The 144,179-nt window shown below is 44.8% G+C and overlaps 2 protein-coding genes and 1 long non-coding RNA gene across 3 annotated transcripts; 1 reads left to right on the forward strand and 2 right to left on the reverse strand.

The window, feature by feature from the left end:
• Positions 1-651: 651 nt before the first annotated feature.
• HSPA8 (heat shock protein family A (Hsp70) member 8) lies at positions 652-5,991 on the reverse strand. The gene is made up of 9 exons (XM_082339827.1): positions 5,599-5,991; positions 4,693-4,902; positions 4,198-4,403; positions 3,505-3,657; positions 2,858-3,413; positions 2,432-2,634; positions 1,972-2,170; positions 1,384-1,616; positions 652-1,074 (listed from the first exon to the last, which is right to left on the reverse strand). Exons 2-9 carry the CDS (start codon positions 4,895-4,897, stop codon positions 877-879), a joined length of 1,953 nt encoding a protein of 650 aa, XP_082195953.1. The 5' UTR covers positions 4,898-4,902; positions 5,599-5,991; the 3' UTR covers positions 652-876.
• Positions 5,992-8,503: 2,512 nt separating this feature from the next.
• Positions 8,504-102,627, reverse strand: CLMP (CXADR like cell adhesion molecule). Its single transcript, XM_082339834.1, has 8 exons — positions 102,504-102,627; positions 101,813-102,151; positions 29,711-29,868; positions 14,743-14,944; positions 13,888-14,055; positions 13,293-13,415; positions 12,579-12,720; positions 8,504-11,999 (listed from the first exon to the last, which is right to left on the reverse strand). Exons 2-8 carry the CDS (start codon positions 101,838-101,840, stop codon positions 11,699-11,701), a joined length of 1,122 nt encoding a protein of 373 aa, XP_082195960.1. The 5' UTR covers positions 101,841-102,151; positions 102,504-102,627; the 3' UTR covers positions 8,504-11,698.
• Positions 102,628-112,752: 10,125 nt separating this feature from the next.
• LOC309604876 lies at positions 112,753-117,934 on the forward strand. Its single transcript, XR_014231112.1, has 2 exons — positions 112,753-114,712; positions 115,088-117,934. It is a non-coding gene; the product is annotated as an uncharacterized lncRNA (long non-coding RNA).
• The last annotated feature ends 26,245 nt before the right edge of the window (positions 117,935-144,179 follow it).

The following is a 144,179-nucleotide window of genomic DNA, read 5'->3' on the forward strand; positions in this document are numbered from 1 at the left end:
AAGCACAACTGTTCTGCCTGAAGTTGCTGAGTTAAGGTTAGCTATGATTTAAGATGAGATCAGAATTAGACACTCAATTTCTTTAAATTCGGTTACAAAGGGTGAAAGGGCCCTCACTATGCCAACCTTACAGCCAGCTCTATTAACTCCCAGCCCTTAATACTCAGGTGAGAAAACAGAAACCTCTGCCCACGGATTAAAGGATTTCAGCCGGACACTCTACCTGAAGTCGCCTGTGTACACCACATGTTGTTACTTCTGACTTGGTATATTTCCTTGTCCTAATTTTGGCCTCAAATTTGTCCTCTTTTGAACCCTCAGATATTTTCAGTAAACCACATGGAACACTAAAAAATATTTGGGATGCCCCTTTCCAGTCTAACACAAACACTGGAAATCACAATGATCTGTAGTTCAAACTACACTAACACTTAACGTAGACTTAGTACTAAATGAGCCTAGCTAGCAAAAAAAGTTTACACATTTTCCCACTCTTTACACCTTAAAAATTCAGGCAGTTGCTTAGACTGAACAATCTGTCATTGACAACCCAGATACTGCTGTAATACTTAGGCCAGAAAGAAGTTCAACCCCCAAAACCGAACACTACCTTACTGCCCTTTTAAACAGAGTCAAAACAATTTTATGGTGCCAATTTTAAATACAGTTTTATTTAAGACATTGCATTTTCCACTTACAATACAGTGCTTGTAAAGTGCAATGTTATTTCCTTTCCCTGTGCACACACTCCATGTTCAAGTATCAAGAATGCCCAGTTTACTGCAGCAGCTCAACTTTAAAACTGCCATGGAATTTGCTACAAATTTGGGTCCTTCAGTGTTGTGTGGAACAATGCTACACCCATGCTAGGCTGGCTTAATCAACCTCTTCAATGGTGGGCCCAGAGGAGGCACCACCAGACGGAGGAGCTCCACCACCAGGGAAGCCCCCGGGCATCCCTCCGGGCATGCCTCCGGGCATGCCTCCTGCGCTCTGGTACAGCTTGGTAATGATGGGGTTGCAGACTTTTTCCAGCTCCTTCTGCTGATGTTCAAATTCTTCCTTCTCTGCAGTCTGAGGAGAAAAAAATACTTTATTACAAGTTCTTCAAACAGAAGACTCTTTAAGCCTGATGTAATCAATCTGACACACTAGACACACAACAGCACATGAAGTTACGTTTAAGATCTTGGGTCACTCAGACATCCAAGGAAGGAAGTTGCCAACATCTGTAGTTCTGGTGGAAACCGCGAATGTTTTGAACCATTCATCATCGTGACCCTACAAATTTGTAAAACCCACCTACCCACCTAAGCTTTTGCTAATAAAGCCCTACACACCCAACCCCACACCCTCAAATTTTTGGCAACAGAAATTACAAACCTGGTTCTTATCAAGCCAGTTGATTATTTCATTACACTTATCAAGAATCTTCTGTTTGTCCTCATCATTAATCTTGCCTTGAAGTTTCTCATCCTCAACAGTAGCTTTCATGTTGAAAGCATAGGATTCAAGAGAATTCTTCGAAGACACCTTATCCCGCTGCTTCTCATCTTCAGCTTTGTACTTCTCTGCTTCCTGAACCATGCGTTCAATGTCCTCCTTGCTCAAACGGCCTGTAAAATTAACCAACCTTTTAGGCAAGACAATCACCTGCAGTTCTGCACCATCACCCTGCAACTCCATTTAGCAACTAAGTATGATCTCTTGGCTAAATGCCCTTGGGGTAGGAGTAGAAACACGTGGAAAATAAAACCATTATGAACCAAATTCTGCCTCTAAAATAAGCAGGTATGAGTGCCACAGGGTGCAGGGTGCCACAGAACAAGTCAGCATTCGAGTCTTCAAATCAGGTATGGGTAACAGAGATACAGAAATTGACTCCTTCGTAAAGGGAATCAATCTCAATACAGGCCTGGGTGCTGGAATAGTGCACGCTTAGCACGCTCACAAAATACTGCCCGAACTTACCCTTGTCATTAGTGATGGTAATCTTGTTCTCTTTTCCTGTGCTCTTATCCACAGCAGAGACATTGAGGATACCATTGGCATCAATATCAAAAGTGACTTCAATCTGAGGAACACCACGGGGGGCAGGAGGTATGCCTGTGAGTTCAAACTTGCCAAGCAGGTTGTTATCCTTGGTCATGGCACGCTCACCTTCATAAACCTTGTTTTGAAATAAGAAATAAATTCAAAATTACAATAAAAACACAAAAACAAGAAAGAAAAATCACAAATATCTGTGCTACTTCAGATTTGTATAAGCTTGATTAGGAAAGACTGATCGCTCAGACATCCAAGGAAGGAACTGGCCAACACAGGATTTCTGGTGGAAACTACGAATGGTTTTGGAATCCATCATCACAGCGGAACAAGTCTTCCCCAGTTTTATAGGCCCTCAGGTAATCTAGACCACAGAGAAACATACCTGAATGAGTACACCAGGCTGGTTGTCTGAGTAGGTTGTGAAAGTCTGCGTCTGCTTGGTGGGAATGGTGGTGTTGCGCTTGATGAGGACAGTCATGACTCCACCAGCAGTTTCAATTCCAAGGGAAAGAGGAGTGACATCCAACAGCAGCAAGTCTTGAACATTTTCAGATTTGTCTCCAGATAAAATGGCTGCCTGGACAGCTACATGATTAAAAAGAAAAATTTAATAAAACACAGTACAACTCATTATGTAACTAACTGTTCTCAATCGCTCAGACATCCAAGGAAGTTTTGCCATCATTAGCTACGGCTTTCGGTGGAAACCACGAATGTTTAAAGATCATTCATCACAGCAAAATCAGTTAGCTAAGGCTTCCCAACAGGCTGCCTGTTAAAAACTGCTTAACTAGGATAGAAAGATTACCTGCACCATAAGCAACAGCCTCATCAGGGTTGATGCTCTTATTCAGTTCCTTCCCGTTGAAGAAGTCCTGTAGAAGTTTCTGAATCTTGGGGATGCGGGTTGAACCACCCACCAGGACAATATCATGGATCTGAGACTTGTCTAGCTTGGCATCCCGAAGGGCTTTCTCCACAGGGTCCAGTGTGCCACGGAACAGGTCAGCATTCAGTTCTTCAAATCGGGCACGGGTAATCGAGGTATAGAAGTCGATTCCTTCATAGAGGGAATCAATCTCAATACTGGCCTGGGTGCTGGAAGAGAGAGTGCGCTTAGCACGCTCACAAGCAGTACGAAGGCGGCGGACAGCCCTCTTGTTCTCACTGATGTCCTTCTTGTGCTTGCGCTTGAATTCTGCAATAAAATGGTTGACCATCCGGTTGTCAAAGTCTTCTCCACCTAAGTGGGTATCTCCAGCTGTAGATTTGACCTCAAAGATTCCATCCTCAATAGTGAGGATTGACACATCAAAAGTGCCACCACCTAAGTCAAAGATCAGCACATTTCTTTCTGCACCAACCTGCAATTAAAACACAAATCATTCTCATACCTATTATTTGTGGTGACTCAAACCAACCTTGAGTGACGCATACATAAAACATGGTACTTACCTTTTTGTCTAAGCCATAGGCAATAGCAGCAGCAGTTGGCTCATTGATAATCCTAAGTACGTTGAGCCCAGCAATAGTTCCAGCATCTTTGGTAGCCTGACGCTGAGAATCATTAAAGTAAGCGGGTACTGTGACAACAGCATTGGTAACAGTCTAGGAAGAAAAGAGATGAAAACTTAACCACTTAAGACAAGAATAAAGACACAGACCTACTAGAGAATGGACTTGAGAATATGGGGAGGGGAAAGGATAACCTGTGACAAAGTGAGAGAGTGGCATGAACATATATACACTACCAAACGTAAAATAGATAGCTAGTGGGAAGCAGCCGCATAGCACAGGGAGATCAGCTCTCTGCTTTGTGATCTCCTAGAGGGGTGGGATAGGGAGGGTGGGAAGGAGGGAGATGCAAGAGGGAAGAGATATGGGAACATATGTATAACTGAGTCACTTTGTTATATAGCAGAAACTAACCCCATTGTAAAACAATTATACTCCAATAAAGATGTTAAAAAAAAAAAACTTAACCACTATATCATCTATTTGGACATGCAAAGATACATCCTCAAATAAAGTTCTGGTTTTACCACCCGTTTTGATAGCTTTATCTACTGCTCACTCTTACTCCGCATTATCAGGAAACCTGGTAATCCCCATCTATATCCTCTCCCTGCAGTACTCTGCACTACTCACCTTCCCAAGGTAGGCTTCTGCTATTTCCTTCATCTTTGTCAAAACCATGGATGACACCTCCTCTGGATAAAAACTTTTTGTCTCTCCCTTGTATTCTACTTGAACCTTAGGCCTGCCTGCATCATTCACCACCATGAAGGGCCAATGCTTCATATCAGACTGGACAACAGCATCATCAAATCTTCGTCCAATGAGGCGTTTGGCATCTGCAAAAAGTATCAATACAAACGTTACCTTGAATTTCATTACATCTTTCCACTAAGAACTTGGCCCACCATTCCAAGACCAAATGCCTATAGATTCAAATTTTGAATGACCAAGATGCTGCAAACCTTAAGCCTTAAAGGGATAATCACTGAAGTTTCCTACGGATAACTTTTCCTATTCTCAGGGCTTTCGTGGCCGCGTCACATTTAACAACCTTCGGAGACAGCTTCTCAGATTACATACCGCCGAAATCACTTAAGTTCACACCATGAAGATGTACTGGCTTACCAAAAACCGTGTTGGTGGGATTCATTGCAACTTGGTTCTTCGCAGCATCACCGATCAATCGTTCGGTATCAGTAAAGGCGACATAGCTTGGGGTAGTTCGGTTCCCCTGATCATTGGCAATTATTTCCACTTTTCCGTGCTGGAAGACACCCACACAAGAATAGGTGGTGCCAAGATCAATGCCAACTGCAGGTCCCTTAGACATGGTTGCTGGGAGGGGGAAAAAAAAAAGCCCATGGTTTGAAAGGCGGATCAAGCACTTAGAAAACGTTTACCAAGTCAACGCTACCAGATACGACCACTCTGCAAATTATGCTTAGAACCTCGCCCCAGAAACTGCTCTTGTCGGAAATAACCACGCGGGAGGGTCAGAGCAGGCATGGCGTGCCGCAGTAAGGTTGCCGTCCGAACCGCAGAGCCCGCCGCAGACGGAAGCACGCACCTGCCAGGAGGGTCTGCGCCACACCTGAGCACGTGGTCCCATGCCCCGGGCTGAACCTTAGCCCTCCCCCCACCCCCGCCGTGCTCAACACAGCAAGGCCTGCAAGGGTCCGAAGCCCCCTCCCCCACCTTGGGCGCGTGCCAATTATGACTTCCTCCTTTAAGAAGAATGGGTCCTGAAACAAGGAAACAGGGAACGGCAAGCTCTAAGGCGCCGGTTCCACGCCCCGCAAACGGGCGCCGCCTCCTCCCCCTCCGGGCGGCCCGCCCTCCGCCTCGATTGTACCCCAAGGAGGCTGCCTTCCCTCGGAAACAATGCTCCCCAGCCGGGCAAAGGAATCGCCGCACACACCCTGCCTGACACGCTCAGAAGGCCCCGGGCCGCTGCAAACCTATGTAGCCTGGGCCGGGCGGCAGGCTCCCAAGAAGCCGCAAAAGCCTTGGAAGACAAAGACCTTAACTTACCTGGAGCGCAGGTCCGGGTCCACTGGAGGAGAAAACAGCAACCTATTCCGCTGCCGCCGCGTTCAACGAGACCGGTTTCCGTCCTCCGCCCCGTCTCTTATACCCTGCCTCAGAACCTTCCAGAAGGGGCCCGCCCCTGCCAGTGCCCATCTCGGCTCCTCGGCCAATGGGCGCGCGGCCACCTACGCAAGCCCCAATGACGAACCCGGCTCTACCTTTCGGTCCTCCCCTCTCCCGCCCCAGCCCGCCCCGCCTAGCGATGACGCACTCACCGCAGCGTTCTGGAACTTTCATTCTCGCCCCCGCTGTCCGAAAGGCCCCGGGGAAAGGGAGGGTGGGGCCGACGGAGCCCGCGCGCGCGGGACTCCTCAGTCACCCCGGGCGCGGGGGAAGGGCTCGTCTGCCTCTGCGCATGCGCCCCAGGAAGCGCAGGCGGGAGGGACGAAGGAGGGGGAGGAAGAGGGGCGGGCCAACTTGGAACCAACCAATGAGAGCAGCGCGATCGGCGATCTGGCTCCTGCGGAACCCCCGGGAGCGAGAGCGCAGGGCCTGCAGGGAGGGGTCCGGCGCCGGCAGCCCTGGAGAGAAGGCGGAAGTGGAGCGAGGACAAGATGGCCGCGAAGGTGGTTGCGCCCCTCCCCCAGCATTCTCTTTCCCTTACTCCCACCCCGGCCTTGTAGATGGTCTTCTAGGCCCTCCGGGGTTCCACACACCCACATAGCCAGCGTGGCTCTGTCCTAGGACTGACCCCGAGCGACGGGGCCGAAGTTTCCGCCCCCAGGGTGCTGCGAGGGTAACTTGCCCAGTGGCACCCAGATCTGGGGATGGAAGGAGCCGGCCGGCCGCCGCGGTGTCTCGCCTCTGCGCGGGATGCGACAGGTTAGCCGGGCAGGCCCCCGGGACCCTCTGTTCATTGTGGTAGATGGAAGCCGGCTGACCCCGACGCAGAGTGCGGAGGGGCCCGACTTCTCAACCTCCAGGGTCCGATGCTGTGTCTGGAGCCTCAGCGAAATAGGTGGCTAAACCCGCTTCTTGGAGCCCGGATGCCTCCGTCACCCCCCAGCGCCCACCGAGAATAGACTCGGCTTCTTGGCTCGGCCCCTTCTCCACCCGCCCGGGCCCCCGCACTTCTCAGTTATTTGTTTTTAAAAAAAGAAAAGCTAGGGGGCTCTTTCATTGTAAGTGAACCAGGCGTTAGGAATCTGGGTTCCGGTAGCCCTGTGTCCTTGATTGAGACTTCCTGAGCCTCTTACTTTCAGAAATTCGAGGTAATATCTTTCCTGCCTTGACTTTCGGCAAAAACTAAGCGAGAAACCAGGCAGAAACGCCTTGAGAATATTACTGAACGAGTGGAGTGCACAAAACAGTGTACCTAGAATTTCAAATTGCGGCGCATGATGCGGTGTTTGGGGCCTTGTCATTCTAAGCCTTTCTCAGCACGTTGAATGCTTTCTAGTGAGCGCTTTCAAACAGGTTGGGCAGGTAGTATTCCTATTTAGTAGATGAGTGGGCACAAATAGGTGAAAAGATTTTTTTTAACACTATCTAGCAGAACTTTTAGTGGCGTGGCTGGAATTAGAAAGGTCTCCAGACTTCGAGAAAGGCTGTCAGACGAGAGATACCTTGTCCTTGTCAAAGCCAGTAAAGCCTAGAGACAGATTCGAATATTGGATCAAAGGATGTCCTTTCTGTATTTGCCTTCTGGGGGAAAATGTGGGCTTGAGTCCTTGGAGGTATGTACCTAAATTCTCCCCATTTCCCAAGGAGTTCGTTTTATATGGTGCTTTCACAGGGTACAATGTGCTTTCATTTGTTATTTCATTTAATCATCAAAACGATTCTGAGAGAGAGATCATTCATTCCTGTGTTAGGAGAGAAATGAGGTTTAGAGATGTTATTTGTGGGAAGTTAAACATCTGGCTGAGCTACAGTAGAACCTAGCTCTTGATTCCAGAATCTTTGGTCTTTTTTTATTAGTAATTTCCTTCCTGAAAACACGTGTAACTGGAACTGCAGAGAAAGATGTATACTTCTTGCAATTTTCTTTAGCATCTGCAGACTTCCTCTCCCCACCCAATTTATCGAGTACAATCTCTGAACCACACCCTACATTTTGCAGCTTTTTAAACTAACCTCTGAACTACCTACAAGATTTGAACCGGTGGAAAATAGAACGGGTGCCCAAATCCACGGGTTTGGGGTATCCCACCTAGTAGCAGTGATTACAGAAAGCTGAACGGATAACCTTCCCTTCTGGTCACTTTCAAAATGCGTTCTAGGATTTGAACTATCTTCTTATCGACTAGAATGAGTCAGAGTTTATATATTTAAAGTTCAGATTATGATAAATGTCCTGTCTCCACCTCTTTAAATGCACAGGGTTTCAAACCCACTCAGGATCTAAAGTTAAAGTTTGGGTGCCTGGGGCTCCAGTCTGAGGCCTAGGGTTTCTGACTAGGGAAGAGGGTCATGATTAACATTTTTTGAGTGCTTGTCACAGGCCAAGCACTGTTGTAAGTGCTTTGCATATATTACCTCATTTAATTCTGTGAAATTTTTTTCAGATTTATTTAAATCTCATAGTGTTTACTTTTCAGATTTCTTTAAACCCTGTAGTGTGTACTTTTTTACTGGCACTTCACCTTGATATAAAATACTTGCTTAGTAAATATTATTTGTTATTTTGATAAAGTCCTTAAGGTCAGAAACTGTCATGAACTTTGTCGTCACTTGGTTTGTCCAGGACTACTTAGTATCTCGCCTTGTGAGAAAAAAGTGCTTGGTATATTTGTGACTGGAATCAATAAATAATAGATCATATTCAGTCTGAGTTCTTCTGTTCTTCAGTTGGCAGCAAGCTAATAAATAAATTTCCAATGCAGGTTATATGAGCTTCAGCCTCTCCTACAGTATCACCTTTACTTATTTATTTTTAAATTGCCGACACGGATGCACCTGTAATAAATACTTGGTTTTTGTGATCAAACACAGTCCCATTTACAAGGCAACTTAGAAGTTAAAATTGAAATACAAACAGCTTAACACCAGAAATGAAGCAGAATTATATATGTCTTTTTTGCAACGGCAGTTTTGAAATTGTTCTTATACAGTGTAACAACAAAGGCATCACTTCATTATTTTACAGTTCTAAGTGTAGTGTATGCATTTTATTGAAATGATTATTTTCTAAACATCCACATCATTCCATCTGTATCTTCTTCCTACAAACACTTTTTCTTCTACCATCTATTTTATCCTTTTTTGTTTTATATTAAAGAATCAAATTTGTTTGTCTTGCAAGGTTAATGGAATATGGTTTGAAACCAATAGTGGCTCAAACTTTGTCTTAAACCCAGAGCCTGTCATATCTGAACCCAAAAGCCTGACTGAAAGAGAAGCACACTATCACTACTAAGACTTCAGCACCTTATCTCTCAGAATCTTCAATTCCTAGAATTTCTCAGATTTCAGGTAATAATTTGTTTTGTGACATTTTTTGTAGATACCCCGTATGAATGGATTTCCAAAATAATACGGATATTCAACTGGTATTTTAGTCTTCTAATAACTAACCTGTTTAAATAATCTAAACCTTGTCACGCAAAGGGGACTGATGCCTGCTTGCAGAGGCATAGGCAGGAAACCTTAGGTTCAAAGGTAATAAATAATGATAAGAGCAAATTTCTAGTGATGGTACAGCTGCAGCTGCCATAGCGTACTCATTTGGCTCAGGTACTCTAGGAATGTGAATTCTCAGAATTACACAGCAGATGTGTTATGTTGCCTGGACACCACACTACCAGAAGAATAAGGAAGTGGAGTAAGGAGTTTATATCTTACAATGAGGCAGTGTTAGTATAAGAAGCATTCCAAATGTGCTAGCCCTCTTAAACTAATGGCAGCCATTCTTTACATTACTTCCTCAATGTCTCTTATGTCCCAACTTTTGGGGGGGGGGGGCGCGGGCCGGGCCTGTGCTGCGTGGCTTGCGGGATCTTAGTTTCTTGACCAGAGATTGAACCCATGCCCTCAGCAGTGAAAGCATGATGTCCTAACCACTGGACTGCCAGGGAATTACCCCCAATTACCCCCAAGCCACCCCCATGTTTCCCAATTTTTTTTTTTTTTAGGAAAACAAAACTCAAGATGAAACTTTCACTCAAGGATAAAACCCTATTTCTTAAAGGACTTTGGAAGGAAATGCATTTGTACTATGTGAGAATTAGATGTAAAAATGAAAATCAGAAATAGGACAAAATCCCAGATCAACTTTTTCCCTTTAAGCACCTGATTCCCATTTTAGGAACAGGGCTTTCATCACCACATTCAGCACTACTTTTTCTTTCCTATAGCCTGCTCCTTTTATTTTTTTAAGACTTTATTTTATTTTTATTTATCTATTTATTTGTTTATTTTTACTTTTGCAGGGCCTTAGTTCCCTGACCAGGGCTTGAACCCTCGCCCTCGGCAGTGCAAGCGCAGAGTCCTAACCACTGGCCTGCCAGGGAACTCCGTGTCCTTTTAATAATAAATATTTTGCTCTACCACTGGTGATCTGTTGACACTTGCTTTAGAGTCTTTGAAGGGCTATCTCAGGTTTAGCATTCTTGCCATAGGATGAATTTGACTAGCAGAGTCGTCAAAACTATTAAAAAGGCAAGTTGTTGTATTGGAGGCTGCTTTCTTTTTATTTCTCAGATACCTTTCTTCTCCCATGAGTCAGCTCTTCTGAGAGCTATCCCGGTAAATCATTTCTGCTCATTCTTTGCAAGATGCCAGCAGTATTTAACAGCACTAACCCAGATCCGTCCTGCCACGCACTAGTTACCCTCACCATCTCTGCCCTAAATGTTAGTTTCCTATCCTTCCAGCCCAGAGCTAGGCTTCCTGAGAGGCTAAACTTGGAAAATACTGAATTTCTCTCTGTCTCAACCTCTCAGGAGGGAATGGTATGATGTCCATGCAGTGCCATCAGGAAAGGTCAATCCCTGAACTTTTTGATAATTTAAGGCCTAGAATCAGCAAAAGTCCCAGGTGAATCTTTCTCTGAAAATGAAAGAAATGGAGGAAGCTCCAAGTTTGGTGCAATGCTGAACTTCTGATGCCACTCCTTGACATATTAAGAGAAAGCTGATCTAATCTCCCTTTTTAGTCTAGGCAGTCTTGAAATCCTGATTTCATATGTTCACTGAAAGAAGAGACTGTTGTTGGATGATCTTCCAGCATTCTGAAAAGCTCTCTTTCTCTAGAATACTTCTAAGGAGATTGTTAAATGACACCTAATGATTGTTTTCTTGCTCCAGAGATATCCAGCAGGGAAGTCCTTAGAGACATCCAATTTGAGGGAAAATCCACAATTATTCCAGCATATATTTCTGATATTTGTCAGTGGCCCTCTGAACATCAAGATGGAAGGTTTTTCACAGTCCCTTGTTACACATTTTGGACTCCCTTTTTTTAGTTCAATATAAGTAGGAAGATTAGTAGTGAACAGAGTGGGAAAATCTCAATCATTCTCCATCTCCCACTATTTCTCAACTCCTCTTGAAATTAATATCCAAACTTTCTGGTAAATGAAGTCAGGTCAGAATGGAAAAGACATGTTTCCTTTTTTGGAGTTTTTCATGGTGCAGATAGGTGTGATATAAGGCTGTGGGTTCTGCTTGACTCTGAATAATCATAGCAATCCAGTAGGTTTGCAGAAATGCATAGAAAATTTATGAACAACACCTCGTTTCTTAACAATGGTGAGTCAAAGTGTTGACACAAAACAGCCCAAGTGAGGAATTCTAAGTGTGTTCACTTCCCCTCTCCCTAGCCTTTCTCACCACCGGTCCTGGTCCCCAAATGCACAGATTTGGCCCCCGCTCTGGTCTAAAGGCACAGTGAGATGCCTTTTTGGAGACGATCAGCTTACATCCTTTTCCTTGTTTGGTGTCATATAAGGAAAGTGTTCATTTGAATCTCTCCCATGCAATGGTCACTGCTACTTCAATGACCTCTCGTTTGGTCCGAGGGGGTTGTGTGGCTGGTGGCCGGGCGTCAATGACGAGAAGAGTCCTGACTCCTGGGAAAGGATGGGAGTCAAGTCCGCTGGAACTCAGACAGTTTGGAAGGCCCTGCTCTGGCTGGGGATCGTGCCAGGGGTGCTTTCTGCTTTGGTCAGGGTAGCGTGGCGGACTTTCTTTGGTTCAGACCCTCTTGCCTCCGGCCCCACTGGACCGTAGGTGTGGGTAGCCAGCCCTGGCCGGGGCGCCGCTTCCGTGGACGGTGTCCGCTGGCTGCGGGAGCCGCTGTTTGCCGTGGAGCGCGTGGAGGAGGAACCCGAGCGTGAGCTCCGCGAGCCGGAGGAGGAGGAGCTGGGTTTCACAAGGCGGGCTTTCGGGGCTTCGGCATCTTCTCTGAAGAGGAAAAACAGCAAAGATAGATTTTAGGACCACAGGACTGTGAAAGCTTCCGCTGCGGCTGCTGCTTTCTGAGGTTGCCCGATCAACTCCTCAAGCTGGAAACCTCGAGCTACCACGTAGGGAAACAGGGACCCCCCCCACTGCGTCCTGAGCCCTTGCGGCGGGCTTGGGCGGGTGTGCGGCCCCTTGGCCGGGAGGTCCACCCTGTTACTCTGGGGGAATGGGCACTCCCCACTGGATGTCTAGACAGCAATCCCCTTGACTGGGAATTTGTCTGCAGAAACCCTTTCATGGCCCATAGGCTAGGCCCATTCTTTATTGCATGCCCTTTATAAGTGGAAGGCAATGAGATGGAACGCAAAGTTTATTAAGTCCCTGTTGCGGATAGTTTCACAAGAAAGTCAAGGTGAACCAGTCCTCCTGCCCCTAGGCTGGAACTCCTTACCCACCAGAATAATCCTTTTAACAGATTTAAGGTTAAGAGGAAATGGGACATTTTTGTTGGCTGGTCACTATGGAGCTGGCGGTAGAAAGGCAGCCTGGGTGAGGAAGGGGATTTGGCGGGAGGTTTACCGAATTTCATTCGGTCTCTCTTCCTCCTCGTATCTCTCTTTGTCTTTCCGTCGGATTAGCAGCCACACCAAGAGGAAAATCAGCAGGGCTCCAGCCACCATACCTGTCACCGCTCCTGCAATCATGCCGATGCTTTGTACATCTGTTTTCTCAGAAACAAAAGCAAAAGTAAAACCAAACATAAGCTAAGCAACACATGGACTTAAAAAACATAAGCTCTGGACAAGATGAGTACTTCCAGATCTTTGTATCTATCTTCCTGAGTTCCCCATATACCCTTTCTTGGTGTATGACTGTCCCTCTTGATATTGAAGGGGAGCAGAATACGACACCCCAAAATATGCCTCGTTGACATTAGGATTATTTTTAGCCGATTATTTTTGAGAAACAGCAGACACGAGAGAAGCTCTGCAAACAGAGCAGAAGTTACCTTTTGTAAGGGAAATTTATATCTATGAAGGAAACCTCCATTTGGTTTTGGTCCCCTCCTGGATATAATAAATTTCTTTAGGGGGCTGGAAAATTCACACATACTATAAATACAGAGTTAGCTACAACTGTTGAACAGTCCTTGGTAACTACTGAATTTATTTCAGTGATAGCCATGTTCTTCTGGAGATAAAGATGTTGACCTTACTCTTACTTGTGATTAAAAACATTTTACACTGAACCACAGTGCAGAGACAAAACCAAACCAACCCTTTGGGTACTTACACTGAACAGCCACTCGCACCACACAGCTCTCCTTCCCGGCCTCATTGCCCGCTGTGCACTGGTAGAGCCCAGAGGAGGACATGGTGAGATTCTGCAGCAGGACGCGTCCAGGGTGGTTGTAGTCTACACAAGCAGAAAGATGACTGTAATCCCCTAGTGACAAGGTCTATATTTATCGTTTATTGTGTCACTGACCTAAGATTCTATCAATATAATACGGTTTGGTAAGGATGAGGTGAGAGAGTCGATCCCTTTTTGGAATGTGGGAAGAAAGGTGAACATTCCTTTAAACTGCAGTGCATCCTCAAAAGTTACAAAAGATTCTGAACATTTAAGGGATACTAAACACAATAATTAGAGATAATGGATTTATAGAGTACATTTACTCCTAATCTCCTTACCACTTTTATTTTTGCCATTTGACGAAAGAAAAGACAGATTTTTCTGTCCCCGTTTAGGGATGAAAAATGGAAGTTCAAAGAGGTCCAGCAGTGTCTTCAAAGTCACCTTGTGAGTTGCTGACAAAACCAGATTTAGAATTCATGGAGAGAGTACTGTCCTGCTATCTCAATAGACCGGTAGAAAGATGACTTACCAATCCTAGATTTGGGAGGCAAACGTTCATCCTCTCCCTCCTTCTCCCGGATTCGCTGCCAGTAATACACAATGGGCTGTGTGCCAGAGGATGACTCACACTGTAAAGTCAGGTCACTTCCTTCTGTCAGCTCTCCTTCCAATTCACACTTGGGCTTTGATGGTCTCACTGGCAGAAAAAAAAAAAAAGATCCCCAAACACCCAATTCAGTGGAAGAACTACATCCTGTTGACTTGTTTTTCCACCCATATGGTCAACTTTTGAGTGTGGATTCAATAGCACTTTGTTACCTTGCCATGCTTTACATCACCCTCCAAAATATACCCACTTCCATCCCCTGCACACATATACACCCAATTCCAGCTGTTTCCAGTGGTGCTGTTGTAATTTTTAGAGGCTGCCTCAGAAACTCTCTCATCACTTCTCAAAGAAGAGAAACTTTTATAATTGGAAATTTTAGGAAAGTTGAGTGTGATTTTACTAATACTGAAACAGGGACAGAAGTTCGTTAACTTGTAAGCAATTAAGAACTTAGTAGCTCTTGCTATCACAAAACAGAGAAATGGACTTGAAGCAGATCTGAGAGATTTGTTAAATATGAGGATACTATTTAAACATTAGAGGATATTTGAATTTTGTAATGGGTTACCGTGGAAACCTGTGATTATTTGTTCTTCTTTCATTACGGCTAAAATACAAAACATACACACTTCTTCCCAGGGAACTGGACTAGGTGACATCTGTATAATACGAAGGATTGAATAGGAAGTTTTGTACCAGTGTGACACATGTGCCTATCCCTCGCCAAGACCTCATTAACACGATGTAGGCGTTTACGAGGGCACTCTGTCTTACCTAAGACTTTTAAGATGACGTGGCTCCACACGTAGCGCCCTGAGTTCTTCACCTTGCAGGTGTACCGGCCCTCGTCGCTGGGCTTCAGAGGCTGAATCTGCAGGGAAGCATCGCCCGCCAGGAAATTGGAAGCAAAGGCCACTCGGCCCTTCTGTTCCTCAGTCAAGTTATTGTAAACATGACGACTGGAGTAAGTGATCACCTGTGGGACAGACGGAAGCAGAGTCAAGTTGTGTGGCTCTTAGCCGTGCCCTCCAGCTGAGGTCAAGATGAAGAAAGGATGGGAATTCCTGGTGGTCCAGTGGTGGGGCTCTGTGCTTCCACTGCAGGGGGCGCGGGTTCATTGGGGAACTAAGATCCTGCATGCAGCCACGCGGTGAGGCCAAAAAAAAAAAAGACCAGGAAAGGAAAGGAAATGGAACAAAGCAGTCAAGCCTGGGGGTGATTCTAAGAGTCCAAGAGATCTCTGTTCTAAACAAACTTAAATACACTATGTTTGTCTAGGCCTTCCTTTTTCTAAGAATACGAACACCTCATATTTGTGTAGCATTTTAACTATAAAGTAGTAATTGTTGCATTAAATGCTCAGAACTTTTCCATTTTATAGGTAAGGAATTTTATTTTATTTTATTTTTATTTTATATATATGTATGTGTATATATACACACATATATATACACATACATACACATATATACACATATATACATATACACATATACACATATACACATATATACACATATACACATATATACACATATACACATGTATATACATATACGCATATATACATATACACATTTATACATGTATACACATATATACACATATACACATATACGCATATATACACATACATGCATATATACACATATATGCATATATACACGTATACACACATATATACATACACACACATATATACACATATATACACATGTACACATATATACATATATACACGTATATACACATATACATAATACACCTATATACATATATACACATACACATATATATATACATACACATACGCATATATACACATATACACATATATACACATATATGCATATATACACGCATATATACACATATATGCATGTATACACACATACACATATATACACATATACACACATACACATACATACACATATACACATATATACACATATACACATGTATACATATATAGATATATACACACATATATACATAATACATATATACATACACACATATATACATATATACACAATATACATATACACATATAAACATATATACATATATACACATATATACACACATATACATATATACATATATACACACATATATACATATACACACATATATACATATATATATATAAAATCTTTTTCATATTCTCTTTCCTTATAGGTTATTACAAAATATTGAGTATAGTTCCCTGTGTTATAAGGAGTTTTAATTTTGAGTTACAGACTCAAGTTCTCACAGCTGAGTCCAGGAAAGAAGTAAATGCACAGAACGGTCCCCAGAGTTGACTCTGAGGGGAATTGAGAGAATGGAGGCTAAGGAGGGGAGGAGACTTACCTTTCCCCTGCATACCTTCCTCACTTTTGCATTTCCTACCACTTGCACATGATCTGGTCAAAGTACATACACTCCTTGTGCTAAGTGCTTTTACATCTAGTTTATTTCTCACAGTTTTTCCAAGTAGGCGTTATCTATCCCCATTTCACAGGCACATAGCAGAACCAGGATTTGAACACGGCCGTCTAAAGCCATCCAGTTCATTGTTTTGGTTACCACAGTTACCTCTCCTTGTCCCACCTGCACTCATTTCACTGCTCAGAAACTGCTCTTCCAGAAAGTTTGGAAATGAAGGAGAAAATGTGAAATGAAAAAATGTGTTTTGTTTTTTACAAAAGTTTCGAGTCCAGCTGAAGTTAAGGAGTAGAAGTTTATGGTTAAAATCTAGGTTTGATACTGAGGGATTCATTGTTGGCTTTCCTTCTTTGTCTGGCTTCACTGTGAAGTAGTAAGTTAGGTGGGAAAACATTGTGTCCTTTCCTTCCATAAAATACACGTGAGCTTCATGTCTTTGTTTTCCCTGGTAGGGAGACCAAACTTTAGATTTCCCCAACAGGAAAAAACAATCATGATTTTTACTGGATTTTCATCTGCCTGCAACACTACCTCTAGTTCTTGAACCTTTTCCTGGTTCTCTTAGTCCATCACCTCCTGGTAATCACAAAAACCATGGTGATCTTGTCCACCAAGACCTCAAGCCGTATAACTTCAGTTTTGTCCTCCCCGCCACTTAGCAATCATATTCCTAAACTTACTTGATTTAAACATCAGCAAACATTTATGGAATGACTGCTCCCCATCAGGTCAGGAGGAGGCTATACAGATGAAGTAAAACCCTCTTCTCATCGTCAAGTAATTGATAATCTAGCAGGATTAACAAGGAGAGAAGTATAAACACAGAAAAAGGAATGATTAACTTGAAAGAGTATCAAGAGAGAATGTCCCAGAAAAGTTGGTGGCATTTGAGTTAGGCTTTGAAAGATGAGTAGACTAAATAAGAGATGAGAGAGGCAGGGAGAAGCTTGCTGGAGGGAGCATGCCAGATACACAGAACAGCACTAAAAAAAAGGCAGCAAGCATGTGGGAGTCCCCCAAGCACATTTCTGGCTGCAGCTGTTCCAAATTGTTTCACTCGACTTTAAGCCCTTAACCCTATTGTCAATCCCGTGATGCTCTGCGGCACAGGAAATGCTTTCCTGAAAAGGTATGGAGCCATCCAATAAAACGGCCATAAATGCTCTCACCATTATATCAAAACTGTTCAGTATCATCCATTTTGCCCTTACCACCTCTCTGAAAAAAAGTGTTTCCTCTTTTCTCTGCATATTCTTTTTCTTCAGCAAATATTTATTGAACGCATCTGCCGGGTGCTTTGCTGGGCACTGGAAAACAAGCAGGAATAAGACACAGTTCCTACGCTGAGGGCCTCACAGTTTTGTGGGGGGAAAAAAATGGGGGAGCAGCAAGTAAGAAAACTAAGGTAAACACTGTAATCGATAATACACTTAAAACGTTTTCAGTATTCGATTTTGTCCCCTCACTTCAACCAACACCACAGTTGTGATAATTCTGACATCTTTGTCTCTATTGCCAACATATTTTTGAGCTCCAGTTTTATATTTCCAGCTACCTGGCCCCTATAGATGTCTGTCTTCTCCAGTCTACCTTACATAATAATGTAAGTTAATGCCAAGCTAATATTAATGTAAAACTCACGCTAGCTCTTTCCCAGATCAAAAACCTTTCATGGCTCCACGCCACCTCTGAATGATGACCAGATTCAGACCAGGGACATCAAAATGATCTCTGCATTACCTTCCCAACCTCGTTTCCTATTTAGTCCCCCTCACATTCCTGGGTGTAGACACGGTACATTTCCCTTGCTTTCATATGAGGTGCGCTTTCTTTTTTTTTTTTTTTTTTAATTATTAGCACCTTTAATTATTTATTTATTTATTTATTTATTTATTTTTTGGCTGTATTGGGTCTTCGTTTCTGTGCGAGGGCTTCCTCTAGTTGCGGCAAGCGGGGGCCACTCTTCATCGCGGTGCGCGGGCCTCTCACTATCGCGGCCTCTCTTGTTGCGGAGCACAGGCTCCAGACGCGCAGGCTCAGTAGTTGTGGCTCACGGGCCCAGTTGCTCCGCAGCATGTGGGATCTTCCCAGACCAGGGCTCGAACCCGTGTCCCCTGCATTAGCAGGCAGACTCTCAACCACTGCGCCACCAGGGAAGCCCGAGGTGCGCTTTCTTTGTGCTCACATGCCTTTGCCCACTGCATTTTTCCACTTAGAAACTCCCCTTTCTCCATCTCTCCACATAAAGAATCCCTATTCATTCTTTTAAACGCCAAATCAATGTTAATTCCTTATGAAACCTTCCCTGATAGGACACTCAGACTAAGAATGCTGTCATCCATAGCATGTCTTGGCACCATTTTTATGTGAGGAGAAAGTGTGAAAGACAAGACGTTGGGCAAACAGGTTGCTGGATCCTCTTTCTGTAATTCTGGGCATTGTCTGGGAGACCCTTCAGGCCGCTCTGATTTTATGTATGTCTGTTGCCATTGACTGTCTTTGGCTAGGCAATTTTGCAACCCGGCAATCGTTTATTTAATAAACACTAATTGAAAACATACTCTACACTTGGCACTGTTCTAGAGATGACAACAATACAGGGAAATGAATTTTATAAGTGTTGTCAGGGACCAGGACATGCCACCGCCAAACATGCCACTTTGTATATGCATAAGGATAAATTTCAGCTGAAGTCACTTGAGCTCCTGAAATCCCTTCTCTGCCTAAAAGCAGAGCCTCCCCAAAGAATTTGTGTCCATAAATCCCCTTTCCCAGTGCAACTCTAACCTTCCCTTCTGGGAGATCAGAGGTGGGCATCACACCCAGACATTGTCACAAACTACCACATCTCCCATCTATTCTTCTAAGGGCCCATTTATCTTTCCAAAAGGTCATTTGCTTTTCCATAAGTGCCCTTTCTACCCCTCCCTTCCCACACTAAATTAGGTATACTTTAACCGCCTCTTTGAGTTACTCATTGCTGGGTACTCCCAGGTGTTACTTACACAATGCATGGGTTAATAAAATGTCTGCTTTTTTTCTTATTAACCTGTCTTTTGTCAATCTAACTGACAGTGCCCCAGCCTGAACACCTAGGAGGGTAGAGGGAAAAAGATATTTTTTTCCTCCCTTACAGTTTGAAAGAACAACTATTTTTTAAAAAGGTGAAATCGTGACTCTCGTATATGTAGAAAATAAACATGTATCAAAGATTTTACTTAACTCGTTAATTAATGATGGAACCAGAAAGCTGTTACAACAGGTTCACAGGAGAATTGGACTAAAGAGTTTACATTCTCCTTTGGACAAAAATTCATCTGCATCTCTATGAACAGGAACCATTTCCATCCTATGGATAGGAAGCTTGGCATCACCATCAGCATTCCACAAGTTAATTTCCATTTCTGCAGAAGTTAATACATGAGGAAAATTAGACCCTAATTCATCTCCAGAAAACTTGGACCCTAAGCATAAAGCTGATGTTCAGGAGGCACCTCCCTGTGGTGTATGGCAGGGAAGGGCCAAGTTTTCAGGCTCCGTACAGAGAAGGCCACTTTGGTATGACAATGAGGGGAATTAGATCCCTTGAAGGCTGTTTCCCTGCGCTCCCCGCTCCCCTACAGCTGCCTCCCTTAGGGTGTGGTCTCCAGGTTCAACTCGCTGAGTCTTTACATTAGAGAACCTGAAAGGTTACTGGGAACAGCACTATGGGGGTGCCTCCTTCTTACTGGGATGAGGGTGGAGGGGGAATTGGGGCAGCTTCGCTAGGACAGCACCATCAGGCTGCTCCCTAAGGCTGAGGTGAACTCTTCAAAGACGTCTTAAAGCAAACTGGGGGCGTCCCCTAACCACGTGGTCCAGTGGTTAGGACTCTGTGCTTCACTGCAGGGGGCACGGGTTTGATCCCTGGACAGGGAACTAAGATCCCACAAGCCACGTGGCACGGCCAAAAAAAATAAAGCAAATTGGCAAGCATGGCCAGTTAGAGAATATTTAGGAGAGCGAAGAGAGGATAGGAGGGAGAATCATCCATAGGTAAGGCTGGACATGTGACCAAAGGCTGGACTTGAATCTTAAGCTGAAGACATCCAAGATGACAGTCATTTATTCAACACATTTTGAGCCTCCACTATGTGCCAGCACCTGTTTTAGACACTGGGGGGATTATCAGGGAACACAACATGTAAAAATCCAGCCCTTGAGAAGCATATGTTCTAGTGATGGAAAACAGACATAGAAGAACATTATATGGGAGATCTGACAGCGTGAAATACTATGAAAATAACAGAGCGGGGGAGGGGGGTTGTGGGCCAGGGAGACAGACTGCAATTTAAATAAGGTCATCAAGGTAGACCTCACTGCAAGGTGAAATTAGAGCACACACTTGAAGGAGACACAGACCTAGCCTTGGAGTTATCTCGGGGCAGAGAGTTCTAGGCAGAGGAAAGAGCCAGTGCAAAGGCCCTCAGGTGGGAGGGCGCCTGGCATGTTTGAGGAACAGCAGGGAGGCCAGATAGCTGGAGGATAGTAGATGAAGTCAGGCGCTGGGGCCTCATCACGTAGGGCCTCGTGGGCCACTGTAAAGATGGCTTTTACTCTGAGGGAAATGGGGGGCCACTAGAGGGCTCTGAGCAGAGGAGTATCAAGACCGATTAATGTTTTGAGAATAGGCTGTAGGAGGCCAAGGGTGGATACAGGAAAACCAGTCAGGAGCCTACTGTAGTGAAGATCCAGGCAAGAGATACGCTGCCTGGAAGGGAAGCAATGGAAGTGATAAGAAGTCATCAGATTCTGAATGGATTTTGAGATAGAACCTACTAGATTTCCCAATAGACTGACTGACCACCTTATTGAAATGTTTGTGGCATGAGAGTGTGAACTAAAATTCATATTTATGGCAAGACAAGAACGATTTAAACATAAAGATTCTTCTTTGCCCTTTGCCCCCAGCCCCCCACCCCGCTCTGCATCATGTGTCTGCATTTTGCACTGACCACACCCCCCATCAGCAGGAATGCCTGCTCAGCCGGAAAGAGCAACATTCTCCTAGCCTCAGCAAGACAACTCCTTAGAGATCTTGATCTTGTAAAGGGTCACATGACCCACCACAATGGTGCTTAAATCTGAATTATGTAACCTGTCGATCATATGTCATTTAACGTACAGCCCTCTGGCTCAAAAAACGTATATAGGGCTTCCCTGGTGGCGCAGTGGTTAAGAATCCGCCTGCCAATGCAGGGGACACGGGTTCAAGCCCTGGTCCGGGAGGATCCCACATGCCGCGGAGCAACTAAGCCCGTGCGCCGCAACTACTGAGCCTGCGCTCTAGAGCCCACGAGCCACAACTACTGAGACCATGTGCCACAACTCCTGAAGCCCATGTGCCTAGAGCCCGTGCTCCGCAACAAGAGAAGCCACCACAATGAGAAGCCCGTGCACCGCAAGGAAGAGTAGCCTCCGCTCGCCGCGACTAGAGAAAGCCCGCGTGCAGCAACGAAGACCCAACGCAGCCAAAAAATAAATAAAAATAAAATAAATAAATAAATAAAAAACGTGTATAAACTGTGTCTTGACTTCTAAGGGGCAGAACAGTTCTCAGAGCTTTCTGAGATGCTCTTCCCGGGTTACAATCCTCAAACTGGGCTCAAATAAAATTTTCCAATTCTTTCTTAGATCGACTGATTCATCTTTCTCGACAAGAGAAAAGGAGTCCAGGACTACTCCCAGGTTTTCGGCATGAGTCCACGCAGGGAGAGAACTGCCCTCAACCAAGAGGGGGAAGACTGCACAGAGCAGGTGTGGGGTCAGAGCGTGGGGACTGGGGAGGGGTCAGGAGTTTAGTTTTGGACTTACTCCATTTGAGGTACCTGCTAGACACCCAAAGGTGGTGTGGAGTAAGCAGCTGCATACTTGTGAGTCTTCTGTGCCGGGGTGAGGCCTGGACTGGAAATAGGGATTTAGGAATTATAAGCATGTGGTTGGTGTTTAAAGCCAGGAGACTGGGTAAGATCGCTGAAAGCATGAATAAGAGACCAGGAACACAGAAGGGAGAATGAGGCTATTCATATAGTGGATATGGAAACACAAGAACGAGAACTCCAGTAAAATACCAACAAGCTCAGAGTAAAACGAATGACTGTCATCTTGGATCGCTTAATATTCAAGTCCCGCCTCACCTCTGGCTGACAGCTGCTCTTCCTCCCACCCTCTCTTCCTAGAGGCTCTCTGAGTCACTGGTGAAGTCTCCATGAGACCACAGACCAGGAGGAGGCCTTGGAGGCATGGGGGCGGGGAAACAGCCAACTGGAGAGCTAATTCTCCTCGTTATCATACCAGTAGAGGCTCTCTCCCCACTCCAGCCTGAAAACTGCCACCTCCACAACTTACCCTCTAGGGAGGTGCCTCCTGAACACCGTCTTCAAGCTGAGGAATATTCCGGAAAATACAGGAAAAGCATGGGGGGTGGGGCAGAGGGCTTTAACTGTAGGAATCTTGGGTTCAGATCCGAGCCCTGAAATCTATCAGACAAGTCCTTCATGTTTGCAAGTCTGAAAGGTTTAGAGTCCAAGTTTTCTTGAGATGAACTAAGGTCTCATGTTCCTCACATATTAAAAGAAAACTACTATAACAATCCTTACCCTACCGACTTTACAGGCTTATAGGAAGAATTAAATTTAAGATGGGAGTTCCCTGGTGGCCGAGTGGTTAGGATTCCGGGCTTTCACTGCCGTGGCCCAGGTTCAATCCCTAGTGGGGGAACTGAGATCCCACAAACCGTGTGGTGTGGACAAAAAAAAAAACAAAGAAAAATTTAAGAGACGACATTTGAGAATGGGCACAGTTCCTTCCCTCGATGACCATTTAGCAACTCCTCTGCCAGCACAGTGCTTGGCTCTGGGATCAAGCATGTGAATTACATGTAGACATGAAAATCCACCAACACAGTACAATACATCCACTCAGGGTTTTTTGTTTTTATTTAACAAACATGTATGTGGTATTTATTTTGTGCTGGGCACTGTTCTAAACACTTAACACATATTAACTCCTTGCATTCAAGAAAAAAAAAAAAAGGCAGCATCACACAGTGAAAAGTTTAAGACAAGATGAAGGAGATTAAGGAAGTAGGCTCTCCAATACACTGCTTAGATTTAAGGCCATTCTTTTGTTTAATAAATATTTGTAGAGTGCCTTCCATGGGGTGGGTACATATATCTTTAACCTGAAACTGGGGCCCTGCAGTTGAAAAAAAAAAAAAAAAAAAAAAGGTTCTATCCTGCTAGAATGGGGTAGTTCTTTTGGGCCCTCCTGTAGTTGCTAACTAATAACTGCATTTCCCACTGAGGCTGGGCATCCCAGGGAGTTCTCAGGGCCAGGGAGAGGTTTCTATCCTATTCTTATCCCTTGAAAGGCAACCAGCCTCATGTTCCAGGAGGTGGCCAGCAACATTTCTGAATAATTTCTTCATCCCACCTCACTGCTTTTTGTTTTTCTCCCAATCAGATAAAACCTATGAACTCTGACCCAGAAAAATGTACATGACATCTTATTTTTCAGATAATTCCTTAGGGTTCCTGGTGTTCGACTTAAAGCCCTGTGCTTTAGACTCGGACCAGGAGGACCTAGGACCACACCCTCACGATATGGTACTTGTTCGTTTTAAACGTTTGCAGGGCGTTCTTGCCCCACCTCCTGTTGCACTCCGTGGGAAGAATAGGTTTCTTACAGGGTAGAGGAGCTGCCATAGAAATGCCAAACCAGTGGGACAATGGGGAGAGGATGAAACACATTAGCAACAGGAAAAAACTGGAAGCTTTAGAGCTCACCTCCTCTCTAAGAGGGAATAGGGGGGGCTGATGTTTGGAGATAGAACAAGTAAGCGTGGAACACTTAATAGGCACTCAATTAATGTTATTTTCTTTCTTTCTGACTTTTTCATATTTGTGTACATTTATGTAGGTGCACATCACCTATGTGCTTCCTAAGAACAAAGAGACTCTAAACCTAGAAATCAGTACAGAGCTGGGTGATTTTTAGGGACTTTTGGGTTTTTTGGGCTGTGGGAGGTGGGTGACCCTTTGTGGTCCAGGGGATTTCTTCCTTGTTCATTTTAGTATTTGGACTAATATCAGGAGATACCTTTGTCTTAAAAGGTACTTTTAACTTCGGAGAGCCTTAGGAGGTGTGGTCCAGAGTTGAATCTGACTGCTTTGGACTGTTAGAAGTTCACTACCGTGGGAGCTTTCTAACGTTTTGAACAGGCACACACTAAGAAATACATTTTTCTTCCTGACCCAGCACACACAGAGCATACACATATATAACTGAAACCTAAGTTTCATGAAACAGTTTATGTGCCACATGCCCTGATACTTTCCAGTCTATATTAAAACAAAATGGCTGGCTGCTTAGGATCCACTACTGAGTCCTAATTTTGAGAAACGCTACTGGCTGGGAAGGCGGTAGTCCTCTGTATTCAAATGAGAGCTCCTCCACCTACGGCTGTGTGCCTGGGCTCAACTAATGAACTTTTCTAAACCTTAAGGTCCTCAGCTGTCACACAGAGACAAGCTACTTCATAGGACTTTTGTGGGATGAGATAGTAAGTGTTCATGATCACTTTTATTAGGCAGATTCTGGGTTCAAGGAAGCCTCTAAGGTTTCCAAACTGCTCAGCCCATTCATTCCATTCATTTCTATAGTGGAGCTCTCCTGGCTAAAAGCCTCCATTGTTTCCCATCACCTGTGCACACGTGGTCTACAGTTTGACCCTCTGAATGTGGCCCCTAAGGCCAGTGCAGGCTGGACCACACCTCAGCTTTGACCCCTGCCCTCACATCTCTGAATAGCCTAGTCCCCAAACTTGAGTCCCTTGATTCCGAACAATGTCCTCTGATGTGTCTTTGTCTTGAATCATACAGTCTTCTCCTTCTGAAATGCCTCTCCTTTTATTTTTACCTAAACAACACCTACACAGGTCTCAAGATCAAGCTTGAGGGTCACCTTCTGTGTATACATGCTTTCCTGGTATATTGCTTTTCCCTGCCTTTCCCCCAAATCCTGTCCTAATATTAAATGAAGAAAAAAGAGATAACTACAGGTAAGTATTTAACATCTTTGGGAAGCAGAGATTATACAGCTTCAAAATAATTTTTTTTTTTTTTTTTTTGGCTTGCAGGATCTTAGTTCCCAGATCAGGGATCAAACCGTGCCCTCGGCAGTGAAAGCGCGGAGTCCTAACCACTGGACCGCCAGGGAATTCCCCCAAAATAATATTAATAGGGACTTCCCCGGTGGCGCAGTGGTTAAGAATCTGCCTGCCAATGCCTGCCTGGTCCGGGAAGATCCCACATGCCTCAGAGCAACTAAACCCGTGAGCCACAACTACTGAGTCTGCGCTCTAGAGCCCGCAAGCCACAACTACTGAGCCCGTGTGCCACAACTAAGGAAGCCCGCATGCCTAGAGCCCGTGCTCCGCAACAAGACAAGCCACAGCAATGAGAAGCCCGCGCACCGCAACGAAGCGTAGCCCCCGCTCGCCTCAGCGAGAGAAAGCCCACGTGCAGCAAGGAAGACCCAACGCAGCCAAAAATAAATAAATTTATTAAAAAAAATAATCTTAATATAATTAAATAACCCTTATTTAATATGAGAATTTCACAACACTTCTGACATGAGTTGGGGCTCACTTACAGCCTTGCAATTTGACTCTTTCTTTTTTTTGTTCAGACACACATTGAATCTCGGATGCTTGTGTGCCTGTCTGTTTTATTTTGTTTTTTTAATTCTAGGGGATGTAGTGCTGAGACTAAGCCATGGATCAATAGGGGTGTGATGGGGGAACAGTGAATAAATTTAATCCTTCTGCAAACAAACAAATTAAATATATGAATCGCAGCTGTTGTAGGGCTGTTTGTCTTATGACATTCCTGGTGGACCTGCTCCGGATGCATTTTTAGGGAAAGAAGGCAGGACAATTTGTTAGGACTCCAGTGGAACAGCGCAACTTTCTGGCAGTTTCTCTGCTGTGCCAGGCCCTACGTAGCAGTTGTGAAACTGCCTTGAAGGAGATGGATGTAGGCCCCTCTCTCTGTGTTTTAGATCAGGATTTTTCTTGCTTAAAGCCAAAGAGAAAGGGGAAAGGGTGAAAGAGTGGCCAAGAGGGTTGGCATGGGAATTGGAACATCTCTGTCCTGATTTCTCCAACTGAAAAATAGAGGGGAAATGTTGTGAGTTCCTGACTGACCTTGGGGGAGGTAAGCGCTCTTACGTTGGAAATTCTACCGTGTTTCCATCCTAGAACCAGGAGGAAAGCTCCAGATTTCTAGCGGCCATGCTCTCTAGGTTGAAATTCAAATATCCCTGAGGCTGGCTGCCCACCCCTAAATGTCCCCTGCATATCTGAGCATCCTAGACAAGAGGGATGAAAGTGTTTCTGCTCAGATTGAAACGCAAAGCTAACCTTGGGATATAGGTCATTGGTTAGCCTCACATCCGGGAATTCCCTGGTGGTCCAGTGGTTAGGTCTCTGAACTTCCACTGCAGGGGGCACAGGTTCAATCCCTGCTTGGGGAACTAAGATCCTGCAAGCCGCGCAGCGCAGCCAAAAAAAGAAAAAAAGAAAAATAAGCACCGCGTCTGTTCCAACCCTTCCTGTATTTTCTTCCTCGGCCCCCCTTACTCTCACTCCCAACCCCCTGGCAATTAACCAGCTCTGGCAACTTCACCCACTGCTTGGTATCCCAACTCCCCACGACTGCAGTTTAAGCCCTTATCGTATAGCCAGAAACTGTTCAACTGACCTTGTTTCTACTGGAGTCCCGCTTAGATCAGCCTCACAGAGCCAGAGTGCATGCTCTAAAATGCAAAGATGCCCTTTTCACTCTTAAAAGGCTTCAAGAACGCCATGACCTTGTAGGAAAAATTCTCAGCTTCCTGGTATGGCAGGCAAGACCTTTCAGTTTCTGGTCCTGCAACCCACAGGCTCACTCTTGCACTCCTTGAGAAGCACACCTTGACCTCTCCCCTCCTCCAAGGGCTCTCAGCCAGCGGCTCCTCCTTTGTTTTCCTCTAGAACACTCTGCTTATCTCTATCATGATATGTATCTGTTCAAGTAGCTCCTTTATGAGAGACAGTAAGTGTGTTTAGTGGGAATCCAATATTTATTATATTTAACTAAACTGATTTTTGGTATTTCAGAACTTCCAATAGTGCTCAGCTTTTTCCAGCAACAGAGTCTCTGCATAATTAATTCTGTCTGGAATAATTTTCTCCCCATATTCTCCTTATTTCCTATATAGCAGCACATTTTCTAATTTCAAATTATTTATGAAGGTGACATAGCGAGTGGTTAATAGCCCAGGTACCGATGTCAGCGTGCCCAATGTCAAAAATGGGTCACTTTAAGCAATCTTCTCACTTTGTATGTGTATATGCACGTGCCTTAGTTCCTTATTTGTGAAATGGCACCAATAATCCTGGTTATGAGGCTTAAGTTAAGTGAGATAGTATGTGCTAAACAGATTTGTGCCTGGCATGTAGCTAATATTTATTGTTCTGTCCTTAAAAAAAATTTCTTGGGGGAGATTGGGATTGACATATATACACTAATATGTATAAAATAGATAACTAATAAGAACCTGCTATTCTTATTAGTAAAAAATAAAATAAAAAAATAAAATAAAATTCAAAAAAAATTTTTTAAATTATTGAATGACATTTCGCTTTAAGCTCCAAGAAGGCAGGGATGCTGATATCTTCTTCACTATTGTACCCCAGTGCCTACCCTACCGTAGCATACAGTAAGTGCAAAATAAATTCATGCCATGTGAATGACTGAATAAATGGCAATCCTTACTTCAGAGCATTCACTGAAGATAAGTAGGGAACTGTGCCTGCTTATCAGAGTGATAACAGAAGCCATATCAGTGGCCTTCTTTAATCAACCCTTAAGTTCACTTGGCTACATAACCAAGCAACTCTTTTTTTCTTTAGTTTAAATGAAACCGCTTGGGTGAAAGTTAGATGAGTGGCGTCATTCTTGGATTTTTATTAGAGGAACATGGCCTCTTACTTCCTTCCTTCAGAACTGAGAGTATCATGTCTAGGATTGATTATGAAATTGTTGGAATAAACATGCACAGGTTAAGGTGACCTTGCTCTCGAGAGAACAGAGTGAGTCTTGGGATGATGTACTATGAGAACAAAATGACAAGCGGTATCAAAATAACAAGGTGATGTAGGCAGCTCTGTAAGCAAGTTAAACTCCAACCGTGATCCTGAATTATATTTTCAGCGAAAACCTTTGCTTCTCCCTGCATAAACCACCTTATGAAATTAGTAGTATAGACAGAGGAGAGGAAAGGACAACTTTGCACTTTTTGTAGGGTAAGAAGTAAAGTTCTGAAAACGAAGGAAAGTCTAAAGTCAGCTTCCCTAGGTTATAGTTTTTTGTTTGTTTTTTGTTTTTTGTTTTTTTAAAATCACAAGACTTTCAACAAAAAGATTTTTAAAAATAAGTCAGTGGGTAAAGGGAGTGAGAATAGTTATGCTAGAAAACCTAGGTTGAGGCAAGGTACAGTGGCTGAGTGCAGCCAAGGCAGAAAGGATGGTAACAATAGGTTACCTACTTCTCATTCTCTAATGAAGACCAGACCAGGGGGTCACCAGGAGCAGAGTGTGACAAGTTCTGTTCACACCGCCAGAAGCTTATAGAAACCAATGGACCACCCTGGTGGTCCTACAGAACCTGAGCACTGCAGACCCAGGGCCAGCTCCTTTGTTTTCCAACTCTAGAACCAGTATCAGTTCTTTTGCTAACCAGTTATACATGTGTTAAACATTTCTATTTATGTCCTGTACTTGTTCCTCTGTATCTTATATTGTTTATCATATTATACAATCTTAGAGTTCAGAAGCCATGACTGTGCAAAGCTTAAGCATCGGCAGGTGGTGATGGTTTCAGGGGAGGAAGAGGAGCAAGATTCCCAGTACAGGTGTGGTTCTGGCCCACTAGACTAGGCAATCTAGCTGCTTCATCCTAGCCCCCTTCATAGGAAAGACCCTACTAGTGCAGATTCCCTCCTTAGGCAAATGATAGATGGCTTTCTCGTAGTTCTTGCTTGCCCAGGAAACATAGAATCTCTTACCCTCGCAACCCAGTACCCTTTCTTGTTTATAGTTTTGCATCTGGAAGACTCTAGCCTTTTTCTAGCTAGAAAAGCAGTTTCTAGCCCTTACTGACACAAGGAGAAAGGCGAGGGAGGATGGGAGGAGAAGAGGCGGGGCTCTAGCCGGGCGCACACTCACCACTTTTTGGTTCCCTTCATGATCGGTGAGCAGCCATTCGATGTCCAGGGTGTCTTTTTCTGGGAGCCCCAGTTGATGGTGACAGGGCAAAGTGACCTTTTCCTCTGCCACTCTCTTGATCTCAGTGTGAGTCCCCAAGGTTCCAACATAGCAGGAAACTGGAAGAGGAAAACCTCTGATGAATCACGCAGAAACTGGATGGCAACGTGCAGGAAGCAAATATTACAACTAATAGCTATTGGATGTTTCTGTGGGCAAGGGGCGAGTCAGAGTGTTGGAAGAATCCTGCACCAGAAGTGATAGAAGTCCCGGGTCTCACACTGGCTCTTCCATATTAATTGAATTCATCATATCTTCCTTAACTCCCCAAATTACACTCCAGCTAATGCCCACCTTTCCTACCTTACTGGGTTTTCAGGAACAATGAAATAACTCAGGTCAACAACAGCTTTGTCTTTTGACCTTTCTATCCTCCACTAGCAAAGGCTTCCAGAAGGACGGAACCTAAAAGGGAAGGCAGGGTTGGCCTCCTCCCAGAACAGGCTCCAGATACTGGTTCACTCCTGAGACTCTTCTTAAAGTCAGGCTGCCCTCACAGAACTCTGAGTAAGTGCAGCATCACCTCTGGGAGCAAGTGGGCTCTTACAGGCAGTCCCTGCTTCCTTTAGGGACACACATCCTCCTACCTTGCCACCCCTGCCAACTTCTATCTTTCGTTCTCTGTAGTTTCTTTCTTTTTTTTTAAATTGAGTTATAATTGATATAATATTCTATATAAGTTACAGGTGTTCAATATAGTGATTCACAATTTTTAAATGTTATACTTCATTTATAGTTATTATAAAATATTGGCTATATTCCCCACGTTGTACAGTATATCCTTGTAGCTTATTTGATACATCATGGTTTGTACCTCTTAGTCCCCTACCCTTTTCTCTGTAGTTTCGTATCATATGGCTTCAAAATATCAAGCAGCACTTTCTAGCCAAAGCAGAATTCCAAGTTACCACATTTGGATCCTGTCCCTTCATCCATCCAATATTCCTTTGGCCAATAGGAATTCAGTTCCACTTTTGCTTTTTTTAACTGTCATCTTTTTCCAGGAATGGTATGGTGTCAGCAACTTTGCATCCCAAGTTCACCTTCTCTCCCTCCTATTCATCTCTTAGTACCTGACTTTTTCTTTTTTTTTTTACTTTTTGGCTGCACCTCATGGCATGTGGGATCTTAGTTTCCCAACCAGGGATCAAACATGCGCCCCCTGCAGTGGAAGCTCGGAGTCTTAACCGCTGGACCTCCAGGGAAGTCTCTCTTAGTACATGACTATTAAATCTGCAGTATTGATGACCGATAAATTGATATGATGAAACCTCACCTGATTCTAGGTATGATGTGTCTGACATTCAAAGTGTGCTTTAGCTCTGATCCTCCTTTATCTCCTTACACAGAGATAAAGAAGTTCAGCGTCAAAAATGATCTCTTTCAAGCCATTCACAATGGAACAGAATCACACAACCTCTAAGATGGAACAGCCCCAAGTGCCAGGGCTTGTGTGAAGCCCTCTCTCTGGCAGAGAACTCACTCTGCCACTTTAGAAGGGTTTTAAGCACTAAAGACCAAGGGTCGTGACCAACAGACGCATATAAACTACCTCTCTTATTCCCCGTTCATTTCCCCAAATTGATTAGCAGCACATCTGTAGGAAGGAGAAGGGCCTGTCTTCTTGCCTGCAGGGAAATGAAACAAGGAAGAAGGGCGCAGAGGAGACTGTGGTTCTCGCTCAGGGGGGCTGATGGGCTGAAATGCAAGGGGCCTCGGAGGTAGACCCCAAGAGAAGCAGCGGGTGGATCCCCAAGCTCCATGGCCAAGAAAGGAGACTACAGAAATCTGCTGAGCATAAGAAGGGGCCTCAGAACCAAAAGACAAGCCCCTCGTGGGGTCTAACTGACATTCTCAAGAAGGTTTCTGTTGTTTCAGTTTAGAACGTGACACTGCAGTGGGCGTGGCCGCCATGTAGTGAGCACTTCCAATGGTGTGGCTCTACACTGAGCAGCCACTTTATAAAGAAAGGGTTATTATCCAAAATTACTGAGGCAATGTACAGAGGGGGTTAGCAACTTGCCCAGTATCATACAGCTAGTGCAATGTGGCAGTGCTGGGCTCCACCCAGATGTGTCTCACTGCGAAGCTCACACTGACAACCATGCTATGCTGCACGTGCCCTTTGTTTTTTGTTTTTGTTTTTGTTTTTGTTTTTTACAGCTTGTTGGTATTTTAATCATCAACATCTGAGTGCTTTATTTGGTCTCTACACAGGTGACCATTTGTGTCTGATCTCTACACAAATGACCATTTCTCCAGTGCTTTTTCTGGAGAGACAACAGAGACAGCAAGGTCTCAGTTACCTGGTAGACACAGGGCAGTACTTGATGAACTGCTGGAAGAACCCTCCAGGACTTCTTCATCCTCCTCTGGCTGATTTTCATTCTTTTTTTTATTCTGCTGGTGGTAGAAGACTAGTATCATGGACTTCTTCCCTTTCTTACATTTTTCCACACTCTGCCAAAGGGTTGATTTTACCTTCATGACCGTCTTCCGTACCTTCTCACTTTCATAGTCCTGAAGTTGATAAGGGGCCTTCCTCTTCTTCTTCCCTTTGACGCTTGGTGTTTGTTGTTTCGAACTCATGGTGTGTATCTCTGAATCCGAATTAGGCTCCTGTGGTTTCTCAGTTACCTCTGCCATGTTGTAGCAACAGTGTGATCTCGTGCCCTTTGTTTTATGTGGCTTCCTGGATGTCTGGTTCTCCCGTTAGCCTCTAAGCTCCTTGAGATCAAGTTCTGTTCACCACTGCATGCCCGGAGCACTCAGCCTGGGTCTCACACACTGCAGGTGCTCAATAAATATGTGTTGGATGGATTTGAATCTAACCCACACAATGATTTTACCAATGAGCAACCTGAGGTCTGGGAATAAAGGAGTCGGCCCAAGGTCCTACTGAGAGGGAAACCACTGACCAAAACTGCCCTTCCTGGTCAGGCACGACAGTAACCACTTGCATGAGTTATCTTACAACAGGAGGTGCTGGTAAGGAACTCAGAACTGACAAGCTACCACCAACCAGAAGAATTCAGGAAAGGTCAAAAGGAGAGAGGAGATGCCAGTCCGTATGTCCTACCAACCTCCCAGAATCCTTCTCGCTGGAATCCATCTTGGCTGAGTGATGCACATGTCACCAGGAAGGACCCTGAGTCAGAATGATTGGCCAGAGACAACCCGGAAACTAAAACCCGAGACTGCGAGCCACGTGGCAGAGCAGTCCTCCTGGGTTCCCTTACCCTGCTGCTCTCCGCCCGGGGACCCCTTCCCCATAAAGTCTCTTGCTTTGTCAGCACGTGTGTCTCCTCAGACAATTCATTTCCTAGGGTTAGACAACAGCCCACTCTCGGGCCCTGGAAGGGGTCCCCCTTCCTGCAACACTACAACTCATTTAGTGGCAGAAATAACCCATATAAAACCCACCCTCCCTCAGTCCCCATAAAGCAGAGGCGGTTTGCACTGAACTAAGCTAAGCTTGTAAGGAGGAGCTCTGGCTTCCATCCCTGATCATTCCACTGGACACGACAATGTTCAAATGAAGCACCCCTGGCAAAGCTAGAGAACCCAGTACCAATTTGGTGCATACAGTAGGCACTCTATACATTGAATAAATAAATGCAAAGAATCAGCTATGAAAGTTGCCGATTTGAGCCACTAGAGGGAATCAAAGGCTCAGATTTGGTTGCTGTCCCACAAGGAAAGGAACAGAGTGGTGGGTGGTGTGCTTTGCCAGAGCACCAATTTCTATTTATACCACACCCAGAATTAAACACAGCAATGCGGGGACTGGCCACTCAGTGAATACAAGCGGCTTTACCAAGGCAGGGAGCCTCAAGATCAGGGTGCATTGCACTTTTAGTCTTCCCTGAACCTCGGTTCCCCAGGACCCCTGCAGATTTCTCAGGTCCTTCTGTGCTTTTTAACCCACACTCATGTTCTACAGTCTACACGGACAGGGGCCTGGGCTCTGATTACCACCCCCAGGCTCGGCAATGCTCATGGGGGCTGCCGAGCACGCCTGCCGCCTGGCCGGTGAGCAGGACGGAGCAATCCCAACACCCCAGGGCCAGCCTTGGGTTCCCTGGACACTGAACGGTTTGTCTTCATTGAGAAAGACCTTAGGGGGTCATCAAAATTTAACTGCAGCTTGGAGATTTGAAGCGTCAAGTCACAAAGCTGGTTGGTGGCAGAACTGCAAGTAAGGGAATTATCTCTATTGTGTGACTGGGACTTGTGGCGTTTGATGGTGGGGACAGGTGCTGGAAGGCGGCAGTGGTAAGGACCCCCTCCATGTGCAAATGCAGTCATGGACGCCGCGGCCGCTCCCTAAGCTGAAGCCTTTGCCTACAGCTCCAGCACTTAACAAAGGACCCCTGTGAGCTTGGGAGAATTACCCTCTCTGAGCCTTAGTGTTCTCATCTGCAAAATGGGAATTAAACTAGACGCTGAGGTAAAGCACCTGGTGATGGCACATAGGGGTCTCCCCCTAAAATGTTCTTCTCTAGTACAGAAAGGAGCTTTTCCTCAGATGCCTGCTGCCTACATTCGTTAAAATTAGTTTAAGGTTTTATTCTCTAAAGGGCATTTATATTTATTAAAGATTCTCTTGAACCTTCAAGACCTCCTTCAAAGAGAAGGGGCAGGGGTAACTTTTTTTTTTTCAACATGAATATTTGTATATAACTGAGGGAAAATAAGCCACATACTTTGGAGATGAATCCACTGAGGAGATGAGTCAGTTTTTAAAAGGCGATTTCTATAACCAATTGACTATTCACATTAAAACACTCATAGTTGGGACTTCCCTGGTGGCACAGTGGTTGAGAGTCCGCCTGCCATGCAGGAGACATGGGTTCGAGCCCTGGTCCGCGAGGATCCCGCGTGCCGCGGAGCGGCTGTGCCCGTGCGCCACAACTGCTGAGGCCCGTGCGCCACAACTGCTGAGGCCCGTGCGCCTGGAGCTCGTGCTCTGCAGCGGGGGAAGCCACCGCAGTGAGAGGCCTGTGCACCGCACCGCGGCGAGGAGTGGCCCCCCCTCGCCGCAGCTGGAGGGGGCCCAAGCGCAGCAGCGAGGACCCAATGCAGCCGGAGATAAAAAAATAAGTAATTTATTAAAAAAAAAAGAAACACTCATAGATGACTATTCTACTCACATAAAACATTCACTCTCAAATCGCCTTTCTAAAAATGTTATGTATGAAGAGCTGGCATTGATTCAGTGGTCAGGTAGACGCCTTGGACGACCCTTTCAAGGAAGCTTACTTAGTCCAAGTAAGTGAAGCCTATAGTCTTCAAGCCCTGACAAAAACACTGTTTCCCTCATATACTGAGGCCCTATTTCTGAATCAGACTGTATGGGTTCGAGAGATGTGGCAGGAGTGAGAACCCTGGCTGAATTTTCTCAGATGGCTCCCCTAGGGCTGCCGGTGGCCCATCTTGCTTTCACGGATGCAAAAAGACAAATGGCCAGGGGTAAGTTTTAATAGAAACCAGGATGCTGCATATAAAATATCTATTTCTCTTTTCTTTCCCTAACAGAGAAATTTTCTACTTCTCAAATACTTACTGAATGCCTACGGGGTACAAGTTGCCCAGGGCCCGCTTGCTACTCTCTCCAAAGAATGGATCCTCTATGCCGCCCTCATCAACACAGGTCATGCACACTATTTACTGTATAGCAGGGCACCTGCTAACAGGCGATGGAGGGGTGCAAGCACCCCCTTCCACTCGGTGATTACACTCTTTTCAATGGACCCGTGCTCTTACCTGAAGGGGAGGAGAATTTTCTTGTGTTTTGCTTTACATGGAATATTTGAGAAAGCCTCAAGAAAATCAAAATCATCGAATGTCATTTAGAAAAATGAAAAGGATTTTGGAAATTTAAAAATAGACTTCTCTTAATTTATAGATCAAGAAATCGAGGCTTAGAGAGAAGTGACTCACCCAAATGCCTCCTGATTTCTAAGACTAATATATATATATTTTTATATATATTATATATATATAAATTCTGTAGGGGTGTGTGTGTGTGTGTGTGAGGGCATGTACCTTCCAGACTGTTTCTGGAACACTGTATGCAATTCAAGGTACAGCAGGATGCAATAGAAGGAGCATGAGTTTGGAGTCAGACAGATGTGGACTTAACTGGTCCTAAGACCAATTAATTCCCTGACCGCTCTGAGTCTTTTTCCTTCTCTGTAAAATGAGCATAAAAACATCAACCATGAAAGGTGATTTTAAGGGTTACATTTGATGTATGTAAAGTGTCTGGCACTGGCACATGGTATACAGTACATACTCAACAAATGTTCATTGTTATTATTAATAGTTGTACACGTCATGCTTTGAAAGACAAGGAAAACCAGAAAAACATGTTGAGGAAGTGAAGAAGAATTGTAAGGAGTCTGAAAGTCATTTTGCTAGATAACTCTTAATATTTGGCCATATTTGCTCTCTCTCTCTCCATATATATATATGTATCTGTATATATATGTATGCATATGTATACGTATATATACGTACATATATGTATGTATACATGTATATTTTGCTGCATATTTTTGCTGCTATGTTTCAACATCTTGATCACACCTAGGCAAAGTGATCATATTGTATGGAAGATCAATCATTTCCGACACGAGTGGTTAAGAAAGACGCCAAAGAGTAAGTGGGATTAAGCTGTTTCTGGAGACAACAGGCTTTTCCTGCACAGACCCCAGGGAAGGCAGAGAACATTCCTGGTGGAGGAGCAGCTTGAGCAGAGGCAGCCTCTCTCCTCTAGTCTGCCTCTCAGGCGCCCTTGCTGTGAACCAGGCAAGTTTCTCTTCTCTCTATTTTGCTTTCCCAGGCCAAACCCAGCATCCCTCCAGCCAGCTGCCTTTATGAGGTGTTTGGAAAAGGAAAACCAATTCACTCTGAGCTGCTAGATTCATCCCAATGTCTTCTCAGAGACAAACGTATACTTGATATTTAGAGAAAGCCTGGAGCTGAAGGAACGCAGCTGTGGTTATCAGTGGAATTTCAGGCATCTGGGAATCAGTGTGGTGCCTTGTTATCTTTTTCCCCCAGGAGGTGAGCATTTGTTCCTGTAGTCCTAAAATTAATGATGTGGGTGCAAGGACCAAGATGGCAGCCTTCGGCTTCAGTGTCGGGGTGGGAGGTGGGAGTGTATAGAGCTTCCTCTGGCTTCCCAGTCTGGGGGTTGGTTTTAGAGGAGGAGAAGGAAGTGGGGAGGAAGATGGAGTAAAGGAGGAGGGAGGAAGGGAAGGAGCAGGGCTAGATGTAGGGGGAAAGGGAGAGCCTTATGCTGATAGAAGATAGTTGAATTTTCCAGACTAAACACAGGCTGATTAAAAATTATCAACTCATGGGCTTCCCTGGTGGCGCGGTGGTTAAGAATCTGCCTGCCAATGCAGGGGACACGGGTTTGAGCCCTGGTCCAGGAAGATCCCACATGCCGTGGAGCAACTAAGCCCGTGCGCCACAACTACTGAGCCTGTGCTCTAGAGCCCGCGAGCCACAACTACTGAGCCCGCATGCCACAACTACTGAAGCCCACGCGCCTAGAGTCCGTGCTCTGCAACAAGAGAAACCACTGCAATGAGAAGCCCGCGCACTGCAAAGAAGAGTAGCCTCCGCTCACTGCAACTAGAGAAAGCCCACACACAGCAACGAAGACCTAATGCAGCCAAAAATAAATTAATTAATTAAAAAAAAATTATCAACTCACCTTCCTTCCCCTCTGTGAAAAACTTTCTCAATATGTACTTTGTGTGTATTTATCCACATTAAAAAATTGTATGGAGCTCTTCACCTATCAGGTATAAAGGGAACACATAAGATGATAACAGTTTCTCCCCCCTCCTCAAACCATTTGAAAGCTAATGATTAATAATACTTCACATTTATTTAGCAATTAACAATTAACTCAGCCTATTCAAATGCATTATCTCACGTGGCCCTATGAGCACATGATGAGCTCATGTTATCACCTCTGTTTCAGAGAAGAGAAAACAGAGGACCACACAGCTGAGGCCACACGGCTGATGGGTGGCACTGTGGGGACATGGGCCCACCTCCAGTGTTTATTCTAATCTCTTTCCTACACCAGAGGTCATTGCCTTTGCCTTGAAATTGGTTGGAAACACAGAGGTCATGCTTATTAAATATGGGTGGCACAGAGCTAGGTAGCTGAGCTAATCTGAGTGAACACATTTAAGATATATAATCATCTTGCTAGCTGGGATTCTGAGCCAAAGGCTAGATGAAATTTAATAGAGACAATTGTTAGAAGTTATAGCTAGGCACAAGTACAGGGTGGGAAAGACCTGGAGAACCTGGGGGGCTACGAGATTTACACTGACCAGTAGTATGATATAACTGCTGAAAAAGCCCATGGAGTTTGGGTTGCAAAACCTCTTTGAGGAATAACCGCTTCATTGTCCTCTATCCTAGACAAATGAGCACATCCAGAACACCTGTGTTCAGTTCTTGAAGCTGCACATGAGAGGGACATTGACAAAAAAGTTGGCATCCAGGGTTGTAACTGGGAGATGATGGGATCTAAAAACATGTCATATGAGGAATAGTTGACACAATTATTGGTGAAAAGGTAGCAAGACAGAAGACTAAGGGGCAACATGGTAGTTCCTTTCCAACATTTAAAAGCCTACAAAACAAGTAATAGGCTTATTGAGTGTTGTTCCAGAGAATAGAATTAGGTCCAGATGGTGTAATAGATTCAACCATAAAAGGATAAACTGGGAGATCTCCAACACCTCTTTCCAGTTCTGAAATGATATGATTCTCTTACAAAGGATCTATTCCATTTGGGCTTAATATTTTTTTAATTGAATTATAGTTGAATTACAATGTTGTGTTAATTATTGCTGTCCAGCAAAGCGACTCAGTTATACATATATATATTCTTTTTCATATTCTTGTCCATTATTGTTTATCACAGGATATTGAATATAGTGCCCTGTGCTATACAGTAGGACCTTGTTGTTTATCCACATTTGGGCTTAATATGTTGATAGACTTTCTAACAGTCCCTGCCTGATCGGCGAATGCACTGAATCATTTAGTGAATTTTCCATTCCTGGAGTCACTCAAGTGGGGTTATGTCAGGGGCTGTGAAAGGGACCCTTATGTGTGGATGTTAAACTCAATATTTCATGTCCTTCCTAACATTCTATTAAATATTTTTCCAATGCTTGATATAGTCAAGGCACGGTCCTCGTATACAAAGTGTAAGATACAGATGTATACTATTAGCTGTCAGTGTATTTTGTCATCATCTATCAGCTCTTACACAATTTATACAAATAGTCTAGTTTTGTTCCATTGTAACATTACTTTTCAAGATCACTGACAGGCTCTTTGATAGAACTAAAAGGAACTGGCCCCAAGCAACTGTAGCATTTCTTTCCTATCTGTGGATATTTTAATCCACAAGGGGGCAGAATTTGCTTAGCGAGATTAGCCGAGCCTCACCTTACATTTTTATAACAGTAAAAAGGATTAAAATTGACAAAGAATTATAGACGACCTTGGATTTAAGTTTGAAAAGCACTTTTTTGCTATTTGTGGTTATATGCTAAATTTCAAACTGTATGCATTTAGTTTCCAAGGGCCATGGAAAAAACGGAAATCTTAGAAAATATGATCAGGCATTTGAGAAAAACGTTGTTAAAGAAATAGAAACACACACTTTTAAAAAATAACTTAAGGTCACTGGTTTAACTTTTTCCAACTGAAATAGGTGTTTACTTTGTCTAAGACCAAAAAAACTTATTTTCATTGCAGAACTTCTTATGAAGCAAATCAATTACTCAGGTATTGTGAAGTATCATCTTCAGAGAGTCAATAAGGAAAGGCAAAGAGGGAAGGAACAAAAATCCATCTCAGGTGGCTTAGAGGGGAGGAATCAGCAGAAGAACCCTGGTCCTTTAAATCTTAATGTTTAGCCTTTGTTTTAGGTTGGTAATTTACTGAATTTACAAAATTTACAAAATTTTGTAATTTACAAAACCCTAGAATGCTCTGGTTCTCTGTAATCTAGAATCTCAAGCTTGGGAAGGCCCAGAAGGTCATCTTGGTCATTATCCTGCCTTCAGGTCAATTTCACATTTAAAACTAATCTGCTAAAACATGAAATTGTTCATAGTCTCTCATTATCACTGAGAATCTGAAATCACAGCAAAACTTTTATAAGTTCTTGACAGGTCTGTTAGTATCAAATTGTTTATTATTGTATATCATAAGATATTCAGGAATACTGATTTCTATAGCATTTCCTTAAACATCTTATCCACCATGCTTCAGATTCTGGGTGCCACAAACTAACGGGAACATTGACAAAATAGTTGGCAGCCAGAGCTGGGTAACCAGGAGTGCACAGTTGTTCAAGGAATATGAGTAGTCCTCCTGTTACCACCCTAGATGGTGCCGGGCTACAGAGATGAATGACATTGTCTTTTGTCTATGAAGACGTCCCAATAATAGAGAAACAAAAGAGGCACCCAACAAACCCAGTTCAAGGCACTGTGTGTGATATGAATGTGAGGGTCAGAACGTGCTCTAGGGTTTAGAAGAGGAAGATCACCAAGGCGATCAGGGATGGCTTCATACAAAAGGAAGTATTCAACCTGGGCCTGAAGAATAGGTTGGACTTTTAGCAGCTCTAATTCATAGGTGATGACATTCCAAAGACTGGGAATGGCGGCCTGACTGCTTAGGAAATGAGTTGTCAAGCTGACTTCAGTGTTTGGCAGATTAGAACATCACTGTGGACCCTCGATCCTGGTGAGGTCTCAGAGACTGGTCCGTAGTATCACAAAATCAGCATGTAAGCTCTACCCACCACTGTCCTACACCTGGGGGTTGGCCATCTGGGAGTAATGGTTTACCCTGATTTCTCCAGGACTAATTGTCAGGGGAAGGCTACCAATCTAGTCTACAGGGATCACTCTGCTACTAGAAAATACACGTTATCCCTCAGAATTCTGTTCTCAGTAGTATGATTGTACATGTCCCATGCCTGTGTTCATGTCCACATATGCAGCACCCCCCCCCACACACACACACACACCTGTCTAGAGACCCCTACCTACAAGCATGCCCGTGTCAGTATGCAGATCAGACAAGAATGTATGCCTTTGATGCTGAGATTCCAAGAGCTAACCTGTTTCATTGACATGCCTATTTATAGCCTCTATCGCATTCCAAATGCTAAGTCGCTTTCTAAATCTAAATCTTTTATTACCTTCAGCAGAGATTTGACCAGAGGGAGGAAATTAAAAATAGACATAGACTGGCTACTGAGAGAGCAGTAGTCAATTTTTAGGGAGTCACAGCAATGGAGACTTAAGATTATGCTTATAATTAAAATCTAATGATAAGTTAAAGCCTCATTTCAGCCTTTAACTTTATCCTTCCTCCTCCACCTTCCCATCAAAGCTAATTACAAAGAGAAGATGCCTGGTCTGAACTTCATCTGTTTCCCTCTCCATCACCCACTCTAGGGACAGACAGAAGAGCCAAGAAACAAAATGATAGTACAAATTGGTCACCCAATATATTTTTTAAAAACTCCCTATGGAAATATTTATCAATAATAGCTAACAATTTTTGAATGTTCATCTTGTGCAAAGCATTGCACTACTCTATTTATATTTATTTTGGTTTTTTTTTTGGCTGCGTTGAGTCTTCGTTGCTGCGCGCGGGCTTTCTCTAGTTGCAGCGAGCGAGGGCTTCTCTTCATTGCAGTGCACGGGCTTCTCATTGCGGTGGCTTCTCTTGTTGCGGAGCACAGGCTCTAGGTGCACGGGCTTCAGTAGTTGTGGCACGTGGGCTCAGTAGTTGTGGCTCGCGGGCTCTAGAGTGCAGGCTCAGTAGCTGTGGTGCATGGGCTTAGTTGCTCCGCGGCATGTGGGATCTTCCTGGACCAGGGCTTGAACCCGTGTTCCCTGCATTGGCAGGTGGATTCTTAACCACTGCACCACCAGGGAAGTCCTCAATTTATATTTATTTCCATTTTTAATCTTCTCAGCAATCCTGTGAGGTAAGCACTAGTATTATTCTCATTCTATAGACAAAGATGCTGAGACACAGAGAGATTAATTTGCCCAGATCACACAGTTAGTAAGGAGTAGAGCCATGATTCTAATCCAGGCATTTTATCTGTAACACCCATACTCTTAACAGTGTATTATACTGCCTGTCAGTATATATATATATTTAACAAACATTTTATTGCTCTAGAGTTCTGCTGGGATTCTTGTGAATTCCTGCAGACCTTCTCATCATCTTCTTTTCTATTCTTGGTCATATACAGAGATGCTTCTCAATCTTTCTCTTTTATGCTCCCATTTTTACATATATATCAACTCACACTCTTCTTTACTACTGTTTGGAATAGATTAAATACTGTGATTAAACAATGGCCTTTTAGAGCAGGCCTTTAAAAACTAGACAAGAGGAATGTACTGCTGACCCAAAGAAGGTAGACACAAAAGAGTACACGCTACGTGCTTCTGTTTATACAAGGTACAGAAACAGAAAATTCATCTATTCTGTTAGAAGTCCAGATGGTGGTTACCCTTGGAAGAAGGAGGAATGGGTTGATGGGAATATGGGGAGGCATCCAAGGGGCTGACTAAGTTCTATTTCTAGATTTGGGTGCTTGTTACTTAGGAGTGTTCATTTGTGAAATTCATCAAACTGTACACTTATGATTGTGCATTTTAGGTGTGTATCTTATACTTCTTTACTAATTACCTCTTTCTGCATAACAAATCATTCCAAAACTTAGCAGCTTAAAACAACAAACATATTTCATAGTTTCTGTGGGTCAGGAGTCTGGGCACAGCTCAGCTGGGTAGCTTTGGTTTAGGGTCTCCCATGAGGTGCAGTAAAACTGTTGGCTGGGGCTGTGGTCTCATCTGAAGGTTTGACTGAGGTAGGGAGACTCCATTTCTAAGCTTACACACGTGGCTGTTGGAAGGTCTCAATCCCTCACTACCCGTGCCTCTCCAAAGGGCTGCCTCACCCCAAGGCAGCTGGCTTCCCCCAGGGTAAGTGACCCAAAAGAAAGCACAAGAAAGTGTCGAAGATGGAAACTCAGAGGAGACACCTGTTGCCATATTCTATTGATATTTGTTATAAGTGATTACATTATTCCTGCCCACAATCAAGCAGAAGGAATACTAGGAGGGAGGAATTCTGGAGACAATCTTAGAGGCTGCCTACCACATCCTTTAATAAATGTTTAAAAAATTATGCATTAGCTTCCTCTACCTCCCCACTCACAATGATAATCACTGTCTCACAGAATTAAAAATGCTTTAACTATTCACAAGTTTTTTGGTAACCACAACAGCCCTAGGAGTGGGTTATGACATGAATTCTTTATTCTGTTTTATAAAAATGTAACGATAAGCTTGATATTACCACTTTTATGTCTGCATAGAACTTTTTAGATTTCACAGTTCTTTCCCATATATATTTTGAGTTTTGCTATGCAGAGTAAGTGGGAATTGTAGTTTAGTGTTAGTTTATCTGAAAGTACTCTGCAATCATAAAAATGCTTTATAATATTAACAATATCTAACATTCATTGAGTGCTTACTATATGCCAGTTACCGCATGCTGAAGAATACATACATTTTATATATATAAATTCATTTAATCACTTAACCCTATGAAGCAGGGTTTACCTCATCTTACAGAGCAAAACCTAAGACTCAGAGAGGTTAAGTAATTTGCTAAGATCTCAAAGTTAATAATTTCAACTAAGTCTGACTTCAGACTTCCCATGCTCTACAAATGATATAAACTATACTCTTCACATCATTCTGGTAACACATTTTCCTGGAATATGTCATGGGGAAATGTTTACAGAAGCTGTGCCATCCTAATATCATGGGGGCAAAAAGAAATCATCTTCAAAGATTATGGCAGGTAGAATGTGGAAGACAGTAATTCCCCCAAATGGCATTTGTATCCAACATTCAAGAATATAATCCTCCTGCCAATGCAGGGGACATGGGCTCAATCCCTGATCCGGGAAGAGCTTGCATGCTGCGGAGCAACTAAACCCGTGCGTCACATCTGCTGAGCCCGTGCACCACAACTACTGAGCCCACACGCCTAGGGCCCGTGCTCCACAACAAGAGAAGCCACCACAATGAGAAGCCCATGCACCGCAACGAAGAGTAGCCTCTACTCGCCACAACTAGAGAAAAACCCGAGTGCAGCAACAAAGACCCAACGCAGCCAAAAATAAAATTAATTAATTAATTAATTAATTAATTTTTAAAAAAAGAATATAGTCTTTCTCCAAGAGGCTGATGCTACTGACCTATTATCATTTGGCTAAAGTGCTGGAATATACTCTTACTAATATGCTCATGAAAAGGTGACCATTCATACCATTTAACACAGACTCATTTTTTTTCTTACGCGGCTTAGTGTTTCTATTTTTTTTTAACATCTTTATTGGCATATAATTGCTTTACAATGGTGTGTTAGTTTCTGCTTCATAACAAAGTGAATCAGTTATACATATGCATATGTCCCCATATCTCTTCCCTCTTGCATCTCCCTCCCTCCCACCCTCCCTATCCCATCCCTCTAGGTGGTCACAAAGCACCAAGCTGATCTCCCTGTGCTATGCGGCTGCTTCCCACTAGCTATCTATTTTACACTCGGTAGTGTATATATGTCCATGCCACTCTCTCACTTCGTCCCAGCTTACCCTTCCCCCTCCCCGTGTCCTCAAGTCCATTCTCTACGCGTGTAACACGGACTCTTTTAAAAGGGCTTATAAATAACTACTGAATTATATAAGTTCTTAAGGACTGCAATAAGCTTTAATATGCTTCCTATCAAGTATGTGAGCGGCACTATAATCAGGCTTAGCTCATGCTTCACAAGAAACATCTCAGAGCTTCTCTTCTCCCAAAGACAGAGAATGGCAATTAAAAATCTGGACCTTGATCTGTATGCTACTTAATGATGGTATACAGCTAAATTGGCTAAACCAGACTTCAACTTCTCATGTTGAGGTGGCAAGAAGAGACCTAGTATTGCAGTTTGGTTCCCTACACCCAATACACATCCCTGCAGAAAATGTCAGGTCTCAGCAAGGGAGGATTTACAATGCCAAACAATTTCCCCTAGCTTTACTTCCTTCCTCTCACTCACCCACACCCAAATGACTCAAATGGCTGCTTCATGCTCATTTATCCTTTCATTCACTCACGTATTTATTCAAATGACCTAATGATGAGTCTTGGCTTTGGCTCGCCAGAGGATTGACTTCCAGAGTATCTTTGCATTTTCACCAGTGCAGCAAACAGGTTCTGGCTGACCTCCCTTTCTCCCTGCCTACTTCACGCTTACAGGAGAGGAGTGGAGAACCGGGAATCATCCAAGGGCTTTTGGTGGTTTCCAAATTTAATTAACTATTGGCATCACTTAAAAGTGACTTTTTGATTCTAAACTTTTTGGAATAATGTGATAAGCATATGGTAAACATTCAAACAGAACAAAATGGTCCACAGTGAAAGGTAAGTCTGTTGCCCACACCTAGCCCTCAGTTTCCCTCCTACAGGTAACACTTGTTACCAGTTTCTGTGTATTCAGTGTCTCACACTTGACTCCTGGCTTGGTTGCTATGGAATATTAGGTTCCATACAGTTTTCTCAATTCCGGAAGGCATTGCTCCATTGACTTCTGGCTTCCAGAGTTACTGTTAAGAAGTCTGATGCCAGTTTTAATTCCAACCTTTCATAAGTGACCTTTTTTTTCTCTCTGGAAGTTTTTAGGGTTTTATCTTCATCCTTGGAGTTGTCAAATTTTGCTAAGATGGGTTTTGGATTGTACGTCTTTTTTTTTTTTTTTTTCCCATTCATTTATTGTTAGTAATCTGAAAGCTCATTTAAATGTAAGGCAATGTTATTATACTATTTAAAAATAATTCCTTCCATTTTCACTTCTTCCTCTTTGTATACATATGTGTTAGATGTTGGACCTCCTGGGTTGATCCTCTCATTTTCTTACCTTTTTCTCATGTTGTTTGAGTTGTTCCAAGAGTTTTTTTCAAAGGATCTCTTAGAGGTCATTAAAATCAGCGATTCAAATACATTTAGTACACACTCCTTTCTGGTTATATAACCTTTGACAAGTTCCTTACCTTCTCTGTGCCTCAGTTTTCTCATCTATAAAATGGGGGAAATAATTGTACCCAACTCATGGGCATTTAATGAGGATTGTTGATTTATACACACTACTATATATAAGATAGATAACTAATAAGAACCTACTGTATAGCACAGGGAACTCCACTCAATACTCTGTAATGACCTATATGGGAAAAGAATCTAAGAAGAAGAATAGATATATGTATATGTATAACTGATTCACTTTGCTGTACACCCGAAAGTAACACAACATTGTAAATCAACTATACTCCAATAAAAATTTTTTTAAAAAGATGTGGTATATATATATATATACACAATGGAATACTACTCCCTAACTATTAAAAAAAACCATAAAAAAGAATGAAATTTTGCCATTTGCAGCAACATGGATGGACTTGGAGAGCATTATGCTATGTGAAATAAATCAGACAGAGAAATACTATATGATACCGCTCATATATGGAATCTAAAAAATACAACAAACTAGTGAATATAACATAAAAGAAGCAGACTGACAGATATAGAGAACAAACTAGTGGTTACCAGTGGCAGGGGAAGGGCATTATAGAGGTGGGGGAGTAGGAGGTACAAACTGTTGGGTAGAAAATAGGCTCAAGGATGTACTGTACCACATGGGGAATATGGGGAATATAGCTATTATTTTGTAATAACTGTAAATGGAAAGTAACCTTTAAAATTGTATAAAAATTTTTTTAAATTTTAAATTAAAAAAATGAGGATTAAAGCATGTAATGAGGATTAAGTTAGTTTAAATACATGCCTGGTACATAGTAAATGTTCAATAAATATTGTTATTATTATTATTAATCTGTTCCTTTTGCATAACATTCTACAATTTCTTCCCTTATGTCCCTTAGGATATTGATCATAAGGTTCCTTGCACAGTCTCTGTTTCTATTTGTTTTCCTCTTACTTTTCTCAAATGTCTCATGTTAGGGAGAGAGATACCAAAAAGCTCTTTGGAAGTGCTGTGAGCCAACAGGGCTTTTTGTGCCACGGATTTCTCTGTAGGCTTTTTCACTGTGGGATTCCCAAATGTCAGCATCCGGAGGCCTTTTCTTTGAAGCTGTTCTCTTTCTCCGGAGAAGAATTCTCAAGTCACCCATCTGTCAGTGGGAGGTGAGTAATGGCTGCCAGTGATCTCTGAGCTGGGTGGCCAGGGGGTTGGAGAGTCCTGTTCAGAATGCAAATCCAACAGCCTCAGAGAAAAGGCCTCCAGACCTTGACTTTGGGAAGCCCCATGTTTACAGTTTGGCCCTTCGCTCTTTGCTGTGTCTGACGTCTCTGTTTCTCCAAACTCCCTTCTCCTGTAGGGTGGGGGAGGAGTTGGGGCTTCTCTGTGGAGGGTGCGGAAGGAGAAACTTAGATCTTTTTAAACAGACTGTCACCTGATCCCCCAGCTTTAAGAACATGACTCCGCTCGTCTTTTTGCTCCACGAGCCGGCTGCCCTCCACAAGCAGCAAGTTTCGGCCACGGGGACCTGGTGAGTCAGGTCTCTCCTCATCTGCTGCCCTTCATCCAAATGCTTGTCGACATTTCTCTTTCCCCTCAATTTCCTCCCCTATTCTCTTGACCTTGGTGGATTTACAGCCGTTTTATTCCTTTACTTTCATCTTAATGGGATTTGGGGAGGAAACAGAGAAAAACACCTGTGTTTAACCCAATAGGTGATTGGGGGTGGGGAGCAAGCATTGTCTTCCATGCCCTAGACATTTTCTCTGCTCCATGTTTGAGACCAACTAACAACTTGATAACACCTGTGGCTTTTTACCCTCCCACTTCTCCTGTTCAACAGATGGTCATCTTCGCAGGGTGTGTCCCTCGACTGTGACACTGATATCTAACCCTGTGCCTGATGGGACAGTCCTTTGGGAACAGAGCTGCGTGTCCTTGTCCTCAGGCCGCTCACTTTGGCGTTAGCGACAGGATGGTCACACCCCTGCTGGAAAGTATTTCTGCTGCAACCTCCTTTGTTCAGCCCCATAGAAAAGGAGAAAGGACGTTTCTGTCTTCTCCATTTGACCTTGCCTGAAGAGCAGGGTACCAGAACAATGTGAAAGCAAGTCTTATCTTGTTTTTTCTTTCCTTCCTCCCTCCCTCTCTTCCTCCCTTCCTACCTTCCTTCCCTCCTTCCTGTTCACCAGGCACGTTGTATTTCAACTGTCTTGGTTCAGATTGGGGGAAAATGAATCAAGGTTTTCAGAATGCATTGAAGCGGTTCAGAAGCCCTGCGGATAAAGCCGTCCCGCCCAACATAAATGAGGCCCTGTTCTGCCCAGCACCCCCCCTTCCTCCGCCCTCACCGCTTTTGCTGCGTTTGCAGCTTAGAAACCCTACGAGAGGCCGAGGCCCTCCTAGGAAAAATATTTGTTTAAAGTTCTCATTTTCTCTGTGGTCTTTAAAAGCCACTGTGGTTCTTAGTCCCGGAATCAGCTTTTCTGGGCATATCACACTGGTCTCCATCTGTGACCTTTCTAGGGCCATGAACTCTACAGAACTCTAGCAGAGATCTGAAGATTTTTGTTCGGGAGAAATTGGTGGCAAGCCCTGCGAGGAGCTGCTTGGGACATGCAAGCAGATTTCCTTGACCGCTAGCTCCTGTGTCAACCAGGGAACCAACAGCGTGAGCATGTATTATGTCCCCACTGTGCACAGGGATTCTGTGAGAGATACGAGAATAGGGTTAACACAGGATTCCTGATTCTTGCCCTCAAGGAGCATCCAATATAGTTGTAAGTGGTGTGAAAGAATCAGAATACCATGAGACAGTACAAAATGGGCAAATCCTGGGAATTCCCTGGCAGTCCAGTGGTTAGGGCTCCGCATTCTCATTGCCGAGGGCCCAGGTTCAATCCCTGGTTGGGGAACTAGGATCCCACAAGCCGTGAGGCGAGGCCAAAAAGAAAAAAGCAAAAACCAAAACAAACAAACATACAAAAACCCCCAAATGGGCAAATCCTGTAAAGTCTCAGGAGCTCAGAGGAAACAGTAACCCAGGGATGATGACAATCCGTAGAGGAAGTGACCCCTGTGGCCTGAAGGATCGCAGCATTTCAGCAGGTAGGACGGGCGACAGGTAGAGCGGAACTCTGCCAGGCAGAGAGTTGGGAGTAGAGTAGTGCTGGATGTTTGGGTGGGAGTGACATGATCACTCAAGGTTGGGTTGCAAGGGAAAGACAAGAGGAGCAGAGAGGAGGGCGCAAGTCATTTGCGGCGAGATTCGGGATATGGAAACTTCTAGAGAAATACTACTTAAACTGGCCCTCAGAGAACAGCTCTAATTTTTCTTTTGGTTGTTTTTAGTTTAACAGTAGTCTCAGGTTTTATCAACAGTTTTCCCACCTGACCTGGTTTACTGTTCTTTGAGATTAATCCAGAAGCAGATGGAGACTTAATTTTGCCCGCTCTCCACCCCGCGAACCCCTCTTAAATCTCCAGGCTTTTGCTGGGCTGTGGTGTCACAAGTGAGTAAATCGAGATAAAAAGGAATTTAGATGTATTTCATTCAGCACCACAGGCCTATCTGGCAGCAGAGGCCTGAAGTGTCCAATCCCCACTTTTCTGGATCGTGTCTCTGAAATAATCTAGCAGGCATCTGCCCATATCGCTTTTAGGATATCTGGGGGTCTGAACATGACAAAACACACCCCTTTCCATGACCCACAAGAAGTTGCTCACTCTCTATTGCCTCACCTTCCCTGCCTGGAAAATCTCTCTCCCTCTTTCATGGAAACAGCCCAGGTAGGTGGCTTTGACTGAACAGCATGGCTTTCTCTTATCCCCTTTCCCATAGTACTCAACAGACACCTATTAGAGTCTTTATATTTTGTTGTGCCTGAATATTTGTTCGTCTTTTCTCCCACTAGACATTAAGCTTCCCAGGCAGGGACAGTTCTGTACCCATCTTTGTAGTTATACAATGCTTGTCACAAAATAGGCCTTCAGTGAAAGGGAGCTAATTTTTCAGAGGGACATGCAAATTCTCTGGGAAGCTCATATGAAAGCATTAATTTATTCATCATCTATCCATTCATTAATTAAATACTTGCCAGCTTTCTACAATTGAGCCAGGTTTATGAAGATAATAGTAAGGAAAACAGAATTAGTCTCTTCCCTCATGAAGCTTATATTTGTGTGGTAAAGACACAGGAATAAAAGAAAAATACTTAATCATAAGTATTAAGTTATATTAAATGTGATCAATTAAATATAATTAAATAAAATCTGTAAAAGTACAAAATGTTTTAAAGGAAAAGTACAGGAAGCTATGAACATATATAATTCCATTTTGAACTATACTTTGAATTCTTAATATTCCACACAATTATGTTGTTTGGATTATAGTGGAATTCTTCTTCCTTTTACAACTTTTCCTTAATTTGTTCAAGCACTTTTTGAACTGTATTTATAGACTGTTCTACCCCTTGAGATAATCACTTCTCTTCCATTTTGGTAAATAAGACTCTTGTGTAGGGAAGGGGAGGGTTGAGAGGAACATTTAAAAATCAGAGTTAAACCTTCCTGGAGAGGAGGAGTGATACTAATTCTACACAAACTCTTTTAGAAAACAGAGAAGGAGGGAACACTTCCCAAAACATGTTATCAGTATTACTCTGGTCCGGAAAACCAGATAAAGATACTATACACACGCAAAAGAAAATCAGACCAATATCCCTCATGAACATAGATGCAGTCAGCTCTTAACAAAATCAGATCATGCAATATATACAAAGAATAATGCATCAGATCAAGTGGGTTTTATCCTCAGAATGTAAGATTGATTTAACATTAAAAAATCAATCATAGTAATCGCCCATATTTATAGAAAAGGAGAAAAGAAATGTCATTTCAGTAGATGAAGAAAAAGAATTTAACAAGTTCAACACCCACTTATGATAAAAGAAAAAAATTATTGGCAAACCAGGAAAAAAGGAACTTCTTAAAAAACAAAAAAACAAAAACAAAATAGAACTACAGTGGGAAGTCTGCAGCCCGAAAGAGGGTCCCCACCTGACCATGCTGGCACCCTGATATCAGACTTTCAGCCTTCAGAATTGTTAGAAATTAATTTCGGTTGTTTTTTTAAAAAATAGAACTACAAGTAAAAAAGTGAACATTACTTAAAAATTTAATCATCAATGACCTTTTTTGCAAATTGAGTCATAAAATGTAGAGGTGAGAGGAACCTTGTGGAACTTCTACGCTAATAGCTCTTTTTTTTTTTTTTTTAATGGCACCATGCCACATGGGATCTTAGTTCCCCGACCAGGGATTGAAGCCTCAGGAGAGAAAGCGCAGAGTCCTAGCCACTGGACCCCCAGGGAGTTCCCACTAATAACTCATTTTATTGATCACTTGCTAAGAACCCTATGAACATTATCTTATTTAATCCCTAAAACCACTCTATAAATTAGTTTCAATTTTTATTCCCATTTTACAGATGATGAAACTGAGGCTTGGAGAAATCAAGTAAAGTGCCTAAGGAAATGCAACTAGTAAATGGCACAGCCAGTATTTGAACCATAGGTCTGTCATTTGGCATTTGTGGTCAGTACTCATTTAGCCACTTTACCTTATAAACTAAGCAACTGAGTGTCGGGTCACACTGATGCAAGTTACTGGCAAATTTAGGACTAGAACCCAGGCCTTCTGACTCCAGGGGCACTATGTGTTATTTTCACATCTAATCCTCCCACCCCTTCCTTTTCAACAAAACACACATTATTCCTCCTTGGAAGCTCCAGGCCCAAAATACTAGAGAAATAAATATAATTTAGAGAGCCAAGGATTGCATTTCATCTCCTGCTTTGTTTAGCATTCAAAACCACTAAGCCACATAGAAGACTCTGGCCACGGTCAGAAAAGAGCAACTTAAAGCAGGATCAAGTGGAATCCTCCCTTCATAGGAATGCAGATGGTGAGAAAGGAAATGTATTAAAGGGAAAAGGAGGTAAAGAAAGTCAGGGGTGATGGTAGAGAATGCTCATGGTTTTCATCTCTCAGAGATTTGAAACTCTGGCCATCCCCCACCCCCCCCCACCCCCACCACCAACAGAGGAATGCAGGCGGTGTAAGTGCCCCAGGAGACCTCAAACTGGCCCTTCTGTGACAAAGATCAGTTCCCATCTTCCTACTCACAGCCCCCAGGACTTCTTAGAACCACCTGAGAGGTGCTGGGAAGTGGTCCCAAGGGCATCAAGGCTCTGGAGCTTTGCTCTGCCCTCTGGAAAGGTTTGGCAAAGATAAAAAGAAAGAAAAAATTCTTTGCAATTCAAGCAATGCGAATTAAGAAGAGAAATAGTATGGGCTGGATGGTGTTGAAGCAGGTCAGGGGGGAGAAGAACAATGTCAGCACCCTTCCTTTTAGACGGGCTGAAGTTCTCTAAATGATGCTCTCATCCGGACAGAAAGGAGCCCACCTTCCCTGTCTGGCACCACGCATCATGACCGGCATCATTCCTGTGTCCTGCACTACATAGAGGAATGTGGAGCAAGCGTTTTGAATGATGAGCACCGAGCTGTTGAAAATGGTTGCAGATTTGGTTCCAAATTACAGCATATTTTCAAAATAGAGGAAATTAGAATGAAGGAAATAAAAACCACCCATTTCTTATATCATCCAGAGACAACCACCAAATTTATCCAGAATGTTTTTACTTTTGTTAAAACACTTTTTATTTTTTAACAAAATAATAGTGCATCTATAATGCTCATAAAAACAGTGATCTCCCCCTCCACACTTTACTTCCCAATTTTTGTTCCCCAGGGGCAGTCACTCTGAATTATTCTAGCTATTTCTCTGTCATATCCCTTTATTTAAAAAAAAAAAAGTTAGATATTATCTGCTGACTTTCTCCTACGGAAGATGACAGTTTATACTCTTGTTTCCTTCCCACTCCTTGCCTCTCAAATACACACTTCCCCTCCAGCAATGATCACAATGGAGTTATATCACATTTCAATACGTGTATTCAGCATATATATTATTGTGACTGTGCAAATAATACTCACAACTGAGCCATGCAATTAATTCTGATTACATTTTCTTTATTGTATGATTTTTTAGTATTAAATGCTGTTAATATTGAAAAAAAGAAAGAAAAGAAAATGGTTGCAGAAAAAAAAAAATAGTTCAGGAGTCAGAAAATATTCACAAATCTAAAACTTTGTTGAAAGTTGTTTCTAAACACATCATGGTACACATGTGCATATGATCTTCACTCAGAGCAGAAAAAGTGTGCCTAAGATCTGCAAAATCTTTGTTATTCTTCCCCAGGTGGATTTGAAAACTAATGTACATCATTCCAAAGTAGGATGGATGTATGAGATTGTTTTTCCTTCCCCCAAAATAGTTTGATCATTTAGTTTTTGTTCTTTGTTCTCCTTCCTCAAACACAAAGGAATAGGGGCTTCCCTGGTGGCGCAGTGGTTAAGAATCCGTCTGCCAATGCAGGGGACACAGGTTCGAGCCCTGGTCTGGGAAGATCCCACATGCTGTGGAGCAACTGAGTCCGTGCGCCACAACTACTGAGCCTGCGCTCTAGAGCCCACGAGCCACAACTACTGAGCCCACGTGCCTAGAGCCCCGTGCTCTGCAACAAGAGAAGCCCCCGCTCGCCGCAACTAGAGAAAGCCCGTGCAAAGAAATGAAGACCCAACACAGCCAAAAATAAATAAATAAAATAAATAAAATATCATTTAAAAAAAACATAAAGGGAGAGAAATTTCACTTGCCCCATCAGTTGCATTAAGAAATATTTCCTGGGCTTCCCTGGTGGCACAGTGGTTGAGAATCTGCCTGCCAGTGCAGGGGACACGGGTTCGAGCCCTAGTCTGGGAAGATCCCACATGCCGCGGAGCAGCTGGGCCCGTGGGCCACAACTACTGAGCCTGCGCGTTTGGAGCCGGTGCCCCGCAACGGGAGGGGCCGCAACAGTGAAAGGCCCGCGCACCGCAATGAAGAGTGGCCCCCACTTGCCGCAACTAGAGAAAGCCCTAGCACAGAAACGAAGACCCAACACAGCCATAAATTAATTAATTAATTAATTAATTTTAAAAAAAGAAATATTTCCTGGTAGCCACAGAGGTTAGAAAATAAATATGGAAAAGAACATTTTGAGTCTTGGAGGGAATTCTTAACTCCTCTTAGTTTAATTTTATGTATTTAAGATTAGAAGCAAAACAAAACAAGCAAAGGACAGTAACAATAAAACAAGCCCCCACTTACTTCCTCCAAAGTCTTAAAATAGTAATTTTAAAAACAGCGTGGAGAGTGGCCACCCAAGCGGGCTTGGGTCAGACTGAGTCCTGATCCTGCCTTCATTGGCTGATACTATGTGGCCTTAAGATCCTTAAACTTGTCTAGACCTGGCTTTATTATCTGTAAATTATATAGTAGTAGTCCCTTTCCCACAGGGTTTTTCTAAGGATTAAACAAAGGAACGCTTGTTTTAAAGCACATAGTATGAAATATGTCTTAGCTGCTATTATAAGTAGTACAAAAGTGGAAAGAAAGTAGTCATTCTAGGGAGAGGGAGGACATATATGTAAGAAATCTCTGGGGATGGTGGTGTGCTGAATTGGGCGATTGGGATTGACATGTATACACTGATGTGTATAAAACTGATGACTAATAAGAACCTGCAGTATAAAAAAACAAACAAAACAACTAATACTAAACTTTCATTGGGTTATTTGTATGGAAATACGTTAATATAAATGTTTCAGACATTACATGAAATTTCTAAAAATCTTATATGTTCTGGTATAATGTTATAAGTCATAATTCTAGTTATTACTTTAAAATGTATATCTCAGAAATAACTAAATTTCCTTGTCAATTGCATTATTATGAACTTTCATCAAATCTTTAACCGTGGTCATTTTTAAGTCTTTTGTCATTTACAGACAGTTCTGGGTGTACGCTGATGCTTTTGCAAATATGTTCCTATAAAAGGGTTTCATCTTCAAGGAATTCATGGAAAAGACTCTGACAAGTACAGGTTTCTGGTAACTGACTGTACTGCTGAACTGAATGAATAAGCATTTTCAGAACTCTAATGAAAAACTGATGAACTCATAAAAGTGCTAACAAAAGATCAAGATGAAAAAAAAATTAATTACATGGGACTGAGTGAACTGATGAGGATGATTATAATTTTTGTGACTTTCTGTTTGAATTTAAAACAAAAAACAAAAAAACTAAAATAAAAAAAAAAAGAAACCTCTAAGGAAGGAGCAAAATTGACCATAGGTACTGAGGCAGGGCCTCTGCTAGGACAACAGCACCTTTTTTGAGCAAATGGCAGAAAGACGATTTATATCTTTCTGTGGGCTGATTTGTTCTGACGCCAGGGCACATGGCTGGTGAGTGGGCAGCAGCTCTTATTAAGGGACTCAGCAAAGGAATGATTACTCTGGGGAATTGTCAAAGACAAATATATCACGATCCCACTTATTTGTGGAATAGGGAAAGCTTTTTGTCGCGTCGCTGTGGAGAAGGCTATTTCCTAAATAACAGCTTCTCCAATATTTCCTATTTCTCTGTGGGCTCTCAGGTTATAATTGCGGACTAAGGAATTCCAGAGTTGTTGGGATGACCTGGAAATATGTTCAGGGTAAGATGAGAAATTTCCAGGAACTTCAGCATAGAGTTGACAGGACCTAATGACTGGAAATGAGCTGGAAAAGCAGGATAGGGCCAGGCCAGGAAAACTTTGCCTGACATGCTAAGACTGGAGTTTATCCTTGATGCATAGGTAATGGGAAGCCATAAGAGTTTTTAAGTAGGGGTGTTTCATGCTAAATTTATACTCTAGCATGAGAACTCTGTTTACCTGTGTGACAAATGGACCCTGCAAGGGGAGGGCTTGGTTCATGGAGGCTGGGTGCAATAAATCCACGAGCAGCAATAAATAAATTAACAGCTTTTGACCTTGTGAAAATTTTCCTTTCTCCTTATTCGCCTTGAGGACAACAGAATACCTGAGAAACTTGTCAAACATCCTTGTAATGTTTGTACTGACATTCTCCAAAGTAAAGTATTTCTATGAAAATGGCAATCCTGACTTATAATATCTGTAAACTACATGCATGTAAGGTCAAGGCTAAGGACTGAAAGTTAATGTCCCAAGAGGGAAGAACAGTGAAAAAAAAAAACCTGAATGAGGTGTCTGTCATCGATATTTTTCAGGAATGTGGGCTGGGTACTGAATTGTTTGAAGCAAGATGATTACCCATAGGTTTTCATTTCCAGTGTAACAGTTCATGGCTGGAACCTAGCTTATTACTTTTAAACAATACATCTGAAATGTTGACCCGAAATGTAACTTTAATAACTTGCCATAAGTGGAATCTTACTTATGGGCTGGCTAACAGCCTCTGGTTTTAGGTGTTACAGGCTGCCAACATAGACTGACAGGGTTTATCCTCATTCCAAATTGGGTAAGTAGACCTCCGGTGCTCAGTTGCGTGAGCCCCAGAGAAGTTTCCAGCAACTCTTCTTTACTAGAGAACCAAATTAACTTCCCATGTTGGAATGTTGAATTTTCCTTGCAGTCCTCTGTTTTAAAGTTCACTGAGTGGTATCAAATTCAGAGGAAAGCATCTCAGAGGGAGGGAGGGGGAGGAAGTGAGAGAGGAGGAAGGCTGAATGAGCCTGCAGGGTCCCAGAGGGGAGATGGCCATCTCCTAAGAATAAACTGTTTCACCAGAGGCTGCGCTGGGGACGTCCGCTGGCTGTTTGCTTTGGACAGAGCCGGCCAAGAGGTCTCAGGGTTAGTGGTCCCCAGAGATCCCGAGTGGCCCCAACCTCGCAGCCCGGCTCCCTGAGCAGCTGCCCGAGCCTGCAGCCTGTCGCCTGGGGCTGCCCTGCGATTTCCGGAATTTCACAGAAGGGGGAAGGCTGAGCCCCAAGACGGCTCTGAGGGCAGCCACCCTCGCGGGGTCCAGCTCCTCGCAAACAAAGAAGTCAGACGGGCGCCCGGAGCTGGAGCTGCCGGGCTTCTGCTCGGTGATTGAAGCCACATGGGCTGCAGGTTTTCGCGCCCCGGCCCAGACGCCAGGGAGCCTGCGGCCTCCTTCTCTCTGTTTCCACAGTCAGATGCTCTAAGGGCTCTAGACCCCCAGTATCCCAGCAGAAAGAGCAGTAAAGTAGCTTCCTCTTTTTCTTTTTCTTTTTTTAATGTAATGAACATAATGTAATTCCACCCCCTTCCCCACCCCCAAATGACTAGAAATCCCCCCGGGACCCACGGGCCTCTGCCTCGAAGCACTCTCCTAGACTTCTCTACCTACAGGAGACCTCAATTCCTTCACAGAAACCAGCAAGGAGGGGTGGATTTTTGTTTTGTTGTTGTTGATGGTGTGGGAGGGGGTGGTGAGGCATATTTAATCAAAATAGCATAAGATACACAATAACCTTTTTAAAGTTTAAAACTTTATGAAGTTCTAAGACTAATACATAACTGTAGTCTCACTATTAAAAAAAAAAAAGGAAACGCTTCAAGGCTTCCCTAGACCCATTCTTTTTAATCCTCCTCCTCTCCCCCAGGTAATTCATAAAAACTATTACTTTGGGACTTCCCTGGCGGTCCAGTGGTTAAGGCTCCGCGCTTCCATTGCAGGGGGCACAGCAGGTTCGATCCCTGGTTGGGGAACTAAGATCCTGCGTGCCATGCAGCGCGGGCAAAAAAAAAAAAATTGCTAATTTTATGAATATTCTAGATTTCTCCTTTCCAGGTTGAAGTCCCACATTTCACCTTTGGGGTCTCCATAGATCCAGGGAGGGGCATGTCGAGAACCCAGTAGAGGCTCCTGACAACCTATTCCCTGTGTGGGAGCATGGCTGAGTTCTAGGTGGTCTTATTTCTAGCTCCTACTCCCCAATTTTTTTGCAAGCTGCCTAAGTGTCAGGGAACCATTGACTGAAACTGCCTGCCATGGCCAGGCAGGATAATATAGTAACCACTTGTATGAGTTATCTCACAACAGGAGGTCCCTGACAAGCCAGAAGAATTCGGGAGGGGCCTAAAGGAGGGAGGAGATGCCAGCCCATAATATGCCCTGCCCACCTCCCAGAAACCCTCACGGTGGAAACCATCTTGACTGAGAGATGCGCACACCACCAGGAATCGGACCAAATATGGGCACAGGCAAGCTGACTGGCCAGAGACAACCCAGAAAGCTAACCCCATTACCATAAAATCTGAGACTGAGAGCCACATGGCAGAGGAGTTCTCCTGGGTTTCCTTACCCTGCTGCTCTCACCCAGGTGCCCCTTCCCAATAAAGTCTTTTGCTTTGTCAGTATATGTGTCTCCTCGGACAATTCATTTCTGAGTGTTAGACAAGAGCCCACTCTTGGGTCCTGGAAGGGATCCCCCTTCCGGTAACATAAGGGCAGGACCCATGTCTCACTGTCCCTATGTGGTAGAAGGGATACTGGCCATGGAATCAGAACACATGGACCTTAGTTCCCTACAACCTAGTCATTCTCCCCAACCCTCACTGCCCACCTCTGTGAAATGGGGATAATACCACTGCAGTGGACAGACCTGAAGGTGGCCCGCATGCCCCCACCTCCTGGTGTTCATGTTTTTGTGTAATCACCAGCCCTTGAGTGTAAGTGAGACCTGTGACTTGCTTCTAACCAATAAACATGGCCAAGGTGATGATGGGCTGTCACTCATGATTACGTTAAATTACAAAGAACTCCCTCCTAGTGGACTGGAGTTAGAAGCGCTCCTGCTGGCCTTGAAGAACAAGCTGCCATGTCGTAAGCTGCCTATGGAGAACGGCCCATGATAGGGACCTGGGGGTGGTCTCTGACCCATAGCCAGTAAAAAATGGAAACTCTCAGTCCTCCAACCACCAAGAAACTGAATGCTGCCAACAACCATGTGAACAGGTACGTACATCCTTCCCCAGGTGAGCCTTCAGATGAAAACCTAGCCCTGGTTGACACCTTTACTGCAGCCTTCAGAGACTAAGCAGAGGGCCCAGCTAAGCTGTGTCTGGCCTCCTGACCTGCAGAAATTACGAGGTAATAAATGTGTGTTCTTGTAAGCAGCTAAGTTTATGCTAATTTGTTACATAGCAATAGATAATAAATATACCTCTCCCTTTGGTTTGTGTGTGAAGAGCTTTGTAATCTGCTGGGCACTGTACATGCATAAGGCTTTACTGGATCCAATATCTAGCACAGTTTCAGGCACACTGTACTCGCAGTAACTATTTGTGCATGATGACATTAAAATGGAAACCAAGGTGAGCATCATGACAGAAAAGAAGTCGTACAGAGCAAGAGACTGAGTTTTTTTTCGGTGCAGGGAGTGGCTGTGTGGGGTCTGTCCCCATTCCACTGCCTGACTGGAACCTGGAGGGACCCTGACTGTCTCTGCTGTCCCAGCCCCTCACACTTACAAGGCTCTAGAGCTGTGCCAGCCACCAAACCACACTGGGCACTTGAAATGTGGCTAATTGGAATTGAGATGCACCTTTGTATAAAACACATACAGATTTTGAAAACTTAGTGCAAATAAAAAGAGTGTAAAATATCTTGCTAGTAATTTTTTATATTGATTACAAGCTGAAATAATCATATTCTATATATTTAGGGCTAAATAGAATATATTATTAAAATTAATTTCACCTATTTCTCATTGCTTTTTTTTGACGTGACTACTAGAAAATGTTAAATGACAAGTGGGTTCGCGTTTTATTACTGAATTTTTTATTGGACAGCGTTGCTCTAGAGCAGGGGTCCCCAGCCCCAGGGCCACGGACCAGAAGCGGTCCATGGCCCGTTAGGAACTGGACTGCACAGCAGGAGACGAGAGGCAGGCCAGCGTGGGGAGCTTCATCTGTATTTACAGCCCCACGTGACCGCCTGAGCTCCGCCTCCTGTCAGCATTATGGTGAGTTGTATAATTATTTCATTATATATTACACTGTAATAATAATAGAAATAAAGTGCACAATAAATGTAACGTGCTTGAATCATCCCGAAACCATCCCCCCCACTGCCGCCCCATCCGTGGAAAAATTGTCTTCTGCGAAACTGGTCCCTGGTGCCAAAAAGGTTGGGGACCGCTGCTCTAGGGTAACATTAAAGGTTAACTTTGTGCTCTGATCTAGACTGGCTGGTGGAGAGCTGCTGCCCAAGGTAAGGGCTGTCTTAGGTCTGGGCCAAGGAAACCCAAGTTAGAGGACACCCTTTCCCCGGTGCACCTCGCGCTGCTCCGGGAGTGGGTTCAGCTCCGCTAACGGTGTGAATGTGCTGAGTGAGCTGTGCTCCTGACCCGGTAATGCAGGACGACACGGCGTTTCCGCCTCCGAGCCCTAGTGAGCCTGATGAATGCGCTGAGAAGCAGCACCCACTGCATCGCCCTCGATACTTGGCATATCGCCTCCTGCCCGTCAGCTCACACCTATAGCCCTCCCAGGGGGAGAAGATTCACGGCCCCAGCAAGCCCGGTTCTGGGCCAAGCGCAGGGAGCTCCCAGCTGCCTTAGTTTCTCCCACTCGTTAAATGCACGCTCATCACGCCTAGGGGAGGCTCTCGGGCAAACCCCCAGCATTATTTCCTCTCAGTTCTAATAGTGAGGCTTATAATTCTAGCCATTCTTAAATGTTTAAAGATTTCTTTTTCCCTGGGAGGGGTAATGGGTTCAGCTTTTGTCGATGGGCAGCATCACATAGTGGTTAAAAGCAGAGACACTGGAGTTAGACTGCCTGGGCTTGAAATCAAGCCCCACTGCTTAATTGCTGTGTGACTTTGAACATGTTTCTTAACTTCTCTGTGTTTCACTTTTCTCACCTATAAATGCAGATAAGAAGATAATGTACTTTTTTTTTTTATTGTGGTAAGAACACTTAACATGAGATCTACACTTTTAAATTTTAAAATGTTAAAAAAACAAGGTCCTACTGTATAGCACAGGGAACTATATTCGTTACCCTGTAACAAATCATAATGAAAAAGAATATACATATATTCAGTTACATATATATATTCAGTTATATATATGTATACATATACATAAGTGAATCACTTTGCTGTACACCAGAAACTAACACAATGTTGTAAATCAACTATACTTCAATTAAAATAAAATAAAACGTACAATAAAGTCCTCAACGATTGGTGCAACGTTATACAGCAGGTCATCAGGATTTATTCATCTCGCATGACTGAAATGATGACTGTTGATTAGCAACTCCCATCTCCCCCACCCCCAGTCCCTGGCAACCACCCTCCCACTCTTGGATTCTATGAATTCGACCATTTGAGATACCTCATGTAAGTGGAATCATGCAGTGTCTGTCCTTCTGTGACTGGCTTATTTCACTTAGTATAATGTCCTCAAGGTTTGTCCATGTTGTCTCATGTTGCAGAATTTCCTTCCTTTTTAAGGCTGAATAATATCCCATAGTGAGAGAGAGAGAGAAAGAGAGAAGAGCATGTACCTAATAGCATGGATGTGAGGATTAAATCAGATTATCCACGCAAAGTGTTTAGTGCTTCGCACATGTGTACACAGCAAGTGCTGGCTCTTCTCACTTCCTTACTCCTCTTGTATTAAGTGCTTGCTATTTTGGGGAAACAGAGATGAATCAGGCCCAACCCTGTTCTCAGGTCACAGCCTTGGTGGGTAGGTGATGTGTAAACAAGAAGAAGTCGGCCCACCCCTCGTGGGTGACGTGTCCTCATTTCTAGAACTCTGCCTTTAGCTTGTGTGACACGCCGTCTCTGGGTTTCCCCCTTCCTGGTCCCATCATTGGGTCTTCCCCTTGGGGATGTCCCATGAATGCGAGCGCTGCCCCAAGGCCCCTCCTTCAGCTCTCTTTCGTCCCTCCCTGTGCACTCCCCTGGTCTTCCGGGGCTTCCACGCACCTAAGTGCTGATGACTTAACTTCCTATCCAGCCCTACCACCCACACCTCTTCCCCAGGGCCTGCAGATGCAGCGAAAGGAGCCCTCCTTGCATGTCTCACAGGCTCCTTGAACTCAGAGGGAGGGTCCCAAACTCAGAGGGAGGGTCCCAAACTCAGCGCTGTGCCCCCCATTTTCCTTATTTGATTGAATGGCCCCTTACTTCCTGAGCCAGAACCGGGAGTCACGCTGACCCCTCGCTCCTCCTTTGCTTGACGTTCACCCCACCCCCATCCTGTGGATTCTGCCTCCTGACGCCTTTGACTCTGACCCGTCTCCACCCTCGCTGCCCTGCTGTAGTGCAGCTGCCCAGGATCTTCACTGAGTTACCTCCAAAATGAACCCCTTGCTTGCAGTTTTATACTTTCCAATTCATTCATTATTGTTTTCTGAAATGCTATTTTTTCTCTCAGGTTCAACCTCAAATTCAGTATGGTAAAGGACCCTTGGAGATCTGACTTTGCTCTCCAACGTCCTCCCTTGTAATGTGGGTCCACCCCCATGCGACGTTCCAGCCACACCGAGCTGCTGCCTATTCTGCACGTGAACTGTTATACCTTGGTCTTTGTTACACCTTTGTCACTGCTTCCTCCATCTAGAGGGCCTTCCCTACCCTTCTATCCTGCCTGTGGCCTCGTGGTCTACCTTCCACTGGTCCCTTGAGACTTAGGGGTCACATCTTCCTCTCTTGATTGTTTCCCTAGCGCTCCTCCTCTGTGTTCCCCTAGCGCTGAATGCACACCTCTGACCCAGCCCTCTGAGTTATGACGTCTCCCCCTCTAGACTGTCAGTGCCTGGAGGGTCAGGGCTGTATCCTTCCTCACTGCATCTGCAACACCTTGTGCAGAGCTGGACAGAGACGGCGCTCAGGAAATGGCTGCTGAAGAAATAAATGACGACAATGTACCTGGTGGGAATGTAAACTGGTGCAGCCACTGTGGAAAACAGTAAGGAGGCTCCTCAAAAAACTAGAAATAGAACTACCACATGATCTAGCAATTCCACTCCTGATTTAGATTACAGTTATACCCCAGGGGAATATAAGAAGGAAGGTCATGTGATTCCAACCCACCTGGGACCTCTCGATAGATGCTGAAAGGAGAAAAAGTCACACTGATGTATTTGGGTCCTTCTCTCTTATCGTACCACCTTGTTTTTTTCCACCCTTCTTTTTTTTTTTTTTTACTGAAATGTAGTTGACATACAACATTATTAGTGTCAGGTTGCTACATAGTGATTTGACATTTGCATACCTTACGAAATGATCACAAGTCTAGTAACCATCTGTCCCCACACAAAGTTACTACAATATTATTGACCCTATTCCTTACACTGCATATTACATTCCTGTGGCTTATTTATTATGTAACTGAAGGTTTGTACCTCTCACCACCTTTCTTTTACAGGTGGACTTGTTCATTCAGCAGGTGTTTTGGGGGCCCCGCTGATATGCAGCAGGGGTGGCAGCAGCAGGGAAGACAGAAGGTCAACCAGGAGCTTGTGGGGAAGGACCCTTGGAGCACTGACGGGCTGAGGCCATGGAGAGGAAACCCCTGGTTTCGGCCCATAAATCTGTTCTTTGAAATAAGTTATTTCACATCATTGGTGCCATCTCCCTAGCAATTCTGTACAATAAAGTCCATATGTGAAAAAGTCTGCTGCCTGCAGGGAGCTGGTGGGCAAAACCACTTCCTTGAAGTTTCTCAGGCTTAACAGAGAGGTCTGATAGGTCCATTACCTGACTGCAGAGGAGGCTGTCCTGGGGACACCTGTGAGGTTCCTGACACTTGTCCTCAAGGTCCTTTGCCTCTGCTTTTTATGCTCTTTCCCGCCTCTGCGTCGGTGTCCACCTGCTCACTCTCATTCATTCAAAAATTGTTTATTGAGCTTCTAACTACGGAAATGTTTTACTAGGTACTGGGTATGCAAAGATGGAAAAAATACTGTCACTTTCCTAGAGGCGCTCATGGTCCGGTGAGGGAGCAGATATATGAATATAATTATAGTGCAATATACTAACTGCTTGTAAGAGACACACAGGAACATAGCTGCACTTACGTTCTCCCTGCTCCTGCTTACCAAAGTCAGGGAGGAATCGGATCAATCAATTCATGCTGAGAAACAGAAGCCTGATGAAAACCAAATGCGTTACCCTTCCCAGGGGCATTTTTGCTAATCTCGTAGCATCTTCGTTCTTAGCAAGTTTATTAATCAGAACCAACAGAGTATGTCTGTTTAAATTATCCCACTTCTGGTACCACTCCCCTAATTCAGGCTTTCATCACTTCACTCCTGTTCTGACTTCTAACAGCTCCCTGCCCCTGCCTCTTCGCACTCCAAAGCCTTCTTCACAGCCTGTCAGAGTAATTTGCCTACAGCACAGTTCTGATCGTAGCCCTTACATCTGCTGGTCAAGCAATTTAAACTCTCGCCACCTCAATCTCCTCATTTATAGGATGGTCATAATGATGCCCTGCTGGTTTCATTAAATATCTGTGGTGAGGAAATGGGATAATGTATATGAAAAATCTTAATAACTGTAAGAGGCTGTTCACACGTTATTATTGTTCTCACTTTACTACCAGTTTAAAAGCCCTCAGTGGGAAACAATCTCTTTGCAGCCTAGCCCTCCACACTTGAGTTTCAGCTTATGTCCTCAAGCGCTTCTCCTCTCCTCTCCTTTCCTATAAAATGGATGCTCCAATCTTACAAGACCAGTGTAATCAACATCCTCTGAGCACCTCTTCTTAGAGCCCCACCTGGACCATTTCCCATGCTATTCCACCTGGAATGCGCTCTCCTCCACCCAGTTCCCTTCCTCTACTCTCATCCAAGCCTTACTTTCCTCTCTAGCTAGTTCAGTCCCATCGACACATGAATGGATAAAAAAGATGTGGCATATACACACACACACACACACACACACACACACACACACACACACACAAATGGAATATTACTCAGCCATTAAAAAGAATGAAATAATGCCATTTGCAGCAACATGGATGGACCTAGAGATTGTCATACTGAGTGAACTTAAATACCATATGATATTGCTTATATGAGGAATCTAAAAAAGACAATACAAATGAACTTATTCACAAAACAGAAGCAGACTCACATAGAGAGCAAACAAACTTATGGTTACCGGGGCAGGGGTGGGGGACGGGTTGGGGGGAGGGATAGTTAGGGAGGTTGGGATTGACATGTACACACTGCTATGTTTAAATGTTTAAAATGGATAACCAACAAGGACCTACTGTATAGCACAGGGAACTGCTCAATGTTATGTAACAACCTAAATGGGAAAAGAATTTGAAAAAGAATAGCTACATGTATATGTATAACTGAATCACTTTACTGTACACCTGAAACTAATGCAACATTGTTAATCACCTATACTCCAATATAAAATAAAAAGTTAAAAAAAAATAAAAATAAAGGCCTCCTCAAACCACTCAGGCTCATGGCAATTTCTCCATCTTCTGAGCTCCTTCGCAGTAGCACACACCTGACAGGTAGCACAGCCGCCTAATTGATAGATTAACATAACTTTTCACATGGTTATGAACTGTTTGCTCCTCTAACCTAAACATCCCTTGTTATGGACTGAATTCTGTCCCACCCAATTCATATGTTGAGGCCCTAACCCTCAGTACCTCAGAATGTGAAGGTATTTGGAGAGAGCGTCTTTACAGAGGTAACTGAGTTAAAATGAGGTCATTAGGATGGGCCTGAATCCAATATGACTGATGTCTTTACAAGAAGAGGAAGTTAGGGCCTAGACAGGTACAGAGGGAGGACCATGTGAGGACACAGGGAGAAGACAGCCATCTATAAGTTAAGGAGAAATGCTTCAGAAGAAACCAACCCTGCTGACACCTGAATCCTGGGCTTCTAGTTTTCCAGAACTGTGAGAAAATCAATTCCTATTGTTTCCATCACCCAGTCTGTGGTACTTTGTTACGACAGCCCTAGCACACTAGTACTCCCATGAAGGAGCCCCTGAAGGGCACCCACTTTTGATTTTCTCCAAAGCTCAAATTAGGGAAATATTTTCCAAGTACCTTGTCATTTTTCCTTTGACTCCATCTTTCCCTCTGTATCCTTGCATGTTGTATATCATGTATGTCCCAACCAGACTGTACATTCCGAAAGCTTGGGGCCATGTCTTTTATTGTACATACTCGGTAGGGCCCAATAAGGGACTTGGAGCACAGAGGTTGTGTAAGAAATGCCTGAAGGGGAAGCATGTTAAAAGTATTTCACCACTGGGCTGATACAGACTGCCCTCAAAGGAAGCTGATTGAGGACATTTGTTCTTTTTTGTAAAGGTTTTCACTAGGAAACGAAATCTCTTGCCTTGAAACGCATCTGGCTGAGAGTACAGAGCAATGACATTAACCGTAATTGACATTAGAGCATCTCCCTGGACCGCTGTTGATGGGGCTCCCAAGGTTTCAGGGCTCGTGTTGCAGGAAGCACTGACATTCAAGCTTGCCCATCGTCTGGAACACTGAACTCCTCTCCTCTCCCCAGGCATAGAGCAGCCTCCAGGGTTTGAGCAAATAAGAGCTTCAGCTATTTTCTCTTTATGGAGGAAGGCACAACTGAAAACTTTTATCTGATCTTTTTTCTCTGCAGTTCCTTTTTTCTCCTGCCAGCTTTTCTTCTTTGAGTCCTGTTGCCATGACCACATCTGTCCCCAGAGATTTACCTCTCCCACTTAAAATTTTGGCCCAAGTATGGAAAATAGAACATCTTCTCTCTTTATGTCCACTAATAAAGCGGAGGCAGGCAGGAACATTCAAAAGGAACTTTACTGTGAACTAACAGGGGAGTGAACATATGTGTTTATATGTAATACATATAGGCAATAACATACATGTGCATATGAGCATAACAACATTTATGAAGTATTTGTTTTTAAACAATTGGCCCACTTAACATGCTCATAGGCATTATTCTTTCCACCTCTAGGCTGAGGAAATTCCTCTGTAATTCTTTGGCTTTTCTTCCTTTGGTTCTTTTCTTTTCCCTTTCAGAGAAGGTACTGGAATTAAACAGTTGTCACATACTGACCTGCTGGTCAAAAAGTGGGTCGCAGGAATTCCCTGGCGGTCCAGTGCTTAGAACTCCATGCTTCCACTGCCGAGGGTCAGGGTTCCATCCCTGGTTGGGGAATTAAGATCCCGAAAGCCGCGTGGTGTTGTAGTGGGTCGCAGGCCCACCCCAGATGAATGCGGAACCCTCCCACTTCTCAGCTCTCATTCTCCACAGCAAGACAGGAGGCATGCCGAACCCTGCCCTCCCACCCCCTCCTCCATGCAGGCATTGTCAGGGATGACGTCATTGCCCCATCCTGACTTGACTTCTTTCTTTAAAATATTTTATTTATTTATTTATTTACATTTGGCTGCGTGGGGTCTTAGTTGCGGCGTGTGGGCTCTTCGCTGCGGCGCGTGGGCTTCTCTCTAGTTGTGTGTGCAGGTTTTCTCTTTCTAGTTGAGGCGCACGGGCTTAGTTGCCCCACAGCATGTGGGATCTTAGTTCCCCGACCAGGGAATCGAACCCGCGTCCCCTGCATTGGAAGGAGGATTCTTTACCATTGGACCACCAGGAGAGTCCCCCTGACTTGACTTCTATTTGTCAATGAGAAGCTAGTTTCTCTTTGTGACTGGAGCGTAACAGAAAAATTGAAGACACGAAACTATCTCCCTATCCAAAAGCTCTGATTAAACAGCCTGAGAACTTACAGGCATATTGGCTAGTGAGGCAGCCTTCCATGGGGACCACACAGGCAATAGCCTGTTCTGGGGTACTTACGGGCCCACAGTGGTAGGTTTGGAGGTCTTGCTCATTTGTGCTATTCATGCAACCTGAGCCTTGAGAAGGTTTTTTTATCCTGGATTTTTATGTTAGACTGAAAGACACCATAGATCTCTTATCATGTCAGATATCATGAACTATAGCACAGCACATCAAATAAATAAGGTGACAATTTAGAATTAGGGGACGATCATTGGTTTGGAATTAGGAGGTCCAGGTTTGAGTCCTAGTTATATCATTAACTAATACAAATGACCTTTCATCTCTCTGGGCCTCTACATTTGGCTGATAATTGCTTTGCTTTTCACTGAAATTATCACAACTCAGTGTGGAAACACTGACGGTCTCTCACTGATCAGAAGTTCTGATGGGCAGTTATATATGCCTTTGATGAATTTAATGGGAAATGAAATGTGTAGTTAATGTAATTTGTTTGGAGATCAAAAGTATTTCAAACTATGGGTCTCACTGGGAGAAAAAAAATACAACCTTGGCAGTTAAAAAAGTTGGGATTACCAGACTAGATTATACAGAAGTCCTTCTAACTCTGACAATCTAGAATTCTTGTCTGTATTGCCATTGTACAAGAAAAGTATGTGAAGCCTGGGCAAGCGTTGGAAGTGGGAATAGCAAGGTGGTGAGAGACAAGAGAAGGTTGGGGAGGGAAAGAGTACTTACTTGATAACCACAATTTGTGACTCAGCAAATCTATTCTCTCCTTTAAGACAACCATCCTATGAAGAAAGTCATTATTTGCCTATGATGGAGAAACAGGCTCAGAGAGGTTTAGTGTTAGCATAGCCCGCAAGTGGTGGAGCTGGGATTTGACTTCGGCTCCAGGTCTGCTGGTTTTAAAAACATACGTCTTTTTTTCGATACCATCATGTCTATCCATCCAGAGACATGGCAGCCAGTCTCCAAGATGGCCCCAGTGACTCTTGCCTCCTGGCATTCGTGTCCTTGTATAGTCCCTTCTTACACTATGAATAGGACTGGTCTTTGTAACCATTAGGATTTTGCAGAAATGATGGCGTGTGACTTCCAAGACTAGGTCATAGACATACTGGGGCTTCTACCTTGCTTTCTTGGATTGCTCTCTCCAGTGATGCCGGGCATCATGGCATGAGGATGATAAAGCAGCTCATGGAAAAGCCCACATGGGGAGGAACTGAGGCCTCCTGCCTATAACCAGCATCATGTAAATATGCCATCCTGGAAGCTATTGTGGACTGAATGTTTGTGTCCCCCCAAATTTATATACTGACGCCCTAACCCCCAGTGTGGCCGTATCTGGAGATGAAACCTCTCAGGAAGTAATTAAGGTTAAGTGAGGTCATACAGGTAGGGCCCTGATCTGATACAACTCGTGTCCTTATAAGAAAAGGCACCAGAGCACTCACACCTTATCTCTCTCCCTCTCTCTCTCTCTCTCTATCCCTCTCCCTCCCTCCCTCTCCCTGTACCCATGTACCAAAGAAAGGCCATGAGGTCATAGTAAGGAGGTGCCATCTGCAAGCCAGGAAGAGAGCCCTCAGAAGCAACCAATTTGCTGGCACCTTGATCATGAATTTCCAGCCTCCAGAACTGCGAAAAAATAAATGTCTGTTTCTTAAGCCACCCAGTCTGTGACATTTTGTTATCACATTAGCCTGAGTACACTAATACCAAAGAAACAGATCCTTCATTCTCAGCCAAGCCTTCAGATGACTGTAGCCCCAACTTGACTACAAACTCAGGATCCCAAGCCAGAACCACCTGGCCAAGCCTCTTCTGAATTCCTAACCCACAGAAACTGTGAAATAATAAATGCTTGTTGTCTTAAGCCACTTAATTGGAGGGCGGGATAATTTTGTATGCAGCAATAGACAACTGATGCAAAAGTGAGGGAGAGGGCCGTTGATGGCAAGGCAGTACCCGTAGGGTGTTTTGCATAGCAGAAGGAAGGAAGCATCATTTGTGAGACTTTACCTGTGGGACAGAGCCCAGCTACGCTTTGTCCCACAGGCAAAGTGTCAGACGATGCTTCCTTCTGTAGCTATGCAAAGCGGTGGAGAGATGTGGGAGAGAGATGGCCAGCTATGCACCATCCCACAAATAACATCTCCCAAATGATGCTTCCTTCCTCTCAGAAATAGTTGCTAAACACCCCCAGCAGCAGTGCATACAGCTCCAGGGAAAAGCTCCCCGAATATCACTGCTTGGACACTTTCTTTCCTGGACGCTGTCTTTTGTTTTGCTAATAAATTATTTTGGTTAATATTTCTATTGAATGCTGAAGCTTATGACCAAATTAATGTTTAAGAGTTTTAGGAGCAGAAACACTGAGGGATACAGTTACAGTACTTCCAGGAGAATGTTGGAATCATGGATGGTAAATACCTGGGAACAAATTATCAGCTGGCTCTGTATTCCAAAATAAAATTCAGAGGAACTGGGAGAGGTGGTCACAGTGGCGGAATATTCTGAGAAGGTTTAGGACATCAGGCCTAACCTTAAATCATCCGAGTTCAGGAGAATTCGAGAATTTCAGAACTAAAATATCTTAAAAATCACCCAAGATAAGCTCTCTATTTCAAGATAAAGAAGAAATGAAGGCCCAGCAGCTGAGTCACTTGCCCAAGTGTACGTGATGTGTGTGTAAATGATGGAGGAGAGCCTGGAGCTGTGGCCTTTGGATTTTAGTGCAGGCTGTTCTGTCCCAGGGTTGGGAGGAGAGTGCCAAACCACTGCTTCTTCTAAGGGGGATCTTGACCTGACTCAGCTCTGCACCACTTCCCTTCCTGCAGCCATTTCCTCATTAGATGGTTTTTTCCTGCTCCTTCCTACGTGATCCCTTCTACACAAACCCCCCCAGGTCTGCTCTCGCAGGTTTCCCCACACAGATCACTCAGCCACCTGAAAGTACCCTCTGCTGCTTTGCTAGAACTCTGATAGCCAGCAAGCCTTTGTCAGGTAGGAAGGTAGGGGGAAGGGAATGTGCCCTGGACAGCAGGGTGAGGGACTGGGGCTCCAATATCGATCGGCCACCAAAGGGTCGGCCCTGGGATCTTAGGCAAGTCACGTACTGCTTCTCAGCCTTGAAGTGCCCTTCCAATTATAGCCGGTCGCCCCATCAATCAGAGAGAGCCATCCCTTTTAAAGAGCTAGCTAGCTCTCAGCGTGCCTACATAATGGAATGCTGCATTCTTGATGAAATGCCTCTCTCCTGGAGAAGACAGAGAGAACAATGGTGGAGAACTCAGATATTGTGGAAGCTGGAAGTGCCAGTCTCCTCTGCTAGAAATCAGCCTCAGAGACCCCAGGGACAGTGCTGCCTCAGCCTGCCTGCTTTGGACGGACCCGGGCACCGATGAGCTGGGCCTCATCGTCTCCCCCTTGAAAAGGCACTGCTCATTATTTTCTCATACATGTTATGCCGTCGCGTATATGATTTTAGTTTTGCAATAAATCACAAAACCAGTAGCGTATTTGAATATTTCAGTCCCTAAAATCAGAGTTAGTTCAACTCTAGTCCTCATGTTGTGCGGTATCAAACACAGGGGCTTTGGAAATAGACAGACATGGATTCAAAATTGGCTTTACCACTTCCTGGCTGTTGGACTTGGGCAAGTTACTTTCCCTCTCTGAGCCCCATGCTGTTTCCTTCTACCATGTGTGGTGGGGCTAGTAATCCACAGCCCACCAGGCGGTTGTGAGGACCACACTAAGATCATCACATAAAGGTCTTCGCAGTGTGGCACCAAGAAAACGCTCAGTGAGTATTAGCTATGACTCTTGCTATTCTGTGTCTAATTCTCTGAGCTCCTTTATGTGCCAGGAATTATACTAATCACTGGGGATTCAAATAAAAAAGATAGTCGTTCCCTCAAGAAGTTCATGAAGTAGTTGCCATGCGTGCCTGGTTCTAAGACATTTGGAAAATGTGGAAAGACCAAAGATCTGTCAAAGCATTAAAAAAGTGAATGTGCTTAAGTATGGACGGGTGTGTGTTATTTAAAAAAATGATTACAACAGTGTCTGGAAAGCCCAGCAAAAACCCAGTCTCTCCAGGGAACAATTTAACCTCTATTTTGAACGAGAAGATAAATATCAGGCTATGAACCTTCCAGAAAGTGCTCCTATCAGATTCCCCATGGGCCACTGTGCAAACAGAGCTGCATGGCCCCCCATGGGGTGAGCCTGGGCAGGAGAGGGAGGAGCAGGGAGACACCAAGACCCAGTGGTGAGACGGGTAAATGGTGTCCCTGGTGTCTCATTTGGGTCCCCACTCTGCAGGCGACAGATGATATGGGGATCACCTGAGCGTGTGTTGCATCTGGATGAGAACATGAGAACGTGGAGCATGCTGGATGCTGAAACAGATGCTGAAAATTTGTGGGCTGCATCGATTTTAATTTACATTAGCTTCTCTACTGCTTCAATCTTGAGATAACTGTCTCACGCATAACAGAATAGGGGCTGGTCAGCTGACATGACGAGACAGTGAGGTAAGTGCTATCATGGTGGCAAGAGGATGGGCTGTGCTGGGGGCACAAGGTAGGGAGGCACAGCGTGGGGACCCCAGAGGAGGGCTGGGATGCCTGCCCCGAGTCTGCGAGGAGGTGTATCCATAATTCTCCACAAATCCTCTGGATTAAGAATTGTTGTTCTAGAAAATTATTTTAAATTTCTAGCCCAAAAGGGAAAAAATGAGGAATTCATCCATTTTTTGCTTAAATTTGCCACGTCTGTTTGTTATTAAGACCTCCTGCCTAATGGTGATGATGGTGATTTTATAACAAGCTATTAAATGTTCTGAGAAACACAAAACAGACCCTGGTGATAAGAATTTATTTCAACAATCCAGGTATACCCTCATGAACTTAATTTTTTTCCCGAGGAGGTAAATAAATACTGACATTTTGGGAAGGACAGTCCTTAGAAGCATGTTTTCCTGAGTGGCTTCTCTACGTGTTTTAATGATTTCCTAAATGCTGGCTCACATGAACACTGACTGTTTATTTTAAGGGAAAATCAGAAAGCAGATAGGCAGCACCAGAACCATTGCAAGAGGGGCTGAATCATGCTGAATTAGTTGGGATGGTGTGGGTTAGAGACATGTCTCTGATGCGCTGATCTCCTCAGATGCATCGAATGCGTGGGCCTGTTGCAGTTCTCTTGTTTAGAAACCTTCTCCCCTGTAAACACCTTAGGTATGAGCACTTCAAAGAAGTTGACAAGGAACTTGCCCTCCTCCTATGGATTGATTGAAATGGGGAATTTGAGGTTTCCTTGGCTTTCCTCTGACAGCAATACTGAAAAGGAACAGGAAAGGCTGCTATTCATTCAAAGGTATGTATTGAGTGCAAACTTGGGGCCTAGCCCTGGGCTCTGCCTGATGGAATTTGCAAGAGAAGTAGTTGAAGACTTGGTCTCTAACTGCAAGTTACTTATATAATCTATTTGGGGAGGAAGGACTAAGGTAGATGGAGCAAAGAATTTAATCCATGAAATATTTATGAAGTCCCTACCATGTGGTAAGCCAGTCACACTCAGCCCGTGAAAAGCTCTGTGGTTTCTTTTCTTCCTTTTTTTTTTTTATTTTTTATTTTGCAGGATCTTAGCTCCCCGACCAGGGATCGAACCCACACCCCCTGCAGTGGAAGCGCATCTTAACCTCTGGACCGCCAGGGAAGTCCCTGTGGTTTCTTTTCTTTAGATACAGAATGGCTGGGCCTCACCCCCAGAGCAGTGGTCCAAGAGTCATTTTCAGAGCAGCATCAGTCATCTGGGGACTTGTTACAAATGCAAATTCCTGGTCCCATCCCACAGTCTCCAGGGTAGGGCCCAGCAATCCACGTTTTAACAAGCCCTCCAGGTGCTTATGACACACACACACACACACACATCTGAGAACCGTCTGATTCAATAGGCTTGGTGTGGGATGGGGGGGTCTGGGTTCCTGAATATTTCCAAAGCTGCACAGAGATACTGATGTGAGGCCAGGATTGGGAACCACTGGGCTGGTGATATGAGAGACACAGGGGTGCTAAGAGCACGGCCCCTGACGTGAAGGAGCTCACAGTTCAGTGGACGGTATTAAACTAGATGCTACTGGAGGCCATGGAACAGCCCCACCTTGGGTGGGGGGGAATTCCTGGAGGAGCTGGAGCTCACCTTGCACCTTAAAGTTGAACAGGATTCCAAAGAGCTGCAGGGGGACCTTTTAGAGGGACAGATGAGCAAAGGCCCAGAGGCAGGAAGGAGTGGGAAGAGCAGACAGCAACCTGCTCTTCTGCTACTCGGCCCTGAAGAAAGCATCCATTTATTCATCTTACAAACATTTCCTGAATGTCTGCTCTTACGGCTGATTATTTATGATCTCTAGCTCGCCAATTTCCAAAAGGATTTGAGGTGGTTTACAATGTTAAAACACATCTAACACAGGAGCATAAATAATGCAAATGGAACAGAGTTCCATTAAAAGGAACTGGGAAACAGATTTTTCAGGCACTAGGATGTATTAATTGAGGGCTGGCTGGGAGCAAGGCCCTGTGAGAGGTGCTATGGGATTTGCTGAGAGAGATGAAGGACCTCACCAGGGAAGATGAAAGTGCACATAAATGACCATATTTTAGCCAAGAGCTGTGGTACTTTCGAGATCATTTTGAGCTGGGGAAGTGGGTGTCCATGCCTTGAAGGAGGGAGAGGATTTGGGTGCTGAGATTAGGGCCACAGTTGGAAGTGGGAAGCGGCATCAGTGGGAGGAAGAGAATCCACAAAGTCCCTGAGGCAAAGAAGTGATGGAGAGAAAGAACAGGGTAAATCAATGGGAATCATGAGATTTCTCACACTAAAGAGGCTGAGGCTAAATTCGAGAAGGTCTTAACTGCAGCTGGAGAAATCTGTGTCCCGTCTCCTAGTTAGTGGGGAGTCACGGAAGGCGTTTTAGAGGGGAGCAACCTGGGGGCAGTTATGTAGGATGGAGTGGAAGTAGAATGTATAGGTGGGGAGAGCACTGAGGAGGCTGGGTCTAATCTAGAGCAGGGAGGATGGCCTGAGCTGGGGGTGGCAGCAGCAAGAGAAAGGCAGGTCGTTGAAAGAGAGGCTTTGGAGTTATAATGGACAGCTCGCTACTCCTGGGACCTGCAGTACCAGCATCACCCCGGAGCTTGTTAGAAATGCGACCTTAGGCCCCTCGCCTGACCTCTACTGAGTCAGAATCTGCATCTTAACAAGAGCCCCAGGTGATGTGTATGCACAGCAGTATTAGAGAAGCAAGGGTTACCAGGACCAGGCAAGTTCCTTAATGCAGGGAGTAGGGGAAGGAGAAGATTCGAAGATATCATCAGATGTTTTGAGGACTGGACCATAAGGGGTTGGAGGTAGAGTCAGAATAAGTTTGACTTGAGGCTGAGAGGACCAGACTACTGACCGGCCTGTGGGTTCAAGGGCCCGGAGCTGGAGGCATATGTCGGGAGCCAGAGTAATTGCTTAATTTGTTTACTCCAAATCATTGTACGGTGGAGCCACTTGAATCATATTTCGTAAAATTTTCTCTGTAAAATGGAGAGATAACAATATCGTCCAGCTTCTATAAATTATATAGGAAAAGATCCACATTAATTCACCAAGTGTTTGCTAACAACAACGATAATAGTGATGATAATAACAGCAACATATACTAGCATTTATTAAGTGCATGCTCCGTTCCAGGGGAAAATACTAAATCATTTACTACTATGCAAATCAATAGTAATATGCCTACCAACTGTGGCCCTTAATTGTTATAGATTTTTACCTCCTTTGTACCATATAATTTATCTATTTATTCATCTGTCTCCCCCATTCAACTCATCTTAGTTTTTCTAGTACTTAACGTAGCGCCTTACAATGAACTCATTGGGGTTTTTTGGTTTTGTTTTTTAATGAATGAAAAACCAATCGAGTGAGACTAGCTATGTGTACGATGCTTTAAACATCCTGATGTTTAGTCACACATTGCATTGCACTTGATAATGCATCTGCCTCGTATAGGAAGAGACAATCTTAGTCATTCTCCCGTTCCCAGTATTGAACCACTGTCATAGTACATAGCAAGTACTCAATAAATTTGGATGAATGAATGAATTTGTAGTTTGCACTAAAAGGTTTTTAACATGTGATAACAAACCCCTAAAGTTAATAAAAACAGGACCTCAGAATCCTCGGATTTGAAACTAACCAAAGGATGTTGTAACATAACCAAGTGCGTTTTCATTTAGCCAAGGAAGAAAGGATGTCATCACAGAAAGGTCATGATCTTTACAAAGTTCTAGAAAAATGAACCAGAAAAATGAGGTTGTGACAGTGTCATTCCACACCGTGCGGGGGACAGACTGTTCTCATAAAAACAGACACCTCTTCAGACTGGAGACAGTGTCTCAGCTCCTTCAGCCTGATGGAAGGATCCTTGTATCCACTACAGCAACTTCTGGTCTGGCCTCTGGCCTCCTGAGCACATGTAACTCCCACTCCCCCTATGGGAGTGTCCTGAACAAGTAACTAACCTTCAGCTGCTCAAAAGGCCTGACAGAGTAGAAAGAAGTTTGAATCCCAGCTCCATCATAGGCTAAGTCCGAAACCTTTAGCAATTTACTTGGCCTCTATGAGACTTAGTTTCTTCATCTGTAAAATAGATTGAAACTGACCTCTCAAGATAATGAACACTAAAAAATAAATTAGTGGACTTCCCTGGTGGCACAGTGGTTAAGGTCCGCCTGCCAATGCAGGGGACATGGGTTCGAGCCCTGGTCCGGGAAGATCCCACATGCTGTGGAGTAACTAAGCCCATGCGCCACAACTACCGAGCCTATGCTCTAGAGCCCGTGAGCCACAACTACTGAGCCCACGTGCCACAACTACTGAAGCCCGCGCACCTAGAGCCCATGCTCCACAACAAGAGAAGCCACTGCAATGAGAAGCCAATGCACCACAACGAAGAGTAGCCCCCGCTCACCGCAACTAGAGAAAGCCCGTGTGCAGCAACAAAGACTCAATGCAGCCAAAAATAAATAAATAAATAAATAAATAAATAAATTTAAATAAATAAATAAATAAATTAGTGTATGTAAAGCTCCCAACCCAGTATCTGGTACCTAGGACAATAATATCAATGCTCCTGTCCCTCCCCTGCCTCTGCCCATCCCTCACCCCCGCTCCCCCCATATCCCTATCATGGTGAACAAGGACATTATTACTATTTTGCATTCCTACACATGCACGCAGGCCCATGGTGACTACCTCAAAGTACTGTTTTCCTGTGGCCTCAGCCCCCAGTACGGCTTCTCCTTTTATCACCATTACTTGGAGTTTCCCATCTTGCTAGCAATTCACCCGGCTGGCTTTGAGGACAGTGTCCTTTTTACCCAACCCTGACTCTTCAGGACTGTTCCTGAACACACCTCTTAATCTTTCATCATCATAGGCACCGAGAGCGCACAGGGTCCACCTAGGACCCATGTAATCTAGTGCCCTCTCCCGAAGCAGATGCCACGGGAATCACAGTAATAGCAACCACAGTTCACTGTCCAGACTGAACTGTGGATGTGGTCAAGCCATCTTTCCCTTTCCCAAGCTTCGTTAAAGGTGTGCTACTTCCAGGAAAAGGGTCTTGAATTACACTTAAGGGAAAAATCAAAGAAAACTTCAAGGGGCATAGGGACTGGATTCCCTGCCACAAAACCATATGGGCTTGTCCTGCATTAAAACTCGTGTGGCCACGCTCCTTCGATCCTTCGGTCCCTTCCACCGTCCGACCTCCCTTCGGCACCGGCCTGCTCTTACATCTTAGGCCTGAGGAAGGAATAGTAGAGCGCGGGTTCTGGGAAACATGTAGCACGTGGAGCTAGGGAGGTGTCTGTAGTGACCCCCAGCCTCCCCACGGCCAGGTGCCTCTCCTCCAGCTTCATCATTTTCGCCCAAGCCCAGGGCTACATTTGCTTCAGAGGGATTGACTATAAATGGTCATCAGGGGGAAGCGGCCAGAATGCCAAGAGCTACAAGCCTGACAGAACTTGTGTATCAGCCTGACAGCTTCAATAGCCCAGAGTCTACACGGAATCCCAAACAGCCCTTGTTTCTTCCTCCCCAGCCACAGGCCTCCTGCCTGCCCCCCTGGCCTTATTTAAACAAGATGAGGGCAGGCTGTGTCTGGACCAGAAGACCAGGGACCTTCCCCCAGCACCAGAGGGCAGGTCAGCAAGTCAGGGCTCAGACTTAAGGTGAACCGCTCTCCTGCTTTTAGGTCCTCTGACTTGTATAAACTGGAGACCATAGGAGTTCCATCATCTCAGAATCAAAGGTGAGGCATGTCCAGGACCAGTGCCGACGGCTGGGGTCTGCGTGTGGTAACAATTACGGCGCCGGGCTCGGGGCGGGGTGGGGGCGTGGTGACGCCCGCCCAGTGCTCAGCACAGCACGTGGTAGACAGTAAGTGCTCAGTAAGCGAGAGCTCTTGCTATCGATAATCTTACAGATCATCCTACAAAGACGTATTGTGATTCATTATTACCCTTTTTTCCTTTTTTTTCTCTTTTGTTTTTTGGCAGCTGAGGAAACAGACCCTCAGAGACGTTCAATAACTTATTCCTGGTTTCATCGCATTCAAGTCAGGGTGTAAAGCCAGACATGGTGCTGTAGCCTCTGTTCCGTGCCACTTCTCACCGCGGGGACAAGACGACCACGTATTATACTCCAGCTCTGAAGAAGGCCCCTCCTCACTCTGGCCTTGAGGTATGAGTTGAAATTAATGACCCCTAAGGATTCTTCCAGTGTTACCTGCTGTGACTTCAAGTTGAAGATCTCAGGGGCAGGGGAGCTCCTCCCTAGCTGAGAAATCTGTCTCCTTCCCCGTCCAAGAGAGGCTGCTGTGATGGGGAGGCTGATTGTGGTCCATGAGAAGCAGATGCAGAGCCTGGGCTCTTTCAGGCCCAGGGAAGAAAGATGGACAGAAAACTAGGGTGAAGGGTGCTTCAGAAAGCAGGATGCCTGTTCTTAGCCTCACTGAGGGACACCAGGTCAGCAAAGGAAGTGGGACTGGAGAAACCGCGTCCAAAGAATCTGAGCTAAAAATGCCGTCAGAGGTTGGAAATCTGCCACCATAATTTCCTCCTTCCACTTCATCTACTGCCCTCTTCTAGTCCTCTAAGGGATACGTGTGCTTTCTCTGCAGAGCAAGCTGTAGAAGGAGAGTCATGTATCTGGCCAGGGCAGAGCTAGGACACCACATCCCACAGCTGGGGCCAGAAAACCCCGAGGCACAGCCACCCACACCGGGCTCTCCCATGCATATCGGGATTCCACTGGCTTCATTTCATGGCTTTTCTCTGCAAGCCCTTCTTTCCTTCCAGACTTGGAAACAATTGAGGTAGTTGGGCTAGTTACTTTGGAATGAGACGGGGCTGTTTTTGGGAGTCCGCGAACCCCTGGAGCTGCTGTCTCCCTGCCATTCCGATTGCCCTTCAGCACCCCTGGGTGGGAGAAGGGCAGCCGATCAGCTGTCCCTGCCCAGTAGTCAGTACCCTTCCCAACTCCATCCTTTTCCTGTCAAAATTCACCTCCTCCGAGAAGCTCTGAGGTTGGATGGAGCCAGACTTCCTTCCTGCCCTGCCCCCTCCTGGGAATTTACAGGCTTCACACACTGCTGATTATCTTCTCATTTACATCTCCCTGCGGTTGGTACTATGTCTCAGGTTTCTACTTTTTGATTTTCCTTCTCTGTTTTGTATAATCCATTAGACTGGGGGCTGTTTAAGCACAAAAAGCCCAGAGTGTCCTTACTCCCTCAGCTCTGCATTTTACAGCATCCAGTCGGGGCTCTGCCCGGGGCTGTGCTGCGTCCATGCTGTGGGTTCACTTTGCCTTCTAGTGTCCAGGATCCGGGCGTGAGAGGGACAGCAGGGAAACCCCTGGTCTTCAGAGACCTTGGACCACCACGAGGGGGGGAGGGGCAGAACAGAGCTGGTCTCCCAAAGGGCCAAGTGTCTATTTTTGCACCCCGAAAATGAGCTGTTGGGCCCCTGCCAGGGAATAGCCACACAACACTGGGCTCCCTGGAGGCAGCTGGGCTCAGAGAGCCCAGGAGGAGGTGCAAAGGGGGAGAGATGTTACTTTGGCTGCGAGGGCCTCTGGGACTCCCGGGTGAATCCACAGGCCTCATATATATTTATGTGAACTTAAGATGCTAATGAGTGGTGTGGAGCCAAGGGCCCTGCTGGGCTCTGTGAGCAATTGGCTTCACTCTTAGCAGTCTTCTTTGTCTGCGGGCCTTTAGGTTCAAATTGCAGATCTGGGTTTGGAAGTGCAGCTGACATGGAAACCTGTCCGGGGCTTAGAGCAGAATCACAGCGGGCTGGGGAGAAGCGGGGAGCCTCCCCCCCGAGCTTCTTCGGACAATTCGCTGAAGCCGGGGTCTGGCTGAGGTCCCCTTGTCCACCTTGCCGTCACAACCCCTCTTACACAGGGAGGTTTCTACCCTCTTCTGAAGGCATCTCCTTACCCCAAACATTCATCTGTTCCAGTGATGGCAAACTGTGCCACTTTTCTGGCTAACTTAAATCCGTTTGGCTGCAGTGGAATGAAGGTCAGTTCGCCGCCGTATTACACAGATGACCTCCTTGGCTTTAGAACCCCCTGCTGCCTCCTCTGGTCCAGCTCGGTCACCGGTTTCCTTACCTACCCATCCCTGGACAAGTACACTGTGCCAGTCACCGGGCACACCAAGAGGAATGAGTCTCCAACTTGACCCTCACAATCATACGGGCTTACATAGGGAGGAAGTTGAGGGGGGAGCAGGAGATATTAAAATACATTTATTATGATAAATTATATTTGCTAACACAGAGCTATAGGCAAAGTCTTTGGGAACAGAGCCAATAGCAACCAGCTCTGCTTGGGACTGATGGGTAAGATTTCATAGAGAGGCTCACCTCTGAGCTTGGCCTTCGTGGCAAGTAAGACTTTCCCAGGTGGAGAAGGAAGGAAAAGGGTGTTCTAAGCAGAGGGAAGACCATGCATGAGGCCAGAAGATCTGAGAGTCTGGTCTGTGTGGTTGAACAGCAAATCATACAAAGGAGTTTGAATCCTACCTTCTAGTCTAAAGGCAACAGGTAGTCAGAGTCTGTATTAGACCAACGGTATTAAACCTGATCAGCTTGGAGTCAGAGAAGACGACCCTGGAGACAGTACAGGCTGGGCTGGGAAGCGGGTAGGATGGGAGGAAAGGGTGGCGGTTGGGAGGCTGCCGTACTTATTCACGCAAAAGAGAAAGCCACTTAAGGACGGCACTTAGAGATTTCAGCAATTCTAAAAATAACATTTAAAAAAATAGAAGTTATGTGTACTTATTATACAGAAGTTGGAAAACAGGGACAAAAATAACACAGAAAAAAAAACAGAAAAAAAAAAACAGAGAAAAAAAAATAACACAGAAAATAACAAACACCTGTAAAATTTCCTTCCAGTCTTTTTTCTATGCATATATACATATACATACACACACACACCCACACAGAGTACAGATTTTACTATATACATAGTTCTGAGGTCTTTTCATTGCTTTTTATATCATGAACATTCATACAAGTCATGAAAGTTCTTTGTTACCTGTTTTACTAACAGCATTATATTCAATTGTATGGATTCATGAATTGTAATTTACTTAGTCACTTTCCTATTCTGAGACATTTAGCTTGTGCCAGTGTTTTTACTGCAGTAAACATTTTAATACATAAATTTTTGTACATTCTATTCAATTATCTCTTTAGCATAGGTTCCTAACAATGGAAGTATTGGTCCAAGGCTATGAATGGCTTGAAAATTCCTGAAGCAGACTTTTAAACTGCTCTTTAAAATGGTTTGTGTTATTAGCACCCCACTAATTATGCACGAGCATTGCACCCTTGTGTGCAGACCAGGAGTTCACTCCCTCTTTATCATTTCCTCAAAGTCCACACTCTTTTTCCCAGACTTCCCCAGAAGAGAGATCAGTCAGAGCAGATATGGTGTTTGCTTTAACCTCTTAGAAAGAGCTCATTTCTGAGGCAGGACGGTTGGACGAGGCTCATCCCAGAGCAAGGGGAGTGTCACTCATGCTGGGAAGATCAGAACTGGCATTAGAGCACAAGCAATTGTCTGTGACCCAGGATTGCTTTTCCTGTGGCTGGAGCCACCGCCAAGCCTGGATTTCTGGGACACAGAAAGTCCCTGGGTTTGTCCATTTATTCTTAAAGTATACTCATGCTGGTCAGAGCACAAAATTGCTTCTATTTGTAAAGCACAGTCTGACATGAATGTCTTCGTGGACACATGTAGAAGTGGGCTGACATGTCTGTTTGCACATGCCAGGTGGAAGTCTGTGCCTAATAGCCACCAGGGATGATTGCACAGTACCTGGCTCATTGCAAACATTTCAGTGCCTATGATCTCATCTTGGTGTGGTTAGGGAAAATAGCACAGGCTTCGCAATAAGATACCTACTGGCCTGTGACTTTGGCCAAGTTTATGAATCTCTAAGATCCTTACCTTCCTCCTTTGTAACATGGGAACGAGTATCCCCATTCTGCAGATAAGGAAACTGAGGCTCAGGGGTAAGTGACTTACCTAAGGTCATAGAGCTGATAGAAAATGGAGCTATCACTATCCAGGGCTATCCCCAGCTCCCACCAGATTTTAAAAATTCCAGCCCTATGAGTCTAAACTTCCATGACATGGAGGCTAGGACTCGCCCTTCAGATTAAGTTCTTCTTACACTTACTTAAATGTCCTTTCTACTACATTATGCTTCCTCACGTTTCCCTCCAAATCTAGTTCTTTGGGAATAAGAAGTAGTTTGAAAATGTTTGTTGCATTCTATCTATAATAGGAAGTTCCAACTGTGTCTTTCTTTCCTATTGGGAAGCAAGATGGTTAAGGGGAAGGGATGAAACAAGCAAAGATCGTCTGGACTTAAACCACATTCTATCCTGAATCTGGCTCCTTTTCCATCTGTATATTAAAGCACTGTCTCCGGAAATGTAATATTTCACATCTAGGTCTGACACTGGGTCTCCTTGAGCTGATTTGTTAAGCACTGGAAAAATAAATAACAGTGCCTCCCACTTGCTTCCTCCTTTTGAAGATGCGTCTGGTCTCCGGGGAGACTTAGCAATGGATGACCTTGCTGGCCTGCCCATCTTCTGAAGAAGGCCCTTAAGTCTAGAGGCAGCATCTTAAGGACCTTTGTATTCTCTTTCTATTTCAGGCCTCCATGAATTTCCTTTAATCCAGAAATTAGGAAACACTTAGGAATTTTTTTTTACATGGTTGTTTAAGCGTTATTTAATTCATACCCTGTTACTCAACCTAGCATTTTTTCCCTTGGCTTAAGCCATCTGGTTTGCATTCATTGTGAAACATGATAGCGGGATATTAAGCTTTTCAAAGTACAGGCAAGGAAAGGGGAAAAAGGCTCTATCTTGCAAAAGTGGTAGCTTTTCCGTCATCTCTCATGACCCAAAAATGTAGTTGGAAGCATTTCATCTTTGGCTGGATTGTGATTTACTTGGGTCATTGCATTTGTGGATAAAAGCTGCAAGCTTGAGAGTCTCCATTGCAACTGGGAACAGAACTCGCTGGGTCCCACATCTCAAAGAAAACTTCAGAGGAAGATCTTTGTCATCTGGATCCTGCATCAAGCACTCACCCTGAAGGATCACGTCCTGGCCTGTGCATCAGGCGGAAACTTTAAGGTTCATAGGAGTTTGATTCCTAGGGCTGTGAGTTACCTCTAAAAATTCTCTCAGCTAGTGATTCCCTAACTCTCGGGTATAAACTGGTGCCATTGGTCCATGATAAAATTTTCATGGTTTCACAGGGAGGGAAAAATGTAGATGATATAATATGTATGGAGTAAGATGAGATAAAAGTAAAATATTTAGAATGGCGTCTCGCATATTGTTAGCACTCAGTAAATGTTAGCTGAGATAGACAGCTGTCCATGTATGGTTGTCAACTGTCTTTTTGTTTCTATTATTGTTTTTGTTGTTGAAATGCCATTTCTTTTTAGGAATAATTGTAACAGGATGGTAGTTTACATTTTTGTTTAACGTCAATAGTCAGCAATATTTAAAAAGTGGGCACCTGATTTCATGTCCAAATTTATTTTTGAACTTTCACTGGTCCCTGAAATCTAAAAGTCTGAGAAACGGTAATCTAGGCGCACCTATACTTCGAATCAAATTTTGTCTAAAACATGAATGGATTCCTTTCCCAGTGACCTAAGGCATCTAATCACTTGGGCCTTGCCGCATCTGTCCACAAGGAACGGCTGTCTCTGGACGGGGAATTGGACAGGCAGCCCACAGGTACCAGGACTCTGTAGACTTCTTTTCAAATGGGACCCTAGTTGCTGAGCCCCCCACCCCGCCTTGCTCAGAACTACTCTCTCCCACTTCAACCACCTGCCTTCCCCGGGCTCATCAGTACCAGCTGGAAGCACGGAGGTGGGAGCCACGTCTCCCTGCGAGACAGCCTCACCAGCAACGGCAGACTCACCAGTACCAGCAGCCCATTTCCTTCTGTGAGCCAAGCCTGTCAAGCTAAGCCTCACCTTTGCTGAGAATTAACAGTGTGTGCAAAGATGGTGTAGGCATCTTTCCGGCTCTATTTATATCACCCGAGTGAGAATCACATTTTGGGTGTACTATACCGCTACTCCATGTGTGACATCTGATGCGAGAGACACCGGGATAATGCTAGGCTCAGCTCTGAGTCCTGCCTAAGCAAAGCGACACAGCTCTTCCCTGAGGTTTAGGACAAGGTGGGTCATTCATTCATTTGTTCAACGAGTACCAAGTGTACTACGTGTCAGACACTGCAGGGGATGCAAAGACGGATCAAACCGGGATCACGCCTGAGAAAGCGTACAGTCCAGAAAGTGAATAATTATATTTCTAAGGGTAGAAGGTGGTTGGTGACATAATGATAGTTTTGGGAGTTTAGAGCAGACAAAGATTACTTCAACTGAGGGAAATGAGGAAGGTCTTAGAGTGAAGAGGGTATTTAGGCCATTGAGCTACCCCAGAGCAAGCCTCTGTCTTTGCATTCAGAGTCCTTCCCTGGAAGGACTTAGGGTGTCTTTGCTCCCTTTAATGCAGTGTGTATTTGGGGACGGGGTTTCAGGAGGCAAGGGTGAGGTAAGAGGGGCAGTGGGGAGACAGGAATTGGACATTGACCCGGTGCCTCCTATCTCCTGGAGACTCAGATGGGCCATCTCATCCTTACTGAATCCAGAACCCTGAAAAGACGGGCCCCTGAACTGGAGGACCAGCCCCACTGGGTTCCATTTTACTTAATTTTTCAACCCCGAGAACTTGATAGTTAACTTATTCCTGAAAGGTTCACGGGAATCCAGAGAAGCCAAACAGGGCTGGAGATGTGGGCTCTGGCCTCAAGGTCAAAATAAGTCAGAAAACTGCAAAGTAGTATGAACATCTAGAAGCAAAGGGAGCTGGAGGGTCCTGCAGATCTGGACTACCGCTGACCTCAGGTCTAAACCTTCCACAAGGCTTTCCAGGGATTGGAAATGGTTTGCGTCCTTCCTGGGTCCTTATACTAGACCCTCCATGAAGATCAGAACCCCCAAAATTCATAAGTAGGCATGCCATCCTTTTGGATTTATGACATATATTTAAAATATCTTGATGGTGGTGATGGTTTCATGGGTGTATATATATATGCCAAAACCTAACAAATTATATACCTTAAATATATGCAGTTTATTGTACATCTCAATAAAGCTGTTGTGTTTTTTTTTGAAGTACTTAGAATTGGTGTGAAATAACCTTCTCAATAACAAAGCCCTCAATAACTCTCACCCTGCACAGATTCGGCTCCCCTGAAGGCCCAATTTAGTACGTGGTTATTCTTTATTCTGCCAACACAATAAAGATAGTTATGATGGGAGAATGTCCAAGTTTGCATCATTTCTCACCCGAATCCCACTGTCCTCATTCCATCCCTTCACCCAGCATTCTTCTCATTTTCACAGTCTACGAGGCCCAGGTTCAAATCCTCGCTTTCTGTCACTTACTAATTAAGTGACATTGGACAAATTACTTTTCTGAGTTTCAGCATTTCACTCATCTACAAAATGGAGATGTCTTAAGGTTCTTATGGAGGTGGATTCAGTCTACATACTGGGTCCCTGGCTCATAGCATGGCTTCAGTTAATGATGGTTGTAATAACTGGGGAGAAAGGTTAAAGGAAACAGGAGTGTTTAGTTTGTAAAAGGAGAGAGCAGGATAGAAGACAAACATGAAAGAACGTTCTTCAACTATTTATAAGGAGGATGGGCAGCTATGATGTAGTAGAAATGACATCGGCCGTCTGTCTTGAGGCGAGTCACTTAATCCCTCCCTCAGTGTCCATATGTCAAAGGGGGATTGATCACTACATACTTCAGGGTGTGCTTGTAGTATTACATGAGGTGACGTGTATATGAAAATGTCTAGCACGGTACCCATCACAGATAAATGTTCTTAAAACATCACTTTACAAATTGGAGGGCCCTTTACTTGTAAGATTATGGCAGTCCTAATCTTTGTAGCCTTGGGAGGTGGCAGTTTCAAGTGTCTCCAGCTCAGAGCGGAAAGTCCCTCCCAGGGTAAGAGCTGTCCTGGAGCGGATGGGGCTCTGCAGGTCCTGAGTACCCTGCGGTGTGTTCCACTGGAGGATGGACAGTCATCTTCCAGAGGGACTTCTGCTGGGTGGGAGGGGGAACAGACCGATGTGTAAAAGTGTTCAGCAATTGAACCTTCTGTGTCAGGAAGACAGGAACAGGGAAGGCTGGGGAAGGGTGGAGGCGGCTCAAATGACCTGATGCTCCCTGTAACAAATACTATTGATGTATCCGCAAACCTTAGAGCAGCCACTGGGAGCTTGGTAAACCGGAGATAATGGCACTTTCTGTCCTGGGCGTGACAGTTCTTGTTTTGAGAGACATGAATGGTTCCCCAGAATTTCCAGACCTCCTCCAAGCACACACACTCAGCCGCCAAGGTGTGTGATCTCCACGTACCCCCTCCCATGCCCTCTGCCTCGGGGACGGAAAGAAGCCCTGCAGCAACCAGGTATCCTGGTCATGATCAGCAGGGGGCACGGGCCAGCATCATGGGCCCCTTTGCAATCTCTAATTCAGGTGGCTATATTCCTGCGAACGGTCTTTGAAGATGTGTACATGCTTTAAAATCCTTGGGCTTGCTGAGCCATTGAAAGAGCGTTAGGCTAGGAGCCAGGACACCAGGCTGGCCATGAACTAGCTACATGATCTAAGGAAAGCCACCTGGCCTCTCTGAGGCCAGTTTCTCTCCCTCCGCCTCTCCCTTCCCTCCTGAGAGACATTTTCCATGGACCAGCAGCACCAGCTGGAAACTTGCTGGAAACACGGAATCTCAGGCTCCGCCCCAGACCTGCTAAGTCAGATCTTGCATTTTAACAAGGTCCCCAGCTGATTCATAAGCACCTTAAAGTCTGAGAAGCGCTGGCTTAGGTGACCTGAATAGCACATGAACTTATGGCACCAGCTCTGCAGTCAGAATGCCTGGGTTCAAAGCCAGACTTCACAGCTCACTAGCTGTGTAACTTTGGCAAGGACTTCACCTCTGTAATGATCCACGCCCTCCTCTGTAAAAGGGGACCCTGATAGTATCTACATGGTAGAGCTGTTATGAGGATTAAATGAAATAACATATACAAAGAGCTCTGCACAAATAAGGGCTCATTGAATAACTTTTTTCATTTATACAATGTCTCAGTTGCTATGCACACCATAGAGAAAAAAAGCAGATGTTTATTTATCGTCTCTTTACTGAGTAGCTATCTCTGTGTCAAGCACTGTGGGGATACAGAAGGCAGTGATACAAAGTCCAGACTCTTGTAGAAACAGACAAGAGACAAGTGCACGAGCAGAGGTAAAAAGAAGACTTCAGACTGTGATAAATGTTAGGGGGAAAATATAGCAGGGTAATGTGAGGTGATCAGGCCAAGGCTCTGGTTAGAGGGGAGGCTGAGAGGAGCTCAGGGAGGGTCTCACGGAGGCAATATTTGCACTGAAACCTGTAAGGTAAGAGCCAGCCTTGCAAAGACCAGGGAGAGAGCGCTCCAGGCGAGGGACAGATGTGCAAAAGCCCTGGGATGCGAGCGACTTTGGCATCTTCAGGGGCAGAGGCCTGGGCAGGTCAGACTGTATGTGGGTCTATTCTAGTGCCAGGGAAAGCACTGGGGGCAGAAACAGGGAGCTGGGGGAGCAGGGAGACCTGGGGGGGCACAGGTGAAGCATCAGCTCACAATGCCTGCACGGGGAGGACGGCGAGAGATCGTTGGGGTCTGAAGCCTCCCGCTAAGGAGTACAGCAGAGTGTCCTCCTACTGCAGAGTGGGAAGGACCTAGAAATTCTCCCCTCCAATATCTCCTGGTGCAGGGTGACAACTGAGACCCAGAGAGGGAGTTGCCCAAGGTCTTTCTCCACACTGCCTGAGGTAGGTCCCCAAACTGGCCTGTAAACTATGACTGTGTGTTATTTCCAGAGTGAGGCTGAGTAACTGTTTCACAACTATCCCCACGTGTCCGCCCTGCCCCCTCTATGCCCCCAGCTGCACGCCTCCAGTCTCCTGACCCCTCACCCACCCCCTGATGCAATATCTTCATCTCACATGACACACACTCTTGCTCCACTGTTTGCTGAAGATCTTACACCTTAATGACTCTCCTTTTCCAAATCCCGCATTTCACTTCCTGTCTGTACCAAACATTCTGGCCTTTAACTACATTCTGTCTGACATCGTTCACCATTTCCTTTTTCCTCTGTCAGTCTGGTCCCCTGATAGGACTTGGATGAGCAAGTATCCAGCACACAGGAGTTGCTTCATAATGGAAATCTGTATCTTCTGATAAAATCCACCCACAACCAAGCCCTCGGAGATCCCAGGGAAAACAACATGCACAGACGAAACTGTTACAAAACCAACCTAGGTCAGAGACATCTCTCCCTATTATGAGAAAAGTGATGGTTTGATTTCTCGGTGTCAGGGTGGGATTAAAATCTCAGCAGAACTACAAATAGAACTACCATATGACCCAGCAATCCCACTACTGGGAATATACCCTGAGAAAACCATAGTTCAAAAACAGTCATGTACCAAAATGTTCATTGCAGCTCTATTTACAATAGCCAGGACATGGAAGCAACCTAAGTGTCCATCATCGGATGAATGGATAAAGAAGATGTGGCACATATATACAATGGAATATTACTCAGCCATAAAAAGAAATGAAATGGAGGTATTTGTAATGAGGTGGATGGAGTTAGAGTCTGTCATACAGAGTGAAGTAAGTCAGAAAGAGAAAAACAAATACAGTATGCTAACACATATATATGGAATCTAAGGAAAAAAAAAAAAAAAAAGGCCATGAAGAACCTAGTGGCAAGATGGGAATAAAGACACAGACCTACTAGAGAATGGACTTGAGGATATGGGGAGGGGGAGGGGTGAGATGTGACAGGGCGAGAGAGTGGCATGGACATATATACACTACCAAATGTAAAATAGATAGCTAGTGGGAAGCAGCCGCATAGCACAGGGAGATCAGCTCGGTGCTTTGTGACCACCTAGAGGGGTGGGATGGGGAGGGTGGGAGGGAGGGAGATGCAAGAGGGAAGAGATATGGGAACATATGTATATGTATAACTGATTCACTTTGTTATACAGCAGACACTAACACACCATTGTAAAGCAATTATACTCCAATAAAGATGTTTAAAAAAAAAAAATCGCGGCAGCAATCAGCCTTGTCTGAAACAGCTCTAACTGAGCAGGTGAACACACCCACCTCCACGCCTGCCTGTCATCCCCTCCCTTGAGCTGCCCTTATTTCAGAGTCCCTACTGAGCATGTGACTTGGAACAGAGAGAAAGTTGACAAATGTGGGTTATGCTTCTTTCAGTTTGAGGCTGCTCCGCCACCCCAGTCTTACAAATGTCTTTTCCTACCTTGCCTGGTACCTGTGATTTTCACATGTGACAGTCAGGTTTGAGAGCAAAGAAACGAACAGAAGATGACACACCACCACCATCACTCAAAGGACGGAACACCTGCTTTGACCCAGGTTTACTCTAAGATAAGCCAAGGCCTAGAGGAGCCCGTGAAGCGTGTGAAGTTGGCCAACCACCTCCTCACTGGAGCACAGGTTCAACGATAACTTCTATTTATGTCCCAGTGAAGTGCTCGCCACGGGGAAGGAAGGGCCAGGTAACCGCTGCCAGCTTGCTCGCGAAGCTGGGTTAGGATCCTGTGACGAGGAGCCAGGCATCACACAGGAAATCCTGTAGGTGTGGAGCGCTGCTTGAATAGCCTACTATTCCTTCAGTAACTAACTTGGAGAGTCTGCTCTTCGGCAAGCATGGCTCAATTAGAGGCTTTGCCCTCTGTGCTCTCATTTCCCGTGTCTCCAGGCCCCAGGGGCATAGGCCGCTGCTGGCCCCAGGCAGACCCTGGGTAACTTGCTGTCGGCCACTGCCCGCTCCAGCCTCGCCCCAGTAAAAGGAAAGGAGAATCCAGGAAACTTCAGAACCTTTATAACATCATCATTCCAAGGACAGACAGAAAAGCTTAACCGCGAATCACTCACGCCCACACAGCACCAAGACACCCTCCAGCCTTCTCACCCCCATGTGCTCAACTCTGGGACCTGTAACTCCTTTCCTCTCAGCCTATAAGCCTAAGTCTTGCGTGTCAATGGACATCACCTGAGGTTACAGCAGGTGACGGTCCCAGGTCAGGGAACTCAGGTGCACGTCTTCCATTTCCCCAACTCCTGCCAAAGGTGCCCGAGGTCCTGCTCTGGAGCTTCTCAGATGTTTCTTATGTTCTGCAGGGATCTTGTAGATCCTGGTTCAGTGGGTCTGGGTGGGACCTGAGATGCTACATTTCTAGCAAGCTCCCTGTGCTACCCCTGCTGCTTGTCTGAGGATCACACTTTGAGTGGTCTACTACCTGGGTGAACAGCCAGATGGTTTTCTCAGGACTGTCCTTGTTTTATCATTGAAAATCCTGTGTTCCACGTCCTGAGAAACCTCCCAGTCCTGGGCAAATCAGAACGGTTGATCACTTGAGACAAATCTCAAGCCTTCCCAGAGTTGAAGGCAGCCATATCTGGCAACAAAGCTTATTCACTGCCCCCTCCATGAGCTGGTAATGAGACACTGGAGGATGAGAGCCAGTGAGGAGCCCTGCTGTGGGGTGTTGCTGCCATGCATAGGGAGGCTCATGGTCCAGCGGAGGAAGGGGATGAGCAATGGTTTGGGAGCCAGAAGACCTGGCTTCTCCTTTTGATTCTGCAACTAATTAGCTGTATAACACCAGGAAAATGTCTTAACCTCTCTGATCCTTTTCGATAAAATGGAAGCTGACACTACGTGTCTCACAAAGCTGTTATGAAGATTAAATGCGCTAACATACACATAAGTACTGAGCCTGGAAATAATATTTTTTGAATCCCACCAACACTTCCTGTAATCATTGACTTGTGTTTCCTCTGTTTGCCCTACCTCGGATACCCTAGTGGAGTTAGTGATGTGCAGGGTGAATCCACCAAGACAAAGGAGAAAGAGGGAGGAAGAGGACCTTTGACTCCACGTGCCAGGCGACACAGGAAAGACGAGCTGTACAGAGTTCACACTTGCCTGCTCTGCGTGTGTGTGTGTGTCTGTGTCTCACTCTGTCCCTCTCTCTCTGTTTCTCTCTCTCTCTGTCTCTATCTCTTTGTGTGTCTTTGTCTCTGTGTGTGCATGTCTGTTTCTCTCTGTCTTTGTCTGTCTTTCTTCGTCTCTTTCTCTGTTTTTTCTGTCTCTCCCTGTCTCGCTCTCTTGTCTCTCTCTGCTTCTCTGTCTCTCTCTCATTAAGTACCAGATCTGAGAGCAGCCACACTGGGTCCAGAGAGAGAGGGGAAGAGCTAGGGGAAGGTCAGGCTCAGGTGGCAGGCATATGAGGACGGTCACCTGGATTCCTCAGGGCTTGGGAAGCTGCAGGACTCCGGGAACAGGGAGGGAGAGGCAGTGGAGCAGAGACGGTGGCTACGGAGAGGTGGCCCCATTTCCGGCTCTCCTCCACTGAGGATGGAGAGGCTGCAAGGCGGGAGCCTGAACTTTGTTATTGGCTGGAGGGATGGGGGATGGACCTCCAGCCAAGGAAAGCAGATGGAGACCAGGCCTCGGACTCTACCCGCCTGGGCCAGGAATCCATTCTAAGTGGGAATTCTAGGTCTGTGGAAATCTGGGACACCCAGTTTAGCCCACACTCTTTGCTGTTCAGGTCAGTGGAAAAAAACAGACATTTTTCTTCCCACCTTGAGGTTTGCCTTTCCTCCCAAATTTAAACAGGAAATACAATTCAACATGTCTTGAATGTGGGTATTGGGCTCACTGGATCTAATTTTGGTCAGGGCAAAAGTATAGGATGCAGGGCCTTGCAGCTCCATCTTAGGCCAAATCCTCAAAGACCACATGGTGGCCTCCCATCCATGTGTCCCCATAGGTATGCCATCCGTCTGTCTCTCCACTCCTGTCTTCCCCAGATCATTACTGAAGCAGAAGGCAAACTCAGCTCCAGTCTGTACAGCTGTACAGCCTACGACAGAACACCTGACCTCTTCAGTCTAACTTTTCTGACCCAAAATAGTGATGACAACAATACCGGCCTCACAGCAGACTTCCCTGGTGGCGCAGTGGTTAAGACTCCGCGTTCCCAATGCAGGGGACCTGGGTTCGATCCCTGGTCAGGGAACTAGATCCCACATGCATGCTGCAACTAAGAGTTTGCATGCCACAACTGGGGAGCCGGCGAGCCGCAACTAAAGAGCCCATGAGCCGCAAGTAAGACCCAGTGCAACCAAATAAATAAATAAATAAAATAAAATAAATATTAAAAAAAAATAATACCGGCCTCACAGATTGTTGTGAGGATACCAGAAATTTCTGGTATGAAAGTCCCTAGCATGATGCCTGCTACATAGTAGGTGCTCAATAAAACATTACCTGACAGCGAAAGCAGAAATTAACCAGCCCGTGTTTGCCCAGGCTGGACAGCCCAAGCGGGCACAGGCCTTGGGGAGTGTGTGATGGAGAGGGCAGAGTGGGGAAAAGAAGTCCAGCCCCCTGTGATTCAGCTTCAGCAACCTGCAGACAGTATGCAGGGCAGCATAAGGAAGGGCGCCTCTTGCCCGGGGCTGAATAACAGAAAAAGTTACTCTCCTAGAGCAGTTACAGACAACTGGGGCACAGACGGGGTTTATGCACCTCTTGGGATCCTGGAGCAGGCGACATTCCCCGAAGGACATCTGGGAACTCATCTGCAGGATGGAGGGGAAGTGGTGGCCAGAGCCCTGAAGGCTGGCCCTGCTGGCCTGGTGTCTGCTGGCTTCAAGCAGACCCTCCATATACCTCTGGGCTGAGCCTCTTCCAGCAAGGACAGTCATGGGAATCAGGACAGCCATTTATTAGCTCATTATGTACCAAGCAGGATGCTACAATTCTTTGTATGCATTGCCTCATTTAATTCTCACAACAAACCTATGCATTGTTAATAGATGTGATTACTGGTGAGAAAACTAAGGTCAGGAAGGTGCAGTGCCCAAGGTCACACTGTTATAAAGTGGCCCAGCCAGGACCCCGGGGCTGAGCTCTTACAGAAGTGGCCACCCGGCACATCCACGTGGCCGCCTATGTGCCTTCCCCCACTCTTCCCTTGAAGAGTGATTGGAAATAATTGGAACTGTCACTGGAAGTAATGAGAAGTGACAGAGGCTGGGTTGGAAGGCTTATTGCTCCAAGTCAAAATGATCCCCACAAACCCAAGCCTAAATTTAAACGATGAAGTCGCAAAGCACTCTCCCTCTCCAGGATTTGACACCCCCTCAACCCCAACCCTCCCAACAAGAAAAGAAGCAAAAGGTTACGTCAGGGGCTGAACCTGTTCAATACAACGGATTTCTTCTGGAGCAAAAAATTCCTTTTCGGCTTGATCCTGTTCACTTTCCACGTGGACAAATATTACTCAAACCTCAGGTGACCAGACCACCGTTCTTAAGTAAGAGATCCAAATTCACTGATGTATTTCTTCCTCTTTTTCTTTTCTTTTCTTTTTATAAACATCCCATGAGGGACGAGGAACCAGAGGCAGCTATGTAACTGGCAGGTTGTGAGGGAGAATGAACCATAACTTTCAACAGGCAAGGATGTCGGGAGGTCCAGTCCTTCCAGAAAGCACCTGGCTGAAGGCCAACGACACACAGCACTGAATCCGTCCCTTCTGATGACGATGGGGGTGATCCATCAACCCACCAGCTGTTTATTTAGCACCAGCCCCACTAATGTGCAAGTGCTGTGGGTGACAGGGGAACATGAGCCACCGTCCTGAAGATGCACGTGGGAAGACACAGCCCATCTCCGTGAGACGGCACAGGATTGAGTTGCTACCTCCCCGGGACTCCTAGAAACCCTGGTACCTTCCTTGAGGACAGCACTCTCATATATCTGCAATTCCTTGTTTAGGACTATGTCGCCCCACTGGGCTGAGTTCTTAGATGGTGGAAACTGTGTTCCGTATCAGTGGCATCTGAGAGCCTAGCACAGGGCCTGAACTACAGAAGGAGTCCCCCTTCTCTAATTGTTTTGTGAGTGAGGGTGCATGAATGATGTCGAAAATGTTATGGGACACACATGAAAGTCCCTGGAAGCTCCTGAAAGCTGCTGCTGCTCTCCGTGAAGTAGAAAGAGCTCAGAGAAGCTGCTCTGTGAATGCCGGGAGGGCCGAGCTTTTAGCTTTTGCATCCTCTGCTTTCTATTTCTACGCCTTCCTCTTCCTCCTGCTCCTCTATCTTCTCCCCTGTCGCCTTTCGTGACCTGAACTCTCCAGATCCCCTTGCTGCCTTGCTTCAGAAAGACCTCCCATATTCCACACCAACCTCGGGAGACGCTGCCCATGTTCCCTTCTCAGTGTGGGCACAAAGGCAGCGGCTTTCTCCCCTGCGTCCCATGGAAACAAAGTAGCCTTCAGTCTTATCACCAGCAGACTCTGGCCGAGGCTCCACACACAGTGATCCAACCACTGTCACTAACAAAATAAAGGTTGTTTGATTTCAGCATTCTTCCCCATTCTGGTCTATGTGGTGCCAAAGGAAATAAACTTATTTCCCCAGAATCTAGACAGTTAGGAAGCTCAGATAACCAGATTTTTTTTTTTTTTTTTTGGTACAGTCTGCATTCTTCTTTGGGAAGAAGTCAAAACTGCTGAAAAGAGGAATTTAATTACAAAAGGCAACATATAGGGTGAGTTGTAGCCAATACACTCACCATCCATAGCCTCAGGACTAATAAGGAGCTCACGCAACCAACCCCAAAGCAAGGCGAGGTCTCCACAACTATGAGAGTCTTCTGATTCGTTAGAAGGAACTAGTAACCCATGTACGACATACATAGTAATTCTGGGTTATAAACAATAGACATTAACCCAAACGAACCATTTCTTAACAATTTGAATGGAGTGGGGGGTAGGGGGTGATAAGTGTTCTAACCAAATTTTCCACTGTGGGATTTATCGTTTGGAATCCTGTAAATGAAGCCTTGCTTCAGCCTGATCCTCTCTTCTTGGTAACACAGAAGCCTTGATTTCAGAATAACTATGTGCCTCCTGATAATTGGAAAGCAAATAGTTTTTGGAATCCAAAATGTTGGGTCGGTGTCCTGGCTCAACTATTTACTAAGAGGGTAATCTCGAGAAACTCACTTTATTTCTCTAGGCCTCAGTTTATTTACCTGTAAAGTGGCATAATAATGACATTTACTCTCAAAGAGTGATTTGAGAATGAGATAAGGTATGTTAATATATTTTGTAAACTGTAAAACTTTGTGCAGATGTTAGCAATAAATTCTACTGCCATAATAATCCTACCCACATAATTCTCTCTCAGGTACTATGAGTGAGCTAATAATACACAATTCATATTTCAAAACCCAACCACAAGTTCAAATCCATGCAAGGAAATCATTAAGCTACACACTTAGTGGGTGCACTTTACTGTATGTAAATTATGCCTTAATTTTAAAAACTGAAGGAAATGCTAATGCCTGCAAACAGTTTCATACAATAGACCCTCTACTCAGAAGTCTACCCTGGGTGTCCATGCTTGGGGTCGTTTTGTAGGTAACTCTGCTCAGGATGAGGTCCTTTCGGTGAGTATTTCAGGTACTAAACTTCTAGGGCAGAGGTCTCTGGCCATCTACCCTGACCTTGAATGATGCCGCCTGGCTATCAGTGCCCCAGTGCAGACCCAGGATGGAGTCGCTACTGCTCTCTTCACATTAGGCAGCCAGCCGTGCTGGATTCATAATCATATGCTACCTATTGCCATGAGGGCTCAGTGGCTGAAAAAAATCAGATAAGCATGGTAACACCCGTGTGTTCTGATCACAGCCACATCTGGACCAGCTGGAAAATTCTCAGAATTATAAAAAAACCAGAGAACGTTAATGGTATAAGGAAACATAGAGATAACCTGAGTCTAGTAATCTCGTTTCACAGAGAAAGAAATTGAGGCTCAGAATAGTAATGACTTGCCCAGAATAACCCAGCAAAATTATGAAGGAGCTAGAGCTATTGATTTCCCATTCTATTCCTTGTAGGCACACCTACACCTTTAGGACTTTGGGTATAATCCCTTTTTCCTGAATATACCAGACATTATACAAGGCACTGCAGAAGTTTCCAGAATTTCTAGTTATGATGGCTAAACTGAAATGTTATGACATCGGCCCTATTTTTCAGGCAATTTCTCAACATAAAACCAATGGCAATTATTCAGCACTGACTACATTTAACTGAAGCATCTGAAGAGCAACTGTGATCTTGGAGCTTAACTACATGAGCTGAAAAGGAGGGAGAGAGATTTTCCACTTCCAGAATGTGTGATAGGACAGATTATGGAGTTAGGGGGTCTTGTCTTGGCCCTTCTACTAAGCAACCTGTTTAACTTTAGCCAAATCTCTCTGAACTTTGGTTCTTTCTTCATCATAAAAGAAGGGGTAGGTTTAGATCAAGGATTTAGTTGGGTTCCAAGGAACGGTATCAGGAGGTCAATGAACCCCTAGAAGTTATAGGAAAATTTGATGTGTATGTGTCTTTTTCTAAGAAGTGGATTCAGGGTTTTCACTGGATTCTCAGAGGGGTCTGGGATTAAAAATTTTAAGAACCACTGATTTAGACAGTGTCTTAGCTTTTCCCCATGTCTGCTAATCTTTGATTCTACCTTTTAAAAATGTCTGTCTAGTTCATCATCATTAGGTACATTTATGAAATATACTCATGTGTACTTTGCCCAGCTGGGCAAAAGATAAAAATTGAATGAGACAAGATATGAGCCTACCGGGAATGTTTCTATATTATAACCATCACCATTAATGTGGGAAGATGAGGGAAGGACATGGAATCCTACTGAGACCCGTCATTAAACCACAGGCCAGTGGGCCAAGCATTCAAGCACTCCTCAAACTCATTTTTTTGGAAACAAAGCTCTTTCCCAATCCTGGCAAAAGTTTCAATGAATTCTATTGTTAATGTCTGGTACTAACGTACTTGATATATAAGTTTGTATAACAAATGTATTATCTGGTCCTTGTCCATGTAATGTTCTATGCGTAATTTTTTTAAAAACAGTACTGGGCTTCCCTGGTGGCGCAGTGGTTGAGAATTTGCCTGCCAATGCAGGGGACACGGGTTCGAGCCCTGGTCTGGGAAGATCCCACATGCCGCGGAGCAACTGGGCCCGTGAGCCACAACTACTGAGCCTGCGCGTCTGGGGCCTGTGCTCCGCAACAAGAGAGGCCGCGATAATGAGAGGCCTGTGCACCGCGATGAAGAGTGGTCCCCGCTTGCCGCAACTAGAGAAAGCCCTCGCACAGAAACGAAGACCCAACACAGCCATAAATAAATAAATTAATTAAATAAATAAACCCAAAGTTTAAAAAAAGAAAACAAAACAGTACTCGTGTTTGCCTTAATGGACAAGGCAGCATAAAAGCAAACAGTTAAAACTGGGCTCCTCACAATTGTGTTGTTCCACAGTCAAAAAGTAATAATACTCCAGATCTTTCACCTCTCTTGACCTTAAATGTTCCAAATGTTTCAAATAGCCAATTATTTTAACAGATACTTCGCAAGCTTTTAGTTTCTGCTAGGTACTAAAAGTGGTACCCAGATGAATGAGGCATGGACCTTACACTCTAACTGGAGTGTTAGGTAAGTATTCAGATGGCTGTAATACAAAGTAGCATAATAGAACGGCTATTGGGATTCAAAGGAAGGAAAAAAGTACATTCTGTTGGTGAAATCATGGACAGGTGTATGGAGGAAGTGGTACTTGAGGTGAGACTTGGAGAGTGAACAGGATTTTGATCTGGAGGGTCAACAATCTGTAAGGGTGGAGAGTAAGAGGGCATTTTTGGTGGAGGGATTATCAGAAACAAAAGCATAGAGTCAGAAAGAAGCATGGGGCATGGTTTGAGTACAGGAAGTAATCCAGGTTTCTTGGAGAGTTGTTGGGGGGGGGGGAGTTGTGAATGATACTGTGTAAAATCCTTAATATGAGAATGAAGTGTTTATACTTGACATTATAGGCAATGGAGACTACTAAAAGTTTATGGAAGAGCAGAGTAAGATCATGGAATCAGAGAGAATGTGAATTCAAAATCCCTCCACCCCCATTCTGCAGTCAAGGAACCCAGAGAGCTTGCCAGATTCCTAATCCAAATTCTTGCCTTATACCAGCTGTTTCACGAGGTTACTCGGGTAGCAGTATGTAGGAAGGGAAGAGAGAGTTTGGGAAGGAGACCACGTGGCAGCTATTACAGAAGTCCAGGAAGAAGTTCAGGTAGGATAATGAGACCGAAGCAACAGGGGAAGGGGAGAGGTGGTGGTCAGAGGAGGGGCTGGGGGAACCCATGAAGTCCCCCTTGTTTCTCCTCCGTGGGGCTCAGAGCATTCCTTTTCCTTCACATCAGAAAGGCGGGACATTCGATTTCACTCACTGGCGGGTCCAGAAAGCAAGGAGTCAACTGGCCCATCCTTGTTCAGACTATGAACTCTTAGCCCTCCTGACTCCCTTTCAATACTGCGCTTTCTCTAGAAAAAAGAGGCCAGAAATCATGCTAGCAGTGGCCAGAAGCCACCCTGGATCTATTCCTTTCAGGGAGCAGGAGATGATTTTAGGATTCGGGCAACACTGAGGGCTTTTCCTTCTGGCTTTCCTAAAGAGTGCCCGCCCAGGCATCCCAGGGCTCAAAACCACTTTGCAAATAAGGCTAATCCAGCCCACGGGAGTGGTTCCCCAGGGGCTGCTGACCCATGCAGGGATTTCAGCTCCTTCAGCGCTGCTCCCCTCACATGCTGCTCTCTGGCTCTCCAACCTCATCTCAGGTTTCCTGCACTGTCTCTTGTCCTGACCCTTCAACTCATCTCCACTGTGACTTCTTACTTCAACAGTTTATTCAATTGAGAGCTGGGATGTCATGTGTCTGAGTACATCTGACAAGGGCATTGATGTGGCAAAAGCTTAATAGTAGGTGAACATCCTACTGTTAGGTGAATAGTAGATGAACATCCAGTTATGGAGAATTTCTAAGTCAGTGGTCCACTTTTTCTCTTCTACATGGCATTTGGTTTGTAACAATTTTATAAAGACAGAACCCTCCCAAAAAAGATATCATGAGAGACAACTTCTATGAGAAAGACATCAACCCAACAGATGATATTCTCACCAGAGGAATGATACACATAGTAGGCACTCAATAAAAAATGGCTAAGGAACCAATGACATCTTTTGATCCATGTCTTGGTCTGTTCCTCTTTCTCACGAACTAAGACGTTGACCATCATCAAAGCCAGCTGATTTCAACTGACCATGTGGGCCAAAGTCACTTTCCACCAGAAACTGTGCCCAAATGGGTCTGGTGTAGAGCAGGTGCTCAAACACTCTTAGTTTTGTTTCCCTTTCCCAGGCTCCTCCCACGGGGCAGGATCTCGCTGACATTTCCTGCTCCATGAATAGGACTGAACTGGATCTCAATGCAGAGAACATCTTTAAGAGTCCTTCTGTGGTGCCGGCAGACTCTATACATGGTGGTTCAGCAAGCAAACAACCTGCATTCAAATCCTATCTCTGCTAACTAGGAGCTTACAGCTTTGAGCAAGTTACCTGACCTCTTTACATCTGGTTTTCTTCACCTGTAAAACCGGGGTAATAATAGTGGGTGGCCAATAGGGTTGGCGTGAAGAATAAATGAGTTAACAAGATAGCCCGTATAACATGCTCAGCATAATAAGTACTCAATGAGTTCCAGCTGCTTTTCATAAGGCTGCTCTGACATTTGAGCCTACTGACATCGGGTGGTTGGTGGCTTAGGGGTAGAGGCCAGTAAAGGTGCCATCCAGATATGCCAGCTGTGCTCAGGAGTGGTACTGCAATACTTGGCTGGTATTTAAAAGAGCTTAGAAAATCGTGGCTCCTCACCTGCCCTACTTGAGCAATAGTTTAGGTTAATCCACCTGTTTCATTCCTCTAACCTGGGTGAAGAGTTATTGTTGGCCTGAGGCTGGCCTAGGTAGGCATGTATAAGGCCTAGTTGGTTTGTAAGGTTTCAAAAAGAGAGACAGAGAGCTCTACACATCTAATTCAGAGGGAGTTTTTAGTGCCTCTTCACTTTTGTTTGGGGGGTTTTCTATCCATTAGGTCCCTGACAAACTCCTGGTGTTTAAGGTTGTCAGAGCCAGAAGGGACTTAGGAATCATCTCATTTGCTTGTTTTGGAGCTAAGGGAACCGAAGGCCTGGTAGTGGGTAAGTGGTCCAAGATCACCCAGCGAGTCAGTTCAAAACCGGGACCAGTTCTCACCTGGCCTGGGCTCCAGGGCAGCGCTCCCTTTACCACGCCTGCTGGCTCTTTGGTTTTCTGAACTCAGGCTCACATTTGGTCCCGGCTCTAGGTGTAGCCCACGCTTCCCTGGTGCCTATCATGACTCTTCTTCAGCTCCGCAGTCGGCCTTCCCTGCCCTGGTGCATCTCCCTCCTGTCAGCTCTTGCCCACACATCCTTGATGGGCACTGTCCTGCCCTGTCCTGTAAACTTGCCTGCTTCCAGCCCGGGTGAGTCTATGCCTTAGGGCCTCTGAGGCCTCAGGAGTCCTGCCTGGGTGACACCCAGAAGGGACACGCAGGGCAGCACTTCTCTTGGCCCCAGAACCTGTTTCCCTCTATTCTCTCCTCCGCTCCATTTTTCTCTGTCTTGATCGGTCTCTCTCAGTCTTGCTGTTCTGCCTCACATCCCTCCTCCTCTTTCCTCTCTCCCTCCCAGCCCTTTCCCTTCCCCTCTTCGTCCCTCCCAGTCTGTCCGCACCTTCCTGGTCCTCCTGGTGCTCTGCCCTTTCCCCTCTCCTGCTTTCCTCTCCCCCTCTCTTCTCCCACTCCCTTTCGCTTACCCTCCAACACATCTGTTTCTAATCTGCGCCCTCCAGGCGCCTGTTTGAAACGAAAAAGCTCCCCCCACCCTCAGGAACCTGGCACAAAAATTCCTGAATAATACCTTCCCTCCCCCAATTCTCCAGTTTCCCCAGATACTCCTGAAACTAAACACCACCCCCGAAAGCACCCGCCACACCAAGCGGTTCTCGGCCAAACTCAACCAGGAAACACCCCAACGCCCAAGGCTGCTCCAGGGCCCAGATGTGCAAGACGTTTTCGATGGCCGACTGGGCGGCCCTGCGCTGCCAGATGTGTTCCTCCCTGGCCGGGAGGCAGGGACACAGGCGTCCGGCTCACTCCGGGGGCCGCGGGGACAACCGTTCGGAGCCCGCGTCGCGGCCCGGGTGCGGGACAGTGTGTGCCCGGGGCCACCCGCCCTCCCCAGGCACTCACCTAGCCCGAGCAGGACGAGGGGGATCATCCCGATCCCCGGGCGCGGGCTCCTCCCCGCTCAGCCGCTGCTTGGCTCCGGGGCGGGCGGGCTCAGGCGACGGACCTCGGGCGAGCTGGGCGCGGCACCTCGGGGTGCGCGCGGGGCGGCTGCAGCCATGTGCCGGCGCGGGAGCGGCCCCACGCCTCGCGCCCCGCGCCCAGCTCCGGGATCCCCGCAACGGGCGCAGACGGGCTTCCAGCGCTCGCCCCACCAGCTGGCACTCGGACGGGAGCGGGGACCCAGGTCAGCGGGGAAAAGGCGAGGCGGAAAGACCCTACCGCTTCGTGGAACACTTTTCCCTGTTTGGAAAGAAAAAGGAGTGAAGAAAGAGAAGGGGGGGGTGGAAATAGAGTGAGCTGGAACCACATGGTTGCCTCCCACCGGCAGCCCCTCCCTCCCTCGCTCGCTCGCTCGCTGCTCCCTCCCTCCCTCCCAGCGCTCGGGGCGCGCGGGGCGCCGGCCGGGCAGCCGCGGGGGTCGGGCCCGCGGGGCTCCGCCGGCGGCTGGAGGGAGGAGAGGGGATGCGGCCGCTTGGAGGCCGGTGGTCGCGCCCGGCGCTCGCTGCGGGGTCGACGCTGTAGGAGAGAGCCGGGGACACTTGGCCACGAGCGAGGATGAGGCCTTGTCAGCCTCCTCGGTCTCCGTCCTCACTTCGTCCTTCTCTCCACTTCTCTCTCGCATCTTTTTCTCGCGCACACACGCTCTGCTTCCGCACAAATCTGCGATTTCTCCTCTTCCATCTCCTCTCTCCATTTCTCTCGCGTTTGCATTCTCCTCGCCTCTCCTCTCTCACCTCCTCCCTCCTCTCCTTTCCTTCCTCATTCCTCTTTTCTCCTCTCCTCCGCCCTCTCTGCCACGTCTTAGTCGGGGTGAAACTCCAGACCACCGTGCAGACAGCCCAGCCTGAAAGTGACAGCCGGGACCGTCAAGCAACGGGTCTGGTTAGGCGCTCCTGACTTCACGGCCTGTTTGGGGTCCACAGCCTTTCCGTCGGCCTTTCGCCCTCGCTGTTTCTCCCTCGGCGGTAACCACAGCAGCCCCCTCCTCGGATCCGGCCGAGCTAAGCGAGCCATCCCCCCGGGGGAGTGGGGTTCACAACTCTGTAGAAAGGAGTCCGTCAGGAAGTCCTGGAGCTGACCTCCCTGCACGTGGCCCTGGACAAAACAGGCATCACCTCCTTTCAGAAGAGAAGGCAGAGGGCACGGGTTCCCTCCTCCGTGCGAGGGGCCCCGCCAAGGAGGCCCGCGGAGGGCCGCCCGCGAGCTCCCGGGTCGGCGCCTGGGGTTGTGTCTACCAGGACCCTGCTGCTCGGCGGTGGCGGGAGGGGACTAGAGAAGGAAAGGGCAGCGACGGCCACGCTCAGGTCTCAACTGTCCTGAGGCCCCGAGAAAGCCTGGACCTGCACTCTCTGGTGCCCGGGCTCCGGACGTCCCCGGAGCGGGGGCTGCTGCTTCAGCCAGACGGAGGCACGACCTGACCCGCGCCCGCGAGGGGAGCTGGGGCCAGCCTTCAGCGGCGAGGCAGGCTGCGCCATCACACTTTCAAGCTCGTTTGCCCAATCCTCGCTCCAGGGGCCTTAGATGCCGGAGCTGTACGGTCCTTTCTAATTAGCTAGTCTTTTCCGGTGTAATGAAACCAACCCCATCTCATAAGTGAGGAAAGCACAGGCCTGGAGAGGTGATGGCACTCTCACCAGGTCCTTCAGAGGGGTAACAAAAGCAAGGGCTGCTCTTGGGGCTTTGGGATCAGCTGTGAGAGTTGCTTGAGTGGAATTCCGGCATTTTTTCCCTCTCTCCTCGCCCCCCACCACCCTTTTTTCAATAACTATTTATTATGCATCTACTCTGTGCCAGATGTTTTTTTAGGTGTTGAGGACACAAAGTGAGTAGAACTTGGTTACTGACATTTCTTAAACATTTGGAACTAGTATATCTTGGCATCAACTATGGACCAGGAAGCGTATTAATTATTTAATATTTATCATTTTATTAATTCTTATGATAATGCTAAGGGATAGGCAGTTTTGATTCCATTTTAAAGATGAAGAAACTATAACCTAGAGAGGTTAAATATCATGCCCCAGATCACAAAATATTAAAACTCTTCTATTCCAATATTAATATTCTAATGTATTATTATTAATATTAAAAATAAAACATTTTAAAAGTCTCTGACTACTTTTTTCCATTTTATACTTCTTGTGTAATAGGAGAAATAGAAATATTCATAACTATAATTAACATATGAATGTGTTGAAAAAATGTTAATTCTCTTAAAGGCTGAGGAAGGTAGGAGGGAAACTGTACAGAGAAGGTGACTTTTTGTCATCTCTGTCTTAAAATTTTATTTAATATTTTGATATATTTTCAGACTTAGAGAAAAGTTGCAAAAATAGTACAAAAAATCCTTGTATACACTTCACCCCAGATTTCTACTTTTTATTTCTTTCTAAAAGAGATATTTTTGTAAAAGTTTTAAAGCCCCATCTCTACTCCTCCATCGCTGGTGGCCTTTCTCATGAACCTGGTGACACCATGTATTGCGTGAGGGCTGGTGTGCACATGAAGACAGATGTATGCAGGTGTAAAAAGACATGTGTTTAAACCCACATTGCTCAGGCTGAAGATAATAAGACACCTTCAGCTCCAAGTTGTTAGTCAGTCACCAGCATAGGAAATGCCAATTTCATATGATTTTTGCTGAGATTGGGTCATAAACACTCAGTTTCCCCAGGTCTGAAGTCTTATAGCCAGTATATATTGGGCATAGACTCCTTGGGGAGAGTCCTTGGGTCTCTGGAGATGACTGTCCCTGAATCTGAAGCCTCCTTTCTGTTACCAGGCATCTGTGAGCCAGAAGAGTGCCCCAGTGCCCCTGGGGATGGCTCACAACTCAGAAACACATTACCTACCTACGCTGTGTCCCACACTGATTGGGCTGGGATCCAAAGAGGTACCGGCAGTCTTTACCCTAAATGGACCTCTCAGTCCAGTGAGAGAGAAAACATCAACATGCGAAATCTTTCCACAACAAGCACGAAAGTTACGTAATTAAGTGCCAGAATAAATTATCCTGACGATAAGAAACACTGAGAATTCCAGGAAGGGAGGGAGCACTGTAGGCTGTCGTGGCTGTGAAGGTTCTTCGGGAGAACACTTCTCGAGCCAGGCTTTGGGGGATGGAGAGAATTTCACTAGATGGGAGGAGCACTGGGAGGGGGGGCACTCCTGGACACAGACATGGAGTTAGGAGTAGCTGTGGTGTACGCAGGGGGTATTGAATGGAATGAAATCCATGAAATGAAAAATTGGTGTTGGTGCAAAATGGCTTGGAACAGTTAGCCTGCAGCAAAATTGTGAAGAGTCCTGAATGTGAGGCAAAGGATTCTGGAACTTGTTCTACACCTTCTCCAGACTCACTGAAAAATTTTTAGCAAAATGGACCTTGATGAGAACCATACTTTAAGAGATATAAGGTGGCAGTGCCCAGAGGTGACTCCAAGGGCTGGCCAAGGGTGGAGAGCTTTAGTACACTTTCTTATCCATCAAGCTCCCTGGCCCCATGCTTTAATAGAAACAATTACATTTCCTCAACCTTTTGTAAAGTGATATGAATATGCAGCTTCGAGACAAGTCCCTGATCCTCCCCACTCTGTGTGGAGCCAGAGCGCCACCCTAACCTCTTCTCTATAGGAATTCCAGAGCCACCACGGGGTGTGCGTGAAGCATGGGAAGAAAAACCTGAAGCAGAGAAACTGGTTAGAACCTACTGCGTTAAATGGGGAGATGAGGTGAGGGCAGTAAATCCAACATAGAAGATATTTGGGAGAAAGTTAAGCCAGGTTAAACATCCAGTGGTCATTGTGGGCGGAGAGGGAGTGGAAGACAAGCAGCACCGAAGATAGAGTTAAGTGATCTAATCTATTGTTATATATGCTAAGATTAAAGCTACAATTTATAGACCTTCTAGTATGTTCCAGGGATTATAAGTGTCATCAATAAGCCTCACTCTACGATATTACAATGAGGACACTAAGGTTCAGAGAGAGTAAATAAATTGCCTATCATTCCATGGTTAGTAAGTGACTGAGCCAAGATTTAAAGTTAGAAGATTGAAAGCCCTCACTGTCTTTTGAAGGTAATGCTTACTAGGAAGTCAAGTAAGTTAACTTGTCAGGAAGGGAAAGATCAATTTAATTTGAGACACGGTAACTCGGAGACGATGATAAACCACATCTATCCATTCTCCATCCATCCAGCCATCCATCCATTCACTTTTTTATTTTTAATTTGAATCAATAATTCAGTAAATCTTGGTTAAGTACCTACGAGGTGCCAAGCACTGGAAGTCAATGATGAACAAAGCAAAAGTTGTCCTTGCTCTCTAGAAGCGTATGGTGGGTTAAGGAAGATGGACAGCAAAGAAGCAATCGTAAAGCAGAGTGAGAAAGACTCCGTAAGGGAAAGTGCAGAGTGCTACGGAGCTGACGGCAGGACCCTGTACCCAGCGTAGGAGACGTCAAGGAAGCCGCCCTGAGCAGGAGGGGAAGGAGATGTCTCATCTTACAGGACACCTGGGAACCATGGACCACGTCTTTCCATCCCTTTGCATTCCGGTATCCACCTGTGCCCCGTTCTCTCAGAGGAAGACACGTTCCTGAGGGCATCTAGGACGAGAAGCTGTGGGATAATGGAAGGAGCTGTGGGCTGCGAGGCAGACAGTTTGGGTTCTGAGTGGCTTTGAATAGGTCACTTGACGTCACGGGGCCTTTTCCTCTTTTCCTGACGCTGGTATGAGGCAGAAATGAGATTCTGGTGAAGGTGCCTAGCACAGCGTGTAACATAATAGGAGACTCAGTAAATACTTGTTCCAACTAAAACTTAAGTCAAGTCCACAGGATTACATTCCCTGCAGTAAAAAGAGAGCCAACTTCTGTCTCATTTCCTTTTTCTATTAAAACAAGGTTATCTTTACATATTCTTTCCTGTCCCACAAGGACATCACTTCTTGCCTGGCTGTTCAGTGCGCTGGCTCTGTGTATGGCTGGACAGTAAGAGGCTGCAGCTGGCTGTCGGGGTCTTGACTGGACAACCCTCACTGAGGCTGTGTCTGAGGAGCCCTGTGTGTTGATGGAGGCTAAGGAGTGAGGGGTTCTCACGGAGGAAGAGGAAGCAGCTGTTCTCCCCACCGACGGCCGCGGGGGGGTGGGGCAGAGGTGAGAACAGCTGGCCCTGCTCTACCCCAAACTGCGAGATGACAGTCCCCAGCTTTGATCTGTGTGGTCAGCTGAGGAGGCAGGGATTTGGTGGGGCTCGGGTTTCCTGTAGGACATTTGTCAGTGAAGAAGGGACCTATGCTTCCCTCTGCCTGCCAGGACGCAGGATGCACAGGTCTGTCCTTCGACCCCAGTCGGGTTTTCAGGTGCCAGTGGGAGAGTCAAGAGGCAAGATGAAAAACAGAGAAGGTTTATGTAACTGCTGAGCCTAAGTTACAGTCTGAGTTTTTGCTCTACACACCACCTTCTTCCCTGAGATCAGCTAGATCTGGGGTTTCCCAGCTCCTCCCCACATCCTACTTTCAATTCCTGCTAAAGTGATGCCCTCAGAGGCGTAGTTCAAGCTTTGGAGAAAGACAGGCTGATTTTGAATTCGCGTGGCTCTCCTTACCGTGTCTAACTTGGGCTCCCTCAGCCTCCGTTACTTCGGGTCGTCTCTAAGAGTTCTCATGGTTTTCTGAGACGATTACCTGAAACTATATAGAGAAAGCATCTAGCACAGGCACCCTGCTACTCAGCACACAGCAGCTCCCTCTGTTCCCCCTTAACTAACGCAACAATGCATGCCTCCAAGGATACCTCGTAACCAGGTCTGCAGAGGCTGCTTTCACCTCTCAGAGAGGGGGAGAGATAGCATCTCCTTCCTCTAAGGGTGAACTGAAGTCTGGTGACTTCCTTAGAAACACACAGCAAAAGGAGTAGTGAAAGTATACCTGTGCCATCTCCCTTTCTCATTCCCCATCTCTAAGTTAAGAAGAAAATCAGAAGGTTTTTCCTTGGCTAATAATACTCAGAATTGCCCACAAGACAAGCAGTCCTAAGGAAGCCTGTGAGAGAGGAATAAGATGAAGCACTAAATTTCAGATCATTTGATTGAAAAGACTATCAGAGGCATCTGATCTAACATCCTTATTTCACTGAAAAGAACTCAAGCTCAGAGAGGAGCAACGACTTGCCTAAAGCCACACAGCCAGCTGGTGGCACGGAAGTGACCAGAGCCTTAGTCTGATGCCTAGTTCAGTGCTCTTGCCACCATCTCCTACGGGCCTGCTCTGATCACCAGCTAGGCAGGTGAGGCAGACGCACGTCTGGCTTCATTCTGCAGCCGGACAGACCTAAGTGATTTTCTGGAGAATCCAGCTGCATGTTTTCCTCTGTAACACATAAGCACATGGCAGAGAACACAAACGGCCAAACCAGAAGACAGAAATCATTCCCATCTTCCCAGCTGCGGATCAGCCACTTGCTGTCCCCAGCTGCATGAGTTCTCCTGTGCTTTCCATTCATTCAGCCTTAACGGAAGTGTTCCAGCCATGAGCCCGCATTAGTTCCACCTCTGTGCAGCTGCTGTCTCCACTATCAAGCTGGATGGGTCTTAAGAGTTCCTTTTGGTCGAACTTCCTCACTTTGTTGACTGAGACCCAGCCAGGGAAGAGCTATCTCAGGGTCACACTCAAGTTAGAGGCAGAGCCAAGCTTGAGACCAGTTGCCTAGAGACCAGCCCATTCTCTTTCCAGCAGTGTGGACGATTATCACAGAGAGTGGCTCTCCCTCTTCCTAAAAGGTCGAGAATGAGAACAGAAAACTACATGGTGTCTGCCGGCAGAAACAGGTGTGACAGGGCCCCAGGAAGAGCTGGGATTTTTTTTTTTTTTTCCTACTAATGGTTGAGGCTGTCAAAGCCATTGAATAAAACTGAGGACAATATATCCAAAGCCTGAATATGCCACTGGTGTCCTGTGAGGAACTCATATTTTTGTAGGCTGAGATACGGGGAGCTGTCAACAGCTGTTTGCAGCTGCTCAGTGACAAGACTGGTGTCTGCAGTGGGCAGGCTGAGGAGCTGGCAGGGGACGAGAACCATCCCCCATCTTCCCGACCACAATACTCGCACAACTGCGTGACACAAACTCAGACCACTCACTGTCTTGTGTTGTCTTGCATCTCCCCTGACTACACTGTTCCCAGGAGGCAGGGTGAGGTACAAGACAGCTATGGCCTGAAACCGCTGTCTGAGAGGCAGTGGAGAGTGGGGGACAGAGCACGAAATGTGACATCAGGAGACCAGGACTGAGCACTTCCTGGCACTCATTTCCTGAGTTATCTTGAACAAATTATTTAATGTCTCTGAGCCTCAGTTTTTCATCTGAAGAAAATAGGGATGCTACAACATTGTAAATTTTTAAGCTCTTTATGAATGTTAGGGAAGTATTATTAGGAGTATAAATTGCAGGAATTGACACAACCTGATTAGAGCTGGTCATTCTTCTCTGTTCCCCTGTTTCTCAGTTGGAGTAGAGAATCTATGAATCTAGGAGTGTTTAGTGTGTACCCACGGTAGACACAGCACGGCATGCAGAAGAAACAGACCGGGCACAGGACTCGGGGTGGGGCCCGGTGGGGCCCTCCCCTCTGACTTCCCCAAAGATGTCTTAAGCTCAAAGACAGGGCTGGCAGCCCCCGTTCACTGGCTGCCCAGCCCATTCCCTACACACCTCCACCGCGGAGGCTGAAGACTTAAAGGACCTGCCCAGCCTCCCTTGCCCCAGGGAAGGCCAGGTGACACAGGTCTAGCCAATGAGTCAGGCATAAGAGATGTTTGCTGGGGAGCTTTTGGTAAACATTTGCTTTATACGATGTGCAACCCAGAATTGGATTTTCCCCCTAAGGGGCATCCAGTTTAAAGAGGGATATGTAATTTGCTCTTACATATCTTACATTTATGGTAAGTAACCATAAACCTAAGATAAAGCATAGCCATTGGCCTAAGAAAGGCACAGGTGAAGTGCTATTGAATTTAAAATATTCCTTCCTAATACAGTGATCAGGGACTGCTTCATGGAGAAGGTGGCATTTGAGGTGGGTAGGGCTTGAACAACACGAGGATGGGATATTGAGAAATGGATCCCAGTCCCAACCTCACCAGCCCTGAGCTTCCCCACTATCCTGAGCCATGTTATAGGGAAGCCAACAGTTCTTTCTAGGCGAGGTAATTAAAACTCTGGACATGATCAGATATAATTGCAGCTTATACACACAGAGCATTTCCTCTAAAGTCCTTTAAAGATATAATCTAACTCATCCCTCTGACATGGGCAGGGGTGGATAAAGAATAAAGAAGGAAGCTCACAGACATGAAATGACGTCCTAAGATTCTAGAGTTGTTTGGGAAGAGAGCCTGCCAATCCCTTTGGCCATCCAATCCTTCTTGGAACTCTGCACCTTCACTTTCATCCATGTAGATGCACACCCTTGCCTATGTGTGCACACACACATCCTCTAGTTATGCAGGGAGGTGCCTTTGTCTAATGTGCTTTGTATAAAAAAATTCTCACTCATAGTGAAGATATGGGAAATCTCTATGAGGAGGATCACTATTTCAGTTCATTATCCTTAAGAGCATATCATGGATTTGCTCGTTATTCAAGTGCTTTCCCTGGTGTCCAGTGGAATGAATGCTTCTGTGAATGCCCCTGGTTGGGCTTGGGGCTGGCATGTCAAGTGGAAGCTAGCCTGGTTTCACTAGGACCATTCTTTAACTCCTCTGAATAAACTGCCCTGACAACCACATGTTTAAAAATCATCCATCTACACACTCATTAAGATGACTAATATCAAAAAACCAGAAAATACCAAGTGTTGGTAAGGATGTGGAGAGATAATAACCCTTGTGCACTATTGGTGAGAATGTAAAATGGCACAGCTACTATGGAAAACGATATGACGACTCCTCAAAAAATTAAACATAGAATTGCCATATGACCCAGCAATTCCACTTCTAGGTATATACTCAAAGGAATTGAAGGCAGGGACTCAAAGAGATATCTGTACACCCATATTTATAGCAGCATCCTTTACAATAGCCAAAAGATGGAAACAACACAAATGTCCATCCACAGATGAATAAACAAAATATGACATATACATACATGGAATATTATTTGGCCTTAAAATGGAAGGAAATTCTGACACGTTACAACATGGATAAACCTTGAAGACATTATGCTGAGTGACATAAGCCAATCACAAAGGGATAAATACTGTTTGACTACACTTGCATGAAGTATATATACACGTCAAAGTCATAGAGACTAAAAGTAATAGAATGGTGATTTCTGGGGGCAAGGGGGAATGAGGAGTTGGTGTTTGATGGATACAGAGTTTGTTTTGCGAGCTAAAAAGAGTTCTAGAGATGGATGGTGGTGATGGTTGTACAACAATGTGAATGTACTTAATGCCACTGTACACTTCAAACTGGTTAAGTTGATAAATTTCATGTGTGTATTTTACGACAATTAAAAAAATCATTCATCTACAACATCACTTACTTTAAAAAAAATCTGCTCCTAATCTGTCCAGATCAAACGTGACCCAGTTTATCTTTTGGAGATCATCGTGGTCTAATTCAAAGGGCTAAATCTCGAATCAGAAAGCTCAGATTCAAATCTCAATTCTGCTGCTTGTTAGCTGTTTGACCTTATTCTTACTGAGCCTCAAGTTCCTTGTCTTTGGTGGAATATAATAACATCAGCTTTGACTCCTTCGCTGGGTAGATGTGAAGATCCAATGAGATAATTTATGTGAACGTGCTTAGCAAACCACAGAACACTAAACAAATACAAAAGATTTTTTGAGAGAGTAATGAGGTTTTCTCTGGGACCTATTGTCATATTTTCCAACTTTTCTTGCCAAGAAGTTTCTTCAATCAGACCTAAATTCCTTCCAACACAGCTTCAGCCAGGTTGGAAATAGCCTTTCCGTTAGGACGTTTCCAAATCCCCGGTTTAGAGATCCCTCCATCTGGTGGGTGTCAAAGAGGACAGCAGGAACCACAAGCAGAACCATGTGGAACCACTAGTTTTTTGGGCCAAGGACAGAATTCTTTAGGTCTGGTTTGGTTTGCAAATTCCTGGCTGTCATAGCAACCCCCAAAGTAAAGGAGGACTGTTTAGCGTCAACTGCGACTGCAGCCTGGGCTGGGAACGCACGCAGGTTGGCCCGAGTAAACAGTGTTCACTGCTAACCACTCTGTGCCTCTCTCTCTGGGTCCAGGGACGGGAGAGGCAGGGAGCTCGCCAACCTCAAGCTCTTTGGCTGCAGAGCTTCCTGCTGGTGTCCCATTGGTGCTGCCAGATCCAAAGTGGGGAGGGAGTTTCCAGAAGAGGGGAGGCCCCTGGGAGATGGAATGAACTCCACCATGGAAGCAAAGGTCTGCAGCCTGTGAAGATGTATGTAGATGCCTTGGGGAGGGGACGACTGTTGGCACTTCCGTAGTACTTCAAGTGTTCCTGTTAAGTTCACAGTTGACCTCTGCTGACCCCTTCAGTCAGGGCTGTTTATCCCAATGCTAGTGCTGGAGACCTAAAAATGTTGAAGATCTAACAAATGTAGTTGGCTTCACAACACAAAAAGAAAACTGTGAAAATGAACTTATTAGGCACCTCACTAAATCTATAAAGATGCTATGATGCCATTTTCTTTGTTACATTTATTATCATAAGATTTTTACCTATTTGAAAATAACTTGCTGGCTAGTTTTTCGTCATTGGCAGAATTCCTGATTATGTGCAGCGATCGCCAAGAAATCATTGCTAGGCCAAATTTCAAAAGTAAAATTATAAAAAATATTGCAATATTTTCACACTTAAAAAGGTTAGGGTTTGAGTATATTTTAATACACTTAATATGGTGCGGCGTGGGACCAAAAGGCCTGGGAAGGCCCCCAAATGTTTCTGCTTCTCAGTTTGTTTCTCTCACTCTTTTTCTTTCTTCTTTCCTTCTTTCTTCTTCTCTCCCTCTCTCCTTCATCTCTCTCCCCCCTTCCTCCTGTCTTCCTTCCTTTTTTCCCTCCTCTCTCCTTCCCTCTTTCTCCCTTTTTCTTTCTTCCTTTCTTCCCTTCCTTCCTTCCTCTCTCTCTCTTTTTCTATTTCTCTCTCTCAAGGGCGCAGGATCATTGGTGCCTGATGCTGAAGCAGCATAAAACAGTGCAGAAGCTCCATGCACGCAGACGGCATGTATTCTCACTACAGGAACATAGGCACACTGCTATCTATCTGGTCCTCTGGGACTCTCTGTCCACTTGTAAAACAAGGTAATACCAGTTGCTTCCAGGAGTTCTGGTGAAAATTAAATTAGGTGAGTAAAAGTGTTTTGTTAAATCTGGTGGTTGTTATTACTAATAGTAATACCCACCTGCGCTTCACTAGTCACCACACAAACATTAATATGCCCTCTATCCACTATCTAACATTACCGTTCTAAGGTGTGCGGAAATCGTTTCTATGTCTCTAGCTCTCCCGGTGCCCAGATGAGAGCAGTCTCCCGCCTGAAAGTCCATCTCATTAACCCTGTTTGATTACGCTGCTGCTCCACCTCCCTGGGGGATATTCAAAGTTACTGTGGAGGCATCAACGAACTCTGGAGACCTTCTGCTGTGTCGTGTCCCTTCTTTAGTTGCTGAGTCACACAGGGGGTTTAGAGACTCTTGGAGGAGGATTCAGGGCAGTTGGGGGGCAACTAGGGGCCCAGAGCTTAAACTCACTTAAACTCACCAGCCAGAATGGAAATATTCCAACATTTAATACTGCATGTGTCATAATGAGCGTACCACCTGAATATCAGCCTTCTTTGCGCCAATGGAATCTGTTATTAATTTCTTCATTTATTCAGTCTGTCAATACTTAAGAGTTTTTGAGCAGCTTTTTTGTGCAAAGTATTAGGTTAGACACAGGCGAGGAGATTAAAAAGAGTGAAGAAATGTACCCCAAAGAAATACATGGTCTCCTAAGAAAGCTATGGCAATCATCAAATAAGCTCAGTAAGAACAGTGCATGAAAACTGTCCTAAGGAAAGTGTACTCGTCTTGGGAGTCAGGAGCATGATGTCACATCTGGCTGGTGATCATGGAAGTCTTCGTGGAGAAGGTGGCTTTTGAGTTCAGGCCTTGAAGGATGGGTAACATTTCAATACATTAGTAAGAAGGGGGTGGAAGTCCAGATGGAGGAGATGGCAAGGGCAGAGGCTCAGAGGTTAGGAATGGGAGTGATTTTGAAGGATCCATGAGTGGTAACATTTTGTGGGAGCATAAGAAACATTTGGGCAGATCAGGGTGGAGTTGGGCCAAATCACTGAAAAAATGTCTAGGCTTTATTCAGTAAGCAAAGGAAACTGTTGAAGGTTTTTATCTGGAGAGCAACACAGTCTTTATGAAGAGCGGTCGGATTTTCTTGGGAACACCTTAAAGGAAGGACATGGGACTGCAAGTGGTGGAGGTGAGGGAGGGCATTGGGACCAACTAGAGGTGGAAAGTTAACCTGTAAGGCATTCAGTGCTCCAAGTGAGAGGTAAAGAGGGCTGAGTTGGGACAGAGGCCATGTGCCTTCAAGGAAGAGATGATGAATGTAAATTTTTGAATAGAGTAATGAGACTTGGTGACTGATTACAGCGAGTATGGAGGATGGGGAGGGATGGAAAGAAGTTAGTCATAATGTGGATTTCGAGTCTGGGAGACAAGAAGAATTATGGTTCTAAGCCTAGAGAGAAACACAGAAGCCAGGAGAGGGAGCTGGTTGAGAAAAGAGAACCAGTGAATTCATTTACGTTGTTTTTTTTTGTTTTTTGTTTTTTGTTTGTTTTTGTTTTTTTTTTTTATAAAGAGGACACAAGTGGAAGCAGTTAATTTTTTTTTTTTTAATTTATTTATTTATGGCTGTGTTGGGTCTTCGTTTCTGTGCGAGGGCTTTCTCTAGTTGCAGCAAGCGGGGACCACTCTTCATCGCGGTGCACAGGCCTCTCATTATCGCGGCCTCTCTTGTTGCGGAGCACAGGCCCCAGACGCGCAGGCTCAGTAGTTGTGGCTCACGGGCCCAGTTGCTCCGCGGCATGTGGGATCTTCCCAGACCAGGGCTCAAACCCGTGTCCCCTGCACTGGCAGGCAGACTCTCAACCACTGCGCCACCAGGGAAGCCCCATTTACATTGTTTTTTAAAAAAATATTTATTTATTTGGTTGCACCAGGTCTTAGTTGTGGCAGGTGGGCTCCTTAGTTGCGGCTCGCCAGCTCCTTAGTTGTGGCATGCAAACTCTTGGTTGTGGCATGCATGTGGGATTTAGTTCCCTGACCAGGGATCAAATCCGGGCCCCCTGCATTGGGAGTGCAGAGTCTTAACCACTGCGCCACCAGGGAAGTCCCCATTTATGTTGAGTTTGAGGAACCTACAGGACACCTGGTGAGATGGTCACTGGTGCTCTAGCTTGAATTTGGATTGTTAGTTATTTACATCAGGAAAGGGCCGCCAGGCAGAACCAGAGCTGCCCACTGGGACAAGACTGCTAAAAGACAGTGAAAACGAATGAGCAAACAGGGTGGTTAAGGGGGTACTAAGATCTCCAGGTGCCATCAGGGCAAACAGTAGGGCAATAGAGCGGTCCACAGTGGAACAGCAGGTTGAATCAAACTTTTAGAGCTATCATCTTCTGGGTCACACTGGCAGCCCCACCAACCTGATGCTAAGTGCTGGCCTGGTGCAGGGGTTCCCACATCTAGCGATGCAGCAGAGTCACAGGGGAGCTTTTAAAATGACATATTCCTGCCTCCCCATCCCCAAGGTGATTGGGGGTGGTGCCTGGAAGTCTGTATTTTTAAGTTTCACTTTGGATTCTGGTTCTCAGGCATTAGTCTAAGTCTAGTGAGGAGTAGTAGCTCTCATCTCAGAATTGGTCTTAGTTGTTCGCTGGCGGGGTGGGGAGGGCTGATCCTGTAGGTGAGAACCTAGGGGTCCTGGTCTTCCCTCCCCCTCCCCCTTCCCTTTTCCCTGCCCTTCTCCTCCTCCTCCCCTCCCCATGTCAGGAGAGGCTGCTCCTCAGATTGGCAAGAGTTCTGCAGAGAGGTGCAGGCAGACCCCTGCCAGGGAGCCCCTGCAGAGAAGGGGACCAGCCACCAAAGGATGGAGCAGAGAGTAAAACAGACAATATAAGCTCCATGAGGTCAGGGATTTCTTAAAAATCTCTTACGGAAAATTTCCAACATAAAAAAAAGGAGACAGGATAGTGTAAAGAACCCCCATGTTCCTGACACCCCACTTCAACAATTAGCCACAGCAGCTAATCCGTTTCACCTATTTCGTCTACACCCGGCATTCCCTCCCCAGCCTCCACCATTTTGAAACGAATAAGGAAAGATATTTTACGTGCTCTTCTGATCTCCTATTTTGCAGTCCACCCGCCCCTTTGCTGGTAATAAAAACAAGCTCTGAGGGAAGAAGGGATCAAGGAAGAATCATCAGCTAACCTCTAATTCCTCTTTGAGACACAAAGAGGCACTCATTAATTTTGCCACCAAGTCGCTGAGCAAAATATGCAGCCTCTAGCAAAGGAAAACACACAACACAGTAGCCAGTTAGAAAAGCTACAGTCTGGGGACTTCTCTGGTGGCGCAGTGGTTAAGAATCCGCCTGCTAATGCAGGGGACAGGGGTTCGAGCCCTGGCCCGGGAAGATCCCACATGCCGCGGGGCAACTAAGCCCATGCGCCACACTACTGAGCCTGCGTTCTAGAACCCTCGAGCCGCAACTCCTGAAGCCCGCGCACCTAGAGCCCGAACTCTGAAACAAGAGAAGCCACCACAACGAGAAGCCCGCACACCGCAAGGAAGAGTAGCCCCCGGTCGCCGCAACTAGAGAAAGCCCGTGCACAGCAACGAAGACCCAACGCAGCCTAAATAAATAAATTTATTAAAAAAGAAGAAGAAGAAGAGCTGCGGTCTGAATTTACTAGAGTCCTTTCTGTGTTCAGCAGTCTGGTCCGAATCATCAACAGGTAATAATTCTGTCCCAGGGTTGAGGCTCCAGAGAGTAGAAATGTGTGCGTGGTTCAAGGGGCCCTATGCAGTAGGTACGAGCTGTTAAGTCTGGGTGGTCTCCAAGTCACAGATTTCAGACTGCTCTTCCCTCTCATGGAAATAAATCTCTGTTCTGAGTCTACAGCACCGCCCTTCCCTGCCTTGCCCCCTTCTAGGGCTCCACTTCCACACCCAATAATGGAGCAGAGAAACTAAAGGAGGCAAAAGAATGAGGAATTTGGACCAAATCAAGTAGTCATAAATCTCCCTAAACGAGTCAGTCCTCCAAGAATCAAGAAGGGCTTAGGCGGGGCTCATGGGTCATGGAAGTCTTTGCAAAGATGAGGGCCTACAGAGAAGGCTGGAAGGAAACATTGCTGTGGAGTGGAATTACTGCCTAGGGCATGCCCTCTTTTTGGTCCCTTTCCAAGTTCTGGCTCCTTGAGTGCTAAGAGGTCCTCAGTCAAGTGTGGACTCTTCTGTGTGGTAGTCTTTATCACTGAGATGTCATGAACAATATCATAGTAAGGTGCTAATAGTACAGTGCTTTTCAGAGTAGGATACTTAAGCCTCTTGGGTCATGGGAACCTCAGTATAAATATGGAACATCTTGGTGGAATTCGGATTTACCAAAGATTTATTTTTCTCGGCGGGGGGACTATTTTTCTTAATATTAAAATAATCTTGGGGGGGGCTTCCCTGGTGGCGCAGTGGTTGAGAGTCTGCCTGCCAATGCAGGGACACGGGTTTGAGCCCTGGTCTGGGAAGATCCCACATGCCGCGGGGCAACTAGGCCTGTGAGCCACAACTACTGAGCCTGCGCGTCTGGAGCCTGTGCTCCGCAACAAGAGAGGCCGCGATAGTGAGAGGCCTGCGCACCGCGATGAAGAGTGGCCCCCGCTCGCCGCAACTAGAGAAAGCCCTCGCACAGAAACGAAGACCCAACACAGCCAAAAATAAATAAATAAATAAATAAAGTGTAAAATTAAAAAAAAAAGAAACGGAAGAGTATAGTTCTCACTTAAAAAAAAAAAAAAAAAATATTGGGGGACTTCCCTGGTGGCACAGTGGTTAAGAATCCACCTGCCAATGCAGGGGACACGGGTTCGAGCCCTGGTCTGGGAAGATCCCACATGCCACGGAACAAGTAAGCCTGTGTGCCACAACTACTGACCCTGCGCTCTAGAGCCCGCAAGCCACACTACTGAGCCCCCAAGCCACAATTACTGAAGCCCACGTGCCTAGAGCCCGTGCTCTGCAACGAGAAGCCACTGCAATGAGAAGCCCACGCACCCCAACGAAGAGTAGCCCCCACCTGCCGCAACTAGAGAAAGCCTGCGAGTAGCAACGAAGACCCAACACAGCCAAAAATAAATAAATTTATTTTTAAAAATAAATTTATTTTTAAAAATAAATTTATTTTTAAAAATAAATAAAGTAAAATAATCTTGGGAATGTGATGGACTAGAACGTAAAATTCTCATGAATTTATGAAGAAAACACAGGAATTTTAAAGAAGTGTCCCAACTGCAGTGGCCTATTTGGAGAGTTATTTTCTTTCTTCTCTTTTTAGAGGTGTTTGGGGGAAATTTTGACAGGCGCCACCCTGATGTTTCTTGGGATAGGTGAGTTATTATGATGTTGCGGTGTCTGCCCATCAAACACGTCAGCTCGCATCTCCCATCAGCCTGTGAGGCTGGCAGTTTTGTGGTCTCTTGGGATAGGCTCACCCTTTCCTTCCTCTAAGTCTTTGTCCAAACTGTCACTTATGTCTGGGACAACCTCCCACCTCCTGACAGCCACATCACATCTCTTCCTCTCCTTATAATGCTGTTCAAGGTCATTTTTTCTAGAAAGCGTTCCCTAAGAGAATTGACTCTCAAAACAGAACCTGAAATAAGTACAAGGTTGGGATGCCACAACCCCATCCTGATACTAAATATCTGTATAGTTTTGTATAGGACTTAGTGTATAAAACTGACACACACACATCTTATTTAGTCATCATCACAACCCTATTTTGTAGGAGAATTGTGTTTTCAGAAGTTATACTTTGACAGCTCCACATTCCAAGCTCTTTCTATCACATGCCACCAAAGTCGCTCTGCTGCCCAGTCTGCCGGCTGAGAACGCCCACTAGGTCTGTTTGTGCACTGACATTTATGCCTTACAGGCACATCTATTAGTTTTTGTTTGTTTTGTTTTTCTTTGTATCCAGTAAATTCTTTTAAAATTGTATTTCCTGATTTTTAAAAATAGACATCTACTTGGTTCAAATTCAAAAAGTTAAAAGGGTATATATATCCTGAAGATTTTACCTTCCACCTCTCCCAGACACCAGGTTTTCCTCCCCAAAGTCAACTTGTGTAACTTCCAGTGTTATTCTCTCCATATACTATCAAGTATGTTTACATATCCTTTTTTTTTTCAATAAATGGTAGAATATTCTACACTCTCTTGCAACTTGCCTTAAGGGCTCCCCACTGTTGTTTATGGCTATATACTATTCCACTGGATAAATCTACCACAATTATTTAACCATTCTCTTATTAATATTTAGATTGTTTCCAATCATTTGTTATAACAGGCAATGACGCATTGAATAACTATGTGCATATATAATTTTGTACGACTATGAAGGATAAATTCCCAGAAGTGAAATTGGTTGGTCACAGGACATATGTATTTATAATTTTTGAAGTTTTTGAGGAATTACTCTCCTTATGGAGAGCTGTATCAATTTACACTCCTGCCAATGATATATGAGAGTGCTTGCCAACATGAAAGCAGGTTGTGAAAATTTTGAACTTTGATAGGAGAGATAGTATCTCATTGTAGTTTTTACTTGTATTTCTTTTATTAATAATGAGGTGAAGCATTTTTTTCATATATTTGACAATAATGTATATACCTTTTGGGGGAACTGTGTGTTCATACCCTCTGTCAATTTTTTTATTGGTTTGTTAGTTTAATATATGTTATAAATATTTTCCCTAGGTTATCTTTTTTTAAACTTTGTTTATGGTGATTTTTCATACATGGACTTTTTATCTGATGTTATTGAATTTCTCAATATTTTATTCTATGGCTTCTAGTGTTGTATCATAGTCAGAAAGGTCTTCCCCGGTTGGGATTATAAAAGAACTCTCCCACGTCTATTTTGGTACGTTTACAGTCCCACGTTTCACATATAAATCTCTGATTCATTTGGAGTTTATTCTGGTGTTAGGTATGAAGTATGGTTTCAGCTTAATCTTTTCCCCAAATGGTTGTCATATCATCCCTAAGTCAGCTATTCAATAATCTCTTTCTCTACATAAACATCAGTGGGCACTAGAATCCTAGCCTGATTATATACCAATTTGCCGTATGTATTTGTGGTTTTTAAAAAAAGTTTCTATTTCATGATCTGTCTATTCACTGCATGAGTAGACAGATTAATTGTACAATAAATGAGTAGACAGATTTATATTAATTGTGCATTGATATAAATTGCACAATTTATATTAATGTAACTTTAGAATACATTTAGTATCTGTTAAGGCTTGCACTCCCATTATATTTCGTTGAAAACATTTTAAGGATATCCTTGTATATGTATTTTTCCGTATCAAGTCTAGATTCAGTTTGACTGGTTAGAAAAAAAACTTGGTATTTCTTGAAAGCACATTAAATTTATAGATATGTAAGGGAGAACTGACTTCTTAATAATGCTCTGTCTGACTGCCAAAGAGCACAGTAAGCCTTTTCACTTAGACAAGTTTCCCAATCAGTTTAGTTTCAGCATTTTGATGTTCTATTCATTTTGCATATTATTTATTCTCAGATATTTTTTTAAATTGTTATAAAATAGGTCTTTTCTTTCATCATATCTTATGTTTGTTATTTGTATAGATGAAAGTTACTGATTTCTGTGCATAATTGTGTATGACCCTGCCTACTGAATTCCCTTAACTCTTAACTCCTCACACCATGCTCCTCAGGTAGCTAGTTGGTGTCTGAGTGAACCTTCCTGTGCCTTCTTGGAAGCTGGGGCTTCTTAGGGTTTAGTGACAGTTGGTACTAGGGGAGAAAGAGAGAGAGTTGATTTCATTTATCTTTCCAGGATGAACAGTGGATTGTTAATATTGGGCTGGCCAAGAAGTCTGTTCGGGTTTTTGGTACAATCTTAACGGAAAAACCCAAATGAACTTTTTGGCTAACCCAATAATTTCTTGACAGACTGGTTCATTCTCAGGGACTTTTTTTTTAAAAAAATGATGGTTAAAAGACTGAACGTTCTGCATGTGCTCTGCCACCAGCACCAGGCTGCTGTCACACACAGTGCACACCTTCTATCATGCTTCAGGCTCAGCTACTTCCCAGGTAAAATGCCCCTGTGATTAATAACGTATTTTCCTAGAAGCCAGGGGTTCCCCTTGAACCATCTTGCTTTGTATATTTTAATTCCAATTTAAGTGATTTCTCTACACTGACCATCCTTAGGAAGAAACCCCAGGAATTATCATCAACCACTTAACTTTGTTTTAATTCTGGTCTTCATTTTGTTTATGTTTGCTTCCAGCTTTACTATTACTGAAATATAACAATGCACATTTAAGGCGTACAGTGTGATGTCTAGGTACATGTATATATTGCAAAATGATGACCACAATAAGGTTAGTTAACACCTCCATCCCCTCATGTAATTAAGATCTGAGTGTGCAGGTGTGGTGATAACATTTAAGATCTACTCTTTTAACAACTTTTATATATATAATACAATAATGTTAATTACAGTCACCATGCTGTGCATTAGATCCCCAGACCTTATCTTGTAGCTGGGAATTTGTATCCTTTGCCCAACTTCTCCCCAATTCCCCCACCCTCCAGCTACTGGCAACCACCATTCTACTCTGTTTCTGAGTTTGGCTTCTTTGAAAGTTGCCTTTTAGTGCCAGGTTTAGGGCTTCCCAATGGCCTGCGGAGACCTGCCTGGGTAAAAAAGCTTGGAAGAGATGACTTTTCCTTTGTCTTAAAACCAGAAATAATTCTCTGGGGAGCGACCAAGAAAGGAAGGGAATCCTCCCCCATCAGGGAGCCAGCCTGGATTTAACCACAAATGGGAATGGAAGGAGTGGGGAGGGACGGGCCACTGCACAACATGACAGAAGTTTCCCACAGGGATCATTTTAGGAGGGCAGAAAGAGACACTGCAGCTCTAAGATCAGGTGGCTTTTTAAAAACCCACAATATTAGTGATTACTCTGTTAAGGTTCCAGTTTTAGGATCTCAATTTAGAGTGTTTGGAATTTGGCTGGAATTCTAAAGGGTTAAAAAAATCCTAGCATTTGACCTAAATACCCATAGGAACCCCTCTGTCTGGCATTAACACCTCAAAATGAAAATACATGAGCTTATTGGGGTTGCTAGAAAAGGGCACAGCAGTTTTTCACACTTCCTTTGCCAGCAAGATAACACTTTAATTTGAGCCCCTGACTTTTTCTTGCCCTAGAGGCAGAGGTGGGGTTACTTGTTGAGGCTCTAGGGCCTCCATTCTTCCTGCTTCTTTGGTGGATTTTAGCATGAGAAAACACAAGAGTGCTTTGACTTCCTATTCTTTTTTCTTTTTTTTAAAAAATTTATTTATTTATTTTTGGCTGCTGTTGGGTCTTCTTTGTTGCATGCGGGCTTTCTCTAGTTGCAGTTAGAGGAGGCTACTCTTTGTTGCGGTGCGCGGGCTTCTCATTGCAGTGGCTTCTCTTGTTGTGGAGCACCGGCTCTAGGCACGCAGGCTTCAGTAGTTGTGGCACGCAGGCTCTAGAGCGCAGGCTCAGTAGTTGTGGCGCATGGGCTTAGTTGCTCCACGGCATGTGGGATTTCCCGGACCAGGGATCGAACCCACGTCCCCTGCATTGGCAGGCGGATTCTTAACCACTGCGCCACCAGGGAAGTCCCTATTCTTTTCTCAATGATGCTTTTAGAATCTGGGGTCCACACTGCAGCATCGGGGAGCAAAGTTAGATACAAGGTCTCAAGGCCTCTGTCCATCACTTTCTCTTACCTCCTACTCTTTGTTACAAGTCCAAGAGAAAAAAAAATCTAAGTTTAAAAGTTCAAGTAAAACTCCCTTAAGTCTGTGACCTGATTTTCTTCAGCTTGAATCTTGTTAGCTCCTGGATGTGGAGTTTTTAGTTCTGCTTTATGGTTTCTTGAACCACGGTGCTGTGTCACGCCCAGGCGGGGCGTGTCTGCATCCACTGACTCTGCCGCAAAAAACCACGCCCACTAGTCCACCTGGCACCCTCCGACTTACTGTCGCAGCGTAACCCCGGTCAAACTATCTAACAGAAGATTTCTGGCCCTCTCTTTTTTTCTGGGTTTATTTGCCTCAGCGCTCTGAGACATCCAAGTCACGCCTTTCCGTTTATATTCTTCTGGACCAAAACGTTAGAATATGAAGTAAGAGGGAAGAAAGCCAGCTGGAGCAGCCGGAGTTCCGCAGTGTCTCTGGCCTGGAGCATGGGCACCCCTGCTCTTACTGCTTCTCAGACATGGCCCCAGCCTGAGCCTCTTTGCTTTCCTGGCCACTCCTCTGGATCAGCCTCGTTTGATCCATTTCCTCCTTGCCTGCCTGCTGCCCCATCCTCTGACCTTGTTGCCCAGCTTTGACCTCCAGCCAATCCCGGTATAACCGGACCTGTGGACCTTGATACTTAAAACTAGACTCACGACAGCTCTTCAAGTTGCCCTGAGAATACACAGCCACGAGGTACAGGGTGCTGGGGATACAAAGATGAAATGTGCACCCTGGCCATGAAAAACACAGAGAGCCTCTGCCCTCAGCTCAGTCTGGCCTTTATTGAAAGAGTAAACTCAATTTGGGGCTCCTGTCTCTGAAGGAACCTCACCAAGAATTTAAAGAAACCCCAGAAGAGAGGAGAAGAAGATGACTGACAGCTTATAAAGTGGCCTCTATGTAGAAGATGCAGAAAAACTAGATATACTTTGTCAAAAAACAGCAACCTAAAGGAGAACTGACAGTTTCCTTCCCCTGACTTCTCCGGTTGTAGAATCCTCTCAGCTCATTTCCTGATTCTCATTTATAATTATACATAGGTGGTCTTGAAGTGCATTTGGGCACCATGCTGTGCAGAAAAGAGCCTGGTCCTAGAAAAGGGAGCCTTGGGTTCTGACCCAAGCCATCCTCTCATTGTGTGACCTCATACAAATGCCTCACCTGTCCTATGGGATTCATTTCTTTGGGAAATTTCCCTATCTCATCAGGATATTGTGAAAACTCGCTGTGCATCTATATGTATACGTGTAGATATATGTATATGAAAACACACACATACAATAAAATATAAGCACCTTTAAAATTTTAAGCAATACATCCTTAGTTACTATTTATTGAGCACCCCTTATATATTAGCAACTGTTAAGTCTTTTATATATATTACCTTGTAGATCTTCACAATATTCTTGCAAGGCGGCAACCTCTGGCATCCTCTCCTAGGAAGGCAAAGGAATTTACTCAAGGTCACAGAGAATGTTTCCTGTGTATAGCAGCCAGCTCTGTGCCATGTACAACAGGCTCTGGATCATCTAATGATGATTTCAACAGCAATAATGATGCTTTCCTATCTGGGTATGTCCTTCCTATGGCACCATCCTCCTATATCTGGAATACCGTCTCCAATTGCAACACAGGGGGTCAAGTCCCTGGATATCTTGAATCTACTGTGTGCTGCTCAAACTGCCTTGGGCTTCACTCCTATCTTGTAATGGGGGTGAGTGATGGGAAGGATTTGGTGGTGGGAAGGAGAATCAGGGGCCAGTCTCCTCCCAAGGTGTTATGGACGCTCCTAATATTGTGTTAATGGAATCCTTGCATGCACCAGGCTAAATAAGTGCAAAAGCCACTTATAAATATAATTATGATGTGGATTATATTTCCAGAAATGAAAATCTGCTACAAGGTAGAAGTAGCTGTTAGGAGGTGACTGATGTTAGAAAATACGCACCAGCCAATCCTCTGTTGCCAAGGGTCCTGTGAGGCCTTCATTGGTTGGTACAGAGTTGGCACCCATGAGCTATGCCAATTAGGGGAAGTCTTCCAGTGGCTTGATGTCTTGAGCCTCTTTTGGATTTCTTCATCACCTGGCATTCACAAACATTTCCATCTCCACTTCTTACCCTTCCTCTCTCCCCACTCCATGCCCCAGCAAGTGAAATTTACTCTGTTCCAAGCACATGCCCCAGGCTTTCCCACTTTTTCACTTTTGCTCAAATTCTTTGCTCCATCTGGAATGCCCATCTGTCTCTTTCTTTGCCAAATTTCTAGCCAAATTTCTAAATATTACTGATCCTTAAGGCCTTGTGCAAAGTCCTTTTTCTCCATGAAGTCTTCTTTAATCTGTTTGGCTGGGAATGGTCATAGCACATTCTCTGTTTCTTTTTGGTGGAACATTCCTTCTTTCTTTTTGTAGACATACTTCCTGAAAGCTAAGTTCCTATCAGTCTCATCTTTGTATTCTCAGTCTATAACATGTGACTTTGTATGTAATAGCCATTTATTCATTTACTCAATGAATGAATGAATGAACAAATCTTGAGAGAATGTTGAATTGCGTGTGGTGCTACATTGAAAGATGTGCCAGGAGAATTATATTTGTTAATTTATTAAGCATTTACTAGATTTAAGGTCCTCTTCCAAGATTACAAAATTTATTCTGTCTTAGAATTTGTAGTCTCTAACAAACAAATACAAATAACAAAGAAAGGAGCTCATAGTCTCCCAAGAGAAACACATTAAACCAAAATCAAAAATAAATGCATGTTACGTGTTGGATGGAGGAAAGGGTAATTGTGATAGAGTTGCAATTAGGGGGAAAAGTTCCAAGGTCTAACAAAAAGGAGGGGAGAAGGAATGACTAAAAGGTGAGTTGTGAGGATATAAATTGGCACCATACAGAACATACACATGCTCTCTAAGACCCTTCCTGGTAACAGGATGCATTTCATAGACCATCCACTGCAGCCTACAAACACCTACTGAGAAAATACCTTGAGCTACGTGTTGGCATTACAAAGATCAAAATGGCATTTCTCCTGACCTTGGGGAGCCACAGTACAAATAAGAGCTGTGAGGAGGGTTCTACAAAAGTTTGGGGATGCTCCGGGAGGAGACAGGAAGGACAGGGAGACAGGTGGGCAGGGGGGCTTCACAGAAGAGACAGCCCTCCAACAAGGTCTGAGGAAGCAGCATGATGTGAGGGTTCAGGATACAAACTCATGAGTTAGTCTGCCCAGGCAGGAATCAGACTGCTTCAACTGGAATCTGATCTCACCATGAACCACTTGTGTAATTCTGATATGTGACCAAGCCTCAGTTTCCCCATCTGTAAAATGGGTAATTATATTTCCTGTACCATCAGAGTTATGATGAAGATTAAATAAGAAAAATCCCCAGGCCCAGACTGATTCTTTATTCAAGATTTAAGTGAAAATGCCTGCTGGTTCACTAAGGAGTTGATTTTTGCTTGGCTGTGTCTTAAACTTGTAGCCCCAGAAGTCGGCATCCAATGGAAAGGTTGGCTGGCTAAGCACATAACTTTTCTCTAAAGAATATCAAAATTGGGTTAAGTGATTTTGCAGCCTGCTAATCACAGATTCCCAAACTGGCACTTACATGAAATGAAAGCTTATAGATGTATAAAGCAGCCCATGCCTTGAAATGAACAGGCTTATTTTCTAGCATGCTATTGGATGAGGGAGAAGAGAGAGTGAGGGTCTTTATCCAGCTATAGGGACTCTGTCAATTTGGCAGGTTGGTTCTGTGTTTGGAAGATAAGGGACTCCTGAGAGCATTCCTACCCTACGGCATTGTTTATCGGAGAGTGGGTGATTTTTTTTCCTTGTATTTTTTTCTTTATAGAACTCACTTGCATCCTACTGCAATGAAAGTGTCTGTTTATTGCAGCCCTGACTCTGGGTTAAGTGAGCAGTGGACCATTAAAACTAGGGAGAATGCACATACGTCTCTAATTTCTGACTTCAGCAAAAATTTCTTTGATATAGACTTTATGAAAGCAATTATGTAAAATTATGCCTGTGTAAACAGTAGGATTGAAAGCAGCTAGAGATTATAGATTATTAAAGTTGTTTCTTAAAGGGGTGAGAATTGTCTTTTCGTCTAGTGATAATCTCTTCTCGCAAATGAACATTCTGTATTTCATTGCTAAGTTTTTCTTCTTTCATCAAGATAAGAGGAGAAAGAAATGATGAGAAAAGAGCAAGAAAAGAAGGAAGTGGGAAAAAGACAGGAGGGGTAGATTGGAAGGGAGGAGTGGAGAGAGAAAAAAAACATTTGGAAAGAGGGGTTGGGCCTCAAAGTAGCTGTGATATCTGAACAATGTTAAGCAGGGCCGAAAAATAAGATGTCCATTCAAAAGTTTCCCTCAGTCATTTTGGGAGACCATTCTGGAAGAGCATTTGGGAGATCTTTATTCAGTTCAGGCATTCTTTATACTTATCCCAGTCTATCCCATTGCATATACAATCAGTACCAGACACTGCAGTCTGTGAGTTTTCACTAACTTTTTGCATTGAGTAAGTCTCAGCTCTCAGGTAGATTGCGGTATTCTGCAGGCAAGGTCCAGGACCCTACATTGCGCTTGTATTCCCTCTGCCGTGCTTCACAACTCTGTCCACATGCGCTCAAACAATGGGGTAAACAGAGAAGGCACCACCTCAGCTGAAGGCGCCGCCCTCTGTACCCCACCGGCCACACTGGCCACACCACTCCCGGGGAAGCTCTCTGCCCATGATGCCCAGCGTCCCGAGGGAATATTCAGCAAACACTTTTGCCTGGCTTCACCTTCCCATTTCCTGCCAAGCTGTGGCCCTTATCTTCTTCCAAATGTGAAAAGCACTTTCTCTTGGAAACCCTCCCAGACATCGATATAGATAAATAAAAATTCTATACTGTAATTAGCTTATTTTTAATTATATCTGCATGTTCTTACTGAATTGTCTGTGTTCCAACGAAATTTATGGACACTGAAATTTGAATTTCATATAACTTTCATGTCACAAAATATTCATTTGATTTTTCCCAACTATTTAAAAATATAAAAACCATTCTTAATTCTCAGGCTCAACAAAAATAGGTGATGAGCAGAATTTGTCCTGTAGCCTTAGTTTGCTGGACCCTGGATTAAATTATCAATCATATTTATATTTCCTACAAAGAAAGGATTAAATTTTATATTGCTTCAGAGCTACTGGAAGAACTCAGCATTGATTATTACTACTTTTCCTTTTTTTGAGTTAATATTGTTTAAAGAGCTCAAAATCCCATGTAACTTGAAAGTCAAGGGTGTAAAATATTGAAATGAGTCTGCCTACATCAAGTAGTCAAGCATTACCAGCAGGATGAAGAGTAAGTGGTATCTGGTGCCTATTCAATTTTGAGTTGGCACTCTCTCATCGGGCTGCTTGCTCCCCTTACAGGTTGTATCTTCCATGCTTCTTAACCTCTCCGTTTCTGGCATGGGTATCGTCACAAATACACAGGATCAGAACTGCCTCCACTTCACCTTGCATGTGTCCAGTTCTCTTTACCCCATCTTGGGAGGAGGGCTCCTTTTCTCTGCCTCTACCTCTGCTCCTGGGCACCCTTTCCTCGGGGACCTTGTTTCACGTGTTGTCTCCACCTCTTCTACCTTCTACAGTCCCTCCTCCACTGGATCCTTCCTTCAGCATACATTTATGCTGCTTTTGCTTCTCTTTTTTAAAAGAATTCCTCCCTCCCTCCCCCGAACGCTCACCACTTCCTCCGCTTCTCTTCACATCCAAGCATTTTGGAAGAAGTCAGCCCATCCTCAGTGGTTTGCTTCTCTGCTTCTGTAACTAGGGATCTTATTTGTCCTTGTTTTCATTTATTTATTTCAAGGTAAAAATTGTCTTATTGATTTTTCTTTGCTCATAAAAGCAGTATATTTTCATTTAAAAGTTCATACAATATATAAAGAAACTCAAAAATAACAATAACCAATAATTCCAGAATTCAGAAACAGTGGCTGTATGCACTGCTGGGTTCTTCACCAACAGCTGTTTTCCTACATCTTCCCTCCTGGCAAAGTTTGGTGTCTACTTCACCCCACACCAGATCAGTGACATATCTAGTCTTGTTTAAACTTTTTGGTCTCAGGAACCCTTTACACTCTTAAAGATTATTGAAAACCCAAAGAGCTTTGGTTTGTGTAGGTTATGTCTTGTTAATTTTACTGTATTAGATGTTAAAACAAATTTTTAAATATTTACTAATTCTTTTAAAAATAACAATAATAGGGCTTCCCTGGTGGCGCAGTGGTTGGGAGTCTGCCTGCCAGTGCAGGGGATGCGGGTTCGAGCCCTGGTCTGGGAAGATCCCACATGCCGCGGAGCAACTCGGCCCGTGAGCCACAATTACTGAGCCTGCGCGTCTGGAGCCTGTGCTTGGCAATGAGAGGCCCGCGCACCGCGATGAAGAGTGGCCCCTGCGCCGCTATGAAGAGTGGCCCCCGCTTGCCACAACTAGAGAAAGCCCTCGCACAGAAACGAAGACCCAACACAGCCATACATACATACATAATACATACATAAAAAAAAAAGAATGTAAGCAGACAAGAATAGCATTAAAAAAAAATAATAATAACAATAATAAATCTGTTGCACATAACACTTTTTTATGAAAAGTAATATATTTTCCAAAACAAAAAAATATTTGGTGAGAAATGTGGCATTGTTTTACATTTTTGCAAATCTTTCTAATGTCTGGTTTAATAGACACCTGAACTTTCATATCTGCTTCTGCATTCAATCTGTTGTGATATGTTTTGGTTAAAAAAATATAGGAGAAAATGTGGTCTCACAGATAGGTAGTTAGAAAAAGGAAGGGTATTTTAATACTTTTATAGGTAATTGTTGATATTCTGATTTGGTACTATATCAGAACTCAAAAAGTGGGATATAGAGAACAAAATAGTGGTCACCAATGGTGAGGGGGAAGGAGGAAGGAGAAGGATAAGGGTAGGGAATTAAGAGGTACAAACTACTATGTATAAAACAAGCTACGAGGATATATTGTACAGCAGAAGGAATATAGCCAACATTTTATAATGACTATAAATGGAGTATAACATTTCAGAACTGTGAATCACTATGTTGTACACCTGAAACATATTATACTGTACATCAACTATACCACAATTTAAAAAAAAAACAGGAATAGAAAAAAAACCCTCAAAAAGTGGTAGTTTCATATCTATAAACCTTTTGTATTTTCTGTACACTTGTGAGAGAATGAGAATGAAAAAGGAAAAAAAATCTTAGTATTATAATGAACATAGTTTTGACCTATAGAGGCCTCTGATACGGATCAGGGTCCCACAAGTGTCCCTGGAGCACACTTTGAGAATCACTGGTCTAAACCAGTAATACTGTTCCCTTTTCCAGTGATTTAGGATGGACATGTGACCTGATTCAGACAAACGAGAAATGAAGGGAACTCTTCAATCACTTTGGAAAAGTTTCCTCAAAGATAAAAACGGTCCCCCAGGAAGACAGAGCTATCTATGCTGCTTCTGCTGGTCAATGTCATGTTTTTGTGTTTGTCTTGGCTTTGCAAGGGGAGGTGCCTAAGGACAGCAGCACAGACACCACAGAGCCAGAACTAGCCTTGACTTACTTTGACTCAGGTCTGTGAGTTCTGTGAAATTAATTTTACTTAAGGAAGGAAAACAGGAAGGAACCTTTGGGGGACATCCTTCCAGACTTTTTTCTAAATGTTTATACATGTACATTGATATTAATCTCTGTATTCCTAGCACTTAGCTCAGTGTATTGCCTGCTACATCTCAGTGCTTAGTAAATGTCCTTTGAAGGAATAAATAAATGAGCATGTGGTGTTTACTGACTGACAATTACCTCTCACTCTGTTCTTTGTGAGGATGAAGAAAAGCAGATCCCTCTAAGAATGACATGTTTCCTGGGTGCAATGAGACATATTTAAACAGATATCTGCAAAGAAGGCTATTTTCTCCGTTTCTGGATACTAATCACCCCACCTCCGCAGCATTTTGTATCCTGAAGGAATTCAGGCATTTGCCTGACACAACCTGAAGATTTGGAACTTTGTGCTCATATAGTGATTTATAGTTTACAAAGTGCTTTCATGGTTATTTCAGTTAGTCCTCAAAAGTCAAGTTATGATGGAGTGCTATTAACCCTCCTGCACTGTTGGTGGGAATGTAAATTGGTACAATCACTATGGAGAACAGTATGGAGGTTCCTTAAAAAACTAAAAATAGAATTACCATATGATGCAGCAATCCCACTCCTGGGCACATATCCAGAGAAAACCATAATTCGAAAAGATACATGCACCCCAATGTTCATTGCAGCACTATTTACAATAGCCAAGACATGGAAGCAACCTAAGTGTCCACCAACAGAGGAGTGGATAAAGAAGATGTGGTATATATACACAATGGAATATTACTCAGCCATAAAAAAGAATGAAATAATGCCATTTGCAGCAACATGGATGAACCTTGAGATCATCATACTAAGTGAAATAAATCAGAAAAGACAAAAATCATGTTATTACTCATATGCAGAATCTAATTTTTTTTTAAAATGATACAAGTGAACTTATTTACAGAATAGAAAGAGACTCACAGATTTTGAAAACAAACTTATGGTTACCAGAGGGGAAACATGGCGGGGAGGAAGGAAGGGATAAATTACGAACTTGGGATTAACAAACACACACTACTACATATAAAATAGATAACCAGCAAGGACCCACTGTAGAGCACAGGGAACTCAACTCAACACTCTGTAATAACCTATATGGGTAAAGAATCTGAAAAAGAATGAATATATGTATATGTATAACTGAATCACTTTGCTGTACACCTGAAACTAACACAACATTGTAAATCAACTATACTCCAATAAAATTTTTTTTTTTTTTTTTTCCAATAAAATTTTTAACAAAAGAATTTTAAAAAGTGGAAACTGGCAATGTACTATTTATATGAATAATGGTAAATTGAAGAATGTATTGATTCTCTTCTCCCTCCTTCCTTATTAACAAAAGAGAATACATAAAAAATTTATGTGAGGTTGGGAGGGAGGCGCAAGAGGAAGGGGATATGGGGATATATGTATACATATAGCTAATTCACTTTGTTGTACAGCAGAAACTAACACAACATTGTAAAGCAATTATACTCCAATAAAGATGTTAAAAAAATTTATGTGATATAAAAAGACCAGCTTATAAGCAAAAAGAAATAAAGAAAAAGATGAGGAAAGGGGGGCCACGAGAGGTTGAATGGTTCAAAGTTAGACTAGAATTGCAAGTCTAGTGTGCTTAGAGGTTGAGCTCCCAGAAACTCTGTCAACGGCTTTGTCATCATGGGCATCTGTCTGACCACCCCGGGGTGGGAAGGGAAGAGGTACAGAGAAAACTGGCCTTTGTCCCAAGCCCCACACCCTGGGAAGTTCAGTGAGGTAAGCGAGAGTGGCCCTATGACCTGCCTCAGTTGAATGGCACTAAAATGACAAACCTTTGTTTTGAACGTCTTTACCTGGAGGTGAAATCTTCCACTGGCTGACTGTGATATTAAATATGGACGAGGCCAGGGATATTTCTCACCCGGAGCTCAATGGGAACTGGCAAGTGTCAGATTTGAAATTTCTCACTGCAACTCACAGGCCTCTGCTGACCTGGACTTGAAGGCTCCAGCCTGGAAACAATCCAGAATTACATGCTGACAACTAACTCAGCGAGAGAAAGTATATAAACTGCCTGAGCAGTAGCAAAGGGACTACGGTCTTTACCTCCACTGTGGGCAAGTAGAAAATAGCCCAGCCAGCGCCCAGGACCAGCCTTCTCATCCTGGCCCTGCCACTATTTTGTTACGCAACTCTAGGCAGATGGCTGACCCTCTCCAGAACTAGGCTTCTGTATTTTTAAGAATTACATGGTCTCAAAGAACATAGCATATGAAAGCACATAAACTACATAAACTTAAGTCCATTTCTTTAAAGAGAAAGACATTTACTCATATAGTAAAAAATGAATTGTGGGTTACACACATATATTCAAAAAGTTTATAATCTCAGATGAGATATGTAGGTGTTGAAAACAGTAATTCATACCTGCTGCCTTGGTTCTTACCTAAGCCCTGGATCACTTGTCTGGTCCCACACTAGGCTCTCAGCATCATGCCTGGGCCTGATCTACACACATAAATGCTTTTGAATGAATGAGCATGAATAAGAGTGCCCAGGCTTTATCTCTTGTGGGATAGCCTGATGTAATAGAATGAGACCTGGAGTCCAATACACCTGGTTTCAATTCCCAGCTGTGTGACCTTGGGCACGATCTCTGCTACTTCTTCTGTCAAATGGGACTGGTGAGGAGCGAACATCACTTGTGTGAGTTGTCTGGAGCAGTCCTGAGCCTGAGGCAGGTGCCCGACATGTGGTAGCTGCTGTCTGTAACACGGGGCTGCATAAGGTAAGCACATCAGAGCTTTGGATAGCAGTGAAGATGTAATTATTTCATGTTGGGGTAATCAGGTCAGATTGCTAGGGAGGAGTATTTAAGTAGGACCTAGAAAGAGGGTTCCCAGTTAGGTCGAGATGGAGAAAGGGAAAAGGGATACAAGTGAAGGACAGCAAAGGCAGGAGGCAGGAAGGTGCAGTGAACGCTGAGGCAGTAGAAGGGAGGATGGTGTGTCTGGACAAAGATGCTACTGAAAAGGGAAAGTGGGGCAGGTTTTTCAGGGTTCCAAGTGACAGAGCATTTGGACTTTATCCTATGGAAAATGGGGAGCCTTTGGAGGTTTTGAGCAGAGGTGTGATGGGTTTAAGAAGCTACATTTCTATAGGATGAGTAATACAAGTTACCAGGAGCTACAGCTCAGAGAAAAGATGGGTACAAATTTCAAAATGGACTTTGAAGCAGGCGTCACTGAAATCATTCTATGCAGCTGCTATGGCTGATACACTCAGCAACACTAATCTCTAATAAAAGTCTTGGAAGATGGCAATTGGAGTCATCTTGGGTTAGGTGGGGTAGGACAAGATGACTTCGGATACATTTTTCGGGAGGAGGGAAATTCATGGAAGGATTTCTGGCTCTCACTGCTGTGGAGTTTAAATGGATTAGTCATGTTAAGATCTTGAATGTGGACCTACACTCAGAGTCTTCTGGGACCCCAGGTGACAAGACAACTTTCAGTGAAAAAGCAGCACGTTCTTTACCCCTGAGTAACACTGATGTTGAATTACAATCCCTGAGCACAGGTAAAGAAAGATGAGAAAGAAAAGGAAAAGGAAGGCACAAGGAAAGAGGGGGGAAAGGGAGAAAAAAGAGGAAGGTGCTGGAGAGAAGAGATAAGAAAGCAAAAAAAGTGGGGCAGATCCGGGACGGAGACAGCTCTGCTCACAGTGGTCATGCCCAGCACTGCCCAAGGCGCCTGAGCTGACGCAGCGGAGATGGGAGGCTAAAAGACTAGAGTCAGTTTCATCTTTCTGGCTGTAAACAATTCAAATGGAAAATGTTGGATGAGACTCCACTGGCTCAGTTTGGAGGGAGGACTTCTATTCATCAGTCTTGGAGCTTTTTCACTTCTGGGGACTGTCACCCATGTCAGATCCATCTGGACATTTCTGAGGTTTTTTTGTTTGTTTCCTTTTTTTTTTTTTCCCAAATGCCTTTGCCAGGAAGAATATTTAACACATTTAGATGTAAGAAAGTAGGACACAGAGGAAGAAATTGGGTGTTAGCATCAATTTCTTCCTTTTTCATGAAGCCCAAGTGTTCTTATGGGATCATTAGGTCTGTTAAATAATTTACTTCTCATTCATTCATTCTTTTATTCAACGACTATTCAACAAGGACTTGGTATGTACTAGGCACCATACAGGTTACTGTTTGTTGGGCTTCCAGCAGGATCACCTATGCCACAAAGATGAGATCACACACTGGACCAAAGACCTGAGAAGATACTGCAAGACATTCCCTTAGTTACGTTTCTGGTAACAAAACAAAATGCAAACAAAACAACAAAAAACAAAGCTCACCGTCATGAGTTCCTCCTTACAGGGCTCTACAATTCTGCCTTTCTCTGTTTTCTCCTGGTACCACCCATCCTCTTAAGAAGTACTTAAAAGTACTTCTGCTTGAAAGCAGCTGCTGGGTTAAATTATCCCACTCCTTTAGTAGTCAACCTTAAATCATGATTTTCGTTTTGTTTCACTCCACTTTCCATCTTTATAACTCTCTCATTTATAACGGTTGCTGGTTATTAAGTCCTTCCTAAGCGTCAGGCCTTTTATTTTCATTATCTTTAAGACTCACAACAACCTCTTGAAAGAAATGGAGACTCAGCTGGGTTTCATTACTTGCCTAGAACACACAGCTAAAAAGCAGCAGAGTCGGGCTTTGAACCTTCCTCTGTCTGACTTCCAAGAGTGGACTCTTTCCCAGACACAACATGGCCTCCCCCAACCCCGACCTGTGATTATTCACCCCCTGCTCTTGCCCTTGCCAAGAAACTAGAGAATTTCAATCAAGAGACTGTACCCCTTGGTTTTCTATTAATAAATGTCTGATTGATTCTAAATGAGCTGTCGCTATGCTTTGGAGTGAGAATTACAAGCGGCTCCATAAGCAGATTGTAAATCGACAGCCACGTGACTGAAGCTGTTACTGTCACACCAGCTGAGGACGAAGCATGTTTAATTATGGAGGTGGGGAGGAAGGGGACCAGAGGGTCTCAGGGGGGAGAGTCAGGCGTTCCCGGCCTTATCAAGGCTTCAGGATCAAGAAGCAGTCTTCGTTCTGTCTCTCCAGGTTTTTTTGATTTTTTAAATAAAATCTTCTTAAGCCGAACCTCCTTACTGCATTGAAAAATGGTTCGAGTTTGGTTTCTCTAGTTTCCGTGGGAAATAGGAATATTAAAGTGTGAACTCCAATCATCTATGAAAAACACTTGCCTGAGGATCTTGGCTCAGATCTGCAAGCATAACGCATTTCAATAGTTTTTTTCTTCTGAGTATCTTGAGGTTGTCTCCTTGAATTAAGTTCCTGAAGCTCACTGGCAGTGGCACCTTGCCCGTGTGAGCACGGTCCCGACACGCCGCAGGTGCGAGAGGCGGACGGGCATCCTGCGGGCGGTGGCGCCAGCGCGTGGCCATCCTCATGGGACTCGGCAAGTGGCTCCAGCCATGAGGCTTCGGTCAAATCACTTAACTTCTTTACGCTCGCCGGACCTCACCTGTGAGAGGACCACGATGGTGTCCTCTACCCCTGGGGTTCTGGTACCAATGACAGCACGGGTGTCGCACCAGCGGACGCTGGCCATAGGGCGCCTGGTGTGAAGGAGGAAGAGACCCCTCGGCCAACGCTACCTTCCAGGGGCCCGCGGGCGGGGGTGGGGGTGCATGCGCAGGATCATAAACCGGTGCCTCTTCTCGCGGGAACACGCCCTGGGGGGGGGGGGGGGAGAGGTGCGGCTGGGGGCGGGGACGCAGGCCGACGTCCACTCCCACTGGAGCCCTCGGCAGAGCCCAGCCCCCGCCCGCACCGCTGACCCCTTGAGCGGGCACATCCCACCCAGTTAGGCTTCGTGCGCTGTGCTTAGTACTTTTTTTTTTTACCACATTTCGTCAGCCAGTACTTACTGTTCCCAGTATTACTTTCCATATGTTCATACACACCCAGGGAAACAGATGAGACTGAAAGGACTTTAAACTTCATACTGTCACCAGCAAACCCATTCACAATTCCCGGGAAGCAAAAATAAAATCTGGGTAATAAAGTCTAACCTTTTCCTTTGTGTTCAGTGTAGTTCCGCCTGCTCATAGGGGGCCGCGTGCAGAGGCTGGCCCGCAATACTTCAGAGTTCCTCGTGGGAAATGGTGACGCCCACCCGCCAGCTCCCTGGGCCGTGTGCGAAAGGGCCGCGTGAGACACCACGATCAAGATGGCGGCGGCGCGCCGAGTGCAGAGACGCTGCCCCCGCCCCGCCTCCCATCTGGAGTCTGCGCAGCAGAGCTTCCCGACCCTACAATAACCCCGCCCCCTCCCCCCGCAGACAGGACGCTATAAATCAGCCCCGCCCATCACCTGTCCCGGAAGCGTGTGCTCTAGAGCCCAAGCGGGCACCTCTGTATTCTCTGATTGAAGAATAAAGCTTTCCTTTGCTTCTCAACAGAACTGGATCTCACTCTATTGGCTTGGATGACACAGGGCTGGAGAGCCCTTGTTGGGGCCCAACTCAGGAAGGTAGGTAACAAAGTCATTACCAACGAAAGGAACGTGTTGTCCCACCTGTTTGCATCCGGTGTCTGAGAAGATCGCAGCCACGGATGCGAAGTTCCTCATGGCTGGTTTGGGAACAAGAGTGTGTGGGGGGCAGGGGGAGGGTATACAAGTGGCTGGGGTCCGTGAAACATCACTCAGAGGTCAAGGTTTCGAATGTTTCAGATCTGCCTGAGGAAGCAGATGTGGTGGCAGAGCTCAAGGTCTGGAGTCAGGAAAACCAGGTTCCAACCCTCATTCCTCCATGATCATGGGCCAGGTCTTCAATGTTCTGTTTCCTCATTTAAAAAATCTGGGTTATGATCTCTCTCCTATGTATGTTACAGGGCTTTGAGTTTCAAACAAAATAATTCAAGGAAAAGTGCTGTAAATTCTGCAAGGCACAGTTTCTGGGGAAATTGCCATTTCTCCTCTCAGTGGATTTGTTAGGTTTGCAGAGCAAGAAAGCAGGCTTTTGGGCTGCAAGTGTCATGGGGGCAGGGGCCTGAGCTTCACCTCATCTCTTCAACTTCACGGCATAGCTTCTGTATGGACGTGGGCCTGGCTGGGTGTCACGTGCTGCTGGACCTCGATGGACCCATGGGGTGAGGGCACACTTTGGGGTGGTCACCCTGCCTTGCAGGTAATGCTTAGCTGCCTCTGGTGAAGGCTGGAGCATCCTTTGCCATTGGCCTTGGAGGTAATCTTTGCATTTCTTGTTCTGCCAAAAGAGTGATAGTCGTTGAAACTTATGGTTAATGGGTCATATCTAATACGTAGATTCATGCAAATTCCCAAAAACAACCTTAGGGGAACCTCACCTGAACTCTCAAACCCTCTTCTGTCTTCATGCCAATATGCTCATGTGTTCACAAAGCTGAACCATCACCACAAACCCCTGCAGGAAAAGTAACAGTCGAGTTACAGAGAAAGTGATTAATAGTTCATTTTCATAAAGTCTGTCTGCATCCAACACTGAGATGCCAAGAATCTATGACTTCACCTTTTTTTTCTGACGCACGCCTAAAATGCACGACTGGGCACAGTTCCACTGGGAAGCTACATAAATCAGGAAGACAGAGTTGCCTGTGAGATGCTGAGAACTTAGAATTCAAGATAGCTCCAACTTGGATTTGCCCTTCTTTTTCTTAATGGATGTTCTCTTTAGTTTCCATGGATTTGTGAAATACATATCATTTGTGGTTGAATCTACCAGTTTTTCCTGTAAAGCAAGAAAAGGTTATTATTATTTTTTATTGTAGTAAAATAGAAGCCCGGAGAAGGTAAGCAATTTGCTTGAGGCCCCCCTCCAACACGTCTGTTTAATCAATAAAATGTGCGGGCCAACAGTGAGGTAGAAGTTGGCAAATGCTTGGCCACCTTCTTCCACTGCCTTCCATCTTCTGGAGCCAGTGAATAGGCTGATTAAGCTGTGATGTTAAGAAAAGCCTGGATCAGGCATTCTCTCATGAGGGCAACTTAGCTCCTGGGAAGTGCAATTATGAGTAGAGATGTTGGTTTAAATGTTAGCTTTGGAATAAGAGAAATGCAAACCATTTTTCTTAACTCCAAATTGAGAAACTCTCTGATGATATAGGAACCCTCATGTAGAACATCCAAGTACGAATGGCAATGCAGTGATGAATTGCTCTTTTTCACAGTGGTCTAAGAGTGAGAAACAATGCACTAGGAACAAGAGTTTAAGTAAGACGGGACCTGGAAGAAATCCTTGGACACAAGTGGTCTGATCTACGTGGTGGCTTGTAAGTCCTGCCTTTTGTCCTGAATTTTAATTTTTCTTTTCTTTTGAACTTCATTGTATGGGCCACACACTGCCCAGAGCAAGCTTTCACCTGAGCTGGAGCAGCTCCCAGACTGTTAAGCTCCCCCTGGCTCTGACCACTCCAACACCACACGTTCCCACAGAAGGTGCTTGTGTTCACACGAGGCCTGAGCTTGATCTACCCATGGAACCATCTTGTAGGAAAGATTGCCCAGTTGGGGGGACTTTGGGTATTTGGTAACTGACCTTCTTTGCATTGGCTTCTGGACCAATGTTTCTCAACTGGGAGCGATTTTACCCCCCTAGAGGACATTTGGCAATGTCTGGAGACATTTTAGTTGTCACAACTGGAGACGTTACTGGCGTCTAGTGGGTAGGGGCCAGATGCGGCTAAACATACTATGATGCACAGGACAGTCCCCCACAGGAATGATTGGGCCCCAAATCTCAATAGCGTCAAGTTTGAGAAACCCTGTCCTGGACCAATTGAATCTCACATTCTTTTCTAAAACAAGCAAAGTGTAGTAGGGTTACAGCGCAGTCTGTACCACACTGGTTTTAGTCTTGTAAAAGAAGACCTGCCTACCTCTATTTTGATAGTCCTGCTGTATAAAAAACAACCAGAGAACCTCAGTGACATAACACAATGAACTTTGACTTTTGCTCCTGAGGCTAGAGGTCAGCTGGGCAGTTCTGCTAATCTGGGCCTGGCCTGGCTGACCTTAATGAGCCCACTCAGGCCTCTGCAGTCAGCTGCTGGTTTGGCTGGGAGCTGGCTGGTTTAGGATGGGTTCACTCTTATGCCTGATGGTTGGTGAGCTGTCGGCTGGGGTGACAAGGGTGACTGGACCACGTGGTATGTCATCATCCAGGGAGCTAGCCCAGACTTTTCACATGTCGGTGGCAAAGTTCGAGAGAGAGAGAGAGAGAGAAAACATGCGAGGCCTCTTGAGGTCAAGGCTTGGAACCAGCACATCACTCCTGATGACTCTATTAGCCAAAGCGAGTTCCAAGATTCAAGGCACGAGAAACAGACTCTACCTTCTCATGGGAAGAGCTGCAAAGTCAATTGCAAAGGGCAGTGATGCAGGGGGGAGTGAAAAATTGCAGACATTTTTGCAACCAATCTACCTTACGCTTCTTCTCCAATTCTAATTTACACGTATGCTTCAAAATCTGGTCGAGCAGTGCCTTCCCCAGGAAGCTTTATCTAACCCCTCCTCTGTCCTCCCATGGAATCCGGGCTGACAGCTCTCACAGCTCTCTTCATACTGTGACACCGTCACGGCATTAGCCACTGGCCGGCCCCCACTCCACCCAAGCCATCTTGCGCTCCCTGCCTTCAGAGGACCATGAATGAGCGAGTCAGTTTCCTTTCTCTGTATGTGGCCTAAATGTTTGGTAAACCTGGCTGTAGAGCATGAGTTAAAGAGCTTGAATTATGGAGTGAGAATGCCTCTGTTCCAGTCCTATCTTTGCCTCTTACTACGTCCAGCCGAGCAACTAATTAATCTGTTTCTCCGTACAGTATGAAACAGCACGTCCTCCAGGGGCTTGGGAGGACAAAATGAGATAATACAGGACAAGTGCTTGGAAGAGTGGCTGGCCCATAGCAATCCTCAGTAACGGGAGCTTTTGTTATTTTAGATGCCTCTTCCACCATTTTAACCCGGCATCTAGTGCATTAATTAATTCACCACTTACACGCAGATGCCGCACTCCTGTGGTCCTCCTCACACAGGAAATGGACAACATATGTCACTGGCCAAGTGACTCCTCGGTGGTTGAATTCATTTTGTTTCTATGGCTGGTGCTGCATTCCCTTCAGTCGCTGGAAGAGATTATTATTTCCTCCTTCAGAGGTCACTGGAGCTGAGAAAGTCAACTCGCCGCCAGGGATATGCTGTGCTCCCAGGGGGAAGGAGTCCTACGCGTCTGGTTCCTACATCGCCTGACTCATCCTGGGGACGTTGGCGGCTGCTGGATTCCTATAGATCACAGGGATAATGAAGAGAGCCACGTGGACAAGCTCAAGGGCTGAATTCGGTGTTGCTGTAACGTTTTGGGAACTGTTAAAATAAGACATGTACAATTTCAGACAGACTTTTAAATGACAGCTTAAAAACAGCTTCTTCTGCCATGGGCTGGCTCTGTGGATTTTATAACCGTAAAAAATTAGAAGCAGCCTCATGAATAATTCAGTGACTCAGTTCTGGGAGTTGCAACGCCCCTCACTGGGTGACTATGTCTATCGCTTTTAATACCTGGCGAATGGGCCCTGGTGTCTCTCACTTGGTGGATCTCTGCAGAAACGGAATCGGGTAGGAGAACCACATCACCAGCTTCTGCCCCCTCCCAAGCTGCCGAGTCAGGTGGCTCTTGCCTGGCCTTGAAATTGTTCTCCTTTTTAAAGCCTTCAGGTTAGAACTGAACACTTCTAAAACACTCGCAAGAGATTCTCAGTGGCTGGAAGAAGCCTAAATTGTGAAAGGAGAAACTGGGGCAAACCCAGCCGAAAATAAAGTTTGCATCTTGATGGGCCGTCTCAGGGAATTTACTGAAACCTTACCTCTACTAATCACCTATGTCCATACTAATAATTTTAGTCTCTAAAATACTTTGGTGTTATACAGTCAGAAAATTATAATTTAGCACTGATTATCCTGGCTTTTAAAGTATATTTAAGGAGTTCTCTGGCAGTCCAGTGGTTAGGACTCCGAGCTTCCACTGCAGGGGGTTCAATCCCTGGTCAGGAAACTAAGAGCCCACAAGCCAGGTGGTGAGGCCAAAAAAAACTAAATTAAAAAAAATAAAGTATATTTAAACATTTCCATACGAGTTGGTCTTGCTTTCAAAGTAGGTATTTAGCTTTTTTGAGGTCACGGGCCATGTTTTAAATTTGTTCTGTTTTATTTTTTCCACCCTCCCTAGCATCAAGCTGGACCCATGTCACTTGATTCCTACCGATCGGTTCTCACAAACAAGTAACCCACACGTTTGATTCATTTGATTGTTTTTGGTTTTTGTGTTGCCTTAGTGCAACATTGTAAAAGGCAGCATAATTAGATAGATGTTACCTGGGGGTCATACTTAAGCAGCCTGGCATGGATGTTATCTGACCTGGCCGCTTCATATGTTTCTGTGCCTTCACTAGGAATTTGAGTGTCCACCATGGCTCGAAGCTCATGTGCTCGAAAGTTTCCCTCCATTCCCCATTCCCCATCTAAGCCCTGCTCTTACTTCTTAACTCTAGTTCCACCTCCTCCATGAGGTCCTCCTGATGTGACATCCACAAGGGTCTCTCCCACCTCTGAGCTCCACCAGCACCTGCCCTCAATGTATTGCTACTTAATTCGGTAGCTCCTACATATACCCTGGCGTTTTTGCTCTTCTCTGTAGGTATTTGTCCTCTCTTGCCAATTACATTCGAGATCCTTTTCAAGCAGATTCTAATACCACTTTATAGGCCCCGTGGTGTCCTATATAGAGTAGGTGCTAAATATGTATCTGTAGGCAAGTGAGACAGATGTTCTCAGGGACTGGTTTTTTTTTTTTTTTTGAGACAGTTATTTTTTATGGGCACTTTTCTGGGCGGACTTGACCAATCTTATGGCCACACCACTCATGCCCAAATCTCCATTTAGTGTTTGATTACAATCATGGATCTCTTTTTACTTTTTGTCCTTTATAATCATTGTCAAAGATAGGTTAAACCTCTAAGACACATCCAAACCTTGACACTTTCCCTTTCTCCTCTCCAAAAGACTCTGTTTGTTTGTTAAGCATCTGTCTGCTTTTTCTTAAGCTAGCTAGATGTTTTCCTGAGTTAGTTCAAGTACAGGAGACAAACTGCAGCAAGAATGGTATTAGACACATCCAGTAGTGTCATGTTCCTTAACAGATAATTATTCAGCACCTACTCTGTGCACTGCATTGAATAAACCTGACTGGCAATTCATGACTCTTTAAGGAGCTTTCAGTCTAGCTGGAGAAATACAACAGACATGCATGAAATACATGTAAAACTCAAGACCCTATGTACAGTGCTAAAGCATCAGTAAGTGCTGTGAATTCCAAGGAGGGCAAAGTCTCTAAAGAGTAAGGAAAATGTTTCAGGAGGAGGCAGATTAGTTCTGGGCCATGAGCATGCGTAGAATTTGCGGTGGTGAAACTGAGCTGGGAAGATACACCAAGAGAAGGGGGACAATTCTGTAGTGAGAAGACCTGAAGTTTTACAGTCACAGATAAGCCAACACTTACTATCAAACCACAAGTTTCTGAATCTCATTCCTTCTTTGAAAAAGACCTTGTGACACTGTCATGGGGATTCAACGGACAAAATATGAAGATGTCTGTGTAGCGACTCCTGCACAGCAGGTGATCAATACTTGCTTGTTAGCTTTATAGCAACTGTCAGAAGTGGTCAGAGCAAGTCTGTGGGGCAGGAGATAGGACTGTCTAATTGAAACGCAGGGGAGTGATGAGACATGATGGGGGAGAGCTAGGTTCCCTCTAGGTCACCTGTTGGAGGGCTGAGATGTCTGGATAAGGGTTTGGGCTTTAAGGAGTAGGCTGCGATGCACAGGGCAGCACTGATGATTTTTTAGCAGATTTTGCAAGTTCCTAATTTGGAAAGTACACATGCAGAGGCACCGGAAGTAGTGGGTGGCAGGAGAGGGCTGAGTCTCTGACTCTACTCATTATACTCATGTGAGTGACGTTTTGTCTCCAACGATTTGAGAAATACTTATGTCAAAGCAAGACTTCTAAAATAAGAAAAGCCTGAAATACTAAAATCCTGAAATCCAAAAAGATCTAAATATGAAATACTAAATTTAAAATACTGCAAGTCCATCAGGACCCTTCCACCACTCTCCAGAGCCAGCAATTCTGAGCTGTTCCTCTCGGAGCCATTCAACTGTTTTGTATTCCAGAACCCGGGCATGATAGTGATTCTCTAATTTTGCCAAGTTGGAATCAATTCTAGGCAAAAGTACCAATTAACAGCTGAAGTTTTCTGTGGCTCATCAGCTCTTAAACAAGGAATATATTTTCTATATATTACTTATATTTATAGTTAT

The sequence above is a fragment of the Balaenoptera borealis genome (genome assembly GCF_965194805.1).
Source record: "Balaenoptera borealis genome assembly, chromosome: 11".
NCBI classification, from domain to species: domain Eukaryota; kingdom Metazoa; phylum Chordata; class Mammalia; order Artiodactyla; family Balaenopteridae; genus Balaenoptera; species Balaenoptera borealis.

Coding starts and splice junctions, on each gene's coding strand:
- HSPA8 (XM_082339827.1), bottom strand. CDS start 4,897: ATGTCTAAGGGACCTGCAGTTGGCATTGATCTTGGCACCACCTATTCT. Junction 3,658..4,197: donor CAGAAGCCTACCTTGGGAAG/GTGAGTAGTGCA, acceptor TTTTCTTCCTAG/ACTGTTACCAATGCTGTTGT. Junction 1,617..1,971: donor TACCATCACTAATGACAAGG/GTAAGTTCGGGC, acceptor TTAATTTTACAG/GCCGTTTGAGCAAGGAGGAC.
- CLMP (XM_082339834.1), bottom strand. CDS start 101,840: ATGATCCCCCTCGTCCTGCTCGGGCTAG. Junction 14,056..14,742: donor CGTCATCTTAAAAGTCTTAG/GTAAGACAGAGT, acceptor TTTTTCTGCCAG/TGAGACCATCAAAGCCCAAG. Junction 13,416..13,887: donor GCCTCCCAAATCTAGGATTG/GTAAGTCATCTT, acceptor CTGCTTGTGTAG/ACTACAACCACCCTGGACGC.